We start from the raw sequence: 144,179 nt of genomic DNA, 5'->3' as shown, positions 1-144,179 counted from the left end.
CATTCATCAATTGGGTAAGCATGGTGATAAATAGTACTTATTTTTTTCTGTCTTTTACCCTATTCACCTTAATGGTTGTCTTATGAGGATGTTCATCACTCCTGCAGCCGGAGACAGACTGACAGTGTAATCCATCATGTCGTGTAATGAGTGTTTGTTGTGGATTGATGATGGTTTCTTCATTTTCTTTTGTAGAGTCAGTATCCTCATCTCCTGAGCGGAGCCCGTGGTCAGGGAACATTCTGTGCCATCGACGCCAGCAATGATGCCACACGTGACTCCATCATGCTGAAGGCCAGGAACAAGGGTACGCCATCACACACACTATGTCCAGAGTTGACATTTACTGAAAGATTTTCTTTCTTACAGCAGAATTATTTCAGTATTTTCTTATTTAAATGATATTCAAAAATTTTAAAACAATTGTTATTGTAGTTCCTTGTTATCACTGACATGAATACTCACACACACACATATATATATATATATATATATATATATATATATATATATATATATATATATATACATACAGTTGAAGTCAGAATTATTAGCCCCCCTGTTTATAATGTATAGCTTAAAGGGGCTAATAATTTTGACCTAAAATGTTTTTAAAAAAATTAAGAACTGCTTTTATTCTAGCCGAAATAAAACAAATAAAACTTTGTCCAGAAGAAAAAATATCATCAGACATACTGTGAAAATGTCCTTGCTCTGTTGAACATCATTTGGGAAATATAAAAAATCAAAAAAAATCAAAGGGGGGCTAATAATTCTGACTTCAGCTGTATTTGTTGTAGTTTTATTTTTAATATATATTTTTATACAACAAAATGTCTTAATATAATTGTAATTACATAATAAAATTAGAATTTAAAAGGTTTTCTCAAGTGTCATAACAATTGGTGTTAATAATCCTAATGTATAGTATATTTAATATCACAGTAAAAAATAATTATTTTCTTGTAACGGTAATCATTTTATTTATATTGCTTTACTTATTAAACAGTAATATAACAATAGTAAAAGGATTCATTTCATAATCATCAACATCACAACAGTAGTAACATGCTATTTATACACACTACTGGTCAAAAGTCTGGGGTCAGTAGGATTTTTAAATGTTTTAAAATAAGCTTCTTTTGCTCACCGAGTCTGCATTTATTTCATCAAACATACAGTACAAATTGTGAAATGTTATTACACTATAAAATAACTGTTCAAAAGTAGTTTAATATTTAATTTATTCCAGTGATTTTAAAGATGAATTTTCAGCTTCATTTCTCCAGTCTTCAATAATGACTGGAGTAATAATTTCATTTTTCAGCATTTTTCAATTTTAATAAATATTTAAAAAAATTACGTTTAATAAATGCCACCTTGATGAACAGAATAATTTTCTTAATTGACCCCAATCTTTTGACCGGCAATGTATGTTTATATAATAATTAATATATGATTTAATTAATTATGATCCTAATAATTAGGGCTGATATTACAATACTTTATTTTTCTGGGATTTTTAAAATATTGCCATATAAAAAAAGTTTCACAAGATGGTTTGAATGGCTGTATATAATGGCTTTCTGCCGGATGGAATTCCGATACAGAAAATTAATAAATCACAGTGCAAACAATGCTTTCCTTTTATATTTGCTTTATCTATTAATTGTTTTGATATTTAGACTAGAAGAACAAGACAAAGTAAAAATAGTTTTGTTTTCACCTTCAGAAAACAATGTCAATATTAAGTTTTTCCTCAAAACAAGTTACATTATCTGGCAGTAGGCTCAGAAAAGTACTGTTTTATTTAATTTTTTGCTTTGAAATGCAGAGATTTGGATTAGAAACAAGAAAATATATATATATATATTTTATCAATCAAATATAAATTCTATATAACTACAGTGATGGAATCTGTAGCCCCTGGTCAACTACAATTCTGACTCAGCAGTGCAAATCTTGCGATGTGACACTTGCGGATGTGCACATTGCCATCTCAATGCTGAAACGATATATATTGTGTATATATTGTTAAAAAAAATATATGGTCAAACTCCACAACTGTATGCCATTTTGTGATTTTAAATAAAAAAAAATATATATATATATATATATATATATATAATATTATATTTTCAATTGACAACAAAATGATAGTAGCAGCTATAACATAAAATAATTATTAGTAATAATAACAACATTAATATTATGTATTAATTGCGTCCACACAGTGCAAGGTTTTCAAAACTGCCAATTTTTCTTGTCAGGTGTATTTCTGGGTTCATGTGGAGAAAAATCCATCCGTTTCCGTCCCGCTCTGGTCTTCAAGGAGTATCATGTCCATCAGCTGCTGAACATCCTGAATGACGTCCTGGCTGAGCATAAATAGAGTAATGTCTGGCCTTCATGATCAAACACACAAAGAGCACTGGAGGCTTTCCAGCAGCCTCACACTATTAACTGCTCTCCGTCTCTCCTGTCATCTCTCATTAAGGACGACACAAATCTGTCTTCTGTCTCCTCTCATTCATCTCATCTCCACCATAATTCTCTTGACCAAACTGATTTTAGCCCAACACTAACCGAGGGTCATTCACTGAAATGATAACCTAGAAATCGTCCGATGTCACAGCGTAGCTTGTGAAATGTGAGGTCAGACGTTTTCCAACCGTCCAAAATCAGACCAATAAAGCAATGTACTAGAGACGGGGATTTCTAATCGCAATATATTACTATTTTCTATCCCTTTAAATGTCATATAAAGGCATGAGGAAACATTTAAAGCATGAAAAGATAAGGAAAGACGTTATAGAGATAGATAACTGCTCTAGAATGCCCTATAGAATGTCACTTTGCAGATGGCCCTGTCTGAAATAAAGATATAGTTCACTCTATAAAAGAAACCACTCATCTTTTTGTAGAAGGTTTGAAAGTAGTAGCCATTGACCTCCATTTTGTTCTCCCTGTTTTGCATGTCGATGTTTACTGTTTTCAAACATTCTTCAAATGATATTTGTGTGTTTATTTGAAATTTTGGGTGAACTATACTTAAACTGATGGTGTTGGATTGATCAAGCTGAGAGTTCTGAGAAGGTGAATTGTCGGGTTTGTGTATGCATGTCTCTGAAGCCGAAGACCTTCAAGTATGTCACTTTTGAGGCGACGTTATTATTTTATTATTCCTCAATCATAGAGAGATGTTGACTTCAATTTATGAACGCAAAAACCCGTAACGCACTAACTGGTTTGGTAACGTGATGCCTGATGGTTTTTCCGTTTCTACAAGCATTAACATGGGACAATGAAAGTCTTAACAACCGTCCATCTGATCCAACAATAGAAATCTGTCAGGGAGAGCGTTTTAAAAGCACAAACTCATACCGACCATGCTCTGCTCAGGTGAACATGATCCCCCTGCTGTTTCTCATTTACAGGCCGTGTTGGAAAAAGCGATATTGTTCTGCTGGCTAGTATTGACATGGTGTGATCTTCATCTAATGGTTTTGACAGCCTGTTCATGTTTACGATGTTCGGGGTGATTCTCCTGCTCCAGTTTCTCTAAGCTGACATGTCCCTTCAGCTTGGCTGTTTTAAACCTACTTTATATATTCGGATGCTGCCTTCATGTGCTACAAGGAAGTTATTAAGGGGGCAGTTCACAAAAAAATGAGATATCCAGCCTCATTTACTCAGCCTCTGCTTATTCCAAACTAGTTTGAGTTTCTTTTGATGAACACAAAGGAAGATGCATTGAAGAAGAAAAAAAAAAACAACCATCGACTTGCATAGTATTTTTTGTCCTACTATGGATGTTAATGAAGCTTTTTCCACAACATTCTTCAGAATATCTTTCTTTGTGTTCAACGGAAGAAATAAATACTCTTCTAAACTTTGTTGAGAGTAAATGATGTGGAAATCTTCATCTCTTTGTGTACATGGATTTTCTAAACCTTTCAAATTATGCTCCATTTGATAGTGTGCAGACTAGACATTGTTGTCCTGATCCAAATATTTCAATTTTAATCTTAGAACTTGTTTTAACTAAAGTTGCTGATATGGTTTAATTGTATAAGGACTTGTCGGCTGTTGTTTTTGAGCTCTATAGTAGTTCGATCCTTTCTCGATCGTGTATAGCGCACTGGCGCAGACAAGAATTGCCACGTCTTTAAAATTCAAACATTGTTTTCTATGTGTCCTGGCACCCAGCTGCGGCTCCGGATACTGTTCAAAGTCCAAGAACATCTCCAGTTTTATATGAAGTAATATGATTGCATATAGAATGCGTGCATCTGGTGTAAAAACACCTCAAATTGTCAAAGAGGCAGCTTAAGTTTCAAAGGCAGTGCATGTGGTCTGCTTACATATGGTCCATTAAATCGGTGTTTCTCAACCACATTCCTGGAGCACCATCAGCTCTACACATTTTCCACATCTCCTTAACCAAACACACCTGATTCTGATCATCAGCTCGTTAGCAGTGACAAAGACCTGTAATGAGTTTGACAGATAAAGGAGACATGCGAAACATGCAGTGCTGGTGGTCCTCAAGGACGTGGTTGAGAAGCACTAAACTGTTGAAAATCATTTGTGATTCAATCCTGTATTAATTCTGAGATTCAATTCTCTCTTCAATCGGAGTTGAGTTTTTAGCAACAGACGGTGCTGTATATTGCAGATATAAAAACAGTGTTCATAGTAAGCTTTGATTCGTCTTTGAGAAATTCGTCAACTTACATGGCTCAGCCACAAGCGCTCTTCCTCCTGAGCATTTGAGTGTATGGTTAAATACTAGCCTCGAGTGCCATCTGCTGATAAAAACAGCTCACAATCAATTCAAGAGATTATAAAGATGCATTTTGAAATCGTCTCAATTTTTCACCATATTTCTACTGGTCACTCGTGTCTTACACACATTTAATGTAAAACAAACATACTCTGGGCTTTATGCTTAAAACTGAAGTATACTTTAGGCTTAAAGTGCTTTGATGTGACTATTTATACAAAGACAAATAACAAAAAATGCAGAAAGTATTGAATATGTAAATGTTGGTATATGTAAATCCTAAAGTATATAGCACTTTTTACACAGCCTGTGTTGGTCAAACGCCTTTCAAAGTACACTTCATTTAATTATTACGCGTACAAAACAAATTGCAATACAAATGTACAAATGATTGTACTTCATGACATACCATCTATAGTCTTTGTAGCACATGTTCTAGCCCAGGCATGGGCAAACTTGATCCTCGAGGGCCGGTGTCCCTGCAGAGTTTTGCTCCAACACTAATCAAACACACCTGAACACCCTAATTAGTGTCTTTAAGATCTCCAGAAAGCTACAAGCAGGTGTGTTTGATTAGGGTTGGAGCAAAACTATGCAGGGACACCGGCCCTCCAGGATCGAGTTTGCCCATCCCTGTTCTAGCCTGTTCCATTTATGCAGCTTTTTTTTTATGATACTTTAATGATTCTGAAGCGGTAAAATTTCAGACTTGAAAGCTTAATATTTATAATTCCAGCCTGATCTCATTAGAAAACATAACTAATTTACAGACAAGGGGATAATTTGTAGAAAATTGTAATATGAAAATGTATGATTTTATTTAAAAGGAGACATGGTCCTAAACCCAACTGTCACTGGGAGATCAGCAATTCATGCTAAAGATATTTGACAAATTCATACAAATTATCCACTTAATCGACCAGTTATGTGAAGCGCATCTGTGAACTTGTGTTAATTATTCCAGTAGGACATGAAGGCAGCATTAAACCACACTGTAGTCATGAAATGTTAAATGTGTACGCTTTGTTAATGAAGATTATCAGCCAAATATTTTCCCCAGCTGCATCAGAATCAAGTACTTTAATTAACCACCATTAATGCATCAAATATAAATATGTACAAAATGACAACCTATCTAACAAAGTGTTTTAATTTTGTGATATTACTGTGTCCTGTATGTCGGTTTAACCTAGAAATGCTGTTTTGGATGCCTTTTAAATGTTCTTTTAATGTTGTCGATGGGCAGCATCGAGCCAATGTTAAAGCTGCATCAGTCTAAGTCAGTATTTAATTGAGAACTGTGTATTGTTGATAGCCATACTAATGACTATTAATTAATAACTGCAAATGGTTTACACTGTTATGAGTAGTCATATTAGCAAAAAAAAATATTGATGTAATTTTACATAAAATCTACATGTTGTTCGAAGATGTTCTGAAATAAATATATTAAAATAAATACCATTTTGATTAATATTTTATTCGTCTCGACTGTATTTTCAAGCAAAATCATCATCACACGCTCACAAGAAAGGATCAAAATCAATGTTTCTCAACCATGTTCCTGTAGGACCACCAGAACTGCATGTTTTGGATGTCTCCTTTGTTTGTCACACCCATTACAGGTTTTTCAGTCTCTGCTAATGATCTGAATCAGGTGGTCTGGTTAAGGAAAAGAAAATGTGCAGAGCTGGTGGTCTTCCAGGAACATGGTTGAGAAACACTGATCAAAATGATACGTTTTCACAACAATGCAGATATACACTTTTTTTTCAGTGAATAAAAATATGGAAACCTATCCATTTAAGCAGTTTAGATATGCATTAAGGCTTCATGTTCTTAAAGGGACAGTTCACCCACAAAATTCATCTGTTTCTTTCATCTGTTGAACACAAAAGAAGATATTTTGATTACTGTTAGCTATTGACATCGTTAGTAGGAAAGAAAAAACTGATAAATCACCACATTCAATAGTTATCAATTTCCAACATTCTTCAAGATATCTTCTTTTGTGTTCAATAGATGAAACACTCAAATGGGCGAGTACAATTTTAGGTGCACTGTCCCTTTAAGACTAATCAAATGAATGGATGATTCACAGATAGTTAGTGTGAGGATAAACTTCAACTAATGCCACATAATTAAACAGAAAGCCAATCAGAGAGAGAGATTTTAAACAAACTCCCCTCCTGAGCCCAAAGAATGAGGAGAGAATAAAATGCAAGTAATTTTATTTTTTTATATGTGTATGTGGCATTATATCAAGGCATTGATTTCAACCCAGTCCAGTCCCCACAAACCTCCAGGAAAGACGCAGAAGCCTTTGTGAGCTGGAGATCCTTCATGATAGAGTTCAGATGCAGATCTGCTGTTCCGGCTGGAGCTCAGGACTCAAACACGGCTCCTGACCAGGTCTCGTGTTTGGTGCCGGGTGCTAAATGAGTGATGGTCACCTCCACGGCCTGGATCTTCTCGTGTTTGGGTGGAATGGAGCAGATCTTGTAGCACACTTCATCTCCTTCCACAGGCACATACTCGCCCTCAATGCTGGAGGGAGAACAGCGGAGATCAGAAATGTGCACAGTGGATTTACAGAAATGCCTCTGTTTAAAAAGGACTTCATATGGAAAACATTCAGCTGATTATAGTTTCGCCAACCCGAATCCTGGAGGCACACCGACAGTACATATTTTGGATGTCTCAGTTATCTGAACCATTAACGTCTAATGTTGTGATGAACTGATTTAGGTTTGTTTGAATAGGAAGAGTTTGAAAATGTGTATACCGTGCCTTCAGGAACAAGGTTGGTCACTGCTCAACCTCCCGGGCGATTGGCATGGTCCGGCCCGATAAAAGCCCTGGCTCGAACTGGCCCGACAGTGGAAATGCGGCTAATGTAACCTGTTTACCTAATGTTTACGCTCATAATATTTATAGTATTTGCTAATTAATAAGCACTTCATGTGGAACTCTGAATCTGCGTCTCATTTAAGAGTCTGCTACTGCCCATTGGAGGTTCCATTTCAGTCACGGATGATTGCTTCGAGAGCCTTTCTGAATGAATGAATGAAACATACTGTTTTCCAGCAAGGCAACCGGGGTGCTGAAATATAATTGGCTAAAGTGGCAGTGGGTAGGTTAAAATGACCAAAACAAAGTCAGTGTTCTGGCATGGAAGTCACATTTTCAAAGCAGAATATCTGACTTCAGCATTGTTTTTCAGATAAACAAGAATGTTCACTTGGCATGTTTCTTAAATATCTGCAAACATTTGATGGTATTTTTATGCTTTAGAAGAGTCTTACATACAGGACCTTTTAAGTATAGTAATTACATAAATTATGCATTTTAATAAATGAAATGTGTATTTAAGACATTAAATAAAATGAATAAAAATATATATATAAACGTATTTTACACATTCAGCACAATATTTATTTATATATATATATATATATATATATATATAAATATATATATATATATATATATATATATATATATATATATATATATATATATATATATATATATATATATATATTTATATATATATATATATTTATATATATATATATATATATTTATATATATATATATATATATATTTATATATATATATATTTATATATTTATATATATATATATTTATATATATATATATTTATATATATATATATATATATATATATATATATATATATATATATATATATATATATATATATATATATTTATATATATATATATATATATATATATATATATATATATATATATATATATATATATATATATATATATATTTATATATATATATATATATATATATATATATATTTATATATATATATTATATATTTATATATATATATATATATATATATATATAGATATATATATATATATATATATATATATATATATATATATATATTTATATTTATATATATATATATATATATTTATATATATATATATATATATATATATATTTATATATATATATATATATATATATATATATTTATTTATATATATATAAATATATATATATTTATATATATAGTCAGGACACACTCTAATGTATGGGGAGAGACTATATATTATTTTATCTTTTATATATACAGTTTTTTTCCAGCTGAATACCTAGAAATACACTATGGAATTTAAACAGAGCAATGTTATGTTGCCTTTAAACTTAACTGACCAAATACGATTCAATGTAGTTTAGAATAAATTCAGAATTAACCAATAAGATGAAAAACATTACTGTACAGCTTTATAAAAAACTGTGATCAAGTACAGTTGATCTGAGAGAAGCTGGTCAGTGCTTTCAACTCTCAATCTCAAGAGTTTAACTGAGCTTTGACCCCAAAACCTTTCCACACTGCATCTATTCCCAGAAGACCCTCCTTCGCTATTGCTTCAAGCCATCTATAAACAGACCAGCAGCAACAGCCTTGTATATTAATGCTGGGTTGTGTTTGACTCTGTCTGACTGCATCTGCATCACCTTGATGATCAGTGTTTGTAGAGGTGCGTGTGTTGGCTTTGATGCAGGAGCATGAAATCTTGTTGTTTGCTCAGTGAACTCACTCAGAAATGTGCACGAAGATGTCATTGCCTCCGTCTGACGGCGTGATGAAGCCGTGTCCTTTGGAACGTGAAAAGCACTTGCAGATGCCAGAAAACACCGGACCCTCAGCGGCCCGAGCTGCACTGCAGTAGAGGAAGATGACAAAAGCAGTCTGTAAGCTCTACATGGATCAATCTCACACAAACATAGCTTAAAATTGATAAAATAATAATAAAAACATTTTTAAACCTAAATTTAAAAATAATAATAATAAAAATTAATTTAATTAAACAACATTTGAAGCAATAAGGGTGGTAAAACGGTTTTGGAGGCATGGCTTATGAGCTTCATTATCATATTGAGATGCTTATTGGTTGCTTGAGTCAAATGAGCCCACATCCTTGTCTGTATGACAGTGCTATATAATGTTGTTGATGTGTGACATTTATAATGGGAGTCAATGGGATCAATGTACTTCAGCAGGTCATCCCACCCCTATGTTAAGTCAATCAGGCAGTTATTAAGGGTGTTGAAATGGTTTGAGGGCATGGCTTGAGAGCTTCATTATCATACTGAGATGCTGATTGGTTGCATGAGTCAAATAAGTCCACCGCCAAGTCTGTGTGACACTGCTTAGTAATGTTATTGATGTGTGACATTTATATTGGGAGTCAATGTAATAAATGGGATTTTAATGGCCTAATTCATTCATTGATTTTCTTTTTGGCTTAGTCATTTTATTAATTAGGGGTCGCCACAGCGGAATGAACCGCCAACTTATCCAGCACAAGTTTTACGCAGTGGATGCCCTTCCAGCTGCAACCCATCACTGGGAAACACCCATACACACTCACACACATACACTACTGACAATTTACCCAATTCACCTATAGCGCATGTTTTTGGACTTGTGGAGGAAACCGGAGCACCTGTTGGAAACCCAAGCGAACACGGGGAGAACATGCAAACTCCACACAGAAATGCCAACTGACCCAGCCGAGGCTCGAACCAGCGACAGCTCTAATGGCCTAATGTTTAATGTTAAGTCTATGGGAAATTCAGGACATGGGTCACCACAGGAGTACGACTTTTACCACCTTGCGAGGTATGTTCTTACTCAGGCTGCAAATGTTTCTACGAAATTCATTTTTTGGCGCTATGATGCGTCAAAGTTTGGTGCAATGTTAAGTCAATACGAATTTGCAGGGCCAAAAATCTGACATCTTATGAAAATCATAGCACGCAGATCCAGATAAACCCCCACTTTCAAGGGTCTCGGACGAAAACTGCGAGACCAAAATGGAAAAATAATAAGTATGTAGAATAACAGTAGTGAAGTTACCAAATAGATAATGTGATTTACTGTAAACAAACATTACCGGGCACACAATTAACACAATCAAACCTTCCAAAATGGCTTTTAAAGGGTATATCGTGTGAATTAACACTGGAACTACCAGAATTCTACAACTACTAGAGTGGCCACAGTGGTCATCCTGCCCATTCATTTAAGATTGTAAGGAATTGACATGTCACATCATAATCATATTCAAGATTCTATTAAGATTTTAGAATTAAGTTTGAACGCCTGCTATCATATTTTATGATGTCACTATCCCTATTTGTGTATTATAGCCTAAATTTGTTTATGACTTACAGAAGAGCCCTGAAGGAGCGTACCTCACTTTGCCAAAACGACTCGGTATTTGTAGTGTTAAACATGGTGACGGTGGACGGTCCGATGTACTCACGCGGAGCAGGTGCGGTTGCGGCGGGTGGGCAGCGGGCTGGGGATCAGGTGACTTCTCATGGGCGAGGGCGAGCGGGCTCTGTTGCGGTAGGCGGGAAGACGCAGAGCGCTGGGAGACACCGGGGAGGATGGAGACAGAGGAGGAGTGGTGGACTTCACTGGAGACGACGCTTCTGAAGACATGCTGATGGCGGGACACTCCGAGGACACTGGAGACACAGAAAGGGCGATTTAGCTTACAGAAAAGAAAGTGGTTCTTGGGGGTTTCCTTAAACTCCAAAGATTGATGTTTGTTTGCATGTGGACATGAAAAGACGGAACAAGTTCTACCTAATGTGGACAGATTGACAAACATTTCCACAAACTGGAGGTATTAACCAGTGCTATTGAGAATATTGATAAATATTAATGTCATCTTAAAGGAAACGCTCCACTTATTTCACAAAGTTTGGCTCATATTACGAGTCCCGTAAAACAGTTAAAACAAAGTTAAACAGTTGATTTTCACCAATATCATCAGATCTGCTGCAGTTATGTTACAGTAGCAACGTCCCTTGATTGTTATGCCAGAATGAGACTATAGTTCATATCAGCCAAATCAGGAAAGAAAACAGCAACTTTTCATGTTCTGTCAGTCTTACTACATGATAAAACTACAGAAGAGTCTTACTATAAATAATTTAAATAGGAAAATTATCAAAACTCATTGAATATAACCAGATTCAGTGAGTTATGCTGAGCTAAGCTAAACGTAGACCTTCTAAATGGATTAAAAATGTTAAAACTCGACTATAAAAGATTGTAAATGAGCCTATTTCCTGCTGGATGGAGTGTTCCTTTAATACTACTGTGAACACGTGATAGTGCTGTAAACAGTAATGTGGTTGAGACACCAGTATGTCTCCAGTATGTATGAGGTGGCAGTATTGCCACTACTACTATTGCTGCAACATCTAGGTGAACAAATAAATATGTTCCACACACTAGCAATAAACAAAAAGTCAATAATACACATGCAAAAATGTATACAAAGCTCCTTTGACATAAAAAAAATGTCTTTAGTGGCACAGTTTCACTTTACTAGAACTTCTTATGTGAAGCTGCTTTGACACAATCTACATTGTAAAAGCGCTATACAAATAAACATGAATTCAAATAAACACAATTAAAATTGAATTATTTTTATTGTCGGTCACAGTGAGATTATGCTCTGTGATGTCACGCATTTGGTTATAAACTATAGAAATATCTCTGCAATTGTCTGCTTAGATAGTTTACGTTGTAATTTCAGTACTCGTTCACCAGATTGCAAAAGTGCATCAGCTTATTGATCATCAATGTTAATCTTTTTATTCAGCCATGGTAGTTCCGTGAAGACGATTCATACAAGTTTACGGTTGCCATAATCCACTCTCGCTCTTTCATTTGCCATTTTAAAATCTGTGTAAGGAAGATATTATGTGACCCTATTGGTCGATCACTGATGTGATAGAATTAATTGTGTACAGCAGGGGGGGAAAGGGGGAAACTTTTTGCGATAACAACATGAAGTGTTACAGACGTGTAATTGGTTGTTGTGCACTATGTCACAATACACATAAAGAAACAATTGAATCCCATTGTCATTTACAAATCTCCACAGACACCCTATGTCAAAGTGTGGAAGTTTGAGCAGAAATTGAGGGAAAAAACATTTTGTGTGCTGAAAATGGCTTCAAGCAAACCTATAGGTGGCATTAAATGTGATACCTGATGCCTTTCCTTTGACTAAATTTCCACTGCTGCAAAACCGAAAATAATAATGCGATTCCTCTGATGGCTGACCTGTGACTCTGACACAGATCTCAGGTAACTCAATCTCTCTCCTGTACACAGAAGTGAACATAACAGCCTGCAGGAGCCACTTGACAAGCCAACACTCACATTAGCAATCAATTGAATTTTACTACTGAAACAACAAGCATTATTTTTACCTCTCGCATAAATAATAAACAGTTATGTGATGCGTTTTTCCATATGAACAGTTCCAGTGTTTTGGATGTGAAACTCAAAACATAAATTCACAGAGAAAGTGTATGTTAACATTATAGTTATATTTTCCAAAACAACTAAGCACACAGTTATGGGATCAGAAAAATATCAGTCTGTAAACAACTTTTAGGTTTTAAATGAGGAAAATGAACATGCGTTATGGATGTGACCAAAAAAGTTAGCGAGTTTACAGTATACAACATACTTTGCAGACCCAAAGGAAACAATGCTAATCTAAAGAGAATAAAATTTGGCTCACTATGAAACAAAAATGATTGATTTATTTTGTTTGACACTTTTGCATTTATGAGGGAAAAGCTTCGTTATGGATGTGACATATGTGAAATTTCCACTTGTGTGACTTTAAATGCTAAATCCAATATAATTGTTTGAACACATCAACAGAGACATTTTCCAGTATTTTTACAGTCCTGTAAAAAAACAAGCCTACACAAAAAAAACCTAGAAAGGGTTTTAATATTTTGATAAACTTGACATTTGTATGGAATTGCTCATATACAGAATCATCTTTATTTGAATCTATAACAACTGTTGAATTTGAAATGAAATAGAAAATTCGAATAAAATTTTGAATAGAATTTCGAATAGAAATGACGGAAAGATTATAATTAGACATTTCCGATACTACATTTTTTTTGGTTGTTTGTTTGTACAAAATATTCTGTTAATAATTTTCTACAACTGTTGTTACCCCAATTTTTAGTTAACCTGTAAAACTGAAAGTCTTATTTTATATTATTTCTCAATATTTACACCACAGACCATTTCTTCTAATAAAACGTTCGGTCACTCTTTACTTTAACGTACAATTCACGCTATTAACAAACCATAAACTAAGACTTTTAGCTCAAACTACTAATTAGCTGCTCAGTAATAGTTAGTAAGGTATCAGCTGGGTTTAGGGTCTTGTGTAGGGTCAGGGCTGTAAAATAAAATCTTATTACAGTTTTGGCAGATTTAGGTTCATTAATTTTGACTTTTCATCATTTTGACTGCTCATTTACTCCAGTAACAAATCACACAGTGTGAACTATCAAATACTCGACCTGAGAGAATCACAGAGTCGTCGTCGACACGAGATATTTGGCATGCTAAATATCTGGAGCTGTCTGTGATTCAAATCATGCCGTGTGAAATGTGTTCTGATTGAAAACAACATCAGCGATTCCCTACAGCCAATGAGAGAGCAGCATCCACTAGTGTGGGTATCTGCAGGGCAGCGGGGGGTTGGGGGAGAAGTTAAAAGCGCTCATTTTCAGTATATTTGGACCCAAGAAATGAAGGAAACACTAGTGGACATTTGACAGGAGCACCGGTGTCTGTTTGACGTGTCATCTGAGCAATATCACAACCGGCTCGAAAAAGAAAAAAGTTAAGGAGAAATTGCTAATTCACTTCAAAAACAAGGTGAGCAAAATAAGTACAAATTCTACTCCACTTAAGGCTTCTTGCTCATTATTAATAACAAAAAATAAACTACGTGACCTCGCATTGTTTCCATGTCACTTCTCGCGTGTTCTTGGTGGCGAGACGTAGTTTGGACAAAGTTGACGATGATTCTTTCTATTATATAGTCATGCAGTGTGAAACCCCCTGTCGTTGTTCTATCTTGCAGTGTAAACAAAGCAGCGACGATCCCAGATTGTCATGCAGTGTGAAAACATCAGTGACACGACTACTTTGAAAATCTGCAGTCTGAACTCGGCACAAGTCAAAACTCTATACACAAGCAAATCAGACGCAACCCTTGGAGATTAACAGCTCACATCTATGCCAAAATGAAACACTCGAAACCATACACACAACTGCCATTTGAATTACTCGCTCATATCACCAGCAATACACTGATGGGCTTTACATTTAACACATTTACACTGTTTAATGTATGCTACAAGAAATTTAGGTATCTATCCAAGCATTTGGTTTAAGTGTGCAAGCATTGGACAAGAAACTGTAAGAGGCAGGTAATAGTGTAAACGGTGTGAATTTTGCACAATTGTAATAAAGAGAATATTATTTCGAACATGTTGACATACTAGTTAAATCTAAATTAATATATTTATTTTTGAAATCAGTCAAACATTACAGAAGAAGATATTTGCCATATTATCCAGCCCAACCAACTACTATCTACTACATTCAATCTTCACTGTCTTCAATCTCTCACTCATATTTGCATTTCAAACACAAGCTGCGCAAATCATGGCTGTTAATTATTCATATACCGATTCACACAGAATTCTAGACAGACTGCTATGTTTTATGCCCTTTGACTTTATCTTTCAGCCTTCCTGATAATCCTCCAGTGACCACAGACTGCAGGTCCTGTTTACAACAATACCACGACTTCTCACTGTTGATGCTGAGGGCCACGTTTAGCTTTTACCAGCCCTATCTGACAGATTCAGTCCCCGTGGTTGTGGTGGGATCTGTTAACTAACGCACTGGGCACTGGAGCACTGCATGCTTCACACAAACGGGTCAAGCACCCTAGTAATAATTATAGCAAGAAAATGACAGCAAACAGATAATGGCACAGCCTCCCGCAATCTCCACTAAAGCCCACACAAATCAGAGGAGCCGGTAATAAAAGCATGTTAAATAATAAAGCATATTCAATAAGCAAAAATTAAGCATATAATCATACACTAGAATGTTTAATACAGATTACACAAGGGATTGTGGAATATGATTTTTATTTTATACTGCATCTTTGTCATACCCCTATATATATGTGCATTATATAACTACTTAATTAGTATAACACTGTCAAATCTACTAAATAATAATCATTTATTTTATCATATCATCTGCTAACAATTTACACCGAACCACTAAAAAAGCACTGTGTACTATGTCATATTGCAATATGACGTATCATGGACCCATATACAGTTGAAGTCAGAATTATTAGCCTCCTTTTGAATTTTGTTTATTTTTTAAATATTTCCCAAATTATGTTTAACAGAGCAAGGACATTTTCACAGTATGTCTGATAATAATTTTTTTCTTTTGGAGAAAGTCTTATTTGTTTTATTTCGGCTAGAATAAAAGCAGTTTAATTTTTTTATAAACATTTTAAGGTCAAAATTATTAGCCCCTTTAAGCTATACGTTTTTCCGATAGGCAAGTTATTGTATAACGATGGTTTGTTCTGTAGCCTAATCACCCTAACCTGCCTAGTTATTCTAATTAACCTAGTTAAGCCTTTAAATGTCACTTTAAGCTGTATAGAAGTGTCCTGAAAATATCTAGTAAAATACTATTTACTGTCATCATGGCAAAGACAAAATAAATCAGTTATTAGAAATCAGTTATTAAAACTATTATGATTAGAAATGTGCAGAAAAAATATTTGTGGCAAGATGAGAAATTAAAAAAAAAAACTTTAAAAAGTTAATCAGGTATTTTAAAATGTACAGATTGTATTCATGTTGATTTTATGTACTTAAAAATAACATTTGCTAATTTTTTTTTACAAATGTTAAGTCCATTTAAGTACCTGAAAATGTCAAATGGTGTAACTGACAAAAAAATTGGAAATATTTAATATTTTCCTCCTCCAACATGACATGCAAGTGTACACACAGAAATAAATACTTCATTTTAAAATGTCACACCAACATTTATTTTATTCACGTTATCTCTAACTGTACATTTTAATGAGTTTTTGCAATATTTGGCCAGGCACATGCTAAAAACAAATTTGATTTCCAAATAATCTTTGACAAATTATGTAAAAATTGTTAAAAACCACTTTATTACACTAAACTAGGTGTTTTAATATTAATTTCACATTATTTCCATGTATATAATTATATGTTCTTGAAAAATACTGGTTACACCAATTGACACAAACCAGTTACACCACCTGACCATGTTGCTTTAACAGCTAAACATAACTGTTTATTGGAAAAATTGACAGTGAAAAAAAGTAAAAATAAAAATAAAAGAATAATATTTAAAGAGAGAAAAAAAAAGAATTCATTCATTTTCTTTTCGGCTTAGTCCCTTTAATAATCTGGGGTCTCCACAATGGAAGGAACCGCCAACTTATCCAGCATATGTTTTATGCAGCGGATGCCCTTCCAGCTGTAACCAAGAATGATAGTAAACAATTTAGCTGAAGTGGTTTTACTTTCTTTTCAATGCTGAACAAAATGTCTGACTACAAGAAATCATCATGGTGAGGAACAGAACAGTGTCTGAAATTGTAATGACAGTTGAGGAACAATATCTGAAGGGGGTGTAATTGTCATTGACAAATGTGTTCACAGCCATGAAACCATGTTTCTAAACTTTAATACATAAAGTAGTAGCATCCTTTTCATTAAATCTGTGGCCCTCATCAATAAAACAAGTAAAAAAACATGTTTAGCATTTAACACCCTTTACATCACCGTTTCTTTTCAGTTGGTTAAAGTAAAATAAAAAAGAACTTGATATCAAAAAATACAAAGTACATAAAAGCTGCTGCTGCTCTTTTTTGTTTGTTTCTGGGATTGAGGGTCAATGTTTGTACACATACATGACCAACCAATGGTGGCGTACAACAATACAATGATAAATTCACTTATTTAGCACCTCCTGACCTTTTCGCCACTTTATGTCATTACAGTTCCTCCAAGTCACCTCCAATTGTTACTAATAATATTACCAAATTGTCATCAAAATTGTTACGTCTCCTATGTCAATTTTTTATTGTTTTAAAAGTTTTTCCCAAGAGCTGCTTCAACTCTATTCTAAACTTAATAGTATTAATGACTAAATTTTAATAACTAAATAACTTTTGCCAGATGACAGTACATAATTTCACCATTAATATTTCGCAAGACATTAGTATTCAGTAAAAAGTGACATTTAAAGGCTTAACTTAGTTAACTAGGCAAGTAAGATTTATTTGGCAAGTTATTGTATAATAGTGGTTTGTTCTGTAGACAATCAAAAAAAATATATAAGGGACTCATAATATTTACTTTTTAAAAAATGTTTAAGCATTTTAAAATGAAATAAGACTTTCTCAAAAAGAAAACATATAAATGCAATATACTGTGACTATTTCCTTGCTCTGTTAAACACAACTTAGGAAATATTCGAAAAAAAAAAAAAAAAAAGAATTGCAGGAGGGTGGCACAGTGGCTGCACAGTTGCCTCACAGCAAGATGATTGCTGGATCGAGTCCTGGATGGACCAGAGGCCTTCCTGTGTGAAGTTTGCATGGGTTTCCAATGGCTGCTCCAGTTTTCCAGACAGTCCAAAGACTTGTTTTCATTGGTGATTTGAAGCAACTAAATCCGTAGTGTATGAGTGTGTGTGTGTGTGTGCGTGTGAATGAGAGAGTGTCCATAAAATTAGGTTAATAGAAGCATGGAATAACATTTTAAAAAATCATTCATGTTGAGCAGCATAATTATTTTATCCTATAGGTTTACAGAGCTTTAATAGTAAGGTTGTGGATTAAGCACCACTTTCTCAATAAATAAGTAAATAATGCAACACTATGAACACAAATAGTTCCAAACAGTAAATTAACTTAGATTTTAATCAGCATCATGAACTAATGATATTTGACTGAATTGGCCCCCAACAGAAAGATGTGTAATGGGAGTCAAATGGTGTAACCAGTTACACCGCATGACATTTCAACTTAAAATAAATTGACAAGCATTATCAAAATGTATACCTATGTAAGCACATGACCTTGGTGGGAATATTTCAAATGTAATTTATAAAGATAACACTTATTTTTATAATGATCAATTATCAGTGTATTCTTGGGGTCTTACCATTTGACATACATACCTAAGAATAGTTGACCATACCTTAAATAGGTCAAAGTGTTTCACATTTTAAAGAGCGTTAATAACCTTTGCACACAGCAATTAGTCTCATCAAGGGTCCTTCTCTGTGAAACAGTTTCCTGTCTCACGGTCTTGTGCACAATATTAACAAAATGCCTTAATAAATGATGGTTACACCATATTGACACTTCAGGAATACACACACACATACACATATATATATACATACATATATACATACATACATACACATACACACACACACACACACACACACACACACACACACACAAGTAGCAGTGCGTGGTGGGAGGCGTGCATTTTCATGATGCCACAGGCTGAGTGCCTTAGTGCCCCCCACCAGTGACAATATACGGCATATCGCAATGCTACAAGAGTGAGATTGCGTTTATACAACAGTTCGATGGCATAATCATGTGTATAAAAAAGAAAATCAAACACGGAGAGTCTAAAAACACTTTTGTACTAGGAACTACTTTCTTCCGTCACTCATTCACATCTGCAGCTGACTGTCAGAACAGTAGAAACCGTTGCTACTTCACCAACATCACTTCAGAGCTAGTATTTCAATGATTCTCTAGTGTAATGTCTAAAGTGATGACAAAACAAGTGATTTTGCTGACATTTTAGGATTATAAGGCTAAACAGCATGAAACGCCATCAGTCTACAGAGATTTCCCAGTATTTCTGTTGCAATTGGGATTTCACAATAATTAACCCCGAAAAACCCAGAGCAAAGCAAACAAAACCAGTTTCAGTGGTATAAATACAGCACTACAACATATAAAAGATAGAGATCTACTTGGAATGGCACTTACCTGATTTATAATGATTTGTTCAGTTTGAAACGTTCGCTGAAAAAAATGCTGTTTTTCTCCCCTAAGCACTTATTATGCGGTCTCTGACACCATCTTGTGGTGGAACGTCAACCGGCACTTCATTTGGTCTGCTCAGACAGGCTGATGACAGCCGATGCACTAACTCTGATGCTCCGAAATTATTATTTTAAAATAGGCATATCCTTTAAATATATACATTATATTTCATATATATATATATATATATATACACACACACACACACACACACACACCGCCACACATAAAATTTACACATAAACAAACTTGTACTTAAGTAAAAATGAAAAAAAAAAAAAGATCAAAAAAGCATTCAAATTGCCCAATGACAAGAAATAATATTGATCACACCACCAAACACATCAAAACAAAAGTAATGAGTCTGGTTCAAAAATGTAAAGAATAGAAAGTAAAGATTTTTGTTTAAAAAAAAAAAAAAAAAAAGAGTACTGAGTAAAAGTAAACGGTTGTCAAAAAAATTCATAGTGAAGGAAAGTACTGATACTATAAAAATCTACTTAAGTACAGTATGATGTGTTTGTACTTTGTTACTTCCCATGCCTAAGCGGTTTATGTAAATATCATCATATATCCTATCAGCTCAATTAAAAATAAAAAAGTACTCTGATTTCAATATGAAAAAATAAGTTGATTATTTAAAAAATAAGAATAAATCACACTGCAGAAGTGGCAGAGCAGTTTTCCAGATATTCCCGAACGGCTCTGCCATGGAAACACTGGCATCAACGACTCCCGCGAGAGATGCAAGATGAGAATGGGCCTCTTTGTACCTTCAGATGGATTACATCACCGCAATTAGAGCTTTCTGCTGTCAGGCTTTGCGTGGCCCATAAACAGGAGAATGAGGCCAGAGAGGGTTTGAAAGCCAGAGCCAATTATACAGCGCTGATTGTGTGCTGAGGTACTGATGCATGGGTGAACATTCACTTCTGCTCTTATTTGTCTGCTCAACACATCAGCAGAAAAGGAGAGAGGCTGTACATCCCAATAAGAAAGACAAACTCCCATCACTTGCAATAAAAAAAAAAAAAAAAAAAAAGTATATCGTAGGGGTGTGACAATACCAATTTTTGGGGGATTTTTTTTAAACAATAATTTTAAAAATTGAGTGTTTTTGCTCTGGTAACTTGGATGACAATCCACAATTCACACAATCCATTCCAAAATACCAGTAAATTCTGACATCATTAACCAGTAATAACCTCTAAATGGCTGTGCTTGTATTTGTAAACATAGAAGGGGTCGGCCTTTTGTTGACGCTTTAGCACTTTTATTTAAAGCTTTAGTATTCATGCAGCTGCTTTGTCCCAGAAACATCCAAAGGCAGAAGTGGGAACCGCAGCTAAATGTTTACACATTTGACATTACAAATTCTGTGGATGGATAAGTATTGTGAACAACTTCAATAAAAACATACAGAGGAACACTTTCGCATGTCGAGACGTACATAATATGTGTGTGTGTGCTGGCGCTCACTGTAGAACTTCTTCACATGCACACGCGTCAAGCAACTGAAGCAGAGCTTGAAGGTAAACAAACAGCGGTTTTTACATAAGCATTTTATTTACACCGTTTGCATTAAAGAGGAACATAGAAACGCTATCTCCTTAACATCTAGCAGCTGAATGTGTCTGGAAAAATTTCAAAGGCTTTTATTTTCGTAAAAAGCACGAATGTAAATGTGTCCTAATGTTCTTATTGACTGGAGTAGACATCTCACATCAGCGTGTTCTAAACTTTTCGGCAATTTTCGTTCTGCGTTCGCACAGAGCAGCATTCTGGTAAATTACTGGTAGTATTACAACTTTTCTTTCTGGAAAATTACCAGAACTAAATTACAGGTATTTTCAAAAAGGGCCTGTTCACATATGATCCCTTTCCAGAAACTTGCCGTCGGTAATTTTTCGAAAAAGTCTGCATGTGTGAAAGGGGCTATTATAATCATTATGAAGCGTGTTTGACAGTCGCGTACATAAATGCGGTGTATAAAGGAATTTTAATTTACACAGTAAAAATTACTGAGTTTAAGATTTGTTTTTTAAAAATATCAGAGAATAAAAACTTCATTATGCCATGTCTTTCAAATTTGGACATTTATTTCACTACAGTATTTTTAGAGGCATTTCTGTGCCCACCTGCTGCTCCTGATGGCACTTACATTTAAATGGTCTTTAATCTCGTCTTATGCTTGACCAACTAAATGAATGCTCGAGTCTATTAAACTGATTATATTTTAATTCAATTATTTTATAGATGCTGTAAAAGGATTAAGAAATTTAAGATGGTCGCATTAACCTTTCACTGGAAGATTATAGGTGGCTGAAAAGCACTAGCTCTGCATATAATTATTGGCTGATTTGGAGGTTGCATAATAAGGGTGATGAATCTGATGCATGGCTTAAATTAAGGAAGAGAATGTGGCCATTTCTAAAATACATTTTAAAGTATTTTCAAGCTAAAATAAAAAAAAATAATAAAAAAAATCTTCTTGAACGTCTCTTGTCCTTCTATCAGATTTGAGAGCAAGGGTGCTTCCCATGTAGTTTGGCGGTAGCAGGGAGAATTGGTTCAGTGTAGATGTTACTTACACCTTTCATAGAAAAATTGAAGATATAGGAGAAAAGAGAAATTATTTAAATAGGATGATAACGGGATAGAACGGGGGATAAAAGAAACAGAAAAATTCAGGAAAAAACAGGAGGGGTGACAGGCATGAATACATTTTACACACCTTTAACCATGGTACCCTGACTGTGTACACTATATATATATATATATATATATATATATATATATATATATATATATATATATATATATATATATATATATATATATATATAATATATATATATATATATATAATATATATATTATATATATATATATATATATATATATATATATATATATATATAATACGTTGAATATCATTCAATTATTTGCATGACAGTACATATTCCAATACATTAATACTGCTGCTATACCATAATACTCTCCTTATAACTTACACTCCCCATAAACCCTGCATTTATTATTTTCCCAATTATTACTGCACATATTCATTGCACTATGTTGCACCAATTCATCTTGAATTGTACATATCCACTGTACATATACATTTGATATGTTCACGTCTATCTGCATACCTCTGCTTATTAATAGCAACCTGTACATATATTAATCTATGCTTATAGTACATCCATCTGTAAATATCACTATAGTTTTTCTATAATTGCACTGTATAACTTATACCAATAGCCTGCACTTTCTGCTATTGTACTCCTGGTTAAACCTAAACTGCATTTTGTTGCCTTGTACATGTGTAATGACAATAAAGTTGAATCTAATACCACTATAGCAATTTATAATAAAAAAATAAAAAATTATAATAATAATCAGCCAATACAAAAAAAGCATCTTCAGCTTTGGTTCTCAGAGTTTAAAACTTCAAATGGGTCTCCATTAACCAAGAACAATATTTGAGGACTGACCCCCTACACAGCCTATGGGTTTCCTCTTGCACTCCTGCTAAAATCATAACAAATGTGCTAGTGAGAAACTAGGGATTGCATTACAAATAAAATAATGATAATATAAAAACAGAAATCACCTCAATAATACCTTTTAGCTCCAAACACAATTCAATTTTAACTCATCTTTATTTCTATAGTGCTTTTACAATGTAGATTGTGTCAAAGTAGCTTAACATAGAAGATCATAGTAAATTGAAACCGTGTCAGTCCTGTTTTCATAAGAGCAAAAAGGCAAAATACTGAACTGGCTCCTGAAGGCAAAGCTAATGCGCTACATGCTAAAGAAAATACAGCATGAGTACTTAAAAATATTTCTAAAGTGATTTAATGGTATAAAATTTTTTAAAGAACATAATTTAACAAAAGGTTCATACACATTTTTACTACAAAATTTGAACATTCATTCTAATGTTTTACGTAATGTACATGTGGTAAACAAAAAACAAAATGTATGTTCAAATGTATTACAGCACATCAATAAATATGTATTCATATTTAGTTTTACATCTGCACTGTCAGTGTGAAAATATTTTAGAGATTTCAAACATAATTTATTAGAGACTGTTTCTGGAAAATTTCTTGCATTAGTGTAAAAGCGAGTGAAAGAGAGGCGAAGCTAAAACTGCGAGATATGAAGAGATTGCTAGCACAATTGTATTTCAAATTTACCCAATATTATTATCTTGAATATATTCAAGTAAACAGATATTTGTTTTCATGATATTTTCAAGATATTTCAATTTCCATGAAAAAGTCATTTTGGGTTTATTTGTTTTTCCAAATCTTTTCCAGGCCTGTGAAATGTCTTGTCAAAATTCCATGACTTTTTCAGGTTTTCCAGGACTGTATGAACCCTGTTTATAACATTTTAAACTCCCTTTTGCACTCAAAGTCTCGCAATAAGCAAATTTCTTGCTTGCTTTGCTTAGTTTGCAGTGCACACACTAGTGTCCATCTGTCCAAAGAGCTCAAACAACAGCTTTAACCTCTCAAACAACATTATTAAACAAAAGGTCAACAGAGGGAGGAGAACATGACCTCAGGATGAGCAGACAGACCGCGACACGTTCAGGTCAGCTATGGAATTTACTGGAATTTTCCACCAACTCCACCTCTAACCCGAATCTGCGGTTCAAAAGTCTGCCTGCGTAGGCAAATAACTGGCCTGAACCAACCACAATAGAAGCGCTAAGCCATATTGTGAGCAGGCATCCTATACAACACCATGCCAGTACGCAACAAAACAGAACATGTCTTCATAGGCACAATGTGACTTCAGTTTACACCTGAAGCTCAATAAAAACTCTAAATACCATCACAAACTCTGCGCACTCGCAAATACTGAGGAAAAACTCACAGCAGGGCCAAAATTATGCACATTTGCATTGGCATAAACTAACAGGAAACTTACATCATGGCAGAGATGAAGAAAGAAGCCACTTACAACGAGTACAGTTTTACAAACTAAGGTCACAAGATATCATCATGCCATGAAAAAAATGTTCAGAATACACTTTACATGGAGGCGGTGAAAAAATTAAATACAATATGTCTCAATGTACATTGAATCTCAATTTACAGCACGTATGTATCAAATATTCTTATTCAATTGCCAAAAATGGCTATTTTAATGGCAAAAATCAATTCATTAAACTTATGTATGATTAAAACCACAAACAAATAAACAAGGATAAATTAGAGTCTTGCGGTTAAAAAAGCAGTTCCTGGTAACACTATGCTGCACATCTCGATTTACAGCCCATTAAAGACCTTGAAAATATTCCCTTCAGGCATGATGGGTTGGATAAACAACCTCCGCAATCAGACGTCACCAACAGACACTTGTGCATCTGCTGATTTAGTAATCTGCACTTGATCTAGCAACTGTAATAACAAGCAGGTCTTCAAATCAATCTGATCTCTGGCCTTGGTGTGACCGGGCTACTCACCAGCAACAGGGTGCTCTGATACAAGCACTTCTTGTTCTTCTGAAAGGAAGCAGATCACCTTTTCCGCGCTTTTAACTCCACCTGGAGCTCGTGTTGGTGGGTGGAGCTTGGTTGAAGGTGGTGATTATGAATACAGCAGTGATGGAGAGATAAAGGGAATCCAAGCGCTCTCCTTCTGGATATGGAGTTGCCAGGCTACTGAACATCTGTGGGACACGTCCGGGGAGAACGGGCGGTATGTGAAACAGGAAGGCATGACAAGTCTGGAGGTGGGGATGGTGGGATGTTGCGTGGGTGACAATTTGCCATTTGTTTGCGCTCAAGGACCGAGAGCACCTGAAAAGGACTGGTTTGAAAAGTACACAGGAAGCAAGTGGCACGGCATTTATTGGCTTTTAACAATACAATCAATGCACAGTTCCGACAAAATGCAAGTAAAGAGATGGGCTTTACATAACTGAGCCACTTAATGGAATAAAACAACTATCATTATCACACCAGTACTGTAAAACCATCAGCTGCCTGCATTCGTCCAATGACATGCCCACTCATGCCCGGGTTTTCCCAGGGGACAACAAACAAAATGGATAGAAAAATGGCAGATGAATATAATGAAGTTTGCAAGCATCACGAATCATGTGCTTTATTCACCAACTATACATGCTCAATAATCTGACTAGAAAATCAGTCATTTTTTAAATAATACTGAGAAACAGCTGAAAGAAAAAAAAAATCTCTAAAAATGTATTTAAAAAAAAAAAACTATTTAAGGTAAATCCGTTAAATTTAAGGGCGAACTCACACTAGGTACAGTTGCCTTGAACTGTGCTGAAGCACGACTATTTCATTTGAGTTGAATATGAATCACTTTGAAGAGATTGTGTCTAAAACAGGTACAACTGTACAGACATCTTTATGATCCATCCATGCGTGATCATAGAGATAAGCAGATGATCAATAATTATTGGCTAGAAATTGTAACAGCAGTGGGAAAGGAGGACAGTTTTTGTTAAACGGTTTGGAAAAACCTGAGGGATAAGTTTGTTAAAGCCAAAAGAAGCCACGGCAAAAAGTAGAGACCAAGGTACACAATTACAGAAATATGTATTCCTCCAGTCATAGGTTTTACACTTATGTATGTATAATAGAATTTTTTATTTAAAACAATTTAATAGTTACAAAACAATAATTAAGGAACAAATTATTTCTTTGATAACTGGAAAGGTTACAGTATACTGATGGCCTGTTTTTCTAGGCTTTATTGGTGATAATGGTCAGGAATGTTGGACCATTATTGCATTTTTAGCAATAGTAGAGGACAGAAACTAGCCAGACAGTAATGTGTGAACTGTGGAGTGGGCTAAATTAAAAAAATATATATATTTTTTTTAATAAGTGTATTTTTTTTGCTTTTATTCTTGCCATAATAAAATGTATATTTGTAGAGCAGCCCATGTTCTGTTGTCATTGATATTTTAATAAACTTTAATAGGTAATACTGTCTGATATATGAATAAAAGCTAGTGATGCATCAAAGTTTGATTTAAAAAAAATCTTGAATGGTTTTAAAATCCTTACAATCATTAAAATAATTTATAAAAAATAATTAGTTTAAAAATATTGAATGATATTAGTGATATGACGTAGTTCCGGAAACTTTCTACTTCTCCGTTTATCCGTCTGACTTTACGATCAGCTTCTTTTGACCGCCCCCTGTCAATTTAAATTAAAATGTCAAATTTTATCCAAAGTTATCATACAGTCAGATTCTTATAACGGTCCATGCCTATTATAGATTGTTTTGTTTGATATGTATGATGTGTATAGTGTTTATTAAACAACCCAATATTTTGTGTGGGTAGCACTAAACATTATAGCAGTACAATAATTTCAGGTGTTACCAAAAAACTGCATAACTAAAAAAAAAATAAATAATAATAATAATAATAATAATAATGATAATAATAATAATAATTAAAAACAGGGCTAAAACATTAGCGCTAATAAAGTGCTAATATTAACAAATTGTATTCATTGTAAAAGCTCTGTGGTTCTTAAGTGCATCTGTTTTTTTTCAGGAAATGCACAGCTAAAAGTACCTCTAAGCAGATTAACCACATAACCAAGTTCTAATTTGGTTATTTCTAAAAGGTCCTTATAGAGAAAACAGTAAAAGTACCAGAACCCACAATTCTGTTGTTTTCAGCCATTTTCATAATTTTTAAACTAAATGGTCAATTCAATATCAGTTCTCAAAAGCCATGAATCAATCTTTTTTGTATTCAGCTCTGATATGATTACACGCCAGTGTTAACATAAAGATGCCCGCGCATTCACAGCCGCATTTAAAATCATCGTCATTGAACTTTTTCCAAAGTGTGTGAAACTGAAAGTGTCACTGTGTTTAATGATGCTTACCCTATTCAGTTTTAGAAATGTATTCGATATTCTGCCCTACTGGCCAGTGGATACACAGACAAATTGTGTTAGCTAATCACTTTTACAAAAACTCCCGTTAATAACTAAATTAATCTACAGTATGGTGAAATTAATTAGCAAAATTGAAGAGAGTAAGAATAGACACACCGAACAAAACCACTGCATTTTCAACCGTGACTTAGCTAAGCACCTCTGATTGGACAATCCTTTGCTGAGTTTACACCAGACACGTGAATTAATCACGCTATTTGCGCATAAATAGACGATTGAAGATTTTGAGTTTACTTACTTCATTCGTGCATCAAATCCAATTTATTCACTTCACAACAGACGCGGATTCATGTCATGGGCGGGGCTTCTTTCTGCCCGGTGACTCTAGCTTCATTGCTAAATGGCTAACATGGATCTTATAGAGAGAATAACTGTTTATGTGCTTTAGGCAGACTGAAAAACAGCGTCAATTCATTTGGAGCCGTGTCTGAGTCCACTAGATCCATTCTGGGGTCCACACAGCTCTGGAAGCTCATAAACTCCTCCAGAAACTTAACCTGGATGATGAAAGCTTTCAGCTTGGATTTTCCCCCGGGACACCAACAACAGGCGCTACGTCATAATCACTCCCCTACAAGAGAAAGCTCCTGATTGGTTAACATGGCACGAATGTCTGCTAAAGTTCAGATTCTCCAACTCAAGCGATTTGTGCGATACGCACGTTATGCGCGTCAATTGTGCAAAATGTTCAACTCGCGCAGCTCAATTCATGCAAATCCCGTCATTGGCACCGCCTCATTCGTGCGTATCGCACCACAGGTTGTGTCTTTTGTGTCTTTGCATTGACTTAACATGTAAATCACGTTTGACACTTCTTCCACATCTGGTGTGAACGCAGAATCAAGCTCAACAGATCATTTGTGCGATTGGTTGTAATGCTTTAATGCTTAAACACATAAAAATTGCTAATAAATAATAAAATGATGCAAAATATACAATCTAAAGGTTATACTATGTTTTCATTTGTCCTCTTAGAAGTTTCCTTTTGGATCTAAATACGAATATTTCACAGAATTAATTTTGAATGTGGCTAAAATGACAATAAACCAAAGACCACCTTCAGATGTATGTATATTTTTCTACACACAGTGACGGCAGTCTATTGAATACAGCCCACAGCATCAGGGGGCAAGGACAGCTCTGACTCAGACCCTTACAATTACAACTGCATTAACTGGCAAGAATGAATGAAAGGACACAGTCTATACACACACCTTTCACCAATGCCATTTTATACTCTGAGAGCCCATTGGTTTTATAATGCACAATGTGACTCACAACGTGGGGACATAATCCATTTGAGTGAAAGATTCAGAAAGTGATTCATTTACTTATTCTTTCATTAAATAACTAAACTTTTACTATCTACCATACTACGCCTGTTATATTTCAATGACAGCAGCATCCGTTACGACAAGATTCATTTCCTGTTTTCTTTACTTCTTTTTTTATGTGTGTCACATAAATTTATCCGGTTAGAGAACAGCAAGCTCTTTATGTCTACTGTTCATACATTGAAAACAAGGACAAAGTATGCTACTTGAAAATATTAAGTACAGTTTGCTGATGTGGAGTCCAAGAGATCATTTTACTCACTAATTATGGGTTAAATAGATTATTCTACTTTTTACACCTGTGCTTAAAAGAATAGCTCACTAATGAATGAATGAATGAATGATCTCTCAAAGATACCATGGGGGTAATATTCACTCAATACCGCTTAAACTATATTTAACTTATTTATATCTGTTACATTATTAAAACAATAAACACTATTTTACAAAAGGCAATGCCAGGTTTGCAATGAGTATATGGTTATCAACAGGGCTTGACATTAACACCCACCAACCCACCAAACGCAGGTAGATTTCACTTGTGGCAGGTTAAGGCTGATTTATAACTTTATATAATTTATATAATAGTCAAGCGCTCACGTATGCTCTGGCACAGCCTCTGCGTGGTCGCATAGCCCTCGCCGAGGCTGACGCCAACGCTCTCAAAAAAGTAACTAAACGTTGCAACGACGGGTAGCGCAGGCTCTGTAATGGTCGGCTTGGTAGAGCTGACGAGTGTGGGCGTGAGTGAGAGCCGCATGGACCCCGTTGGAGCGAGTGTTTACAAGTATCGAAAATAATAAATATTTTTATTTATTAAATAAAATAATAAAATTTTAGTTTAAGACAGTTTGTCCATATGCGTGCAAATGTGATCTTAGAATTGAGAATCAGCATGACTGACAAGTGTTCGCGGAAGCAAAAGAAAGCAGGTGAATACCGAATGAGAGGATGATCTAGCACTAGGTGAGACACAGGCGATCCCCGCTCACACAGATGATGTGATGCGCACGAGTGCTTAAAAGCTCCCATGTCCCATTTCCTGGCACGAAGCAACCGTACCTGGAAACGTAACTGGTGCAATTGTTTCTCTTTGAAATAAACTGGAAAAGTTATTTTTGTTACTGTGGTTTAATTATAGTGCTTTAAAAGGAAAATAATTCTCCCATTTATCTATAGTTAACTGGTGATCTGGGACCTTTAGCCTGGACAGACTGCTGTGTAGTTTTAGATACATGACAATATTGTTTTGTAAATGTTTTGTTGAATAAAAAGTTATATTTAGCTTGTTTTGACACATTATTTACAATTTGTGGCAGGGAAATAATTAGTTTGGTGCAGCCAGAGAAAATGTTGATAAATCCTTAGTGTTGAGCCCTAAAAGTTATGTGAAATAAAACTAAATGCAATGCGACACTATGAAATAGAGCTGCACAATTCTGGCTAAAATAAGAATCGCAATTTTTTGCTTAAAATAAAGATGACGATTTTCTCACAATTCTGTAGGCTATTATTGTTATTTCTCAAACATATGGTAAAACAACAACAATAATAATATTATGTGTAGGTCTACTGTTGGTTAAAATGCTACATTAATAGACTTTGGAATAGTGGACTTGAACAGACTTTCAATTCAATTCAATTCACCTTTATTTGTATAGCGCTTTTACAATGTAGATTGTGTCAAAGCAGCTTCACATAGAAGATCATAGTAAATTGAAACTGTGTTAGGTCACTTTTCAAAGTTTAAGTTCAGTTCAGTTTAGTTCAGTGTGGTTTAATATTCACAACTGAAAGTCCAAACACTGAAGAGCAAATCCATCGATGCACAGCTCCACAGATCCCGAACCATGCAAGCTAGTGGGGACAACGGAGAGAAAAAAACTTCACTTAATTTGTGCTGGTCATTAATGCACAGTAAAGTGATGAAATCAGAATACAACTATTCATAATTCTGAAGTTGAATTATTATGTTTGAGACATATGGTTGCTATCTATCATTGACAACATTATTAAATCTTTTTTTTTCTACTGGTAAAATCAGACATTTGTCATCATCAGATTCTCTCACGTATTATATAGGCTAAAGTAGTTATTCTGACACTGTTAAACATTTATTCTCATGCACAACACTGTGTTCGCTATGAAAGAAAAACATAATAAACGCTTGTAATCATTACACTAAAATGCGAAATTGATTATTTAAATGATGTGCGTGCTTTCGGTTTCATTTTCACTGCTAATGGCCCGTTTCCACTGAGTGGTACGGTACGGTACGGTTCGGTTTGGTATGCTTTTATGGCCGTTTCCACTGTCAAAAAGCGTACCGAACCGAACCGTACCATACCACTTTTTCGGCACCCTTTCGAAAGGGTACCAAACACGAGAAAGGGTACCAAAGGCGGAGCCACACGCACAGCTGAACGCTATTGGTTTACAGAGATGCGTCATTCGCTTATGCAACAAGCCAGAATGAAAACAAAAACCCGCCATGTTTGAAATACACAGCGAGAAATTATAGCGGAATTATAAATGCAAATAATAACGAGCCATGGTCGATCTGGGCTCAAACAAACCTTGTCGTCGTCTTGATGAACAGCCACAATGCCAAGAAGAAGAGCAGATTTACCCTGTGCCCCGTAGTTTTTTTATTATCTTCACATTTTGGACTAATATGAACGGGAATGATGGAATTACTCTCTAACAGAGGCTACATGTGCTGCTGAAGATTACAGACACAGATAAGAGGTTTTCACTGACTGTAGGCTATATTTTGTGTTGTTGTGAACCTAAATACGGACGAAATGTCTGCTATATGTAGTTCTTCTGTAGTTGGTAACATATCGGAGACTGTAAGGGGCTGTATGTGTTTATATATGTTCATTTATTTAGTTATTTAATATAATTACAGACGTTACAGTAGGCCGTTTCGCACTGTCTTTGATCTGCAGTTATAATCAACTCATGTTCATTGATAGTTAGTAATAAACATTTATACACAAGTATTTATGTGTGTAAAGCATCTGTTTTGTGAGAAGTGCTTTTCATATGATATGTGAGCCACCCGTACAGCTTTATTGTAGGCATTTCCTCGAGCTAGAATGATGTCGACTGAAACTTTCTGTCATACACCACGCCCACCAAAAGGGTACTCTTGTTAGTGGAAACGCAAGCCTGACAAACTGAACCGTACCGTACCGTACCGTACCAGTCAGTGGAAACGAGCCATAAGTGCGGTTCATCCTTCCCGCGCGGCTCCGAAACGACTGCTCTGTGCCACAAACTGAATATTATTTACAAATTTATGACCTGTTATTGACAGCCTATGCAAGTTCTGTTCACTAAAGCAGACATCATTCACAAGCGCCCGTGCCCGTCCTCTCTGTGGTAACAGCTCACGTCACGTGTGATTTTGCGGCTACGAATACATCATTACATGAAGACAGAAATGACATTTTTGGATGAATTATGCCTTATACATACAGTATGTGATTCTTTTAACACCATTTGGAGATGTCCACGTTGCTGAGCAATGCATGTAAAACAACGTGAAGACTTGTGAGGTTGCCTTTGCTTCTCTCTAGAACTTGACAATATGACTGGCAAAATCCAAATGCTGGATTAAGATCGTCTAGGGGGTCGAATCGAGATCGCAATCTTTTTTCGATTGATCGTGCAGCTCTACTATGAAACCACAATTCATTTGCTCATGCTCATTCAGCAAGCTCATACACAACACACACAAAAAGTTAAGAACCAGGAGGCATATGGACATAATACAAAATATATATCAAGTAATTTTAGCATGCCAAAGTCAAATTTATGTCTATAAAATATATTTTACAACATTTATATAAAATATAACAACAAAATTGTGGCTAGTGAAAATGGCGAGAGGCTAGTAACGCTAGTAATATATATATATGGTAAAAATGACAAATAACCAAAAAAATGGTTCAAAGAACAAAAGAATAAAAGTTATAAAAATAAAATACATAGAAATCATTTTAAAATATGTTTAAGTTAAAAAGGCACAAACATTAACTAAAATGAAATAGCAAATAATAAAACAATACAAATAAAGCTAGAATAACACATGAGTAAATGTTTTTGAGGGGGAGACTCTCTAACTTTAAAATTCATATACTAAATCTAAATAATCTAATGCAGGACTTAAGCACAAACATATCTGTGTGCCTATTTTGATCATTTAGAAAATGTTAAACAACATGAGCAAAAACAGGGACCGTTCAGTTTAGCTGGATTCAGAAGGGTGGAGAGTGGAGAAATGAAATGTCATATTATTATGAGTGGAATATTTTGGTAATGAATACAAATTTCCAAATGGCCTTGAGACAAAGAAAGGCAGGAGGAAAAACAGGGAGGCAAAAACCTTCCGTTCAATCAAATGACCCGACCAGGAAACAGCTAATCAGAACTCAGTGCAGCTTCCTGATGCAAGGACCAAGGGGTTTCCAATAATAGTTATGTTGATGAATGCAGCATATAAAAAATAACTAGATTCAAAGAGATTTATTTGAGAAAAAAAGACTTTGTTTTAATTGTAAATCCCAACTGCGTGAATGGTTATTTTTTATGTTGCATTTGTCTGCAGTTACATATTGCTATTCTCTTTGGAATAGCACTTATTTTGAGACATTCCCTTTTTTTAAGTGAAAAGATCTGTATAACCATGTAAGTCTTAAATTCGTAGACATGTTGTTAGATATTCACTATTTTATGCCCTTTGCAGAACTCATTTGTCACAGATGTAACCTGTAGGGCTATAGAAAATGTAAAGTTTAAACATGTTTTCCAAATGTTTAATCATTTTTTTTTCATGGACTCTGTTTGAATGGTTAGAATAAATGTTGCATGTCCAATTAATAGAATTAATTAAAAAAAAACCTTCTAACAAAAAAAAACATCAGGTTTTAAGATTATTTATTTAAGAAGAACTTTGATTTTGATTATTTGAAAGACCCTTAACCTCCTAGGGCCTTAGTGGCCACATACGTGGACAGCACATTTTAGCTCTTAAGTGGCTATTTAAGATAATTTGAATGTTTCATATTTTGTTACAGACATACAATGTCATCCTGCAAGTGTTTTGCAGCATATAAAATGTCCCAAACACTATTTTTAACTGTCCAAAATGGGGGAAAAAAATAGTAATTACTCTCTGATAGTCAAAGAAAAGAAAAAAATTCTGTTAAATATGTATTAAAAAAAGTTCAGGAAAAAGTGTTTTATGTAAATTCGGACCATGATTCCACATATTAAGACATCAGTTTTCTCTAAAAGTACATCGTATCAAAACATGAGACTTAGGTTTTTATTCCAATTAGGTTCTAATAAGAAAAATAAAAAGTTTATGTAAAAACACCTTGGGCCTTAAGAGGTTAAGAATGGTAAAGTGATACCTATCTTAGAGTTAAGATGGGTAAAGTGACTCTCAGAACAGCTCTGGAGATGAAGTTCACGTGTTCATTAAAGGCTCACGAAACACCAAAACACATTTTTTGAGATGCTGACAGTCATATATATGTCCCACGCTGCTAAAAACACTATTTAAAAAAGTGAAAATTGGTTGTTTTTGCGTTGTTTAGAGCAAATTCGTTATTCCGGTTTTAAAAGAAAATTTGAAGCAACGTCACGGCGATGAGATCATTGTGTAAATTCCACCATGGAGACTGGCTGTCTGTACCTGCCGGTACAAAGTGACGTCATTGAGTTCAGCACATCTGTTCATTAATTCAGGAAAACGACTTGGTTTGAAACGATCAGCACGCTCTTGTGAACGAGATGCAACTTCATTAATATGCATGATATAGCTTTGAAGACTCCTTTTAACTGTGTTCACAGAGATGCCATGTTGTGTTGCCAACTGTAATTCAAACAAGTAGAAGAAGAATTGTTCGGACACATAGGTCAAAATAACGAAGGTTTTGGTTCCATTTCCCCCTCGATGAGAGCACAGCTCGTGTGTGGACCCACATGTGTGGATTACAGTGGTCTGCTAACATGCTACAAAAAAAAATGTTTGTAAGGAACATTTTTTCCTCGAGAGCTTTTAGAATCTGGAAATGGTGAAATCCGGATTGGTCACTCGGCTTCTTTTAAAAGACGTGGTTCCAGTTTGCGTTGATTGTCCTGTCACTACAAATTTGTCAAGTGTGCAATCAATGTTCTTAGTTTGTGTTTATTCAGATGGCAAAGTTAGTTAGTATCGTCAACAGTACTCTTTTAATTTTTAAAGACATACCTTAGTCAAAATGATTTACTTACTAAGTTTACAATAATACCACTACAATATCATGGACTGAAAATCCTCCACTTCCACACAGCTCTCAGATCCGCTGTAAATGCTGCTCTCCGAATCACTGTCTACCTCCCCTGTGTCTGTGTTTGTGTTTGTGTTTGTGTTCCCAGTGTGAAAATCAGCGGTAGTGCATGTAATGAAACTCCCCCTTTCATGCAAACCCTTCCCTCTTTTGCCACTCGACACTCCCACCAAAACAAAGCTGGACTCACCCACTTTCCTGACTTTTTTCAAAATAGAGGTGTGAAAACACCCTGAGACAGTGGGGGTTTCATGACCCTTTAATGTCCTCATATAATGAGTCAACAGATGCTAAAAACACTACGATCAATATCAATATGCATGTTTCAGCATGTGTGCGTACTAACCAAAACAGCACCATTCATTAACACTTCATACAAGACATGCATTCTTTTTGCTGTTTACTTTTTAGACACTAGCACACAATTCAGCTTCACCTCTACTACCTTGCACTAAATCCTATATACTATAGTTGTATACATTTATATTTTTAATACTCTTGTTATTTGCACTTCTGGTAAGATGCTAAGTGCATTTCATTGGCTCTGTACTGTACTTTGACACAATGACAAAGTTGAATCTAATCTGAATCTAATCTAACAGTACTATTTTTGATTAATTGGTCCACTATTTGCCTAATTCAGTGACACAGCGACATGCTTTCTGCATCTCAGAAAATAATATGCCAAAAACAAACTGCAATGCAGACACAATAGCCAAAAATGTCAAGTCAAGTATGCATGTTTGGCATTCCATGATGACGACAGACTGGAATGTGCTGTTATGTTCTCTTTTTTTGTGCATCTCCCAGCCGTACATACAGTAGCAACAAACAAAAAGTAGCCAATCCGGTGAACCCCGCCTGAGGGTAGGATTGCACAACATGAACAGATAAGAAAGGCACAGGTCACACAAATGGAGGAGCTTACAAAATATGATCTTTACAAGACATTAATATGGCTTGTAGAGGCGAAAAGGCCAAATGCAGTCTATCAGGAGGCTTTGAACTCTAAATTTACATCTCAATGGCTTTCTCGGACAGATCAAAACTTCATAGAGCTTTCTGGAGAAACAATTACCATAATTTGTAATTTCATTATCTTTGACTATGAGCTTAGTCTTGAGTTTGTATGGCAACGATGGCTCTAGTCTGTGTAAACAGATGATCAGATAGCCGTCTACTGTCTTTTACTACTTTAAAACATGTAGTCTAGATTGACAATGTGAAGTTTGTGATCACTGTTTCCTTAAGCTCAAGATTGCATTAAGGCTAATGTTCAGGGGTAAATCTTTAAAAGAAAGTTCTACAGAATCGTGAAAGAACCATAATCTATATTCAAAGCAAAAAACAAAAATCGTGATTCTCATTTTATCCAGAAACCTGCAGCACTAGGTAGTATTTTGGGATCTGACTTTGAGGTTTTAATTCATCCCAAAAGGATTTTGAAATCATTAATTCACCCTATGTTGTTCTGAACACTTACGAAAGTCATCATAGAACACAATGACAACAATCAAACCTTCAACCAAACTCTTATGCTTCAAAATACACAGAGAGAAATTAAAAACAAATCTCTTTGAATAAATAGGTGGAGTGGTCTTCTAAAGCTACAATTGCTTTATATGATGAACAAATTTCATTCAGGCATTTATTCAGATTTTTTTTTCAACGAACAGCAAACTTGATTCATGGGGATTTTTGTATCTCTATGTTAATTTTTTGCTGTTTTTATCTCTTTGTATTAATGTTTTAGAGCAATTTGGGTCATTTATTGCACTTTAAAAATGAAAATTAACTCACTTACTAACCCTCATTTGGTTTCAAACCTTTATGACTTTCTTTTATTCTGTTGAACACAAAAGATGAGAGTTTGAAGAAAGCTAAAACCATTGACTTCTACATACAGTGTGCAAATTATACACTGACGATTGGGGGAGGGGGGTCAACTTTTTCGGTAATGTTAGTTTGTGTATTACATGCTTCAGTGAATCTTCAGTGAATGTATTTAATTAAATGCATCTAATTTATTAAGAAAACGTATTTAAGTTTTCACCGTTTAGTGGGATAGGCTATTTAGTGTATTCTGACCTGATTCGCTATTTTCAGCTATCTTTAGGTCTAACTATGCATCTAATTTGTTTACTATTAGGCTTTATGTAGAACCAAACACCTATTTTCTGAGAAATCAGTCTGGTGAATTCTTACAGTGCTCTAAATCTGCTAGTTTCAGACAGTTGAATGACTTTTTTCTCGCACAGATTGTGATTGCGATTATGCATTCACAATAGTATGAACCATTATAGGGGTGGTCAAATGGATATCTATTATTTTAATTATTAACATTATAATTTAAAAGAGTGAACTTTCCACAACCCGCACCCCCCTCCCCCCTTAATTTGGTGAGGGTCAATTCCCCCCAACTCCCCCTGTAAGTCACACTCTGTCTATATAGTAGGAAAAACAAATATACGAGTCAACGGTTACAGGTTTCCTACTTTATTCAAAATATCTTCTTTTATGAAACTCATGCAGATTTTAAACAAGGATAGGTCCAAAAGAGAAATGATGACTGAATGTTGATTTTTGAGTGAACTATCTCTTTATAAGGATACAGAAATATCTCAAATATTATATTTTTATTAAAATCCTCATTTTTAGAGGGTCCTTTAAAAAGAAATGCGTACATTTAGAACAACAAAAGGGTTGAGTACTAAATGATGACAGTATTTTGATACAAGGTTGAACTAACCCTTAGTAGGTCACCTACAATGTTGGGTAACAGGAACAGAAAATCCTTTGTCTGAATGATTTCTAGTGAAGCAACAGAGCATACTGGAGTATTTTCAAGTGACTGTAACAGATTCAGTTTACTATGACCTCTAGCTTGTCTTTATGAGGTCCCAACGGGGTCCATCACTCCTCAAAATCCAATATTCCAACTGGAGGACTATCAGTTACGTAACTAAAAGCATGGCATGATGGTCTGGAAAGAAGCAAGTAAATAACTCAGTGTTCTTGGGGTGAAGGCGCAAAATCATTTCCAAGACAAGAAACGTTGTTTTTCAAAACATTTATAAAAAATGGACCATCTCCCTTAGAATACAATAAAGCAGTACATCTTATTGGTGCCACAGTTCACTGCCAAGATCTATGACTTGTGTGTTGAGGAAACAACATTAGCTAGGAAAGGGAAACCTCCAATGTAATCATCCCTTTTCCTTGCCATTTAGAAGTCATCAATAAGCAAAACAAATTAGCTATAATTGACCAAATATATAAATATAACTGACAAATTAACCAAAACATCCAAAGCATAAAGGTAAAGTTCACCCACAAAATGAAAGAGCGTTCACTGTTTACTTTCCCTCAACTCCATTGAACAGAAAATATATTTTTTTTAAATGTTGGATACTGTTAGCCACTGACATCTATAGTAGGAAATTACAAAAATCAAAATGGAAGTTAATGGCTAGCTTCTTTTCAAAATATATTTTTCTGTGTTCATCAAAAGAAAGAAGAGTTTGGGGTGAAAAACATTTCAGAAAACCCTGCTGGAAAAAACAGCCTAAACCAACCTAAGCTGGTTAGTTGATCAAATAGTCTGGTTTTAGAGGAGTTTTGGCCATTTCCAGCCTGGTCTTAGTTGGTCAGGCAGATGACCTGCTTAGCCAGGCTGGAAGCCCAGCCAAAACCAGCTATATCCAGCTTAATCCAGGCTGGTCAAACTGGTTTTAGCTGATCACTTCCCAGCCTGACTAGACTGGAAATTGCTGAAACCAGACAACCAACCTTGGCTGGTTTAAGCTGGGGGGTTTTCAGTAGGAAAATTTTGCTTTTAATTATTTTATTGTGCATTACTTCAAAACCTCCTTGAATGTTGTTATTTATTAGGTGGAATGTTGTAAATACTACCACAACTCACTTTACGTTTCATTCAACTGATGAAGGTCAATGATGAATCATTATCTTCAATCACAGTTGTGCAAGATGATTGTATTTTGTACATAAGCAATTCCATGCCAATGTCAACCATGCCATGAAAAAAAGTTCACCAAAATATGGAAACTGTAGATATTTTACAGTACTTTAAAAATGCTCAAAAATATCTCTGTCGATGTTTTCAAACTATTCTATTTAATTTACCATAGTCAAACAAGTGGCAATTTCACATTGGTCACATCCATAACGACACCTTTTCCTCAGTGCATAAACATTAAATAAAAAAAAAAATCAATTATTTTTTGTTCTATAGTGAGCAACCCTTATCTTTTTGATTACCATTCATTTATTTTGGGTTGTGCAATTTAATTCACAGAACTTCTACAAAGTATGTTGTAGACTGCAAACTCGCAGACTTTTTTGGTCACATCCATAACGCATGTTTATTTTTCCTCATTTAAAGTACAAAACGAGTTTACAGATTGGTATTTTAATGCTCCCATAACTCTGTGGTCAGTTATTTTGGAAAGTATAAACAGATGTTTCAATATAATGTTAACATATCTAACATACATGGGTGAATTTATGTTTGAAATTTTTACTGCAAATGTCACATCCATAACGCTGGAATTGCTCACATGCTGTTGTACATAGACTTGGCTTTGTTCATTGAAAATTATTTCATTAATTTCAACAATATTTCATTAATAAAAATGCCATTTTTTTGACTGAACACCACAAACTCTGAGTTTACAGAAAATCTGCACTAACCCTCACATTTGCTTCACACCTGTATGAATCATCAGTTCCAGAAGAAAATAAAATGGTGACTTTATACCTCAAATAGTAAAGTATAACTCTTAAATATCAATCCAAAACGGAGGCAATGCATTGGTAATTTTGTCTCAAAAACGTACACAATTTTTTCCGGGTAAATCAAAACTGAAAACATATCACATCTCCAGTAGGAATCTGTTTTTTGTCATCTTATTTCAACTGTACTTATGCAATATTGTGTCAACATCTGAGTGTCAGCAAATGTTAAACAATGAAAATGATAACATTCACACAAATCTACACCAAAAGACCTTCAATCCATCCTGGATATTTCCTAGAACCGTGGAACGTGTTTACTAGTATTGTTACTTCGACGCGAGTGTTTTAGCCCCTCCCTTCACCACTTCAACTAGTCTGTGTGTTAATTAAACCACTTTACTTAAACGTGCTCAACACATCCGCAATATCGCATATAGGAAAACCTCGACATTGTATCGACAGACGCACTTCCCAAAAGATTTTAACGACAACGTATATACAACCACGCAAAAACACAAGGAAAGATGCCGCAGATTCAAGACGTGAAACACACGTAAAGTTTCGTGTCTACACCGAGATACTCAAAACATTCAAACAATCCCCCGTCAAAATGAAAGATTCTTCCAACATGTATTAGCCACACTTTTTGGATGTATTTTTGGGAAGTATAACCACAGCATCACTTACCGTTTGCAGACATGCGGGAACCCCAGTAAACAACAGCAGATTGTTGGAAACAGGAAATAACGAGCAGAAAGCCACGAAGGAAAGTAAGAGTTGCTCAGCGTTTGCTAGTCTTGACTGTGAATGAGGGTCCAGGGAGGCGTGACTAAACCGATGCCATTCAAACTTGCGCCTTAAATAAAGATTACCGTAAAACTTCAAATATCCCGAGCGTGAAATATCAACAACAGGCGTACTTTTCACACAAGTAATTGTACAACATTGGTTTCATTTATGTATTTTATTTCTCTCTTACCTATAGGTCATTTCAAAAATGTTCATAATGCATGAAGGATCAATTCATAAATAAAGGACTGACGATGACAATGCAAATCGCTAAAAGAAACAACACACTGTAAAACCCGAGTCAACTTTATCAAATGAAATGAGAGTAGTTAACTCAAAATGTACTGAAAGTTAACTCTACTCATTTGAAAAGAGTTTTGAACTCAGTGTTGAAGGTAATGAGTTAATTAAATACCTCATTACCTCAACTTTAATGAAGTTCACAGTACTCATTTAGATTAGTTTTTTAACTCATGGTTTGTTGCAATCGGTTTCCTCAGATGGCTTGAGTTGCCTTATTTGGTTTTTCAGTACTCAGTTGGTTTAAGTCCTCTTCATTTATTGGGTTTTACTGTACTCAAATTGCTTCATTTACTCAAATGGATTAAATTCACAGTACTCATTGGGATTAGTTTCTGAACTTAAATGGTTTGAGTTACCTTAACTTTTTGGGTTTTACAGTGCACAAAACATTTGTGTACTCTCTGTGAACGCTAGAGGGTACTGTAAAATTCAGATTAGCACAAACATCTCAGTATTTCATGTCATCTAAATTCCTTTCATTTTCTCTTGGGAGTTCCAATGTATTTAATAGTTTATTATTACTGTAAAATCAAAAATAAATCCCATGTTTCAATCCTTACTACCTACTAGACAATGAAAATGTTACACAATTAAATGTAAAACAACATACCAACTCACAAGAATGCAACATTTAAAGAAAATCTAAACAACTGAGGGAGATTTACACACAATCTTACACTCAATAGCACAAGGTGATAGTGGTTCTGTATTGATACCTTGCTTAAATCATGCGTTTTTGATGCAAAATAAAAGTGAATTTTGTTTACAAATCAGAAGATGGAACAAACACGTTTCCCAAATGCATTAATTACAATTACATACAGTATGACAGTACAGTTGCTATGGTATAATAACAGAAACATTCCTTCACCAGTATTTCATCAAAGACCCCATGAACACACGGTCAGACTTAAACAAATAAAAAATCATCTTTGATTCTGCAAGTTGTGTAACGCAGGAGCATTTTTCACACATTTATTTTGTAAATAAATCCCTGATTCACATCAACATACTGAAATTCAAGCATTTCTCCCCTCCCACAACATTCATTTATTTCCCCTTTAAAAGAACAGGAAGTACACTGCATGGAATGGCAGGATACGATGCTGTAGGATCCAAAATCATCTGAATTTTAAAAAGAGTCTTCACATTTGCGTTTGACATAAACAACACACACATATGTCGAAGTGGAGGGTTTTGTCACGGTGGCCTTCATTTCCTTCAATTTAGCAACACTACATTCATTGCCTCTGTGCAAATGTTAATAAAAATGCCAAACTTAAAACTGCGGGCTGAAATATATGCTCTGTGCCAAGCACAAACACTTGACACATGCATGAAAGTGACTATATGGAAAAGGTATGCATACATCTACCATCAAACCCTAAAATTACCTACAGAACAGGCCACAAATATAAAAAAAAACATCTATTTATATTAAAAATCTGGATAAAGAATAGAATGTTTCTACACAGCAGCAGAATTACAGGCATGAAGTGGAGAGTTTATATTAAAAGGGCAATGCACTAATGACAATGCATATATTAAAGTATATATATATGTATATATATATATATTTATATAATGTACAAGTTTAATACACTGCTCCAGAGCAGAGAGAACAGATTTCAGTCTTCATGGCCCTCTTCAGCATCTGATGGGACCCAAACAATCAAACTCCTCCACCTGATGAAGAGGACATCATTAGAGCTTAGATCAAAATGAATGATACTTCAAAGGAGATGAATGATACTTCAAACTTTTTTTTGGAAATAGGTTCATGTTACAAATCCCCTAGAGTTAAACAACTGAGTTTGATCATTTTTGAATCCATTCAGCCAATTTTTGGGTCTGGCGGGAGCACTTTTAGCTTAGCTTAGCATAAATCATTGAATCAGATTAGACCATAAGCATTCTCTTTAAAAAAATGTTTCGATAATGTTCTTATTTATAGCTTGACTCCTCTGTAGCTACATCATTAACTAAGACTGAAAGAATATTGAAAACTTTCTCTTTTCTGGGTCAATATCACAGAACTTTGTTGCCATACCATGGCTGCAGCAGGCACTGATATTAAGTTTCTTGATTATGATTATTACAATCCCGTCTAAGGGAGTGAGGGCTGTGGCGAATGCCTTTAGAGATTGTCATTTCTAATTTAACATAACATTTTTTTGTTTGTTTTATTGCTGAGCTACACAAAAAAAGCAAACTAATAATAAATGATTCAATTAAATGTTCACATTGGTGAGCAAATCAAGGCTAAAAACAGGTGCAGCTTGACCAGTGTCCATTCTGTTATAAATGAGATTGTTTTTTCTTACTGTAATAAGTTCATTATAAAATATATTGTGTATTAGTTAATATAATGCAATGTTTTCTGGTTATTTTTAAATATTAAATAAATTAGGAAATCACCAATGGCAACTTTAATGTAATAGAGTTTGGTATATTTAGCTTCGGCCCACCATGCTCAATCGCGACTGGTTTTTGGCCCTTCATAAGAAAAGGATTTGGCACCTCTGCATTAAATAGAGTAAAGAGTTAGGCTTACCTTGCATCATTCTGAGTTGACCATCATCACATGGTCCTGCTGTACTCAATGCCGCTCTTGGAAGAGATGCCTGACCATGGAAGAAAGCTGCGCAGGAGATTCTGTGCTTGCCTGTAGATTCTCTGAGGAATAGAGCAGGGGCTCAGACTGGCCAGTGCCGAACCTATATGATGGATATAATCAGTGCTGAGCGAGTCAAGGAACACTTCTACCAGTCATATTCATGAGATCTAAGTGACATTAATAACAGCTGTTAGAGAATTGAAAATCTGTACTATAGTTTAAAATTTGGGCTAGTTTCTTTATTTTGTTGTTTTTGTTATTTGTCTTTTTTGTTTCTTTGAGTTTTCTGCATTTATTTGATCAATATTGGTAAAACTTTAATCATGTGAAACATTATTGCTATTTCACATAACTGTTTTCTATTTTGATATATATTAAAATGCAAATTATTTGTGATGACATCATTGAATCTTCAGCAGCATCATTCAGAAATTATTCTAATATGCAGATTTGGTTCTTTGTCGTGCTGCTTCATTTCTTTGTGAAAACTGTACATTTTTTAATCATTAAAAGGTCACCCATTTAAATATTCATCAAAAAACTTTAATGTTACTGGACCTTATTACAAGACTTTTAAACTTTTAAGTCATAAAAAATTAATAAATATATTATATATTTAAATATAATCCAAGTTACAATATATAGTTCCTCACCCAATAAAAAGTTAAAGGGGTAGTTCACCCCCAAAAAAGCTACTTTTTTTAGCAGATAGGCCCAATCCCAATTCTACCCCTTAGCCCTTACCCCTACCCCTAGTTTTGCGCGTTCCCGTGAAAGTGTAGTGGTGTCCCAATTCTCTTCAGCTTGAAGGCATAGGGCTAAGGGCAAGGGGTATACACCCCTTCAAATGAAGATTTTTCAGGACCACACTCGAAACCAAGGGGTAAGAAAATTTCCCAGAATACACCAGCCACAGCTGAACCCGGAAGTATGGAGATCCAAGTAAGGAGATACTTATTTTTTGTCATTATTACGAATTTTTACAACAAACAAACACGTTTTAATATATTCATAACCGCATGCATGTTTTACCGTCATGCTTTAAAAAAAAAAAAAACGCAAAAAAAACAGCTAAATTTCGCAATCTATAATCCATAAAAATAACTCCTGTATAGCAGTCCCACAACATTCTGACACTCGAATACCCGGTCAGAGAAGTTTAGTGGCTGGGAATGAGCTTTTTACAGTGTCTGCTATAATGTTAATGTTGTGGTTGTGTGTTTACATAGATGAATATGGCCACTGTGTAAATGCACAGTATAGTTAAGATCTTATTGCCACATTAGATCGTTATGATAACATGATGTATGCCTCCAAAAAAAAGCACAACTGGAATAACTACAGCAGTCGCGACCGTCTGATCTCATATGAAGCAAGAGATCGAGATGACATATGATGTGTGAAGGTGCTGTAGTGCTGTCCCAATTCTTAAGGGTACATTTTGAAGCCGTTCCCCTTAACTCTCGGTTTTAAGGGCTAAGGGGAAGAGGTAGGGGTACAGAAATAGAATTGGGATTGGGCCTGTGATCTTAATGAATCATGTACATCCAGTAGATTTTCTCCATGACAAAAAAATTTGGACGACATTTAGACTTCAAGCATGGAACATTTCTAAAGACACTGCAATTGCCATAGCATGACATTTTACTAAGCTGCATATTTAAAAAGAAAATATTTTAAAATATAATCCAGTTAAATCATAAAAAAATTTGCGATCTACTTCACTTTCATTTAGCAATAGCTTCTTGTGAATTAATACTTAATTCAGCTAAGAGGTCATGTTATGAAGAATCTATTTTTTAGCGGTCACATCATCATGTGACAGAAAAAAAAGCCAGCTTTTACCAAACTTTAACTTTTTTAACACCGCAAAATGACTTGACGTATACTTGTATTTCCTGTGTGTCACATTGATGTGTGTGTAAATAGAAGTTAAAAGAGTGAAAAGTGTAGTGAATCCTTTGAACTCCCTGCACATTCAAAGCACTGAAAAAGGCTGCATCCATGCCTTTATTTATTCATTTTCATTTAGCTTAGTCCCTTTATTCATGAGGGGTCTCAACAGCGGAATGAACCGCCAACTATTCCCACATATGTTTTACACAGCAGATGCCCTTCCAGCTGCAACCCAGTACTGGGAAACATTCATACACACTCATTCACATACATTACAGCCAATTTAGCTTATTCAATTTACCTTTAATGCATGTCTTTGGACTGTGGGGGAAACAGGAGAACATGCAAACTCCACACAGAAATGCCAACTGACCCAGCCAGGAACCAGCAACCTTCTTGCTAACCACTGTGCCATTGTGTCCCCCCCATGCCATCTCTTAATTTTCATAATTTTTTCTCACTCTAACCTGTTGATGAGATCAAACTCAGAATTATTTTTTTCTGTGCATAGTTAGCAACTCTAAGACCTAAAGTGCAGTCAAGATGGTAAAATTATTCAAGTCAAAGCTCTCAGAAAATTCTCATTTGACCTTTGATTTACTACTACAAGTTCAACGAAGATGTAAACAATGTTGAAATCTTGTTGAAATTAGGGTGATAATGATCCACGCATGAATCCACCTAAACCACACATAAGAATGTAGGTAAAAACACAAATAACTCATGATCTGGTATGATTATTGACTACCAATAACAACAATTACATGTGTATAAACAGCTCTGGGAAAAAATAAAAGTAAATGATGATCTGTCCTCTGGATTTGACATTGAGAAGTCAATGTTTGGAGAAAAAATGTTCAATTGTGCTTTATATATTAATTTTATAAAATACTGATAATGTAGCTTCAAACATTCTAATACAAATATTATTGTTTATTTGTTAATAATAATAGTGGGTCTGGTCAATATTAAATATTTCTTGATTTTAGCCCTTAAAAATCGTAGAAATTAGCCATGTATAAATGTATTTACACACATCAAACATGTAAACATATACTCCCCCCCCCCCCCTATTATTTAAAGTCTTAAAATATTTTAATACTGATCTACTGTCAATTTCTGCAAACAAACAATATTAATATAAAAATATATATATATATATAATAATTGTTAATCTCCAAAACACATACCTAATAATGAAAAATGCAAATAACAGACAGTAAATGTGATTTTTTTCCAGAGCTGTATAACCTGTAGCTCTAATCGCTAACCCCATTCATTACTCCCGGTCAGAGAACACAGATAAACGCAACTCAAACACACACGTATGAGATAAAGAAAAGGATATAAGATAGTCCATGGAGGATGTCCGCCATTGATGTAGAGGACGTAGGTGAAGCCATCTTTGAGCACTCCTCGTATCGAGTAATAATACGGTAAATAGTGGTGCTGTTTAAAGTCTCTGTTCTCATAGAAGTGAATGGCAGTGTTATTGGTGGTGAGCACATGCAGGTAGATGGCTTTACAGTGGTCCTGCGCCGTGGTGGAGATGTGCTCCTTTAAACTGTCCAGCAACAGAGAGCCTGTGGGGAGAGAAAAAGACAGAAGATTGACCTGTGTGTATACAGTTCAAGTTTTATGGGAGGAAATATACTTTAAAGCAGGCTTCTTTTATGAATGTTGCATAACTACACATTGATCACCTCTCACCTATTCCATGTTTGCGAAACTCCTTCACGACTCCTAAACTCAGGATGTACGCAACCTGAGTGTCAACAGGAAAGCTGGAGGCCAGAATGTCTCCATCCTGGTGGAGAGAAATATGTGCTGAGCTAGTAAAACTAGTAAAAATTCTCCACACATTTTGAATAATTCAAAAGTATATATTTAATTGGTGATTTTAACTGGTTGTTTCTATCATTCATACTATGGAAAGCCATTTTGAACATTTTATTTTTAAGTGATTATATCTTGCGATTTTGATGTGCAATTGTTAAACAAACGAGGGGTGTGGTTTTTTTTTTTTTTTTAAGTGAGAGTCTTACGCTCACCTAGGCTGTATTTATTTGATCATAAATACAAAAGTACTAAAGTATTATTCTAATTTTAAATAATAACTATTATATTTTAAATCATAGTAGACGAAGATTATAATAGATTAAATTTATTTCCAGTGTTAAAGCATTACTTCTGGTTACCTTTTTCACTTTTCGTTAATTCCAAATAAAGAAACAGAATTTTTAATTATTATTTTGTGCTGAATTATTTTATTTAATTGTATAAATTATTTTAAAATTATTATACAAGGAGCTTTCATATGAGCTTTCATATGATTTTATAAACTTGCTAAAAAAATGCTAATCTTACATAGTTTTGTCTTGTTTCTAGTCCAAATATCTACAAATTCTACAAAGCAAAAACAATATTGTCTTGTCTTCAAAAATAACATCTAAAAAACAAAGTTTTTCCTTAAAATAAGCTAAATCTGCATATAGGGTAAGCAAAATAATCTTGTTTTCGCTTTAAGATTTTTTTTCATTAGATTTCTTTGCTTACTCAATTGGCAGATTATTTGACTTGTTTTAAGAGAAAACTGACTTCATTATGAATTATTATTATTATTATTATTATTATAAGACAATTTGTTTTGCTTGTCTAAAAATATTTCTTCATTTAAGAATTGCTAGATATTTGCACTAGAAGCAAGACAAAAACTCTAAGAAAAGCATTTTTGCAGTGTAACAGTGTTATGAAATTAATGAATGTATAATATACAGTGCTCAGCATAAATAAGTACACCCCACAAAAATCTATCTTTTAAATTCATATTTTTAAAAAGGAAGCTATACAATATTATATTTGTGCATATACATTAGACACATTAGATTAGTCAGTACTGAAGCCAAATTTGGAGCTTATCTAACAAAATACCCAACACCCAATTCTATATGATATAGAAAAATATTAAATACAATTTTAAAAAAGCAAGGAAAAATCAAGAAAAGCAAATAAATAGAAAAGTTTTAGTTGAAATTTAGTCGGTTGTATTTTATTTTTGCAATATTTTTCTTGAATTTAATTGTATTATCTTTCAATTTCCAAACATCTTTGGCGACTAAAATATTATTTTAATAAATATATCTGTTTAATAAATCTGTTTTGTTTAAATGCACCAAAATCCATTGTCTATATTCACTGAGAAATGGATAAAAATATTCATTTTCAAAATGGGGTGTACCCAATTATGCTGAGCACGGTATAATCGTGATAACTGTGAAACCATGATTACTCCTCAGACTATAATCATACCAACAAAATCTATAGTTCTTCCATCCCTAGTGGAAAAACATTTTGACCGTATTACAAACACATTAATTGCACACATCCCCATAAACAAATTTACCATGCTAATCATTTAAGGGACTAAATCGTTAATTAAAAGTGAACTTATTTATGTCTAACTTGCATGCTAAATATGCAGTAACTGAAAGCATGAGGCATAACTACCTTGAAGAGGGAGAATCCTCTCTAATGAAGGTCAAATCCTTTGCTACGTGCAGAAATGTAGCCTGTAACCCAATTAATCATCTGCTATAAAAAGGCTGTGGATATGTCAGATGATCTTAATTATGACCCTTTACATCAAAGCTCCAGGGGAACTATACTTCATGCATGGACAAAGTCATCTATTACTTATCCATACATTTATTATTCAAAGTATAAAAGCCTTTAAATAAACTTCTTCCACTATTTCTTTTGACATGTTATGCATAGATGAGATGAACTTGTATTTCAGGAATAACTTTCTAACTTTGCGTTGAGAGGTTATGGTTAGGTATGCTTTTTACAATAAAAAATAAATAAATAAAATAATAAATAATAATAATCTGCATGCTTTTTAAATACATTAAATATTTTTATTCAGCAAGGATGCACTTTATATTTTAATAATTCATTAAAGATCCCAAACAAATGCAAACACATTAAAAAGCAATGTTTTCAACATTGATAAGAAGACTATTTATTATTCCTAACATAAATTTTCATGAGATAAGCATAGAATCTACAGGCATGCAAAAAATTATAATCGTTCTAATATGTCTATTATATATCTAAATTATTTGCTCATTAATTTTCCTCATTGAGTTATTTTTTTCAATACATCTAGTCATACCTCTTTGTGTACTTTCGTTCTGCTTTTTATTTCAGCCACAATCATCCCCACAATTCCATCTCTGAAGGTGGCAGCCAGACTGAAGAACTTCTTATTTGATGTGATGTCATGGTACCATGAGTCTGGATACCTAAAACACAAACAAACCAATTACAGAGTGTGTTAGTAGCTGTACTTAAATTTAAAACTGCTCATTTAACATTTACATAATCGGTGACCTAAGCATGGTTTCCATTCCATGTGTCCAAAAGGAAAAAACTTCCTAATAAATTGCTACAATTTATCAATAGTAAAACTAATGAATTTTTCTTGAGAAGCGCTTCTCATTATACTTGCATTGCCATTTATGTAAAAAATGTATGTATATATATATATATATATATATATATATATATATATATATATATATATATATATATATATATATATATAACTAAATTAAGCGCAATACATTTTTGTGTGCATTTAAAGACTTACACTGCAAAAAGCGACATATTTTCTGAATTTTTTTGCATATGACCAAAAAATACTTTATGGAAATTCCAAAAATATGCATACACTGCAAAAAACGCTTTTCTTGTTTAGATTTTTTCTTGTTTCTAGTTCAAATATCAACAATACCAATTCTTAAATCAAGCAGCATTTTCTAGACAAGTAAAAAATGTCAAATGTAAAAATTTGTTTGATTTTCAGAAATACTGTGTAAATAATGTCAGTTTTTCTTTAAACTAGCTAAATAATCTACAAATGAGAATTAATATAGTATCCGGTTTGCAATAAGATTATTTTGCTTATGCATTGGTGGATTATTTTACTTGTTTTTAAGGAAAAACTCACTTCATTTTTGTCATCTTATTTCTAAAAACAAGACAATATTTTTACTTGTCTTGCTTGATTTAAAAATTATTTTGATATTTGGACCAGAAACAAGACAAAAAACATTTTTTTTGGAGTGTATGCACATCTTAACATTTTCACAAAGCATTTTTGATTATATACCAAAAAATGAAGCACAAAATAAGTAGTGTAGTACTTGGTGTGTATGAAAAGTAATTGTTTGATTCAGGGTTTCAGTACTCACTCAATGGGGAACCACTCTCCACAGAGCATGGCAGAGCAGGCAGATTATGTTGCTTGTTTTAAGGAAAAACTAACCAGATTTTAACATCCGATTTTAAAAGCAAGACAGTATTTTTTATTTGTCTATAAAATACTGCTGGATTTAAGATTTAGCTTTTAAGTGTGTGCACATCTTAGCATTTCCATAAATCATTTTTAGAGATATCCACCCCCAAAAAAATCATAAAATGAGCAGTGTAATACTTGGTGTGCATACAAAGTAATTGCTTGATTCAGAGTTTCAGTACTCACTCAATGGGAAACCACTCTCCACAGAGCACTTTAATTCTGTCTATGTCATCGTGGCAGAGCAGGCGAAGTTGTATTTCACTGAGGGCAGTGGTAGGCACCACGTCGGTCATTCACACCTGAGAAAAAAAAAATACGAAGAGCTATAAATAAGTTTAAAACAAGTTAAGCAACATGCCTCTCACTTAACAAAAACATTTATCTGATTGATCACTCCACTGTGTGTTAAAAGTAGGGCTGGGCAATATGGCAAAAATAAAATCTTGATATGATTTTCAATATTGAATAATAACGATATATAATTCAATATAAGTTGTTAATGCTTCCAGATTTAAAAGAGTACCCCAACACTGACTGAAACCACAAAAAAATGTTAGGGTCTATTAAAAGGCATAATTTTGGCCAATTTTCTGGCATAATTTTTTTGGGTGCCAGAAAATTTGGTTTATCTTTAATATTAACACACTTTTAGATTCCCATTGTTGCCCATTTCTGCTGTATGATTAGCTCTTACTCTCAACATAGAGTAAAAAGGTTCCGTTAAAAGATTAAATGGCTTGGGAAATGGTTATCAGTATGTGGGGAAAAAGTTAAAAATTTCTTTCTAAAAGATTATAGCTGATTGTTTTAGTACCTCACTATAAGCTAAGAAGTTTCTCCCGGATGAAATTTGATATGTATAAACATGTTACTTCTAGTTAACTGTCAACTCAAATGTAGCCATTTGGAAAGAAAAACAGAAACAGGATGTCCATATAAACAGAAAGATATCCTGTTATAATAAACAAACAAATAATATTGAATGACTACCAAACTCTTATTATGTATTTTTATCAGGTCTTATGCTAGTGATACGAAAAGCTAGATCCGTTACAAATAACTCATTGTTATCTAATTAACCTTGAAAAACAGAAAATACAATTCAAAACACTGCTGAGCAATTGTATAACGTTACACCTATAATAAAACCAAAACAGAATGACAACAACCTCATAATATCAAAAGCTAGCAGCTAGTTAGCATGTATATGTGTCTAAACATGATAACATGCATTTGTAAGACAACTAAAAGTATATTTACCAGATAAAAGGCTATGATATCGTGATCTGGGGATTCAGTCTACTTATATAACTTAATCAACCTGTCAGTCGCTTTCCCCTGATTTGTTTACATGCTAACCGCTAAGTGCAGAAATGATTAGCAGGGATGCGAAATGATTCCTAACCTGCCTAGTTTCACCGATAAGCAGAAGGATGTGCAGTCGTTTCTTTTTATTGCCGTGGAGACAGTTCACTGCTGCAGTAGCATGGCGATAGTGTGTAAATTTGTGTCCGGGATGGAGATGACACATTCAGCCAGAGACTCCAACTGCGCTCTGTAATGCATTAGCGTAGCCGTTAGCACTTCGACGAAACTCTGGGCAGACACTTCCGGTTCGGTTCGGTCCGTTCCGAAAACAGCCGAACGCCACCGAAGTGCCTGTGATGCAAGATAGGATTTTAGCTTTTAAAAGTCTTTGATTTGTAAACATTTGAGCGCACATAAATTTCTGTCTAATAATGTAACATGTTTTGATTTCTAAATTAATGAAATAAAACAACAACACACAAAAACATGACAGGAGCGCAACTTCCGTGCCCCAGTACACAAAATCAGTCCATTGGCATAATATAGAGAAAATATAAACTCTACACATTTCACATATGCATAATAGTATATGTTTGGTATGTATTTTAATAAATAACAGTCTACACGAGATTGCCTAACACAGGCTGTGAATGTGTCATGGGGGCCGGTTCATAAAAAGCATCCCAAGTGAGGGGCCGGACAGATATTACTTGCAATATCAGTGATGATGACACAACAGCATATAAAAGCCCATGTTTGTGCTCATAAAGACACCCACGTTGACTTTTTCTACGTTAAAACGTTAATGTGTTGTATTTTGAAACTACATAACATCACTACATTGTACAATGTGGCTTTTTTTTACAAACATATTCAAATGTATTTCGAGGCACAAAATCAGTGTATTGCCTCAGTAGGCTTCTTCTTCAACATTCAGACATATTCAAATGTTATGTTTTAAACTGCGTAACGATTAGGGATGCAACGATTATAGATTTTGGTTGTACGATTGTAGTCTGAAGAATAATCATGGTTTCACAGTTATGATGAATATTACCCCAGTTTATTCAATGGAGTTTTAGCGCTAGCCTGGAGGATGCTGAAGTCTTTCAGCTGATTATATATGAATTACATTACAGCATCGATGCTGTAAAAGAAACCAAATTGAAAATAGGCACATAAAACTTTCACCGAAAGTTCATCATTGGTTGAAATCAGCTGTGCATATAGCCCATTAAAAAATAATAATACTGTAATTCGTTTCGCCACCGATAAGCCTTTCAAGTAGCCCTTACACTGTAAAAAAATGCTGGTTGCATCAAATTTTTAAGTTGAATCAAATTAACCTTATGAGTCCATTGAACTAATATTATGTTAGACTTAAAACAGCTCGCATAACCTTAAAAATTAAGTTAGAACATGATTACCTTAGTTTAATAAGTTAAAATGACCTATTATGCTGTCAGGACTATATGATCATATAATTGTTTACAGTGTACACCCAAGCTCGTTTGGTTCCCTAAAATGATATAGCGCTAACATGGTTTTTCCTACCACTGCTATGCTGATGACACCCAGCTATACCTCTCTTTTCACCCTGACGATCCCTCGGTTCCAGCTCGCATTTCAGCCTGCCTGTCAGACATTTCACACTGAATGAAAGATCATCATCTCCAGCTTAACCTCACGAAAACGGAAATGCTTGAAGTTTCTGCCAACCCGACTCTTCACCATAACTTTTCAATCCAGATGGACGGAGAAACCCTCACTGCATCCAAAATGGTAAAAAGCCTTGGAGTAACAATTGATGACCAACTGAACTTCTCTGACCACATTTCGAGAACTGCTCGATCTTGCAGATTCGCACTCTATAACATCAGAAAGGTCCGACCCTTCCTATCTGAACATACAGCTCAACTCATTGTCCAAGCTCTTGTTCTCTCCAAACTGGACTATTGCAACTCTCTGCTAGCCGGGCTACCAGCTAGTTCTATCAAACCTCTTCAGCTGCTTCAGAACGCAGCAGCACGAGTGGTCTTTGATGAACCCAAAAGAGCACGTCACTCCGCTACTCACCCGTTTGCACTGGCTGCCAGTTGCTGCTCGCATCAAATTCAAAGCTCTGATGTTTGCTAACAAAGTGACCTCTAGCTGTGCTCCTTCATATCTGCTCTCACTTCTGCAGATATATGTGCCCTCCAGAAACTTGCGTTCTGTGAATGAACGTCGCCTCGTTGTTCCATCCCAAAGAGGGAAGAAATCACTTTCCCGAACTCTCACATTCAATCTGCCCAGTTGGTGGAATGAACTCCCTAACTACATCAGAACAGCAGAGTCACTTGCTGTCTTCAAGAAACGACTAAAAACGCAACTGTTTAGTCTCCACTTTCCTTCCTAATCTGCAACTGCCTCTCTGGCTATACCACTAACTGTGCCCTCTCTCTCTCTCTCTCTCTCTCCAAAAAAAAAATAATAATAATTTACTAATGCTTTGCTTCTTAGACTTTACACACCTGAAACTTGTCTATAGCACTTGTTCACTGTTGCTCTTATAGTTGTGTAAATTGCTTCCTTGTCCTCATTTGTAAGTCGCTTTGGATAAAAGCGTCTGCTAAATGACTAAATGTAAATGTAAATGTAAACTTTGGGGCAAGTGAGGGCATATATGCATATATAGGCCATATAGGTCTCCTGTATTGCTTCTTTATAACCACATATAAGCCCAATATATACACACAATGAGAACTAACTAAAAAAAATGTATGTACGTGCAAACACTTGAAATTGGTATCACATGTAATTGGCATGTTATGGAATTTAACTATGGCACTAAAAGTGAGAGGAGATGGAAAGCTGTGATGTCTACATGTTTTCCTGAAACATTTACAAGGTCAATTCTTTCTTGTATGATGATACATGGTTTGTCTGTTTTTTTTCTGTTCAGTTTTTTGCTATATTTTTGTTCTCGTACTATATATTTTTTCTTGTACTATTTGGTTGTTTTTAAGAAATTAAAAAAATCTAAATTTCTTTTACTTATGTTGTCTAGCAGCTATGGATTTTATTAATTTTACTAATATATATGTAAACATATAGGTGAACAAATACCTGTACATATATGTACTATATAAGTACATGTATGTGTACATATATACATGTGCATATATGTACATATACAGGCCCGTAGCCAGCCTGGTGATAGGGGTGGTTCTTTTTTTTTCAAAAAGTGGATCTTTTTGGACCTCAGTTTCTATGTAACTATGAGATTTAAATACTGTATTTTAGTGACATTGATTAACTAGTCAGATGTCATAACCACACTTTTGATGTACTAAAAATATTTTATAAAATTTTGCAATAAAGAAACATTCAAATAAATGTATTACATCATATCATTAGGAAAAAAATAAGAATCTGTTAAAGTTTTAAAGTAAAAAAACTGTAGCCTACTGTCATTTATTAGACAAAAAACAAACTGGCCAGCGCATGCAACTGCCCTCAGTCACAATTTGGCCATTTCAATAAAAAATAATAATTAAAAACATAATAATAATAATAATAATAATAATAATAATAATAATAATAATAATAATATTAATACAATAATATTTAATTCTGCAGACTTTTTATAGCCTCTTTGGTAAAAAAAAGTTAATTTTAAAATTCCTGGATATCAACAATAGCCTAAATATATTCATATTAATTTAATATGGTCCACTTCTGGTGCTTCACACCTTTTTATTGCTCATTTTTATTTCAGAAATAAAGTCCAAGATTTAGAATAAAGTTACCTGTAAAATGTTTTCTCTGTTTAAAAACAATACAGTAGTGAAAGAAGACTTCTCTTACATCAGATTATAGTCCCACCGAAGCAAGAGCTGGCAAATGATTCTGTTTGGTCTTAAAGCCTTTTTCCATGGATTATTTTCATTATTTATGATGGCATAGCAGTCAAAATAGAACAACTGAGCTCATTGTATGGGACAAATTCTGGTCCTTTGTCAGTGAGGGGTGGGTCTTCCGAACCCCCCTGGCTACAGGCCTGGTAAGTAAGAACATGTTTTATGCTTATAGTAAACATGTTTTAATAGAATTTTGTCTCAAAAAGCGCAGATAGGTCAGATTTTCTCCAGGTCATAATTTATTTTATTTATATGATTTTATGAATGATTATACCTGTCCAGTTTCATTTGGATTGCATCCCAGATCACCTTCTGAAGTGGTTTGAGCGATCGGATATCTGATCAGAATAAAACGAATAAAGTGACCAAACAGCCTCATAAACACAGACGTGACGGGAATATTGAATACAAATATATTATATAAAATATTATACATAAAATAATTAAAAGGACAAATGCTGGACCTTTTGGCTGTGGGGGGTGGTTAGTAGCAAGTAACATGCTATTAGGTTATGTGACCGCTAGATGGCGTTCTTGGATAATAAGAAGCTTACCACCACTAGCAGTTCTAGCCGGGCTCACTTTTTGTTCTAATCTAATGTCCCGCATCTATCTTTAATTATATTAATCTGTCTCCATATTCTACTGCATCCCAGAATATTACACAGCACCAAAAATGTAAAAATATATATTGATTATATTTAATATGTTTTTGTCCTCAGCCGACCGCAACTCGCCATGACGGAGATTCCCGAGACTGTGTGCTCCAATGAGATGTGCTCTCTTCAGCGCTCACCATGACAACGAGACTCACAACAGTGACGTCGCATTGTAAACATTTGCATCTGCGTTCCTATAAAGCTCGTCGGTTCTCTCTCAGTCTTATCAGTTCGTTCGGTGTTGCTGTTTGTACTTGACCAAGGTGAGTTCAATACCTGACGGTACGAGTGGAGCCACGCCAATCTCACGAAGTCCGCTTCGTGAAGCTTCACTCGGGCCCGTCTGTGCTGTAGTTCCTTGCGGTTTGCGTACATAAACGCAATATCGCGAAGAATATTACGTGTTTGTTGCTCGAAATGTGCCGCCGAGCAACATTCCAGTGAACACTGGCACGGACTGGCGCCCGGTTAGCTCGTGCACTCCCTGGGGCGAGGCGGCTTGTGAACCCTAGGCAGGGATCAATACGAGCCCTGAGGACCCTCAGGGAAACACGGGAGGCCGGTAGTGGGACCCCGCTGCGAGGGTTATGGTGGGTGGGAGCAGCGAGGCCCACTCATCGTCTATTTTAAACTATAGTTTCAAACTTTAGTTTACTATAGTTTAAAATAGAAACCATGGTAACTGTGATGTTTTAACTGTATGTCTGGCTGTTGTAATGTTTTGCTTTGTTTTTCAGCAGAGTTGTTGAGCAAAGGACTACTGAAGACAACAGTTGAAGACAACCGCGGGTTATATTCATGAGCGCGCGCATTATAATGTTTCCGTGCTGTTTTCTGGAAGTTTATCTTGTTTAGATAAGTTTGCAGGTCAAACAAAATAAACTATACTCTTTCTAAACACCTGTCTCGTGTTTTATTGGTCCTCTACAGCAATACACTGTTATATAAGTCTGTTGAATGCATTTGTATGCAATATGGTTTGACAATAAATGAGTCTAACAAATAAATCGTTGTTATAAATGTACCTTCATTAGGCAACATTTGGTGTAGGTAATAAAAGGTTAATCAAACATGTCCCAACACATAATGGTAATGTTATGGTTGATACATAACTGTATTTATTATTATTCTGTATGTTTAAAACCAGCAGAATATAATGTATATTTAACATATCATGAACTTACTATTATTCAAAAATTTGCTTAATAAAAATGTCGTAAGACAAGAATGGGTATTGTTTTGGTTTTATGTCAAACTACTGTAGGTTTTAGGTTGACTACAGCAGGTATAGGCTACCTATATTATAATATTGGTGGTCATGGTTATTTTAATGACCCAAATAAAGTAAAATGTCTCTTACACGAGTACTTTTAGCATGCAAAAGTTAAATTTAATTTATGAAAGTCAATATTAATTTATGAATGATTATACCTGTCCAATTTCATCTGGAATGCATCCCAGATCACCTTCTGAAGTGGTTTGCGCGATCAGATTTATATCCGATTAGAATAAAACGAATGAAGTGACCAAACAGCCTTAAAATACAGACGTGACGGGATTAAACCCAGTTAGCCTAGAACCTCATGGATAGGGGCATATTTTCATCTGTTAGGAAGTAAGTTTTGCCTTACCCTGTTTGGCAGTCTTTTTGAACATATGTTCAATACATTGTAATAATGACGCCGCTGCCTGCCTCTTGCTTTTTTCGACCCACAGCGTTACTCAGTATGGATGTCGCATCAAAGATTCAAAATTTACCACTCAGTGGCTTTGAGGCTCCATGGAATTACTGGCCATAGTTATTTAAAATTATGCTTTATTACAATATAAATTAAATATATTATATTAATTATATAATAAATATATTATATAATATTAAATTACAGAAAATAATTAAAAGGACAAATTCTGGACCCTTTGGCCGTGGGGGTGGTTCGTTTGGGGCCTGGCTACGGGCATGGGAAGACGGCCAATTTTATATTTGTCACATTTATTAAAAACTTACATCAAAACCTATGTTAAAACATATATGTTTGGTTCTTTCCATGTGGGGCAATTCACATTTTTTTGACTCTTGTCATACTGTGACCCCTGTTATTAAACGACTCCACTTTTCCCATGAAGGGACCAGTTAACAGTGTATGGAACACAGTATAATATAACATGAACTAAAAAAAAACGTATTGTAAATACCATAGGCAAATTAGCACCGTTTTCGCATCTATATGTCATTATTAAATGCCACGCACATGTAGCGCCCTCTGTTGCCCTGAAGCGGTTTTATTTTTTGTAAATGTGAGGTCAGTTTTCAGGGGTCAAATCATACACTGTGCCTCAAATAAGCCTCCTAAACTGAAAGAAGATTCAGTTTTGAAGACCCCTTCACACACACACACACACACACACACACACACACACACACACACACACACACACACACACACACACACACACAAACAAAAGTATATTTTAAATATGCCATCTAAAAATCTTTACAAACACATTGAAACAAACGTGTAAAAATTGAGTTTCTTGCCCTGTTAGAGATCACTGTAAAAAGAAAAACTCCTTTCATAATAAATTATATAACCCAGCTTCAAATTAAATATTTTCTAAATACTTCTCTCTAAGCACCTGTTTAAAGTTAGAATAGACTTTTTCTTATCGCCCACCTGTTAATTTCCCATGGAGAAAGTGAGCGAGAGGTTGGTGTCTTTCCACAGTGGTAAATAAAAACTCTGCAGAATAAGTGATACTACTTTAATTCCCTGAGAGAGGGACTTGCTGAGAGGCAAATACAAAGGCTCTTTAGTGGTGCAAAAAAGGCTTTCCACCTGTTCTCACGACACAAGAGAAAAACAGAACTCAACAGCAGGTACAGCCGTCTTGTTTCATAGAAAAAAATACTAAGGAACTTGATAAATATTTACATTTATATGGTTATATATTTTTTATTTGTTAAGATTATCTGTGTCTACAAATTTATTGACCTGCACAACAAATGTTTTTACCATCCAATGCATGTCTGAATATGCCCTCTGTCTCTTTACAGCATGAAGTTTATAATTAGTCTGGGTGTGCTGCTGGCCGCTGTAAACATTGGAAGCTCATTTCTGATTGGAGCATTTAACATCAAATCCTTTGGGAACTCAAAAGTGTCTAACGCCACTCTGCTTGACATCATTACCAAAGTGAGTGATGCCCATGGGTTTCTCTTAAGAATTATAACCATAAAACAAAAATCATATGATTGTCCACACCAATGCATAACATGTATTGTGTATTATTATAAGCATGCCATTTTCATCATTAGGTTTATTTATTCAAGTCTGAACAGATTTTAATTGGTTGTTTCTATCATCCATATATGCATTTTTAACATTTTAAGTGTTTATATTATGGAATTGTACTGTGTTATCATAAATTGATTCAAGCAAAGAAAGGAGAATTGTTAAGAGTAGATATAAAGTAGTAACATAACTTTTACTCTTTTGGGTGGGAAAAGTCATAATTATGGGATAAAAACGTGCAATTTGCAGCAGAAGTCTGAATTCTGACCAAAATATATCTTGCAATTCATTGTTTTTTTTACTCTCAGAATGCTGAGTTTATCTTGTAATTCTTAACCAAGTTCAAAACTAAAATGTATTTTGAAATAGCAAGTTTTAATTCTCTTATTTCTATATATTAAAACTTGCTATTCCAAAATAGTTTAGTTTTGAATAAAAAATAAATAAATCATCAATAACCTTTTATATATTTCTATATATTTCACAATTTTGGTTAATGAATTCAAAACTGTGACTAAGGTTACACTCTTAAACAGAGGTTCTTTGTTGCTGTAGTTGTTTCTTTGAAGAAACTTTAACATCCATGGAACCTTTTCAACTCACAAAAGGTTCTTTGTAGCCCCAAATGTTTCTTTGCACTATAAAATGCGTCCACAGCATTACATTGGTATCAATTTACAGAATTTAACTGGTCTGAAACGACATAAATGTTATAATAATTTGTACATTTTTGGGTGCACTGCACCTTTATTAATTTTATATGGTTAACATGGACATATGAAATAATATAACTATCAATTTCTGCATAGATGTGTTTTTTGAACTGCTGTTGGGTTTTTCCAATTGTAAAACATTGTATAATTTAACTGACATCTACAAGACAAATTGTTTTGGCAATAAATATTTCATCTTTCTTCCTGGATTTTCTTTAATTACTGCATACGTGTGGTCATGAACCTTCTCATAGATGGTTTTACAAAAAGACGAGCTGTTAGAGGTTCTTTAAAGAACCATTAAAAATGTTGTTTCAAGTACCAATAAAGGTTATTCATAGCCCCAAAGAAAGAAACGTTCTTCAAAGAACCATTTGGTTTAAGGTTCTATGAAGAACCAAAAAAAGGTTTTTCTATGGCATTGCTGTAAACCCCCGTTTGGTTATTTGTGGCATCTTTTTTTTCTAAGAGTGTAGAATAGCAAGAGTGAGAATAGTATAGTATAGAATAGCTACACTGTAACTACTATTCTCACTCTTGCTGTTCTAACCTTAGTCACAGTTCTGAATTTACAAATCAAAATTGTGAGATAAAAAAACTTTTCTCAGGAAAAAAAAGAACTGAGAGAAAATTCTTACAATTCAGTTTTGTGTTTCAAATATATTTTAGTTCAGAATGTTCTCAGAATATATTGGTTAAAGTGTCACAATTGCATGTTTTATTTTTCGTCTCATGGCAGAAACACGATTTGAAATTCATCAGTTGGAAAAGTAAAAACAAAAACTGCTGGATATCCTCCTGTAAACAGGTCTTCGCACCCTATCGTTGAGTAACACCTGTGTGTGTTTGTTAGGTAGTGCACCGTTATGACATCATACTCATTCAAGAAGTGCGAGACAGTGACCTCTCAGCAACTTCTAAACTGATGGATAGTGTGAATCAGTAAGTTGACTTAAGTTACAGCATTTAAATTAACACAATTAAAATGTACACAATTTACACAAATACCTATATAATAATACTTTTTTCCTTGTCAGAGGTTCCTCGCCATATCAATATGACTACATTGTCAGTGAGCCCTTGGGTAGGAACACTTACAAGGAGAGATATCTCTTTGTTTACAGGTAGCATGTTGTTATATAAGACAGTATATCATTAGTGTACTAGTGTTGGTGATATCAAATAAATAGTTACTCTCAACAGGAGTGAGTCGGTGTCCGTCATAAACAGCTTCCATTATGATGATGGATGTGAACCGTGTGGAACCGACACTTTCAACAGAGAACCATTTGTGGTGATGTTCTCTTCTAAAACAGGCAGGTGGAGCTTGCAGAACATTGTGAATATTGTAGCAGTAATGCCATCAGAACATACTGTGCAGTTCTTTAATTTTGATTTTGCTTGAAAAAAATAAGTGTATTCCCTTTTTCCCTTAGATAGATAGATAGATAGATAGATAGATAGATAGATAGATAGATAGATAGATAGATAGATAGATAGATAGATAGATAGATAGATAGATAGATAGATAGACAGATACAAAAATTATATGAACAATTAGTCATGACATTATATGTTTTAATTCATTGTCACTTGTTAAACTGAGTTAATCATGTTCTAACTTAATCTTATAAGTTATGCAAGCAGTTTCAGCAGTTTTTTGACAGTGTAGATTGATAGATGCAGTCTTGGTCCATGTTAAAGACTCAAACTGTATACAGACATCAAACTAAATTGTATTATTTTCTGAAATCAAAAGGTATAAATTAATCAAAGTAATTTACTGCTCACGTTGTGATGCTAAACAACATTCTGATTAGCCTTTTTTTCAGCCTCAGCAAAGAAAGAAGGAAAAAAAAAAATCTTTATTTAAAAGATAAATATGTACATTAAATACTGAAGAAAAAAACTGAAAGAGAGAAAGCACTAAAACTATTTTTGTTTTTCTAGCTGTCCGAGACTTCGCTCTTATTCCCCAACACACTTCCCCAGAAGTCGCCGTGCAGGAAATTGATGCCCTGCATGATGTTGTTTTGGACACTAGACAGCGTCTAAACACAAATGTAACTATCATAGATCATAATGTGCCAACTAGTCTGGTTAACACAGAACATTCCAACTAATTTACATTCAGTGGAGATCAAAATTTGCTTACATTCCTCAATTTTGAGGCCACAGATTAGTTCTACTTGCAGTAGGGCTAAAAGAGCAGTTGTCATAAGCATGTATTCTCAATCACAGTATAAAAAAATGAAATGATTTATTTAATATCTGTGATAATTCAAAATAAGAGAACTCTTTCAGATTTATTCCAGATATTGATCAATCTGAACCCAGTGGTAATTTCCTTAATTATTAGCCTGATCTCACAAGAAAACACAATTATATGCTAATTTTAGCTAATTCCTACAAATTAATACAATGGGCTATAAGCACAGCTAGTGTTTTTCAGTCAATGATCAACTTCCGGAGAAAGCTTTATGTGACTATTTTCAATTTCACAAGGTTTCTTTAATTAATATATAATCAGTTAAATAGACGGAAGCATCCATTTGGTTGTTAAAGCGTAAAAAGAGACGAAAGACTGTTTAAACGCAGGTGCCGTCATAAGCCACAGGTCAGCGCAAAAATTCCATTGAAAATACTGGGGTAAAATTAATTTCCATATTTTAAAGACATGGCGCAGAAAAATATAACTTAATACAGTGCTTTCGTCTGATACCCACTTTATTTTGTATCTCAGCCAGGCAGTGATGATTACTGTTTTGTTTTTTTAAAGAATTCAGATCTTTAACATGTCAGTTTTGTATGGGATGACAATTCACCGGAAGCCAGCCCTGATTGAAATTTAAAGTCTGTGTGCATATACCTCATTTACTTTGTTTGAAAAGAATTTTTGAAAGGAGACCTCCTCCAAACCCCACCCCTAAACCCAACCGCCATTGAAGGATGAGTAAACCTTACTAAAATGTATGATTGAGATCGTACAAATTCATCTGTATCAGTCGCTACGTTACAATTGTTATGTATACTTGTTACAAATTGCAGCAAGTTTACTTGGTAGCCAAACTTTTCAGTTTCACTGACTTTGGTTGAGCTGGTTGTGCCTTTAACACAACATGGTGAAAGCTCTCCCAATTGGACTCCTTCGGGGCTATATCAACATACTTGCTCCAGATTGAGACTAAAAGGAGTTGTGAGACTTTCAGCTAAAACAAGAGACGTCGGTTACTCCAAATCTGTAATTTCTAACATACAGCATCTCCACAATATCTCTAACTCACTCGAATCCCCCTCAAAAGGCTAATCGTCCACGAAAGACAAATGCACGGGCGGACAGGATAATATGGAGAATCTCAGTAGCTTTCCATTTCTACTTAGCGAAGCACTAAATAGGGTAAAGATCTGATATGGCATACAGTGTCTCCACATTTAAAAGAATTTGGACTGCAAACTTGCATTTTGCAAACCTCTCATCAGCAGAAAGAATCAAAAGGTTGATAATATACAATGTGATCTAGGTGACGTTTTAAATGTCATTTCAGAACATCATGCTTTTAGGAGACTTCAATGCTGGCTGCAGGTACGTTTCCAATTCAGCTTTGTCCAACATACGGCTCCGCACTGACCAGAGTTACACCTGGCTCATCCCGGACAGTGCGGACACCACCATCACACATACCAACTGTCCTTATGACAGGTAGGAAACACATCACAAGCTATTTAGCTGGATAAAATGATCATGTGCCATGTAATGACCCACAAATTTCTTGATAATTTGATATCATATCAATTTGATAAAAGGATCGTGGCGACTCCTGACATTATGAAAGGAGTGTCTCCAGGATCAGCGCAGGTCTTTGACTTCATGGAGGCTCATGGATTGAGCCAGGATTGGGTAAGGACAGGTTTAGCCTCATTATTTGAGGCATTAGTCTGTCGAGTTGTGTTTTTGTCTGTCTGAAGCTTTCATGTCTCTTTCACAGGCCCTGGCAGTAAGCGATCACTTTCCAGTTGAGGTCAAGCTCATGTGAAATTCCTCAAGGTTTTGTTTGCTTGCTGCAGATTTACAGTGAGTGACATGTAATGCTGAGATACACTTACTAAAAAATAAAAAATAAATCCTCTTTCAATGAATAATTGTAAAAGAAATAAATTGTGCAAATGAATATAATTACTGATGTGCTGCTGAAGAAACATTTACAACCCCAAATTAGAAAACGTTGGGACAGTATGCAAAACGTAAATAAAAAAAAGAAAGTGATTTCTAAATTTACTTTGAATTGTATTTGTATTTGAATTGTAATTATTTAATGTTTATTTAACGTGTTCAAATAAACATGTATTCCAGTTTTGGTTCTTGCAACACATTTCACAAAAAATTGGAACAGTAAAGCATTTGCCACTTTGTAATGTTGCCATTTATATCACTTGAAAGACGTTTAGGGACTGAAGACACCAAGTGAAGTGTTTCAGGTCTAATTTTGTTTCATTCTTCATGCAAACAAGTCTTGACAGAATGGGGTCTTTGTCATTGCATTTGGCAGTTCAATATGCACCCCACATTCTCCATTGGAGACAGATCGGGACTGCAGACAGGCCAGTCAAGTACATGTACCCTCTTTCTCCGCAGCCAGGACTTTCGAATGTGTGCAGAATGTGGTTTTGCATTGTCTTGTTGAAATATGCATAGGTGTCCCTGAAAAAGAAGGATGCATGTTGTGCTCCAAAATCTCTATGTACTTTCAGCATTAATAGTGCCATCACGGACACAACCCCATACCCGGAGCACAGGCATCTATTTCTCTCAAAAAATACCTGAAATGCTGATTTATCTGACCACAGTACATGTTTCCACTTTGTGATGGTCCATCTCAGATGCCCAGAGAAGTCGACAGCACTTCTGGACACTGTTAACAAAGGGCTCCCTTTTGGCACAGTAAAGTTTTAACTGGCATATTTTGTGTTCATGCTGTCTGCAATGAAATGCAAGTCAAAAATAAATTTGGAAATCACTACTTTCTTTTTTTTATTTGCATTTTCCATACTGTGCCAACTTTTTCTGATTTTGGTTTGTACTATTACTGGATTTTATTTGATGAACAGAAATTTAAAAAGAACAGGATTTTTCTGAAAATACATTTGCAACATTATGCACTACTGTTTAAAAGTCTGAGGTCGTCAAGAGTAAAAAAAATTTATTAAATTCATATTAGAAGACTAGAGTAATGATGCTGAAAATGCAGCTTTGACGTACCAGAAATGAACTGCATTTTAAAGCATACCACAATCAGAAAGTAACTTTATCTAAAAAATACTTCATAATAATATTATCATTATTGATATCTTTGTATTTTTGTTTGGACCAAATAGACAATCAATGTGAAAAGAGACTTCTTTAAAAAAAGATTTAACAACTTTAGTAGAAGGGAATGTCGTTAAAAAACAATTAGCACATTTTCTATTACTTTGCATACAGTATTTATTAAGACTTATTTTATTTATTTAGATTAATTTAGACTATAAAAAATACACAATTTTATGCTGTTTTAATATAACTAGTTATGGCAAGAACAATAAAAGATTACAATAATTTTAAAAAATGATAAACAGTTAACTGACCTAAATCATACACAGTTCAAGTTTTAATCTAAAATCTTGTGTAATATAAAAATTCAAAGACAAATGCCTGTCAATTGCCCACATACTAATATGATCCAATTTTTGTTTTAAAAGTTTTTATTTACAGTACAAACAAATAAAGTAATCCTCCATCAACAAACCAAGAGGACAATGTGTTATACAGTGACGCTGCTATACTACATGTAAGGCAACATCAACAACAGGCACATGTTCAGGTCCTCAAGACCTCCTCTTCTTCAGCATCGCCATGTACATGCCAAGAGATTTCTGGATGGAGTCTTTGGTGATGAAAGTGACAAAGTTTGTGATGTCGGCTTCTCTGTTTGCAAGAAGTTTGTCCACGGTGGGTTTTCTCATCATAGACTTGCTTATCTGACGGGCGTGATCTGTGGGTTAAAAAAACAAAACAAAACAAAAAAATACCATGTACATGATCAACATATAATAACTATAGATGAAATAAACGTAAGTTTTGGAGAAAATTGTTACGATTTACCTGGGATGGCCAACCATTTAGTCATGGTCTCAGCTGCTGTGCTGAGAACTTTATCCTCAGGAACAAGCTCATCCACCAAACCAATCTTCAGGGCGTTTGGAGTATTGTACAGTAAACCCAACTGAAGACCCTTCTCAGTTTCTCTATGACCCACAACATTTGACATGGTGTCCTTAAACCTGATTCACAAAATCTCTTTAGTACCTTCGTTTAGTACCATCTTCATTTGATCCTAAATGGACGAGTCAGTAGTAAATCTAAAGTATGATTTTAGCCCCGATTTTGACTGGCCGACAAATGCCTGAAATCACAGGCAAATTGTTGCATGTTCACGTGAGTTAATCACAGAGTAAGAGTATAACCTATCAAAGACATGATCTGAGAGAATTGCAGAGGAGTTGCTGACGCCAGTCAGATATTTGGCATGCTAAATATCTGGACCTTTCGGTGATTCAAATCCTGTGTGAAAATAACATTGACGATTACCTACAACCAATGAGAGAGCAGCATCCACTAGTATGGGTATCTGCAGGCCAGCGGGAGGTTGGGGCAGAAGTTTTAAAAGGTTAATTTTTAGTTTATTTGGACCCAAGAAATGGAGGAAAAACTAAATTGGGCAGGAGCACCCGTGTCTGTTTGGCGTGTCATCTGAGCAATATCACAACCGGGACGATAAAGAAAAAAGTTGAGGAGAAATGGCTAATTCCCTTCAAAAGCCAGGTGAGCAAAATAAGTCCATTCTCTACCACAATAAAGACTTTTTTCTCATTACTGTATGTAGTTAATAACAAAATCTATACTACGTGACCTCACATTGCTTCCATGTCACTTCTTGCATGTGTTTGGTTGTGAGATGTAGTTTGGACAAAGTTGTCGGTGATTCTTCCTATTGTAAAGTCATGCAGTGTGAAAGCCCTTGTCGCCGATCCATATTGCAGTGTAAATGCAGCAGAAATGAAATGCTACCCCAGACAGCCATGCAGTGTGAAAACATCTGTGACTTGACTACTTTGAAAATCCTGCAGTCTGACTCCTAAATAAGACTCCTAAACTTTTGCTCTAAGAGTATTTCACAAAGAATTTTAGAGCTAAAATTAGCTTTTAAATAAGTGAAACTGATTAGAAGGAATGAAGAGGTCACCTGAGCAACTATAATACCAAACCACAAATGATCTTAAAATCGCTTTTAAAAAGTTATGCCGGTAATCTGCTATGGAAAGAAAAAAATACATTTTAAAAGCATTCGACCATAATGAGTTTTCTACAAGTTATTCAATTGTAGAGGTACTCCCATATGGTAAGAGATATGTTTTCATAGATATTTTTACATTTCAAAAAACACAAATATATGATCTTTTAATACAAATTTTGGCAGCACGGTGGCGCAGTGGGTAGTACGTTCGCCTCACAGCAAGAAGATTGCTGGTTTGAGCCTCAGCTGGGTCAGTTTGCATGTTCTCCCCGCGATCACGTGAGTTTCCTCCGGGTGCTCCGGTTTCCCCCACAAGTCCAAAGATATGCTGTATAGGTGAATTGGGTAAGGTAAATTGTCCGTAATGTATGAGTGTGTATGGATGTATCCCAGTGATGGGTTGCAGCTGGAAGGGCATCCGCTGTGTAAAACATATGCTGGATAAGTTAGCGATTCATTCCACTGTGGCGACCTCAGATTAATAAAGGGACTAAGCCGAAAATAAAATGAATGAATGAATCAAATACAAATTGCCATGTTAATGTATTTTTTAAAATATATATACATGAAAATATGAAAGGAAAAAAAACGAGTGGAGGAAATTACATTGAGGAGGTCTACAACATTAAAAGCAAAAAACATACTTTTTTAGAATGCAATTCTTCCCTCAGCCTGCATTTTAAAATCTTTGAATATGGCAACATACTATTGTACTCTATACAGTTATTAATAAATCTCTGTTAGAGACCCCTCTTCTCCCCATCTCTGTGCATAAATAGTAGTCATGCTGACATCATCCATAGCAACAAGGTCAACCCTGCCTTTACTCTTAGCTTAAGACTTCTCTCTAGTTTGCCTCAGCATCTTCGTGAACTGGTTAAGAGAAAACTCTTAGCTAACGACTCTTAGTGGAAAACTCTTAGTGGAAAAATAAAATGTTTTGTGAAAATGTGCAAAGATCTCTAGATCAAATAAAAGGCCTCTGTACATGTTCATACTAATTTTAAATTATACAAGAACAGTGTAAACATACACATTATAATAAGCTTTTACATGCCAAGTTTATACTAATTGATGGCACTCTGAAGATATGATAAGGTATGAAGGCCTTTACATTTTACGAACATACATTTAAGCCTCTATTTATCAGATGAAAATTCAGTTTGGTTTTTGACCGATTTAGGAGCTTACCATTAGTCCAATTACAAACAAATTATTTGGGTAAGCATGGCTCATACTTAACTGTAAAAATTAATAATACTCACCAAAAGGGTGCAACTATACCAAGTTGTGTTTCATTGAGACCAATGCTATAGCGAGGGTTATCAGCCATGATCCTGTAGTCACAACACATAGCCAACAAACAGCCACCTGCAGGACTGTTACCCTAAAAAATAAATGTTCAAAATCATTCATTCACAAATACAACTTCTGTTTTGTGCCTTTTTTTTCCTTTTTCTTTTTTTTTTAATCACACTTCAAATCTTCATGTTATGCATAATGTTAGGCTAAATTTTAGTGCCATTATATTCCTTTCCAGCTTTTCAACCAGCAATGACTTTTGAATCAACTGAATCAAATGCAGTCACCAGGCAGTACCCTTTAAAATACTGTTTGTGGCTGTTTTTTTTTTATTTTAGGACATGAAAATTTTGCTTTTTACTCAGTGAAAGTCAGGAAGTTTGACATTGTGCTTAGAGTGGGAACCCATTTTAAAAATTATATTTCCATTTGTAAGACGTCGATTATATTTGCAATAACTTGTAACAAATCAATCAATTTAGGAACGGAGAAAGAATTTAGGAATCAAAACAAAGCTGAATCAATACCTAGCCCAAATGTGTTCTAGAACAGCTGTGCACATGAGTACACAAGACAGCAGTACACAGTTACTCACATTGATAGCAGCGATTGTGACCTTAGAGGACCCATAAAGCTTCAGCCATGCCTCCTGGACAGCCTTCCAGAATTCAGCGCAGTGCTCTGGACTCTTTTGATACATTTCCAAAATATCAAGGCCTGCAGAAAACACCTTTGGCTGGGCCTGTAACAAAAGATAGCACTGTCAATGAAACAGACATACAAGCTTAAACCAGTTTTAACTAATGAATATGTTACGGGCAACTTACAGATGTTATGATCACACCTCTGCAGCTTCTGTCCAGCTCAAGCTTTTCCAAATTAATAGCAAACTCAGTCAAAAAGTCGAGACTGAGACTGTTGACTGGAGGACTTTGAAATTGAAGTACAGCAACGCCTGTGAGAAGATTACATTACTATGACTTTTTGTCAATTGTTTTTTTTGTGTGTGTGTAGTTTGTGTGTAGTTGTAGGCCCAATCCCAATTCTATTTGTGTACCCGTTCCCTTCCCATTAGCCCTTTAAACTGAGTGTGAGTGGGAAGGGCTTTAAAATTTACCCCAAGAAATGGGACAGCACTACAGCACCTGCACACACCATCATACGTCATCGCGATCTCTTGCTTCATATGAGATCAGACGATTCCGACTGCTGTAGTTACTCCACTTGTGTTATTTTTTGGTATTTATCTTCAGGAAATCACTGAAGGCAGCGATTTCATGTTATCATAATGATCTAATGTGGTAATAAGATCGTAACTGTACTGTGCATTTACACAGTGGCCATATTCATCAATGTAAACACACAAACAACAACATTACATTATAGCAGTGTAAAAAAGTCATTCCCAGCCACTAGACTTTTCTGACACGATATTCGAGCGTCATTGAGTGTAAAGGAGTTATTATTATGAATTAGAGATAGCGAAATTTAAAGATTTTTATTTTAGAGGGTTTTTTTTAAAGCATGACGGTAAAACATGATCGTGGTTATGAATATATTAAAACATATGCTTGTTTGTTGTAAAAAAAATCGTAATAAATGACAAAAATTTACTTCCGGGTGCTGTTATCCTGCCGTTGTGGCTGGTGTATTCTGGGAAATTTTCTCACCCCTTGGTTTCGAGAGTGGTCCTGAAAAAAATCTCTTTCAGGGGCTATCTACCCCTTCCCCTTAGCCCTACGCCTTCAAACTAAAGAGAATTGGGACACCCCTACCCTTTCACGGGAATGCACAAAACGAGGGGTAGGGGTAAGGGGAAGGGCTAAGGGGTATAATAAAAGTAATATTACTTATTATTACTTGGGGTTAGGGTTAAGGGTAGAGTAATATGCTCAGAGATGTATTGTAACGAAGTAGTTCACTACTGTACTTAAGTACTAAAAGGCTGTACTCTACTGGAGTATTGTTTTTTTTTTCTCCTACTTCCACTTTTACTTCAGTACATATTTTCGATGAGTTTTATACTTTTACTCCAATAGATTTTTATGTGCTGCATCGTTACTCGTTACTAGGGGTGTCCAAATTATTGATATCGGTTCAGTAAAAGATCATAACCAGTTATTACGTACTGACGTCATTTATCTCCTACGCGTGATGTCGCAGTAGAATACTATGGCGAAGGAGGCTAGGGTGAGTAAATAACGCTCTTACTACTTAAAAGGTAGATAATTGTGCACAATTAAACTGCTTGAGAGTTTGCTGGATGTGGACAGTCTTTCATTGACAACTAAGACGGCACAGCACATGACCGGCTATTTCACTACCAAGGAGAAATACTGTAAAACTCCATTTTTACCTCTCTCTCTCTCGACATTTGACCTGCTGGCCTGTTTGTGAGGTAACTTTTCCTCTCCTCTCCTCTTGGCTGTTAAAGCAATACTTGCGAATCCTGACATGAGCATGGCTGTGGTGCGAGTTTTCCCCACTGTGTCTATTATGAATTACCTGTGATAACCGCGTATTATGCGCATATAGACTGTAACCGCGGCTGTTCTTCCTGCATCACTCATCGTTGAACACCGCTTTTATTTCTAAAGCCAATCGCAGCCCTTTCTGTTGAGCATGTGAAGACAATGACCAATCATAGGGGTTTAAGAATTCGCTTGTCAACGCTCAAAAAGCGGGATAATATTTACATTAGTTTATTTGCTATAAATGCTCATCCTGTCTTCTGTGCATGTGTTGGAGTTTTGTTTGATACATTCGGAAAGAGTGCTTTCATTGAGCAGGTCAAATTAAGGGTACAGTTCATACACTGTATCTTACTGCTGTATAAAAGAACAGAATTGTATTACAAATAATATAAAAATATATTTATAGATTTTAATTTTAAAAAAATTGTGTTGTGAAGAAAAAACTAATTGTGTATGGAAAGCATCGTCAATGCACCGAAGTATCGAAATGAACCGAATCGATGGCATGATAATCGTAACCTGACCAAACCGTGAGACCAGTGTAGATTCACAGCCCTACTCCTTACAATTATAGACCTTTTTCTTAGCTTCTGCATGGAGGGCACCATAGCGACCAGCGTCTTCTGGTAGAATGTTTAGAACTTCCGTTTACAACCGGTAATTTGCGCTCCGAAAATAGGTTTCAATAGCATTTTGAGTGGATTACTGAGTGCTTTTGTGACACACAACTTTGAAAGGTGTGTGTTAAAGCTGTTAAAATCTGTCAAATTCGTGGTTCAAGCGCAAGAGAAAAATGCTATCCTAGTTCATATAAATTGTAAACTGTATTTCTTTTTATTCTGCTTAATCACATGCCCCAAAAAGAGATATTTAAAATAAGCAAAACAACATGATGTCTTTTGACTGCTTTCTTTAATAACTACATTACACAATACTTGTACTTTTACTTTCAGTATTTGAGTAGTAAATTGACATAAACTACATGCAATACTTAAGTACAAAAAATGTTGAATACTTTAGTACTTCCACTTAAGTATGGTGCCTGAAGAGCACTTCAACTTCTACTCAAGTCACTTTTTTGGTAGAACACTTGTACTTTTACTTACGTCTGGGTCTCTAGTACTTTGTACATCTCTGAATATGCTGGTGTTTAACTGCATTGCTTTAATGCACTCCTGCATATACTCTGTAGTCTGCCTACTTCATTACAGTGGCAGGCGTTTCTTTCCTTCTTGCTTTGAATGCAGTCGACCAATCACAACGGAATGAGTCATCGGACCAATAACCACAGAATAACATCATGTTATTCATGAGGGGCTTGGAACAAATGAATCGCTGAACAAATCAAATGGGAGTTGTTGGGATAATTCGATTAAAAATAAATGCATATTAGAAGACAATAAAAGTGTTTTTTGTCTTTGCATGCATATAAGCCTGTTGTTGGAGACCCCCAAAACCAAAATATAACCCATTATAATGCAAAATAGGGGCTCTTTAAATGGACAGTTTACCCAAAAATGTAATCAGTATTTACTTAGCCTCAAGTAGTTCCAAACCATTTTAATAGTTTATTTTATTTTCTGTTGAACGCAACAGAAGATATTTTGAAGACAGCTGAAATACTGGAACCATTAACATCCATACTGGGACAAACATATAGCATGGTAAGTCAATGTTTAAAGGTTTCCAGCCTTTCATTAAAATATCATATTTTGCATTTCACAGCAAAAAGAATAGTCAAACAGGGTTTTAACAAGTGAAAGACGAGTAAATGATGACAGAATGTTCAGTTTTGGGTGAGTTACCCCTTTAATCTTACCGTTACTACTGTCCAGGTCCACTTTAATCTTGGAAGATGTTGAATAATCGTTTTTTGACACAAGATACTGAAGAGCACAAACTCTGCCATGACTGCTGTTTCCAGAGAGCAATGATAGAAATCCTGCAAGAGAAAGCTTCTATTGTAAATGCAAAACTAAAGGTCCAGATTTATTTGACTTTGTACCCTTCTGTAAACATGTAATGTTACTCTAATACTAAAGCTGTGCCCTGAGAAGAGGACGTGGCTTTAACACAAAACAAAAATGTGAAAAGAAAACAAAAAACATAATTTTTGTGTCATGTGTCGATTGTGTTTATTTTCTACATCATATCTTACATGAACATTACAGGACGTTGATAACTGCTTTGTGCTGCTCTGACCTTTGTCCCAGTTTCTCAATGCATTACAGCGGGCACTTCATTCACATCACTGCAAAATACAATCTAGATAAAGTTTAATAAAGGACGAAGAGCACCTACCAGGGTGGGTGAACTTGGTGCAGCTCCTTAAAACAGACGACATTTCGAAAGCTGCAAAGATTTCGCTGTTGCTAAATGCAAACTTTCGTTCTACGTTTATGTGCGCGTGTTGCCAGATCTTGAAAGAAAAATCGCGTATCTGTACTACCAAATAGTTTTTAAAATAAGTGTATTTCAAAAAAAATGAGATAATAATTTTATCTGGACACTTTATTAAAAATAATTGAAACAATATTTATGCATAAAAGATGCTGAAATGCTTGGCTTAAAGTGATAAAAAAAATTTAAAAGAGGACATGGCAACACAGTGACGTCAAAATAATAACATCGTGTGGCTGGTGAGTATGTCAATCAACGAGAGAGCCAATAAGCAAATACGTACGTGACGTAGTTCATTATGATTGGGCATTTCCTTCTTGAAAGGCGGTACTTCATGTGACAGACCAAACCCCAATACAAACAGCCCCTCAACTCAAGTCAAGGAATATTAAAAAAGAAAGATATTAAAAAAAAACAGGCCACGTGTGTTTTTAACTCCTGTAGTAATTTACCCGAAAACATCTACTAAAGCCAGGGGGGTTTAATAAATATACCTATACACTTAATAAATATTTGTTTATACTGTTATGCTTTTTTATCTATCTATGCATCTATCTATCTATGCATCTATCTATCTATCAACCTATCTATATTTTGCTCCATCTTTACATATTTATTCATATTTTATCTGTTAATAAATGCTTTTTTTATGAATGTCTGAAGGCATTTTCTGCATTAGATTACAAGTATAACTACTTACCATCTTAAAATATAAATAGGATTATTAATTTATATCCTTAGTCAAGTTTCTACTAAAGTCAAGGCTCCGCTCTAATAGAACTTTTAGGAGGTATAACTCTTGAGGGTAGGTGGCACTACAGCTGTGACAAATAAACTGCATTTTATTGAACAATTGCAGAACAATGAACATTGTTAAAAATAAATTGCACATTTTTATTACCATCCATGCAGTGTTTATTATGCAATTAATTTAGACTTTATAAAATAGTCCACAACTTAAAAAAACATACACTGTTAATGTTTTAATCTAAAATCTTGATGTGTAATTAAAATAATCATAGATAAATCCCATGACAATTACTCACATGTTAATATGATCCAATTTGGGTTTTAAACCTTTTTATTTACAGTACAAACAAACAAATAATCTCCGTCAACAAACAAAGAGGATAATGTGTTATACAGTGACGTTTCTGCACTAGATATAAGGCTGTTTCAACAACAGGCACATGTTCAGGTCCTCAAGACCTCCTCTTCTTCAGCATCTCCATGTACACGCCAAGAGATTTCTGGATGGAGTCTTTGGTGATGAAAGTGACAAAGTTTGTGATGTCGGCTTCTCTGTTTGCAAGAAGTTTGTCTAATGTGGGTTTTCTCATCATGGATTTGCTTATCTGACGGGCGTGATCTGTGGGTTAAAAAAAATGTACATGATCAAAATACAAATAAACATGGCTGGCAGAAATATAAAATTAGGAAAAAGTAAATTAATGTTTACCTGGGATGGCCAACCATTTAGTCATTGTCTCAGCTGCTGTGCTGAGTACTTTATCCTCAGGAACAAGCTCATCCACCAGACCAATCTTCAGGGCGTTTGGAGAATTGTGCAGTAAACCCAACTGAATACCCTTCTCCGTTTCTCTATGGCCCACAACGTTTAACATCATGTCCTTAAACCTGATTTACAAAATCTCTTTAGTACCTTCCTGCTGTTTATGAGAGGGAACACGCGCATCTGATTTCAGATTCTAAAACTTTGGTTTCCATCAGAGGTCTCAAACTCCATTCCTGCAGGGCCACAGCTCTGTAAAGTTTTGCTCCAACCCTATCAAACACAGCTGATGCAAATAATCGAGGTGTTCCTGAAGGTGAGTCCTGAACACCTTCATTAAGCTGCGGTCACACTTGACTTTTCTTCCCATAGACTTCCATTCATACGCACGCAAATGCGTCAGACTGGAAACGCAGGGTCATGCGTCAAGTTTCGCAGGCTGCTGCGGTGCAAAGTTCAAGCTTGGTGAACTCTGACCTGCGAAATCGCATCACTTGACTGCGCGAAACCAATCGAGGATCAAAACAGGACCTCTCTGGACAGAAATTTAAAACATGGAGCAACCCCTCGCTTTTTTAAATGTCTAATCATCTTGTTTAATTCCGCCCCTTTTCGCAGTGCCGTACGACAGAATTTCGCACACACAAAGCCCAGTGTGACCGCAGCTTTAGTTGGATCAGCTGTGTTTGATCAGGGTTGGAGCAAAACTGTGCAGAGCCCTCCAGGAATGGAGTTTGAGACCAATGGTTTACATGAACTGTACAATTTGCATTCTGATTTTTGTATTCGTTTACAAATACATATGCCTCAGTCAAATTTTATTCCTGTATCATGAGGCTACATACATTTCTTTCCAGTATTTATTTTTAAAATAGCAAAATTTGTATAAGTGGTCAAAAAAAATTAGCCACATTTACACTTGTTAGTTTGAGCGACTGTACGGTAATGTCAAATGCATTGTGGAGGGCATTGACATCTGGGGTGATATTTAAGAAACACGCCAGCTAAATGTAGTTCTGAACTTGATGATTAAGGGGAAAATCTTCAAAAAGATTTTATTAAAAATCATTAAAAAGGAAAAAAAGAGGGAAAAAAGGTTATTCTAAATGGATGTCAGTCCTAAATCTAAGACTTCTAAATGTCTGCTTTAAGAGTAGCTTTTAAATGAGTAAGTAAAGTAATGAACGCTAGGAGTAATGAAGAGGACACCTAAGTCACTATAAGACCAAACTAAATGAAATTATTTTAAAATCACTGTGACGTAATTTGCTATGGGAAAAAAGTAAAGCATTTGAGCGCAATGGGTTTTCAACAAATTGTTGGTTCAATTGTGGAGATATTCAAATATGCTAAGACTTAAATATTTAAACCTATTTCAAAATACATTTATGCAAATATATGTCCTATAAATACAAATTTGTATAATTGTATTTTGCATACACACACACACACACACACAGTTTTTTTGAAGTTATGTAAAAAGTGATTTGCATAATTATAATTTTTTTACTTGTAACATGGAAGTTCATGCAATGTCTGTTATTAAAAGCAAAGAACATCATTTTAGAATGCAATTTTCCCCTTAAAATCTTTGAATATGGCAACATAATACTGTGCTCTATGGCTTTATTAATCTGTACATGTTCATACTAATATATATTACACAAGAACTCTAGTAAAAGTATACATTATAATAATAAGCTTTTACATGCCAAGTTTATACCAATTAATGGAACTCTGAAGGTCTGTAAATGTTTGAAGAGCTTTACATTTTACAAACATAATTTCAAGCCTCTATTTCCCTGATCAAAATTCGATTTGATTTTTGATCTATTTTATTTAAAAATCAGTAATACTCACCAAAAAGGTGCAACCATACCAAGTTGTGTTTCATTGAGACCAATGCTATAGCGAGGGTTATCAACCATGATCCTGTAGTCACAGCACAAAGACAACAAACATCCACCAGCAGGACTGTTACCCTAAAAAATAAAGATATATTTATTCACCAATTGTTTTTGGACCTTACAAGAGTATTTTTTATAATGTGACTGACACATAATACCAATTCTCAGAAGTCAGAAATCATTCTCTATTTTATTTTTTTATTATTTGTCTTTTTTACGTATTTTATTGTCAATATTTTGACTTGTTCAAGGTGATATGAGGGCTGTCTGGCATAGAATTAAGAGTATGTCAGATATAAATAAGCCAAAGCAACATCTAACGTAATACCTATTCCAAAGAAAGAGAAATCAAACTCCCTTAATGATTTTCGGCCCATAGCCTTAACGTCCTTAGTTATGAAAGCCTTAGAGAGAGAATTTAAGTCACAACTGCTGACAGAAACTAATCATAAGTTGGATTCTTTGCAGTTTGCATTAATCGCACTAAAAGATGGGTAGATGATGCAAAAGCTCTTCCTTCTAAAAACCGTACATCAACATTTAGAGAGTAAAGGTGCTTTTGCAAGAATGCTATTTGTGGACTTCTCCTCTGCATTTAATACTGTGAATCCTTTTATTTTAGCAAAGAAACTTGTAGATGAATTTGATGTGAGTCATAGTTTGGTTTTATGGATTTTAGACTTCTTGACATGTAGGCAGCAGAGAGTCATGTTGAACGGAGTGCTTTCAGACATGCTTTTTACATCAATAGGATCTCCACAGGGTTGTGTACTGTCCTCAATTCTTTTTATATTGTACACAAATGAATGTCGTAGCACTAAGAACAACTGCCATTTAATCAAGTATGCTGACGACACAGTTTTTTTATCCTTGTTAACAAATACAGATTGTAACTACAGCGATAATCATAATGCGTTTTTTAAGTGGTGCAAAGAAGCTGAACTACAACTGAATATCACAAAAACAAAAGAGATGGTAATTGATTTTATAAAAAATGCCTTAGAAGTGAAACCAGTGTATTTTAACGGAAAACAAGTTGAAAGGGTACAGGAATATAAGTATCTTGGTACAATATTTGATACCACATTAAAGTTCCAGCAGAATTCAGAAGCTGTTGCTAAGAAAGTGCATCAGAGAATGTATGTTCTTGTTCTGTGTAGAAAAACGCATACTGAGAACTTTTTATACCACCTATATCGAGAGTTTATTAAGCTTTTCCTTTTTATGCTGGTTCTCTTCACTTTCCGTTAGAGAGAAAAATCGACAGCAAAATTTAGTCAAGACTTGCTCCAAGATTATTGGTTTACCTCTGAGGAGTCTAGCAGAGTTACATGAACAGCAAGTATTAAGGAAAACTCAAAGTGTGATAAGAGATGACTCCCATCCTCTGAAGCCTTTTTTTTGTTCTGTTGCCCTCTGGAAGAAGGTTAAGAAGCATTAAATGCTCTTCCAACAGATATAAATTTACATTTGTTCCAGAGGCAGTAAGGCTTTACAACATTACATTTTAGCAAGTTTTAAATTTACATTTCAAATACATGTGTTTTTCCAAGGTTTTTTTATTTTTTTAACTATTTATGAAGTTATACATGAAGCATGCTGGATTGTTTTTGTTTTTTTTAACACTGTTTGTAAGTGATTTGTCTGTGTTTGTTGAATCATGAAAAGCTATTACCCTAATCTAATTGCCCCTGGTGGGATTAATAAAGTTGTTAAACTGTTACAGTACTTCCATGTAAGAAACAAAGAGGTGACATTTGTTTTAATTCACCCATGGGTTCATGAAATTACAAGAGTTTAATATACAAGTCCGGAGTTTTTATATCTTTTCACACAGGTCCCCAGGAGTCATGGAATTTCTGAAATTTAAGATTTAAAAGGTCTATTACATTGAAAATTGAATTTAAAGAATTTTATTTTTTGAAGAATTTTATTTAATTTTTTACTTTTTTGTGCAAATCATGGAATGTCAGGGAATTTTGTTTGCCAGTTTTTAATTTTTCTTTCCATACTAAAATAATAATAATAATAATTTCTGTATTGTCCTTTTTTCCATTTTTTGTTAATTAAAATTGCACTGCCATTATATTTAACATTGGGCTTAGAGTAGGAACTTTTTTTTTAAAATTCATTTACCATTTGTAAGCTGTTCAGTTTTTACAATCATCAATAAAATTTGTATTAAATTCTAACAACTCAAATTTAGCAACAAAGTAAGAAATTAGGAATCAAAACAAAGCTGAATCAATACCTAGCCCAAATGTGTTCTAGAACAGCTGTGCACAAGAGTACACAAGACAACAGTACACAGTTACTCACATTGATAGCAGCGATTGTGACCTTAGCGGACACATAAAGCTTCAGCCATGCCTCCTGAAAGATCTTCCAGAATTTAGCGCAGTGCTCTGGACTCTTTTGATACATTTCCAAAATATCAAGGCCTGCAGAAAACACCTTTGGCTGGGCCTGTAACAACAACAACAACAAAAACAACACTGTCAATGAAACAGACATACAAGCACAAACCTAAGGAATATGTTACGGCCAATTTACAGATGTTATGATCACACCTCTGCAGCTTCTTTCCAGCTCAAGTTTTTCCAAATAAATGCAAAACTCAGTCAAAAAGTCGATACTGAGACTGTTGACTGGAGGACTTTGGAACTTCAGTACAGCAACACCTGTGAGAAGACTACATTACTATGACTTTTTGCCATCTCTTATTTATTAATAATTGTCTGTAGTTTTAGAGTAAAAACATAATTAATGCACATGTTGTTTTAAAGTTTACCCAAAAATGTACTTCTTATTTACCTAAGTGGTTCCAAACCACTTTATGAGTTTCCTTTTTCAGCTTCAGACAAAAGATATTTTGAAGAAAGCTGAAATCCTGTAACCATTCACATCCATACTGGGACAAACAAATACCATGGTGCGTCAACACTTAAAGGTTTCCAGCTTTCTTTAAAATATCATATTTTGTATTTTACAGCAAAAAGAATAGTCAAACAGGGTTTTAACAAGTGAAAGACGAGTAAATGATGACAGAATGTTCAGTTTTGGGTGAGTTACCCCTTAAATCTTACCGTTACTACTGTCCAGGTCCACTTTAATCTTGGAAGATGTTGAATAATCGTTTTTTGACACAAGATACTGAAGAGCACAAACTCTGCCATGACTGCTGTTTCCAGAGAGCAATGATAGAAATCCTGCAAGAGAAAGCTTCTATTTTAAATGCAAAACTAAAGGTCCAGATTTATTTGACTTTGTACTCTTCTGTAAACATGTAATGTTACTCTAATACTAAAGCTGTGCCCTGAGAAGAGGACGTGGCTTTAACACAAAGGTGAAAGAAAACAAACAATATAATTTTTGTGTCATGTGTCGATTGTGTTTATTTTCTACATCATATCTTACATGAACATTACAGGACGTTGATAACTGTTTTGTGTTGCTCTGACCTTTGTCCCAGTTTCTCAATGCATTACGTTACAATTGGTACCTCATTCAGAATAAAATGTGCAGAAATTTGCATTGTCATTGCACAATACAATCCAGCCAAAGCTCAATAAAGGACGAAGAGCACCTACCAGGGTGGGTGAACTTGGTGCAGCTCCTTAATACCGACATTTCGAAAGCTGCGGAGATTTCGCTATTGGTAAATGCAAACTTTCGTTCTGTGTTTATGTGCGCGTGTTGCCAGAAACTGAAAGAATATTCGGTTAACTGTACTACCAAATCTTTCTTAAAATAAGTGTCTTTCCACAAAATGGGACAATAGTTCCATCTAGAATCTTTATTAAAAATAATTCAAAAGTTATTTATGTATTCAAGATGCTGAAATGCTTGGGTTTTACGTGATAAAAACACACTTAACAGAGTACATGGCAACACTGACGCAGAAACAGTAACATCGTGTGGCTGGTGAGTATGTCATTCAACGAGAGAGCCAATAAGCAAATACCGTGAGGTTTCTCGGTAGTTTGGGCATTTTGTTCTTGAAAGGTGGTACTTCATGTGACAGACCAAACAGCCACTCAAGTACGAAAGTGTTTTAAAATAGGGGGTATTAAAAGGCTTGTTTTTATCTCCCGTGGTTCTTTTAATCACGTGTTAGTGAACGAATATTAACTTCGATGTAACATGTTACTACATAAATATCTTACTTCTGCTTTGCTTATGTCTCATTGCCAAACTTTGGCACATTTTGTGTATTTGATAACTTGAAACGACAAACAGGTTATTTTTCCTAAAACATCGGGGGTTAATATATATATATATATATATATATATATATATATATATATATATATATATATATATATATATATATATATATATATATATATATATATATATACAGTGCTCAGCATAATTGAGTACACCATATTTTGAAAATTAATATTTTTCTCCATTTCTCAGTAAATACTGACAATGTATTTTGGTGCATTTAAACAAAACAGATTTATTAAACAGATATATTTATTAAAATAATATTTTAGTCACCAAACATATTTAGTAATTGAAAGATAATACAATTAAATTGATTAAAAAAATAATAATAATAAAAAAAAAATACAAACTACAAAATTTAAACTCAATTTTTTTTGCTTCTCTTGATTTTTTCTCTTTTTTTTTTAAACTTGTATTTAATATTTTTCCTTAACATATACATGTGGGTGTACTAATTTTTGGACCGTTATCATAAGTTATTTTATTAGATAAGCTCAAGATTTGGCTTCAGTACTGACTCTAATGTATATGCACAAATATAATATTGTATAGCTCCTATTAAAAATATGAATTTAAAAGATAGATTAGTGAGGGGTGTACTTATATATGCTGAGCACTGTAGCTGTTTTATACTTTTTTTCTATGGTTTTAACCCCAGTAGCTATTCCCTCACGGCCTACAACATTTGAAACCAAATATACAAATAAGGACAGGCCAAACTTTATTAAAAATACAAGATGAAAAGGTTTGACAATTCAGAAGCGCTAGAATATTTTTTAAGCAAACGAATAAGAAAAAACTTGACTAAATCTCACATTACTGCTTACTGCAGCGTCCATTACATCAATAATGAAACCCCCCAAATAACATTTCTACCATCATGCAATAGCTACAGACTTCACTAATGATAACACCCATTTATGAAAACAGACAACATGAATTTGAGAAAATATATACATCATGTGGGATGTGGGATTTCGTCAAATACATCTTACAGTCATATTTTGGCTATGGAGTCAAACAGTTATCAAAAATGACAATTCACAAATAAACACTACTCTCAGCTAGTCTTTTGTGTGCTCTCTCTTGTTTGTTTGCCTATTGCTAACTAGCTCACAGCTTAACTAGCTAACTTAGCATTTTCACCCTCATAAAGGCATTTCACATGCAAGTTAAACATTTTTGATGGAGCTTTCTTCAAGAAATCTTATTTTGCAGTATTGTTATTCTGAATACTCTGCAACATTGTCTAATATTCCTGAATACGATAGCGCAGAGAACCATTCAAAATAAACCAAGATAATATGAACGTTTCAGATAAAAACATGAGTGATGGAGATGGAAGTGTCAGTAAAAAAAGCATCAGCGGGCACATAAACAATAAAATGAATTTATTTTGGAATGACAAAAGAAAAAAATCTAAGACAATCTAAAATCAAATCTAGATGGAAAAACATGGAAGACAGTTACAGACACCTGGACAGATCTTAAAGGCACAGTTCTCCCAAAAATGACAATTAACTCACCACATGCTTGCGCTCTATACTGTTGTCAACATGCTTAGCGCAAAAAGGTAATAATGTTGTAAATAGTGCTCAGTTTCTTGCATTAACCGATTGTTGCTCCTCATTTAACTTCAATGTACTGACAAGAGCCTCATGTATTCATTTTGTTCTGCCTGCAAATGTATGTATTTTATGTATATATTTTTTATTTACTCTCAAAGTACCAGTAGCCATTGAGTTGCATTTGGTGACTCACAGAGGACCACAGGTTCAAACTAAAAATCTCCTTTAAATAGATAGTTCACCCAAAATAAAAATGTATTATTATTATTTACTCTCAGTCAAGTGGTTCCAAACCCGTTTGAGTTTCTTTTTACTGTTAAACACAAAAATATATATTTTGAAGAATGTTAAAAATGGGTAACTATTGACTTCCATAGTAGAAAAAACAAATACTATGCAAGTCAAGGGTTGGAGGTTTCCAACATTTTTCAAAATATCTTATTTTGTGTTTAACAGAAAAAGGAAACTCAAATGAGCTTGTTGGATGTAAAGGGTAAAGGGATGTAAAGTAAATGATGACTGAATATTCAGCTCTGGGTGAACTGTCCGTTTAAATGTCCTACTAATGGGAAAATAATCACATTTTGGGTGGTCTCAAGTTAAGCAAATCATTAGCAGATTTTCATTTTTGGGTAAACTATCCCTTTAAACTCTTTCAAGGAATGACAAGGGTGCTTGACTATGGGTTTTCCAGCTGAAAAGACCAGCAAATCACCAAAAAAAATGCATTTTTATGCAAATTTGTTAACAGCAAGTTAGCCAAAAATGCTGTTTGAGCAACTTGTAAACAGCCGCTAGTATAAGCTGGTCTTTTTCGAAGGGGGTTAATGTTTAGAAATACCTTATGGACAAGCAACACTTAGTACAAACCACGTTCTACACATGAATTACTCAGAAAACAGCAGGCTGATTACGTCATCAATACAAGAAACGAGCCATTGCGGACACGATGGCTTCACGTTCACGCATGCACTGATCTGGCTCTGTTGAAGAGCTCAAAATGCATCGCAAGAATACATACGCTGTGATATTTACATTTACAGTATACACTAACCTGAGCGTACAGGCATGAGGGATTTCATTTGTTGGTTATCGAAGGGACAGTTCACTCCCAAAAAAGGAAAATTTACTCACCCTCAAGTAGTTCCAAACCTTTATGAGTTTCTTTTTTTTTCTGTTGAACATGAAAGAAGATATTTTAAAGAATGTTGGAAATGGGTAACCATTGACTTCCATAGTATTTGTGTTTCCTTCTGTGGAAGTCAATGGTTACAGGTTTCCAACATTCTTCCAAATAACTTCTTTTGAGTTCATCAGAACTCATTGAAACAAATGGAGGGTGAGTAAATAATGACAGATGTTCTTCATTTTTTGGGGTGAACTATCCCTTTAAGTACTAAGTCGCCTCTAATACCCTGCCAGTCACTGTATGTCCTCACTGTTGATTACAACTAATATGTAAGAATATCTTAATTTTCTTCATTTTTTTTATATATATTTGACTAATTATGTAACCATTAGCAAAGCCGACTCCAGCTGCGCGTCTAGCTAGCCTAAGTCTGTTTGAAACATCAGTGGTGTCGCTGTAGATCTGGGAGAGACTTATGATGCTCTTTACTCTGCGCTGTCCCAGTCTTTTTTGATCTGCAGGTTCCATTCCCATGACAGGTGGTCTGTCTTGTCATCGTCTGTGAAGTAGGATTTGATATGGTAGCTTCCCCGGGCGATCATGCCTTTTGGGGCCTCCTCCACCGGGGTCATAAACTCATGCTCCTCGGCTCTCGGACCGTAGCTGCCTACCATATAGACCGCCTTATCCACTAAAGAGGAACAAAAAAAACAACAATGATTTGAAGATGCTTTTTAGGTGTTCTGTTTATTATGAGACCCTATATATTTACAGTTGAAGTCAGAATTATTAGCCCCCCCTGTTTATTTTTTTCCACAATTTCTGTTTAATGGAGAGTAGATTTTTTTCAACACATTTCTAAACATAATAGTTTTAATAACTCATTTCTAATAGCTGATTTATTTTATCTTTGTCATGATGACAGTAAATAATATTTGACTAGATATTTGTCAAGACACTTCTATACAGCTTAAAGTGACATTTAAAGGCTTAACTAAGTTAATTAGGTTAACTAGGCAGGTTAGAGTAATTAGACAAGTTATTGTATAATGATGGTTTGTTCTGTAGACTATTGAAAAAATATATAGCTTAAAGGAGCTAATAATTTTGACCTTAAAATGGATTTTAAAAAAACTAAAAACTGCAAATAAGACTTTCTCCAGAAGAAAAAATATTATCAGACATACTGTGAAAATTTCCTTGCTCTGTTAAACAGTATTTGGGAAATTAAAAAAAAAGAAAAAATAGGGGCTAATAATTCTGACTTCAACTGTGTGTGTGTATATATATAGGTCATTTTACAATTAGGATCATTATTTAATGCATTTACTAAATGAACTATGTATGAACAATACTTGTACAGCATTTATTAATCATAATTTAACATTTACCTATGCATTATTAACATCCAAGTTCATGTTTGTTAACATTAGTTATTGCATAACTAATAAAATTAAAACATGAACTAACAATGAACAACTGTATTTTCATTAAGTAACATTAACTAACATGAACAAATACTGTAGTAAATGTATTGTTTATGTTATTAAATGCATTAACTAACATGAACTAATACAACCTTAGTGTAAAATATTACCTATATATATGAATTTTAAAAATTATTTGTGATCCTGGAGCACATAACCATATTATATATATATATATATATATATATATATATATATATATATATATATATATATATATATATATATATATATATATATATATATATATATATATATTATATAAATATATTGGCAATAACCAAAAAATACATTGTATGGATCAAAATTATTTTTATTTTTGCCTAAAAATCATTGGAAAATTAAGTAAAGATGTATGTTAAAGTATGTTCCATGCAAGTATTGTGTTAATTTCCAACTGTTAATATATAAAAACTTTTTTTTGATTATAATATGCACTGCTAAGATAATTTGGAAACTTTATTCTATATTATCTATCATAACCACCATACATTAATGGAAAGCTTATTTATTCCGTTTAAACATTTTTAAACGTATGACTATTTTTAATATAGTTATGACTTTATTTAAAACGTGGTTTTGTGGTCCAGGCTCACATTTATTGTATTAATGATCTACACTCTAAATTTTTTTATAGTTATATAGTTAGTTTGTATTAACCCAATGTTGAGTCAAATACGGACAATCCAAATGCTGGAATGTTTTTTACACTTAAATTAAATGACATTTTGTCTGTTGGGTTTCACCATATTTGACCCAACTTTGGGTTAAAACAACCCAGCAATTGTAGATTACATTTGAAACATAAACAATTTTGTTAACTATTTAAATTTCATTATTATAATTTTTTATTTAAGTATTTAAATAAATATATGAATTGTATTAAAACATAAAAAAAATAATTAATTTAACCAATTTATAATTAATCATAATAGTATGTAATGTTAAGTCTTCATTCAAATATAAATGTACACAAACACTTCAAACATTTAATTTTTTTGAGTTGAAATCCTTTATTAATGTAGTATTTATCATTCTAAATGTATTTTAAACATGAATTAATAAAAGATTTCAATATTAACAAGGTTATATATTAACTTGGTTTAAAATAAAGTGGAAGTGGTATCATGATTTTTTTTCTACATGAAACAAACACAATTTTCTTATTATTCTTATAATCGTATCAAGTAAGAATATGATCTTGCTTTAAGGAATAACATTAAATGTAATTAAACAAATTTCCAGTGATTGAGCATCATTTGAGGTCTGTCATGACTGCCTGTCTGTGTTTAAATGTAGGTGGCCACCGTGTAATTCTCTATGCAAGAAAAACCCTTATTAATTTACTTTTGATTACAAATATAAATGTATACATTATTGTGTAATTCTGAGCATTCTTTGAAACATGATTAGATTAGCATTTTTTCCAATTTTTGAACAAAAATTAAAAATAAGAAGTGGCATTACCTTATTTCTCGTCCTATTTTCTAAACAACCATCCATTTTTTATATATACCAAGAGACAAAACATTGGTTAAACAGCGATTTCCTAACCCAAATGAACACCGATCCACATTGGTAATATCTTGATTAAATAGTGTTACAGCTGAACCACATGTTCCCATATAATAATATAGAGTATTAATATAGATAATATAATAAAATCATATTACTACATTATATTATAATATAGAGTATTTCTAGACTATAGGTCAAATATGCATTTAACAAATGTATCAGTTGGCAATACGGGGACTGTATGATGTTGCTTCAGACACATTAAAACACAAAGCTCTACATAAACCCTTGACAGCACAAAGAAAAGCATTTAAATTCAGGACTAGATATGCACTCACATCTGATTCCTTTCTTGTAGGTCTGATGCACATATTTCAATCCAGACACGATGTCCCTGTTGACCTAATGGGAACAGAAGGCATGCATTAGAATGAATATTATTCGTTTAACATATCATTGTCATTCACAAGACATTCAGCCTGTTGTAGCACCGAGTCGCCAGCAGAGGTCCTGAGTGACTGAGCCTTAAAGGGACAGCTCAACCAAATTGAATGTTTACTTACTATTTACCCACCCTCACGCCATTGCAAAACTAAAGTTTCTTTATCTCTTGAAAACAAAACAGTTAAAAACCAGTAGCCATAGACGTCAGGACGTACAGGTTTTCAACATTCCTCAAAATATATAGTGTGTGGGTGTGTGTGTGTGTGTGTGTGTGTGTGTGTGTGTGTGTGTGTGAGTTCAACAGAAGGAAGAACCTCAAACAGGTTTTGAACAAATGTAAAAACAACTGTAAAAATATTTCTGCTGTCTTTTTTTTTTTTACACTATAGCCTAATAACTTAATAATTTTTACAAATTTAAGTAGGTTGAACATAAACCAATTAAGTTGTCCCAAAAAAAAGCTTAAAATTGTGTCGTTTCAACTCATTTTAAATAAGTAGTTTAAACTTGTTAGCCAGCCTTCAAGTTTGGGTATTTACACCTACCTAAAATTAAATAGTAAAAGTTCTTGACCCCAGTGAGCTATGAACATAAATTAGGTATCGTTGGAAAGAAAACACTTTGAGCTTTACTTTGGTCCATGTTTCATGCTAAAATATATAAAAAGCTATACATTATGGAGTATAGAGTAATGATAAAAATAAAATTGTACTGTGTTCAATATTTGTTTTTTCCAAATACAAACCCAGTAAAACATTAATGACCTACAAAAATATACCTTAAAAGCCAAGTGTTTCATGAGTTTATATTTCAAATTTGATGAAGATTGCATGCAAAATGAGATTTCTGTTAAAAGTTTTCTGAGGCTATATCTACAGTTCATGTATCTTTGGAAAGAAGACACTTTAGGCTTTACTATCCATCATCTAGAGTTTAGAATGCTCAAAACGAAAAAATTCTTAAATGTAAAAAAAAAAAAAATATATATATATATATATTTTTTTTTTTTTTTCAACAAATAATCCCGGAGCAATATAGAAAAGTAGTAGGTCAAAAGCTACACCTCTCCTGAGTACATGTTTTAAATTCGTTGGCGATATCACACAAAATAAAATTTCTGGAATTATTTTTCAGAGACAGTGTTTTTCTTCCTCTCCTTGCTTGTGGAGAAGCAGTCTGATGACCGCATGTACTGAAGGTTTTTTTAACAGCTATTTTAGTAATTTCACATACCACTTCTTTTTTTCTAATTGTAAAATAATAGACAGAAACGTATAGTATGAGGGATTTATTTGAGCACAAAAAGTACATTGTGTGTGAATCCAGTGCATATGCAGCAAAGAAATCTTACTAGAGTTGTTTTTTGCCCATGTACTCATTGGCAGAAACAGGTTCTGAGTCTGGAATATCTTTTCCAAGGAGTTTGCTGTTGGCATATGCTTGAAACCCACTCCACATCAGAAATTCAGCTTCATGGCTGTTCGTTTGTACAAGCAGCACTTTTCTGAGTATACATCAGTCAAACTGACTAAAATTATTAAGTTAAATTGAAGTTCCTATTTTTTTTAATATTTTTTATTTTATTTATTTTTTTAATTAAAAAAATAGTTGAAACCCGATTAACTGATTAAAATTAGGTTAAGTGTCATAGAAACATTTGTTGGCTTAGTCCCTTTTTTAACCTGGGGTCGCCACAGAGGAATGAACTACCAACTTATCCAGCATATGTTTTTTACGCAGCGGATGCCCTTCCAGCTACAACCCATCACTGGGAAAAATCTGTACACACACATAAACTAAGGACAATTTAGCTTACCCAATTCCCCTAAAGTGCAAACCGGAGCATCTGGAGGAAACCCACGTAAACACAAGGAAAACATGCAAACGCCACACAGAAACGCCAACTGACCCAACCGGGACTCGAACCAGCAACTTTCTTGCTGTGAGGCGATTGTGCTACCCACTGTGCCACCATGCTGCCCTTTTTTTGCTATATATATATATATATATATATATATATATATATATATATATATATATATATATATATATATATATATATATATATATATATATATATATATATATATATATATATTATACATATTTATTTATTTATTTTAACAGTGTAGAGTGAATAAATGAGTACTGAGTTTAGCATTTCTGGGGGAACTGTCCCTTTAAGAATTTAAGCATTCAATCCACATCCTATTGCCTTTTAGGAAACACCCATGCACTGAAGCTATTGTGTATTTAGACATGAACTATAATGGTCTTTTATTAACATATAAAGCTAAATTAGGCTTTTTTCCTGATGAATCATGGGATATAAGTATATTGTTGTAGTACTGTTGATCCGAAGGATATTTGTAAAAAACAGGAACGTGATCTGACTCAAGATGCCATTTTTAAATTAAATGTCCTTCAGGAAATTGTTACAAAACACTAAATAATAATATTGCTCATATTTCAAGCGAAAACAAATACACAAACCCAGTTTTCATGCTTACATTGTACCAGGAACTGTTTACAAATATTTCAAGTGTGTTATATTAGGACATTTTAGTCTGGGAAAGAGCGCCTATGTGTATTTCTGTCTCCTCTGGCCTGTTTAAGAGCGGAAATAGACAATCAATGCACTTCTGGCCCAGCTTGGGATAAGCCATACATTTATAATGTCTCAGAATTGTGTCATTTATTTATATAAAAATAAATAACTGTATTTAGGCCGCTGTTCAAAATCTGTTTCAGATTAGATTGTTGGTTATGTTACAGAGCTGTTTGATGATCAGTTCTGATCTAAGTAAAAGCTAATAGTTGTTTCCATTAGGTCTTGATGACTTTGTTTTCATATCACTTTATTCCAAATGATTACAATAATTTCAGGCTACAAAAAACACAATAAACCAAGCACACAAACACATTGAGCATGTTAAGACACACATTAAACCTTTAATGCAATACATGGGGTCAATTCATTCGACACAGCAGAATGAACTGCCAACTATTCTAGTATATGTTTTACGTAACGGACGCCTTTCCAGCTGCAACCTAGTATTGGGAAACAACCATACACACTCATACACTACAACCAATTTAGCTTATCCAATTCACTTATATCGCATGTGTTTGGACTGTGGGGGAAATCGGAGCACCCGAAGGAAACCCACGCCAACATGGGGAGAAAACATGCAAACTCCACACAGAAATGCCAACTGGCTTAGTCAGGACTCAAACCAGCTATGTTCTCATGTGACATGAGGCATCAGTGCTAACCACTGAGCCACCGTTCCACCCCTATTTGCAGTTTTTATTTTCAATAAATTAATTCCCTCACTTGGTGTTCCAGGAATTCCTCAATTAACTTATGGATAACCACAGATCATTAGTTTATGATTTTCTGTGTGTGTGTGTGTGTGTGTGTGTGTGTGTCACTGCCCTTCTAATGAATAACATAGGTCTAAAATGACTTGTATTCATTCACCATATTATTTCAATCATTGCTAAACGTTTCTCTGATGAATCTCTGAATGTTTTTATATTTAAATGTTTTAGCACTTATTATTCCACATATTCTTTAAATATCCTGTTTTTGACTTCCATCAATAATTGTTTATTTTCTTATTGTATAAACAAACAGATTTTGCATTAACATTTTTTTTTATTGAAACGAGTTCAACAGCAATATACTTGTATTTCTGCATTTTACCACCAAAATTTCTTTAAAAAATCTTACAGGAATTATAAGAAGCAGTGTAATAATTCACTTTTGTTCATCAAATTACTAGAAAAATAACGCAGACCCAAAATGTAAAATGCATTCCCACTATGTGCACTCAAAATATGATTTCTGCTGCTTGCAGAGCAGAATATGATCTTGTGCTACTTAATAAACACAATTCTTGAGTTTTTTTAGGGGGACAACTTAATTGTGTTATGTCCAATCCACTTAATGTCACGTGCGGAAAACAAAGTGAGGAACAACACAGACGAGGATCCAAATGCAGGAAAAATGTGATTATATTTAAGGCAAACAGGGACAAACAGAAGTGGCTGGTACAAAAGGGGCAATCCAAAAACGTGGTCAAAAAACTGGAATAAGGTTAAAATAGATGGCTATCAGGATCAAACAATAAACAAGGCTAAGGTCAAAAAACAAACAGGCAAAACAAAGAAATACAAACGGACATCTACATCAAAACGTCCATGCTAAATTGGTGTATGTGTGGTGTAAAAATAGTGTGAATGATCAGTGATCACAAGGCTCAGCTGTGTGTGTGTGTCATCAGCCATGATCAGTGACTGGTGTGTGTGCCATGGCCTGATAGGATTTGTAGTTCCTAAACATGACATATATAGTTCACCAGCGATCTGTCAGGAGATTTAAATTTGAAAAAAAAACTTAAGCCAAGCAGCAAAAATCTTTTTTGGAGTGCACACACCGTAATAAATGCTGTGTTCCACGCAGTTTTGTCATGTTGTCTCAATACAGATTTATTAAGTTAATGTAATTGTTACATTAACTTAATAAATCTGTATTGAGACAACATGACAAAACTGCGTGGCCCACAGGTTATTCTCTATTTAATCGTCTTTTATTCTTGCAGTGGTTTAGCTGAATTTCCATTGTCCCATGATCCTTCAGAAATCACTCTAACATGCTGATATTGGTTCAAGAAACATTTCTTATCTGCTTAGATTTCTGCTTTAATTTTCAGCTTAGAAAAATGATTTTCACCTTAAAGTGGATTTTCACCCTGTAGTCGACCCCCTCCTTCATGGTGAAGTTCTTCTTCTTCAAAGCATTGAGGTCACCTGAGAAAAGAAAAAAAAATACATCAATCAGAATCAAGTAAACTGGAATTCTGCATTGTTATATCCACATTTTTAAAAGAAATACAGCAGAAATCAATGCATTATTTGAAACCGGGATGTGCATTATTTCTGTTGCCTCCTTTGACTTGCAGTTCAACAGAGTTCAAAACAAAGAGCTTCCTTACAAAAGTGCAACTGCTGCGTTATCAATTTATCCCCTGAATCTGCCCTAAGTGCTTTGTAATGGATACTGGAGGAGACAGAGGAGGAAGGAGAAATCGGAGATTGATACAGTGAACAACATCAAATGATGATTTGTGGCCCGTTCGCGTGATGCCAGACTGTGTTCATTAATGTCCTCTGCTCCACATCTTAACATTAATACTATTTTTAGTGGACCTTGAAGTGGACAATCTCCATCTTGAAGTGGATTTTATTGTTTGTTTCGACATACCACTGTTAATAAAGCAGAAGGATCCTCAAGCCCTCTTAAAAGTGTTTTTTACATTACAAAGATAAAATCCTTTATTTGTAATTGATAAAATCTAGCTGTGATAGTGAGTGTAATAATACAATCCTGACTGGATAAGAGGATTAGGCTGCATGTGCGGCAGTGAGTGTTAAATTTGTGTGATCTCCTTATGACATTAACTTCACTACCATTTAAGCCAGACTGTCTAGACCAGGGGTGTCCAAACTCAGTCCTGGAGGGCCGGTGTCCTGCAGATTTTAGCTCCAACTTGCCTCAACACACCTGCAAGGATGTTTCTAGAAAGCCTAGTAAGAGCTTGATTAGCTAGTCCAGATGTGTCTAACCTTGCAGGACACCAGCCCTCCAGGACCGAGTTTGGTCACCCCTGGTCTAGACTGTTTAGAAACAATCGTTTAAAAGTTTGAGGTGTCTGCTGCTCACCAATACTATATTACAAAATATTTAATATCATTTTTTTTTCTTGATTCTTTGACTAACACGAACTCAAAAAAAGGTAAATAATATAATTTGTGACCCTCGACCAAAAAATAGTCTTACGCAATAGCCAAAAATACACTGTATGGGTTAAAAAAAGAAGAAGCCAATAATCATTAGAATATTAAATAAAGATTATGTTCCATGAAAATATTTAGCAAATATCCCACTGTAAATATATCAAAATTTCATTTTTGATTAGTAATATGTCTGGCTAAGAACTTATTTTGACAACTTAGAAGGTGATTTTCTCAGTATTTAGATTTTTGTAACCCTCAGATTCCAGACTTTTAAATAGTCTTATCTAACTTTCCAAAAAGTGACACTTAACCTTTTGAGGTCCAAGGTGTTTTTTACATGCATTTTTATTTCTCTTTGTTATTTGGGCTTATTGGAACCTAATTTGAATAAAAGTCTCATCTTTTGATATGATATACTTTAGAGAAATATTATGTCCATATATGTGGACTCATGGTCCGAATTTCCATAAAACACTTTTTCCTGACTGTTTTTTAATGCATATACATTTTTAAACATGTTTTGACTATCAGAGAGTAAAAACAACATTTTTGCCCATTTTGGACAGTTAAAAAGTGTTTGGGACGTTTTATATGCGGCAAAACAGTTGCAGGATGACACTGTATGTCTGTAACAAAATATAAAACACTCAAAGTATTTTAAACAGCCACTTAAGAGCTAAAAATGTGCTGTCCACGTATGTGGCCACTAAGCCCTAGGAGGTTAATACAGGTATTGTGGTCTGGCCAACTCACATATGTCTTTGTTGAATTCAGATTAATATATTTTGTGACCCTGGACCAAAAAAACTATCTTAAGTTGCATGGTCGATTTTTGGCAATAGCTGTATTAAAAAATATCCAAAAATACACTGGCAATAGCTAAATCTTTCTTTCATTCTTTCTCATTATTTCTTTCCCTCTTTCATTTGGTCATTTTTTTCCACTTTTCTTTCTTTCTTTCTTTCTTTCATTTGTTCGTTCGTTCTTTCTTTCTTTCTTTCTTTCTTTCTTTCTTTCTTTCTTTCTTTCTTTCTTTCTTTCTTTCTTTCTTTCTTTCTTTCTTTCTTTCTTTCTTTCTTTCTTTCTTTCTTTCTTTCTTTCTTTCTTTCTTTCTTTCTTTCTTTCTTTCTTTCTTTCTCGGAAAAAGCAAGCATGATGGCCTGTCCAAAAACCTGATAATGAGACCTCCCCAATAATAATGATACAATTTATTCAGTAGTTTTTAAAATGCAAAATAGTCACTGTCTGGTTTTGTTGCAATCTTCAAAGCTTTCTGCGGTATTCCTGAACAATCTGCATAAACCTAAAGCTATTTCCAGAGCCGTTTTCTTCCCCTTCATTTACAAACGTCAGTAAGTGTGATGGAGCAGGTTCACCAGGGAGATGTGTGCTCTGTCTAAAGACTGAGGGCTGTTTCTGCTGAACTTGTAGTTGGTATGCAGTTTGTATGACTCCCACACAGCAGAGAGAGGGAGAGAGAGAGAGACAGAGAGAGATATGGATAACAAGAGGCTTCCCGCTGGAGAGAAGGAGACCGGCCTGTTCCAGACTCACTCCCACAGCTGACACCTCAACACCATCATCCCGCTTCCTGCTTTAAACTGTATATGGCCAACAAAGGACTAAAGCGCTCTGAATTTATGCTTCTTATAAACTGATTTGACATTGATGAATCTGCCAGATGGCTTATTATTTTATACGTGTGCAGAATAAGACCCAAAATATATTAAAGCAACCCACACTGCAAAAACACCATTAAACAAACAAACTAATAAACTAATGTCTTTGAATATCATTTTAATAAACGAATATGGTTAAAGAAAATGCCTTTAGTGGAAAAAAATGTAATATCCATTTGCTATTACAATATTACATTTGCCATTACATGTTTTTGTAAGCATTTTTTAAAAATATATACATACTATTTTGGTTACATTTGAATTAAAGGGCACCTATGATGAAAATCAACTTTTGTAAGCAGTTTGGACAGAACTGTGTGTAGGTATAGTGTGTCCACTGTCATACTGGAATGAAATAAACACAAGTCTCTTTATTAAAATTTCTTGACATTAAAATAGGACCCAATTAATTCCCATTAATATATATATATATATATATATATATATATATATATATATATATATATATATATATATATATATATATATATATATATATATATATATATATATATATATATTAATAAAGTGATTAAAAAGTACCAATATTTTTTCCCTAGTAGGTTAATATATCAATGTCACGGTCACCAGCAATCCAGCCTGTGCAGATCGCTAAAGAACTACAGATCTGTCAACATATGGACTACAAATCCTGTCATGCACCACACACTCACACCTGTTCCGGTTTTCCTGCTGATTGCTAACACACTGCTGAAGCTGTTCAGAATTAATTACATGGACTTTAAAAGCAGCACAGACACACACACCAGTTGCTGAGACTTTTTTACTATATTTGCGACATTACGGTGCGTTTTCTTTGCCTTACCTTGTCGTGTTTGACCTTTGCCTTGTTTTATTGTTTAAGTTGTTTGCCGCTGGGACTGACCAATCACCTGTTTATGACTATGCCTTTTGGATGATCTGTATGTACCTGTTTGCCCCTGTGTTTACTGTTGCTTGCTTGACCAATCCCCTAATAAACCCTGCATTTGGATCCTTATCTCTGTTGTCAGCAGCCCTTCATATTACAATTAACATAATATTTAATTTTTACAGTTTAAAATTTATTTTAAATGTTCAAAATGGTTTCACACAGTTCAAATAAGTAAAAAAACAACAACAACAATACTTTGTAAAAAAAAAAAAGTTCTAAACACTGTTTATATTTTCAGATCAGTCGTTGAAAAAAAAACAAAACAAATAAAAATATATATTTAATGTTTAATTTTTAAACAGTGAGCCAACAGAGCTAAATGTGCATCCTCTGTGCTTTATTCACATCTCTCTCCTAAGGGATGTGTCAAAATATTCATCAGCTCAGATGTGGAGTCCTACAGGGATTGAATTAAGAGCTGCTTGATAAGGTCTGGTTTCCCGCTGCTGTAATGTGAGCGTCGGCAGAGCAGAACGTCTGCAGTCACACCGAGTGCTTCTCAAGCCTGGAGTTTTCAAGCCTTTTCAGCTTCTGCTCTCCACCTTCATACTCCACTAACCGTCACAGTCACAGGCACATCCATCAAAAACTCAGGCTGGTTAGCCTGCTCCATCCCAGCGGACGTCCCAGCGCGAGGTGCCACGCTCGACTGTCACTTACAGCAAGAGCACATCTGCGTTCGTGGATCACGCATCGCTAATGTGCTCTCCTGCTTACTGCTCATGTAGCGAGGTCTGCTATTATTCTATAACCCATTACAATCTGGTTGCATTAGTTAATGTTAGTTATTCCTAGTTAATTCTTTCTTTACAATCAAGCTCCATTTGTTACATTTTACATTTAGTTATTTAGATGGCACAATGGCTCAGTGGTGAGCTCTGTAACCCCACAGCAAGGAGGAGTCGAGTCCAAGCTGGGCCAGTTGGGATTTTTGTGTGTAGTTTGCATGTTCACCCCTTGTTCACATGGGTTTCCTCCGGGTTTCTCCAGTTTACCCCACAGTCCAAAGACATGTGCTTTAGATGAACTGAACAAACCAAATTGGCTGTAGTGTATGTGTTTGTGTGTGTGAGTGAGAATGGGAGAGTGTATGGATGTTTCCCCATACTGGGTTGTGGCTGGAAGGGCATCTGCTGTGTTAAACACATGCTGAAATACTTGATGGTTCATTTCGCTGTGGCGACCCCTGATAAATCAGGGACTAAGCCAAAGGAAAATTAATGATTTAGTCATTTAGCAGACGCTTTTGTCCAAAACGACTAAAAATTGAGGAGGAATTCAACAATTAAACAAGAAGAGGCAATACAAACAAGCAGTGCTAATGGTACAAAGAAACGGTTAGTGCTCAGAGAATTAAGTGCTAGAGTTAAAAGGGGGATTGTTTTTAATTTTTTTAATGGAGAGAAGAATGATTGTAAGAAAGTGTCTCGTTAGAGACAAGAAAAAAATGTTCTACAGGTGGTTTGTCAAGCCCACTCACCTGTGTGAATCACTTTTCTTAAATGCAGTAATTTTGTTTGTTTGTGTTTTTAGAGATATGGAGTAGTTGCAAAAAAGTGTCTGGTCCAAATGTGCAAAACTTGTTGGTTAAAGGGTCAATGTTAATGTTGGTTATTTCATGGTCTCTTTAAAGGCTCAAGACACCCTGGAGTACTTTTTTGAGATTTTAACAGATTACGTTATGTTTACATTACGGTTAACATAAAACATTAGCACCGGTCAGCTTTAATTAAGGGGAAAAATGGATAATTTTGAGCTTTTGTCAGCTAATTAGAATCATGGGGGTCCACACTGTCCCCTTCTCTGCCTGCCACGCCCACTCCTCCCTCAGCTCGCATCTCCACGCCCATCATGAAGCATTTTTTTTTATTCTGAGTTAGACTTGAACTGAAAGAGGGGGTTTTCATGACCCTTTAAATTCTTAGTTCTGATAGGCTGAAAGGTGAGCAATAAAATGGTTTAATTCAGGCATTTTTGATCACAGTTTGAAATAAATGACCTTCCATCAAACATTACACTGTCAAAAAATATATTGCTGCCTTAAATTTGTTTGTTGAATTGTTGAACTTTTCTAGTCATCTCAACTTACATAAGTAAAATGAACAAAATATTAAATAAAATTTGCATAATCTAAACATGCTTATTAAAACCTGATTAACTTAAAATAAAATAAACATTTGTCTTGACTTTTTGTAATTAATTGTTTTACAGTGTAGTAGTACCCATACTAACTCAGTGACAGTTAACAGAGCCTTCAATCCTCTGTGTAATCTCGAGGACACACAACAAAAATAGCACCTAAATCTTGAATGATTTAATGGTTTGTAATCTTCCAGGAAATTTGAATGTTTGGGTAAAGTTTCTTTTTAAAATATCAACTGGGAGCCAATAAAAATCCGAACCATGTTTTGTTCCTCGTGTTTAAGTGCAGAGGCAAAAAAAAAGCTGCAGAACAGGAAGTCCACACTCAAAACTGCAACAATGTATTCTGTGTTAAGAGGGCAACGTCTTCCTGTACCAGCTCAAACCACAGAGTTCTGTGCTAAAAGAGGAAACATGCATGTTCCTACACAGTGAGGTGTTACATATAATATCAGAAAAGGCCTTCTTAATTCCACACTCATTTCATAAAGTGTCTTTTCAGTCTAACGTAAAGAAAATATATGTTAAAATTCATGCTTAAGTGTGTCTTTGGTCACACCATCAATTTCAATACATATTTATTAAGGCAGTCATCTCCATTTGAGAAGTTTTAATCATATCTGTATTCTTCAAACAGGAACTTTAGACCTGACTTCTGAATCAGTACTAAGAATGTATGCAAATTAGCACATATTTAAATAAACAATGCCTTATTTGCATATTTAAACATAACATTTTAGAGAACTTGCCAAATCTGTGGAATCCTTAATGTAATCAATCAACTATGGGTTTATGGTGATAACTATTAGTCGATATCTAATAGCAATTAGTCAGTACAAATAATAGCTTCTTCATTTATCTGCAGTGTCTTATTATAAAGCTTCAACTTAAACAACCCAGAATTATTCCATTGCCTAGCAACCAGGTGACCTTTTTGCCGTGCTCATGCTGTTAAAGAGAGAAACACACTGTTGAATCAGCTGAAGACAGAGACGGCTGGCAGAAACCCGCCAGGCTCCTTGAGGGTAGGTACAGGGTCACGCACAGCACTGGGTGTGGTGGATTTGTGTTGCGGATCTCCATCTCATGCCTGTGTGCATGATATTGGCTGGCAGAGGAGGGAATGACATCATCGAGCTGAAGCATTAAAATGCAGAGCAGGGCGACTGAGCCTCTGTCAATAGTGTCAACTAAGCAAATGCCCCTCCAGCTCTTGACCAAAAGCTTTTGTGTGGACAATACAAACCACAGATTCAACCCACTCACCTCAAGCCACACTACTATTGCCACCAAGAACACTAATAACCATGCGCAAAATACAAGATAGGCGTTTTGGATTTGAAATAAGGATATGTTGTTTATTTGGGAATAAAGCACAGCTGTGTTCAGAAGAACAAAACGGTCACAAAATGGTACCAAACAGGCATTACCATACTTTCTCTAAATTATATGTAAGTGTGAACTTGTGAACCGATAATTTAAATGGTAATTTCTTCAAGCAGAGAAACCACTAAAACTCTTAAATTTTTTCATAATAATTTTGAGAGACATTTCTGAGAGATGATTAAAGAAAACTTTGATAACAGACATTGGCTTGAACAATTTAGAATAACATTATTTAAGATGATGTGCAATGAAATACCATACAGAAATGATCCTATTTTGGCAATGTCATGCGTAGCAATTTCACTCGAGAAGGCAGTAATGCTGGGAATGGTCAGTGGAAGTAGGAGGAAAGGCCGCCCAAGAACTCGTAAGCTCGATACTGTAAAATCTAATACCAACATGAGCATGCCCAAGCTCAAAGAAGCGGAGATTAATAGAACTGTGCGGAGGGAAGTGATCCATAGAATGACCAAAAATCGACCTCGATTGAACGGATAATTGATTGAGGCGTTGAGATTGGTCTGCTGGTTAGACCATTCATCCAATCACAGGATGTGTTGACTCAAACTTCCTTTAGTTTTTGCTGCACATCAAGGAATCTTTTTGATATATATGTATGCCATAGTTTACTTTCATGTATTTTAATCAAATAAAAAAGTGCATACAATTATACAAATGTTAATACTTCATACTTATTATTTACTTTATACATCAATACTTAATACTTTAATACTTTCCAATTTCCCTAGTAGTGCATAAAAATAAATGGGTACAAATTTACTGAAACTGAAATAAAATGAGCTATATAGAAAAAATAATAAACCAATACAAAATACATGTACTGTTATACTACAAAAATATTAACAAAAAAATTATAAATCCTATAATACCACATAAATAATACCAAAGATAAAATTAGACAATAAGGTATGTTATTTTAGTACAATTAATAATAATAATAATAATAATAATAATAATTATTATTATTATTATTATTATTATTATTATTATTATTATTATTATATGAATTTAAATGGCTAATGTTAGAGCTGCTTATGTTAATTAAAACTAAAGCTATTAAAATATTTTTTTAATTCAAATAAAGCTAAGATAAATCCAAAAAGATATATTAAATGAAAAAAAAAAAAACCAACATAAATTAAAAGTAACATTAGACTGAATAATGTGGGAGCATTTGTTTGATAGTTTTTTTTTTGCATGTGGCTTACCTGTCAGATCCATAGTGATGGGTCCAGGGGCCTGGTCACACATCAGAGTCAGCCGGGTCACCTGAACATTAGGAATGGTGGGATCTACAAAACAATGCACAAAACAGATGAGAAAAAGGCCCATCTAAAGAAAATTATCAATATTCAGATGGACCATCCTATCCATTAGAATACCCTTCTGCTACTGTAAATATACAATAAGAAAAAAAGCAGCAAGCATTCACTCTGTTTAACATTCTCAGCATGAATGAAGCTGCAGCTTTTTTAGATCTAGATGCTGATTTTCTGGTTAAACAGCTGTAATACAAGTTTCCCTGTACAAAAATCTAAATGTGCACTATAAGCATAATGGCTCTGGGTCGTAATGGCTCTAAATGACTCTTTCATTGCAAGTCTGCATTAAATGTTCTGTCCACTATTGCAAAGAAGCTTCCAGACAATTTGAGGAATCGTTCTTGTCAACAGCTCTGCACATCAGACAGAGGAAACCCTGCAGAATCTGCCCACTCTTGCGTATCCTGTCTATCCAGCATTACTGGCCTAGTCAAGCAGATTCGTCATACAGCGCGCAAACGCATTCATCAGGAAATTCATCACACAGACTGGACTAAATAGAGTGAAAATTGGGAGAAGAAAGCGGGCCGCTCATGTGCACCTGTATGAACTGGTCAATCAGTGTGAAAATGAAACGCATTAATCATTTCAGATATGTGCAGATGAACATCATCAATTCAGGTTTGGCTAAAGACAGGCCTCTCTAGTCGCACGCTTCACATTAATTTCCTTTATATGATCTGTGTGGAGCTGCTCTTCAGTGGATCGGCCTTCAGCTGTTTCATTTGCATTACAATGATCAGGTTTAAATTGAACTGTGAAATTTATATTAAACTGAACGCCAGCAGTTTCAATTTACTAGAACTACACCAGCATTCAACATTACTCTTTCCTGCCTGCCTGAATTGCTGGAATGCTCCACAATTAGAAATATTATGGCTTTTACTCTTTTTACTCTCGTTTTTTTCTTCATCCATGTTAAGCTGCATTAACACAATCTACATTTTAAAAAACAAAGAAATAAATATAAATTGAACTGAACTGAATCTATCTTGTGCATGAAAAGCTGTGTTTAAAACCTACACTGTAAAAAATATATGATCAATTAGTCATGACAACATACTGTATGTTTTTACTTCACTGTAACTTATTAAACTGAGTTAATCATGTTCTAACTTAATTTTATAAGTTACACAAGCTGTTTTAAGTCAGTTTAACATAATAAAAGTTCAATGGGCTCATAAACTTAATTTGATTCAGCTTAAAAATTTAAGGCAACCAGGATTTTTTACAGTGTAGTAAGCCAACTTTGACATCAACGTAATAAGGGCCGGGACAAATTTGTCAGCATCGGTCAGGCTCGTTGGTTTGGTTTGTTCACATGTTGCCTATCGTCAGATTAATGTCATAGCTCGTTGGTCCGATTCAGTGTGTAGAATCAACATCGGCTGTTGGCTAAAGAGAGGATCTAACTGGTCATTCAGCAACGAATTAGAGCATGAATGACGTAGTTAAGTGACAAAGCAAGTAAACAATGCAAGTCAAGAAGGAACACAAAGAGGCCATCTGTAATTTCGCTACATTTCTTAAATATTTACAAACTATATGGATTATTAGATTATCAGACATATTTGCAGGAGCAAATCCCTCCATGGTGAATGACAATTACTGTGATGATGGTACTGGATAATGGATGCTTTGTTGACCATTTTCATTGGTGCTCACCCAGCGAGTTTTATCAGAATTCAGTGATTTATTTTAATTATTTAGCCTGACATGTTTACTGTTCCAAAATATTTTAAATGTTTCTTAAAATAAAATATATTGTGTTAATTTTGAAAAAGGTTGCTGTTTTTACCCAGACATTAAAAAAAGAATTTATTTTAGAGCAGTAAATCACAATACTGTGATACCATTAAACCATTAAAATCTTATACTGCTCCATGCCTAATGCTAACATGATGATGAAACTGCAGGATGCAAGGATGAAACTGAATAAAATATCTGAATAAAATTCGTATAAAAATTATAAATTTGTGATAAAACTGATTTGATGTTGTTGAGCTAACAAATCAATACCACACCGTGTCTCAAAAAAACTCCAAGCCAAATTAATTCTGTCAGAATTTCATCAAAATGCCTCCCACTTTAATTAGATTTTGTAATTAGACAGCAAACAGATGAAATTATATGATTTGTATACGTTTTTCATCTCATCTTCTTTTTATCACCACATTACCTTGTTAAACAATGATAACGCAAATATTGACAGAAAGCTTAAATTTTATTACTTGCAAACTAAATTAGCACACACAGAAATAAAGCAACGTTTACATATCGGAGTCATTAATTGCCAGACTCCCATGCAATCTGTTAGACAGGCTGCGTCTGAAACCGCCTACTACTCAGTAGGTACTGCATTTGAATTTAAACGTACTACTCAACAGTTAGAAAAGTACGCTCTATACAGTATTTTGAGAAGTATGAATGGAATTCGGACATACTACATCGGCCACTTTGTCATGGTCACGTGACCTACTTGCGTCAGTTGCGTCGCTTCAGTTCCATTCAAGAATTCTCTTGCAGCCCTGGCATTGTTTTGTTTACTACATTATGTATCTGTCGTTTAAAGCATAATAAAAATAAATAAATAAATAATAATAATAATTCTCTTGCAGGGCATCATGGATAGCGCAGCGTGCATTGGATGCACTATTCAGAATCTCACCGGAAGTAGTAGGTTATCTGGGAACTTCTCGCAAACTTATTTTCGAATTCTATGAATTCGGACATACTACTCGGCTCGCATTCTGATTTTAGCGTACTGTATAGTATGGAAGTGTGCGGTTTCGGATGCAGCCACAGTGTGATGGGTGCGTGGTGCGTCTTCTTGGCTCAAGCCGCCTTTCCACTGCACACGGCAAACGACAAGGGACAGACCGGAAGTCATTCATTTCCAATGGAGAGTAGTCCGGGAGCTGCGTGGAGCTCCGATCATCTCTGTATGCGGAAAATTCAGATCTGCGGCTGCGGATCCGTTGAAATATTTCGCCTGCGACTATGCGACCGGATGTGATGTATTCCAGTGTTTTCCAAGCAGATCCGTGCGCGCAAGATGAAAAAAATTATTTTTTTTTGAATCAGAAAAAAAGTCTATATATAAAAAAAACATTCTATTCATAAATGAGTAATAACAAATATATTCTTTTTTTATGTTGTCTCCACATTCCCTCCAAAATTTTTAGCTGTCTATGAGTTTTTAGTATTCATTCATTCAACCATGGTTACGCACAGAGAATAAAGGCTCTTTCTTTTGCACTCCTTTATTTCGGACACTGCGAGGATCAGCTTCTCTCCCATGGACAAAACTGAAAATTCTGTGCGACTGCCACAAGGGGGCGTATTCCGACAGTCTTGTCTAAATGTCGTGTGCAGTGGAAGGGCGGCTATACTGATGCAGTGCGATCAATTCTCGCCAATAAGTAATCCAATCTACCGTCTGTTCAGTTTTTAGTCAGAAATTCATGAAGAAAGCGTGAAGCACTGTAGCCTTTCAGGTCTCGTAAACCTTTGACTACCTCTTAACTTAATTCGAAAACATCTTTTTTATTTAAGCCCTACACAGCTAAACTTAGATATGTCATCATTACGTCATCGCCAAGGAAAGTAAATAAAAGATTATTCTAATGAACAGATTGTGCTGTTATTCCTGTATGAAATTTAGTCATTCTTATTCTTGTAGTACGATAAGCAGCCATTTTTTGCACGATATATTATTGCTTGGCTTTTTTTTAGACACTATGTTTAAGCATATAAAAACCCTTTTTAATTGCACTATATTTGATTAAAAACTCACCATGACTAGCATATTGCATACAATATTCATAAAGCAATTCATTCTGCGATTGCCGTTTTCATGAACAAGTTGCCTCACAATTTGGGCAAAAGTGGTATCATAAAAATTCAGCATAATAGGGTTGCCCATTATTGAAACAGCCTTCATGTCAGACAAGCCAAACATTTTAAAATGCAGCTCACTGGGTTCTGCAACAGAGCTGCAGTGCTTTTCACAAACATAATCGCCTTCATTATGAGATAAGGAGCCATTTAAGTCTTGTCAGTCAGTGCTGCTAATGAACCGCCACGTATTCACTCCCTATTTCTGATGTCTATAAGAGCTCTGGGCATTATAGAAATGGATCTGGGCTGTCAGGGTTTAGCTGGACATAGAGGCTCTGCATGTTAGTGACCCCAGCATGCAGTCTCAGCACATTTAATACTGATACAGCTCCTGCCACGCCTCTTAAAGAAACAGTTCCTCCAAAAATCAACAGTCTGTCATTTTTATTCACCCTCGACCATTAAAAAAAACGTAAGCTGTTCATTTTTTAACTGGAATACAAAAGGGAATTTAAAAAAGCTTTTCCATAAAACAATGGAGTATTGTGATCATGTCTATCAAGCTCCAAAAACATGGACAAACGCCCATACGCTGTATAAAGTCTTCAAAAGCAATTCAGTGGATTTGTTTAACAAACTGCTGAGTGACATTTACATCTTAACAGGATATTTCACTTAAAAAAAGAAAAGAAAATTCAGTTCAATTCAATTATTTACTCACACTGGTGTTCTATGCACTTATATGCTCTTTTTTCAAGACTACAAGGAAGATTTATCTAAATGCTCCCGTTATTATATATAACATATGATGACGAAATATTTTTAAGTTTACAAAATTTTATGTAAAAATAAATAAGATGTTAAAGTATCACAGAATAATTATATGTAACATGCCATATTCAAAGTTTTTGTGGTATACAATCAGAACAGAAATGCAAACTGGTCTTCTTATGGGTCATAATAAGCGTTTACAAATTTAGTGGGTATACAATGCGTGCAAGTTTTTAACAATGCACATGCTCATGTAAATACATTAAAACTTGTTTTTTTCTTTAATGGAGTAAAGTTATAAACAGTTTAGTCACAAACCAATTGTCAAAACTAGATTTTTGACACTGATTTCTTGCTCAGAAAAACAAAAAGAAGAACTTTCTTGATTAATTAAAATAAAATTCACCCCAAGAAGTATTTATGTAATTCCTCCATTGATTTGGAGCCAAAGTTGTCAAATAAATGTCACAGTTGAACATTATAATTTATAATAATCTAATAAATAACAGATATATTTACTTATAGAACAAAGTAGATCATACATGCCAACATTTGTCTCTGAAATTCCGGGAGACTGTGGGGATGGGGGGAGTTGGGGTGGCGGTGTTTGTTTGTCTGAATAACATAGTTAAGAACTGGGTTAGTAACTGTACTGTGGTGTCCGTGTTTTGGGCGGCCGCTGCAATCGGATACTATACAACTACAACCTGGGGGTGTTATAGACTTTACCAAAAAACTGAGGACCGGGGGTGGGGGGAAAGATGGGTGAAATTACGGGAGTTTTCCGGGAGAAATAACAAAACAGGAGGGTGGCGGGAGATATGTCTGAAATATGGGAGTGTTGGCAGGGATGAAGTAGATAGTAACAAAGGAGTGTATTTTGTGTTGTGCTTTTATTTTATTTTTATTTTTTTCTAACGAATTAAGTAGAGTTTTTGCCAAGTTGTAGAAACTAGCAGTTGTTTTTTTAATATATATATTTTTTTATATATTTTAAATATATTTATTTTTGCAATAATTATGATTAAAAAAACAAACACAAATGTACTGTAAAAATGTATCAGGAAATGTTGTGAGCCAGGACTCAGGACTCAGGGCTCCAAAAGCACATTGACCCTACTCCCCACAAGGCCATCAGTGCAGAAGAGAACGTAATAGACATTAATGAACATCAAATGAAACATGACAGTACTTGATTTTTTGGGTGAACTATCCCTTTAGTTCAAAATATTCCCAAAATTCTCCATCTGTGTTCCATTGAAGAAGAAAAAAACAACATACAGTCTTCTAACAATCTGAGGGTGAGAATTGTACATGTGTATATCCATATATAAGCAGGACAACAATGCACGCAGGTAACTAGCTTAATTTTAACTGAATAATTGTTTCTGTATGGCCAAGAGCGAGCTAGTCGTGTAAAACTGCACATAACAAATAGTTCGACGGGTCTCATTGATGCAGTGTTACTGATGCTGGGTGGGCTGATTTTAAAAATGGGAACTACAGTTAATCATCCACTGATGGCTACAAGTGCTGCCACCAGCCGCGGGCCTGCACACTCGCAAAACTGCACACCGGGGACCAAAAGCACCAAACATGACTGATCACCCTGGCACAATCCCACTGTTATATCTGAGGAAATCTTACGGCAAATTAATGGATGTCAAGACAAGCCTCCTTCATGTTCCAAGTGTTTTCAGTCCCAGTGAGGGTTTAGTAAGGGTTTAGTTCACCCTTGTGACCCATATTTCTTCTCCATGGAGCACAGAATGACAACATCTTTATTAAAGCACTGATTATCATCATTTGATTGTTAAAATGAAATGTACAGAAATTAATGACACCCAGACAGGTATGATGTATGCAATTGTTATGACTTTTATGATAATTATTGTTTTTGACTGCTGGAAATGTGTATTAAATTAATAACCAATACTTAGAGCTACATTAAAATGCCTATATCTCTGGAAATTAATTATACAGGGGGTTAAAATACACCAAAAAGAAAAAGTTAGGATATTAAGAGGTAGTTAATTCTTCTTTATTTACAGACATGCAAACTTATAGTAATACTACTAATAAAAATCTTTCTGTCATCCATTTTTGTCATCACTGGAATTTAATGGAAAATTGATTGCTAAAATCAACATATTACACTAAAAGTTGATGTAAAAATATGATGTTTGTGCCTTCTTTCTAAAATTTCTCTCTAAAACTCAAGTGGAAATGGCCATTTTTACCCAACTGGATTATTCAGTAAATGTACATCCAAGACATTTAAAGTTTTGGTATTCACTACTTATGTTTGTCCTGGTTCAGAAAATATTAAGGGTGTATTGATGCATTGTAATGTTGAGAAATCATGACATAAAATGGCAACGATATGTATCAGAGATGTAAACGACAAAATTGTGCTTGTTTTAGTCAGCTTACTTTATTTATAAGGAATAATTTACCCAAAAATGTCCGCTTCATCTTCATGTATTAGGTCGTATAGTACCCAGTGATTTGAGCGGCACTCCACAAGGTGAAAGTGTGCGCATCATTTAAATGACCATATCGTTTTATAGGTATGATTAAGCATTTTAGACGGTGTATTCTTTTATAGTGAACACAGAGAGTTGTGTGTGCTGCTTTTCTGTAAATCCACTGAGTGTTATGCATGAGGATAACCGTTTACAGAGTTTATTCTACCTGACAAAGTATTGTTGCCTATGCAAGTTTTAGAAACAACAAATAATAAATTGACTTCTAGTTCATATCATTTGGTATCAGAAGTGGCTTATATGAAAGGCAAAGGCCTCTAGATGACGTGCATTTTAGCTAAATAAAATTATGATCAAGGCCTTTGCTTAGCTTAGACAAAAGTCTTGTCACTTAACAGAAATAATGTACAGTATAGAATGTGAAGTCATGATGCAGTGAGAAAATAATTTATATTGTGTATGACTCCCATGAGCTTGGAGGACTGCATCTTTACATCTCTGCAATGACTCAAATAACTTATTAATAAAGTCATCTGGAATGGGAAAGAAATTGTTCTTGCAGGACTCCCAGAGTTCATCAAGATTATTTGGATTCATCTTCCATGCCTCCTCTTTCACCTTACCCAAGACATGCTCAATAATATTCATGTCTGGTGACTGGGCTGGCCAATCATGGCACTCCTTGATGTTCTTTGCTTTCAGGAACTTTGATGTGGAGGCTGAAGTATAAGAAGGAGTGCTATCCTGCTAAAGAATTTGCCCTCTCCTGTGGTTTGTAATGTAATAGGCAGCACAAATGTCTCGATACCTCAGGCATTGATGTTGCCATCCACTCTGCAGATCTCTCACACTCCCCAATACTGAATGTAACCCCAAACCATGATTTTTCCTTTACCAAACTTGACTGATTTCTATGAGAATCTTGGGTCCATGTGAGTTCCAATAGGTCTTCTGCAGTATTTGTGATGATTTGGATGCAGTTCAACAGATAATTTTCCTAATGATCAACTAGAAGTCAAGCTATTATTTGTTGCCATTACAATTGGGATTAACGACAAACCTTTTGTCAGGTCGTGTAGTATCCTAATAGGTTTGGAATGACATGATGGTGAGTAAATTATGCCACAATTTTCTTTGCATACACAATATGGCAAATGAGGCTATAAGGAAGAGTACTATTGCTCTCAAGAGGCAAAGGAAGATTCAGCTTGGTGCCTTTCTCTGATTGGTCTTCATGATCGTGCTCTGTAAGCAGATCTGTGGGTCATTACACTGAAACACAAAACGCTTTAAAAATACCAGCGCAGGCTGCCATTTGTATAACAGGATATTGAGTGAAAGCTATTATTAACCTGGCCATAACCAACAAAACAAAGATGAATCATTTATGAAATGGAGGACTCAAAGATATTTGTGCATTTGAATGGGGGGAAAAGAAAAGAAATGACTGCGGATGATTAATTCTCAACAGAACATTAAATCACATCTAAATCAAACATTCTTAAGCCCCGTGAGTCAAGAAGAAATTAATCTGTCTTTAATGCCTGCAGGAACACAGTATCAGCAAAAGTATTGCCAGTTCACACTTAAAGGATTTCAAGTGCATTCTTGGGTTTTCCCTGTGGCTAAAGAAATTAGGATTGCCGGGCTTTGATCATAATATCACAGAAACAACTCACTCGTGGAGAGCAACAGAAAAGCAACAAAGCTGTTTCGCTCAATAACAGAGCGAGAAATACAATAACTGATCTTATAATTAATGCATCGTGCAGTAGGGACAGAATATTAAACGTAAATTATCCAGCGCTATGCAGTGAGTGGAATCATAATTCGTGTTTCTCTAAACAACAATGCAGTTTAAAGGCAAGTGATCGCCACCTTCTCTGTCTTTCTCTGAGTTAGGAGGATATTGTTTGGGGGCTTTGAACCAAGACTGCCATCCCTGAGGGATCTGGATCAGTCTAGACAGCAGGAAGAGAAGGGAGAGACTCCCCTTGAGAGAAGACACACACATTTAACCAATAAACCACATTTAAGCAGTCTTCAGATTTGTAGCATCTATTATTTGTGTATAAATGTCAAATATCAATAAGATGTTATTATTTTTATATAAAATCCAAGCAATATAATATAATATAGTTATTATATAGTGTTGATTCACTAGTAATGCTAGCAAATATTGTAAAATTTATTTGGCTAATGACATTTATTTATTTTTTTGTTATGAAAAGTCTCTGAAAAGGCTGCATTTGTTTGATCATAAATACAGTAAAATACTGTGAAATATTAACACAATTTTACATTTATTTATGTGCACCATACTTTAATAATTGGATTGATGATTGAGTTTTTTGTACTTTTCATTTTTCATTATTATTTTACATGTTTAATTTCTTCTACATACTTCTATTGTAGTGCTTTGTGTTTAAAAAAGCGCATTACGAATAAAAAGCATTATTAATTTGACCTTAATATCTGTGATTTTTCACCATCGTTACTCCAGTCTTCAATATCACATGATTCTGCAGAAATCATCAGAAATATGTTGATTTGGTGCAAAACAATCATTATGTTTTATTATTAAAGCTGGAAACAGATCTGCTATTTAAAGAGATAAATCACCCAAAAATGAAAATTCTGTCATCATTTACTCACCTTCCTCTTGTTCCAAGTCTATTTAAGTTTCCTTCAGTTCTTTATAGTGCATTTGTATGCTTATCAATGTGAGAAAATGCAATATGGCTGAATAATAAATTCATTTTAAATAGAAAAAAAGCTCCATGGGACATTTGCTGTCAGGTGATATTAAATATGAAACTTAATCATAAGCTTAAAGAGCATTTTTGGAGAATATGATATTTATTTACACCAGTACATTGTGTTACGCTTCTCTAGTTAAGAAGACTCTTCAGGCAATGCCATTGTGCAAATCTGTGAACAAATGTTCTGAAGTGAATTAAAGGTTTCTTGTGCTCAGGTAGAGAGTAATGGTTATTGCTAGATCGGATCTGGTTGCGGCCGGAAGTTAACGAGAATTATTTATATTATTTATTACATTTCCCATTTATTGTATTTTATTAACGTCTGCCTCCACCCCAACCGTCACAGTACTGTAAAAATATTAACTATTGTTTTACAGTGTTATAAAAAATGCTGCTATATTGATGTGCAAATCGCACTTCCGGCCGGCCGCGTATCCGATGTAAACTTTACCAAGAGTAATGATGAAGAACAGACTACAGGGTGCAATGCACACTGAATAGAGATGTCCCAACCAGAACACTGTTCATGAGTGAAACTTTCCTAACAAACTGGTTATCTAAATCAGGTGTGTTAAGTAAGGGTGGCATGCAAAATATGCAGATGTGTGAGGACCAGGATTAAGAAATGCTGTCTTAAATTGACTTATACACCAATGCAATTCTGACCAAGTGTAACTTGCGTTCTGAAAAATCTTAAATAATGTGCACATACAGCAAGTGTATGTCAAAAAGTCCTGTTTTTTAGTGATAGTGAACCAACCTGCCACCACAGGTCCAGAGCCCAGGAGGGTTTGCTTGTACTTGGTCAGGCTTTCGTCATCCTTGTCCATTTCCTGGATCTCCTGAAGACTCTTCTGCGCTGGAGGCTGGTAGTTCAGATCAGGCTCATCTTCATCCTCAACCACTGGCACGTCTTTCTCTTTATCAGCCATTATGCCTGAGAAAAAAAAGAGGGAGGAAAGCTTTTAGAAAGGTCTAGTTGTAGTCGATAGCTCTATATAATAGCTAAATAAATATTCAGTTACTTGTCTGAAAGAACATTCGCAAGCATCTTCACATAGTGATGTCAATTTCATCATGATTTTACAACATACCTGGAACAATTTACTTCCTATTTACAATAATCTTTATCAAGCTATCATTTCCCTCTTAATTTAGCTGTAGTAAATGATTACAAGATGATTACATTTTTGGGTTTGAATTAAATCCTGAAGTTTCCTTTATTAAAAGCAGCTTTATAGTTTTTTAGACTGGTTTTGACCAAATAAAAATAAAAAATAAACATAAAATGTCCAGATATTGAACTACTCAGCGTGAAATCTTTTATCTGGTATAAAATGATATGGTTTGTGATGTTAACTGTGTTTATTTGTTCAACAGATGAATATTGCTCCAATAAAAGTCATACTTGATGTATTTCCTGCTATCTTTCCACCTCACACACATTTTTGAACCACAAACTCATTCAGATTGGCACACACTGTTAAGGCACAAGAGATTTGCACATTTATCTCACTTAATATTAAGAGTCATTGGTTGTAATCCTCACATCTAGCGGAACAACGTGCTCAGCGCTGATCATTTGATTTCTATTCGTCTCATTTGAGAGATTGAAGTAAATGCTCACTGTCTGGTAATATATATCGCAGAAAGAGCAACTATTAAAGAGGTAGCAGATCTATTAAAGAAATCCTTGCTTTTTTTTTTATTCAACCACATGTCAGACATTGAAAAACATGCTTTCATTGTCAAAACCAACACAGCGTTTCAGCGCAACAGCTAATAATTACTGGAGACTATCACGAGCAGACAGCTGAGGTATTGCTCCCTGGAGAAACAGAGCGAAATAAAGACCCAGAAAACTGCTCTCTATGCAGGAGACCGAGAACAGGGACAACAATTTGTCATATGAATTAAGAGAGCCGAATTGTAACGTCCACATAACTCCCCTAGAGAAGCAGTCTTGTATAGGTGTTGTACAGCAAAATATGCTGCCGTTTCCCACAAATAGGAAATAAAATAGGGCCCAAAACTCTTAACCTTCAGAATATAAATTGGCAACCTCAGGAGGTTGAATTCAATATTATACAGGCTGTTTTATTGTCTACTCGTTCTCTGAGGCTTGCAGTTTTGCACATAAAAGCTGTGTTTCCATTTGAAGTAGTGATTTGGAAATTATGAAATAATTTTAGGGATGCTAATGCTAAAATTGATTGTACGCCGATGTGTATCAGCCTCTAATGACATTTTGTTTTGATTCATTGATCGATAGAGACATAAATTTGGCATTGATCACAATCTGACGCCAGCACAACCAACCAAAATGTCCCACAAATTCAAGCGGCAAAAAATACTGCACTATTAATCTATTATTACTCTCATTGTTGAAGTGCCAACGCCAATTTGCTTTACACTGTTGTAAATTACACAGTATTTAACTGTAATGTGAACTGTATTTTACTGTAGGACTGTTGTGCAGTATGTTACTGTATCTTAAAATGGCATAGTGAAAATTACTGTATATTTTACAATAACGATATACATACAATTCTGTAAATGCATGTACAGCAAGATAAATAGTGCTGTAAATTGTCAATACAGTGTTTTTGCTGTAATTGATTCACAGTAATTACTGGCAAACTGCCCCAGTAAGTTACCGTAGATTCTACAGGAAATTGTTAGCGGTGTAGTTTCAGTCTTTTTTCAGTTTCTTTCCAGCGCTGAGCATTATATCACACACATTTATGTTGAATGTATGAGATAATCAGAGGCGTACGTTAGTAGCACAAGTTTTGTTGAATGAATGCACTCACTGATAAATACATATGATCAAAGACATCCATTTCACAAATTTCGGGACATTTGTTGTTGTTGTTTGTTTGTTATAGACAATTTTGAGGGATGTAAACAATAACAATGGTCCTGACGTATTTCCTGTTTTACATTTTGAATTTCGATAGCTTCTGTGGGTCCAAAAAGTACCACATATTGATGAATAATGTTATGATAGCTGTTATAACATCAAGTTATGATTGAATCGCCTTTCGTCACAGATACGAAATAGTTTGACAACAAGCAGGAAATGTTCATGGGCCAATGACATCACCACAATGAAATGGTCTATAAATCATGCCATGCTAGCACCATGAAGTGCTATGTTTCTCTGTGTAGCCGGTATTTGACATGCTGTTTCTCCTCCAGGCGCAATAAATATTCCTGTTTGTTTTGGTTGTCAGTCACACATTGGACAATGTTAAATTACACCTTATGGGTTGCAGTTCTGCTCAGTTTGGCATTGTCATGTAGGCTCTTTAATTTTTCCGTAAGCCCTAAATTTATTCTAATTTAAAACAACAATACAGAAGATTGTACACAAAATCTGTAGTGTAAATTTATCCAATAAACAATGACAGAAAAGTTTACACTAACACCTGAATTAACACCAACCACTGAATTAGACTGAACAGAAGACACTTTAAAAAAGTGCCATCTTCTTCATATGCTCTGATGTTTGAAAATTACGTTTCTTTTTCAGAAAAAAACATTGAAAATCAAATTTTCAATGTGATTCACTAATGTATAAATTATTTAATGCACTAAAAACATTAAAAACGCTGACAAAAAGACTATATATATATATATATATATATATATATATATATATATATATATATATATTAAAAAAACATTTTTATTGTATTTACCCATAAATTAATCAATTTATTAATAACTTTTTTTATTTATTTACTCATCTTCCACTTATTACAAACTTTTCTACTGATGAACATTCATTTATTTTTCAGGGGTCACCACAGCGAAATGAACCACCAACTACTATGGCACATGTTTTAAGCAGCGGATGCCCTTCCAGGAACCCAGTACTGAGAAACATTCATACACTCTCACGTTCACACACACACACCTATACACTACGGCCAATTTAGTTTATTGAATTCACCTATAGCACGTGTCTGGTCTATGGGGGAAACCAGAGGACCCGAAGGGAAACTCACACGTACACAGAGAGAACATGCAAACTCCACACAGAAAGGCCAACTGTCTGAGTCGGGACTCGAACCGATGAACTTCTTACTGTGAGGCAACAGTGCTTACCACCGAACCACCGTGCCGCTCACTGATGACCAGAAAAGAAGATATCATGAGGAATGTTGGTGGAAAAAACAGCCATTGACTTTCATAGTATTTTTAGTGGCTGGATGTCAATATCTGCTTTTTCCAGCATTTTTCAGAATATCTTGTTTTGTGTTCAACTGAACAAAGAAATTTCATAAACATTAGTGTGAGATAATGATAAGGAAATATTTCTCTTTAAAGGCCACCTATTTTGTCCTTTTTTCAAGATTTAAGATAAGTCTTTCGTGTCTTCAGAATGTGGCTGTAAAGTTTCAGCTCAAAACACCCATCAGATTATTTATTAGACTTTCAGAATATTGGATTTTGTGCTCTAAACACAATGTAGCTGTTTTTGTTGCCTGTGCCTTTAATGCTAGTTCTCCCTTTACAAACATGCACTTTTAAAAGCGTTTTAAACTTGTAAAACTCATTCTTGATCACATTTGATGATGATTGATGATCACAGAGAGCTGAACAGATCTTTTAAACCCAGTTGCTTTGTGCACGTCTTGCACGCCTGTCTTGTTGATATGATTTTACACATTACTAAGGAGAAATGTCAATACGTGGCTGTCTATCAATTCGGTGGGCGGAGAAATCGCACTCCTGCGTCACATTGCAGTCGGCCTCAAAATGGGAGGGATTTGGATCCTATTTTATTGTGAGGTAATTTTAAAAAAGAGACTTATAGTCTTTATATCACCCCAATATGACTGTGGACACACTATACCTATACATAGTTCTGTCCAAACAGCTTACAAAAGATGATTTTCATCATAGGTGCCCTTTAAGGTGGATAATAAAAGAAGTGCATCTAATACTTAAAAAGATTTGAACAACAAAAGAATAAAGAACAAAAGAAGAACCAACTTCTAAAGATGACATCATGACTTTCACTAATGTGAGAACAAGTGAAGCTCCTCAGAGAGCAGATGTTTCTGAACAGAGCTGAGAACGAAAAAGAGAAAGACATGTCTCCCTGGCTGATCCAGGCCTGCTTTTCCTCGGCAGAAACATGCTTGCATCCTTCTCCCCAATGACTATCCAGACTGACAATGAACCTTCCTTATATTAAAAAAGCAGAACAAAAACTCTAAGTGCTGTAATGCCAAGGCAAATGCAATAATGGAAGCACACGTGGCTATAAAATCTGATCTGATGGAATCGATAGGGTGTTTTTGAGGGTCACTCTCTAATACGCCATTAGTTTTATAAGAGCGATTTTCGCTTATACCATCTAATAAAAATAGACCACCATCTCCTTTTGCATTAGATAGCAGTAGCTCAAGGTCTGCTGCTGTATATAAAATGAGGAGCCAATTTCCTCCAACAAAAAGCTGCGAGAATGAATTCGGTATTTCTACATAAATTGAACCTGCGAATAAAAACCACACTCCATCTAGGAAGATAATTTGAGCAAGGACAAGTAGGTGAGATTCCATTTCACGAGAAAGCTGTGCAATTTCCAGGTGCAAAATGCTGTTGAAACATACACCATATTCTAGCTGCATAAGACAGAGTGAGCCAATTAACCTACTAATTAGAGAGAAATAAACAATCCGAATGTGTACAGATGAATGTGGTAATGAAGTGCGAGAAGGGAAATTTGGCTATGCATAAATGTGTATTAATCGACAGCCGGGTCTTGTTATGATATTTTAATTCAAGTGTGGCCATATTTTCAACCCTGCTGTCCCTTGGACTATTATTCAGTGTGTAATAAGGCTATTTGGTTAATTATCTTTGAGCAATTACAGCTTAAATATTGCTAAAAATGCAGGCCAATTAAATATCTTGCACACCGAAGACACAAATCAAATCCCCCCGAGCTGAGATTCACTACAGGGAGGCCTGGTCACACTGAATAAATGGCTGGATATAATTGGGCAATTTAAAGCATATTCATGAGCCAAAGCCAAGATCGTCACTGCAAATTGCAAGAGAAATGAACTATATAGTGAGGGATTGCACTTAAGGCTACATTTCCATAGAGTTTCAGGGAAAAGGGCAGGGTTTAATGATAATGGCATGGCGAAACTGTGATGTGATCTTATGCATATTAATATTCCACATTAAAGCAGCAGACTGATCACTGATCTCCTCTTAATGTCTGTAAACAAACAGATAAAGATTAGCATTTTTCATTATGTAATTCAAAGAATAAAAACATAAAAACATCAAATAAAGGGATTTAAATTGTTAATAAGTATCATCATTAATAAATATGATAATAATAAAAATGATAAACGAGGTTAATTAATTTTAGCAACAGATTTTAAAGTTATTTTTATGTGCAGAAACTAAAATTAAAATAATTTTGCCTTTTTATGTTATTTTATAGAGGATTTTGGGTTACACTTTAGTTTAAGTACCAATTATCACTATTATCTAGTGGCTTATTAGCTGCCTATTATTAATATATTGCCCATTTATTAGTACTTTAAAGTACATTCTGCATTCTCTTATTCTTCATGTCTAATCCTACTAATACCTAAACCTAACTACTCATTTATTAACCATTAATAAGCAGTAAATTAGAAGTTATTGAGGCAAAAGTCATAGTTAAAGGTTTATTAATAGAAAGAATTCCACATATAGTAATAAAGTTTTTTAGATGATAGTATCAGTATGTTAGTTTTTAAGATATCTACAAGCGTGTGCTCTGAAACAGTGACAAAATTCACGTTTAGAAGATATAAAACTGATTTATACACGTAAAGCTTGTAGTTTGTCACTTCTGCTTAAATGAGGGGGGTCCAAACTCGGTCCTGGATAATACAACCCATTTAAACCCACCTGAACCCGCTAATTAAGCTCTTTCTAGGTGTACTAGAAACTTCCAGGCAGGTGTGTTAAAGGAAGTTGAAGCTAAACTCTGCAGGACACTGGGCTTCCAAGAGCAAATTTGGACACCCCTGGGCTTATTGGATCAACAGTTTTATTCACATCATCTCACACTACAGTTTCTCATCAAATCTTGACCAATTAAATGCTGTTTACTATCTGACATGCCCCGCCCCCTTCAAGATGCTTCTCATTTGCTTCTCATTTGATGCACTTGAACTCAACCATTGTCACTGGTAGAGAGGTGATACACAAAATGATATTGGCCTCCTTTTTAAAAAGGAGGTTACACTATGTCCAACCCTCTCTTCATGTTTCGGTTAAAATTACGTCAAATATTGACAAAAAAAAAATGCATATTTTAAAGCACTTCATGGGACCTTTAAGAAAAAAAAAAGGTGCCCAATTTTCATTTATTCTTATTCACCAAAAATTGCATCATAGGCTCATTTTGAAAATGTAGCTCTATATATGTTTTTGGAGATCGCGAATTATGTAGCCAGAAGTACGCATGGCTGCATTTCGTCTTTGAAACGAACACTAAGGGGTGGTATGACGCCATTCCTCTTTGTGTTTAACAGCTGACTGCTTACCTCTATGTGGATTGCTTTTTAAAATTTTCAGTTGAATTTGGGAAGGGGATGGGCGGGTCAATCTATCCTTTTAAAAACACTATTGGTTGAGTTTAGGGGAGGAGGAGGGTGGTCAATAGATGGGTCAGTCAGTCAGTCAGTCATTAGGTCAGTCAACAGTCAGTCAACAGCAGCCTCTGTTGCATTTACGCGAGAATAACAGGAGCGAATGACACTTGCAAGAGAAATTTGAGATCTCAAAAAGTGTACACAGCGGCCCCTGGTGGATTTATGCAAGAACAACAGGTACGAATGGTACTCGCAAGATAAATTTGACATGTCAAAAAGCGTACACAGCGGACTCTGGTGGATTTGCGAAAACAAAAACTGCAAAAAAAAAAACGTAGCTCCCGGGACGTACTTGGTGCTCTCCAGAAATATGTATATAGAGGTACGTTTTCAGAATGAGCCTGGGTTAAAAAATAATTAATGAACATTTGTATGATCTAACTAAATGAAAAGCAAAAATTTACAGCAAAGAAAAAAAATTAAAGATGGTTTGTTAGTTATTTGTTTTCCTACCAATGCAAAATCATAGATTTTTGTAGGGAACTAGGAATGCGACAACACATACACAATACACAATGCTAACTCCCGTTTTAGTGTTGACATTTTAGCGTATGCTATTCTTAAGAGACTTTTGTACACAAAATTGTACTTATTATTAACTATCAACTATTTAATAACGCAAAAGGTTAAGAAAAACATTGTTTATTAAAATGCTAAATTTGTGAGGCTTGAATATATTTGAACTTAAACCAGAAAAGAATTCATGAATCTGCCTACACAACAGGATTGTTACATTACATTAATCTTGCACTGTTGTCCCCACTGACATGTATTTAATTATAATAACTAACGTAATATATTGTAGCACCAATAATTTTCCACCAACAAGCATTTTTCCTCTTGTTTTCTGATTTTCTAGCTCCGACCCACCAATTGAGAAGTGCAGCGCTAAAGAACATTAGTGACTCTAGCGGAGCCTCAAAGTGAGAGGTCATTTTTATTAGCAAAGAGAAGAATGGCAGTAATTACCCTTGCTCAGCCGTGTTAAATAGCAATAATAATACTTTGAAAAATCTGACAAGCTTTTTTAATTGGCCTCCCCCGCCCTCAGGAGACATAATTTCTGAGTGAAATACGTATGGTGCAGGATCTCTGCTTCAAAGGCAACATGCATGGGACGGCTTTGATCAGCAGAAGCAGTTAAATGCCTGGCTACATTGTGATGGATGGCATGCTGGTTTTCATCTGATGGCGTACTGCAGGTTTCAGTGCACAGCTAATGAGGTGGAGTGTGAATGAGCAAATAAGGCTGACAAACCGCAGTCTTTCATACTCAACACACAACAGATGCACATCCAAATATTCAGTGGACCTTCAGAAGACCAACAGATGAAGGCCCACTAGGGTTTCCGAAGATCACTTGAACTCTTGGCTCCTGCTGGTTGTTTGCTTTGTTGCGAAATGGGCATTTAAACTGCTACAATGCTGCCACTTCCTTTTTTCTTCAGTTCACTTTTACAAGGGAACTTTTCTGAAAGGACCCAAATTTAAAGCAGGTAAACTCTCATCTCATTGGTCAGAGCACATCAGTTCCAGGATTCTTATAGGATAGGATAGTTATTTGTCAGAATGGATAAATTTGGCTTTGTACAGTAGCTTTTAATGTCTTACTATAAGTTTGAGTATATATTAGGCCGATAAATTATATCATATCGATCATATCGAATCACAATAAAGATTAGGTCTATTACGATGATAACCTCTGGACATTTTTACTCAATATTGATCTAAGAGCCAATCACACAGCAGACATTTGCAACAACAGGAATCTGTAATTGTGTTGATATTACAGATATGCTAACGCCACCCAGTATTGTTTAGCGAGCTCGATTCACTTTCCCACCAGCAGTACTAGCTGTGTTAAACTGTTGTTTATTTTAAATGATGACTATTTTTAGAATTCTAAGTAGGTAAAATATTTATTTAAAAATAATTCTATAATTGTTTATTTAAAAACCAAAAAATGCAATAAGTATATTTGTGTTTGTGTACTATATGTATGCTGCAATTTACCACGTTTACATGGACATCAGTAATCAAATTATTTGCCTTAATCTGAATAAGACAATAATATGATTAAGGTGTTTGCATGAGTTGCTTTCATGATCCTGTTTTACATGTTATAGCACATAATTCGATTAACGTCATTGCGTCACCACACTATCCAGGTTTCATTTTTAATTTGACGATTTTAACTGCAGTTTGACACTTTTACTTTAATTCAGGAACATTTTATGCATGCCTCCGTGACAAACGAGATATTGGAAATGAGTATGAACTGCTGGAAGAGTGTAGTTTTAATGGAGTTTGATACCACACACCGAATGGGAAAAAAACTCCACATTTCAAGATGCAGGTGCAGAGAATAGTGTCAAACAGCCGTGTGAGTATGGACAATCCTGCCGTAAAACTCTGATTGAGGTGTTTACATGTCTGTACTGCACTTCAATAATGCGACTAAAATCAGCATACTCCATGTCTTAATTCTATTTCTGTTTAGTTTGATTATGACTTTAGTCTGATTGAATTAATAAAAAAAAACGCTGTTTACATGCTTGACTCTTAATCAGAGTATTGTCTTAATCATATTACAATAGGACTATTGGTGTCCATATAAACATACTCAGTGACAGTTCTTCAAAATATTATATTTTATATTGTATAAAGTATATTATAAAAAATTTTTAATCTGCAAAAAATCAAAGTAATGTGTAAACTGTTTTTGTAATAAACAACACTTTAAAAATGTTATTTAATGAAGCATCTAATCTTTGTGGCCCTAATATAAACTCAAGTATAATTCAAATATTAGTTAATATTTTTGTGTGCTTGGATGGATAATACACTCAGAACGGATATAGATTTATAGCTTTCAATATCTCACTATACTTTTAAGTATAAATCAAATATTAGTTATTAAATAATATGTATTTTAATGTGCATGAATGGATCAAATTTTGGAAAGCAGTTTCACTCCATCTTTTCCATGCAACATTTGTAATAATTCATCACACATTGCGATAAAGACTGGACTGCACTCTAAAAAATACTGTTTAGACCAAAAAAACAAATAGAAAATGAATGCAACAGTTTGCATCAATATATTCAAGTTACGACAACATCTAACAAAATGAAGTTCAGTCAACAAATTTTATTATGTTAGCCAAATGACCGTTTCCTCTTCAATCAGAGGCATTTTTTATACTGTAGCATAAACTCCACTTTTTTCCAACAACAATTTTTTTTATTAAATTTAAAAATAAATCCAGTGTTTTGTGCTTTAGTACCATAATTATACATGCAATTCTTCAAGTTTAGAACCTCAATTAAATTAAGTAGAACATTTTAATTAATTTAAATAAATTAAGTAGAAATTGTTACAGTTTTGTTTGTTTTCAAATTTACTGTTCATTTAGTTGCTTGTAAAAATACATTTAACAACAACATTTTTGTTTCCCAATTTTGTTTTTTAAAATCACAGTTTTTCAGTGTTATACAAAACTAAAAAAATGTGTACTGTCCCATATAGATAGTATGAAAAATAACAAAAAACATCAGTGTGCGGACAGCAAAATCTTCTCTGAAATAAGAAGAGACTTCAGAAAATAATGTTCTTGAGACGCATTACTTTTGCACTGGGCTTCAGTCCATCAAGTTCGAGAAACTTTACAAGCATATTTTCTGTTGACTGGACTAATATTTCATCATTGCTCCAAAGTTCGTTACATTTAAATTATTTCGAGACCAAACGTGTTGGTGTTGACCTGAATGCAACTGCTCTGTTCATATATGTCTGAATGAACCAAATTAATGCCTCATGCACACTGGAATGATTATCACTCATGCCTATCGCCAGGATTTTTTTACACATTTTCAATATTCAATGCAAACGCGACATCGACTGCCAATAAATTTCATTGGTTGGCCAGTTTTTAGCATGGCGCAAAAACAAACAATCTAATTTTTACTTGCACTTTTATCCCTGCTGTTTTGTATGTTGGTGTGCACACTCACATTATCAGCCTTAGTTTAGTCACAAGATGTTAAATGTTTGTTATAATCACACATAATCGTCCCAGTGTAAATGAGCTTTATATAGTTTAATAGTCTATAGTTCATTCAAAAACTATAATTCATGCCATTAATTACTCACTCTTCACTTGTTCAAAACCTACAGTATTTGAGTTTCTTTTCTTCTGTTGAACACAAAAGAAGATATTTAGAAAAATGCTGGTTTCTTGCACCCACTGACTACCTTTTTTCTACTATGGAAGTCGATGGTTCCTGGCATTCTTCAAAATCTTCAAAAGGTTTAAAACCACATTAGGGAGAAGTTTGCACTCTATGTTGGCGCATTAACCTCACGCAGCCAAAATTCATAACATTTTAATTAAAAAATAACAACAGCCCAATTGAAACCTTGTGAAAGAATTAAGTAGTGCTAAAAAAGCTGCACATTTACTGTACATGTGGTCAAAAATAACGCCTTTCAGGTAAAGTGTGCATACTGTGCTGAATACAAAATTTGCATCATTCACATTATATGCATCACCTAAGATACACATGAAGCCAACAAATAATTCAAGCTTGAAATGTCAAAAAAGGACCACAAGGACACGGACTGTTTAACGTATGAAAGTATGTAGTGCCATAAGGGCATTTTGCTTTCAAATGAAAGATAAATTGCATTTCAACTGCTCTGCAACCCTCACTTCCTGCACTTTCTCAAATGTGCTGTTCTGTGTTAATCAAACTGAGAGCAGTGTCGAGCTTGATTTATATCAGTAAACCCTGATCCTCTAAGTCAGAAACTAACACAAAAAAAAAACCAGTGGGCCGGAAATCCGTACAATTCTTGAATTGAATATGCTTTTACAGACTTGTACAGACTTTTACAATAAAAATACATGAATCATTTTATACTTTTCCTAACTAAATAAAGATATTAAACAAATGTATTTAATTTTACCTAATTTCTTTTATGCTTTCAATAATCAATAATATGGTTCAATAATAAACCATTTAATGAAAGACCAAAGGGAGATCTTAACACTTCTTTTTAGCTGACAACACATTTACAAACTATGATCACTATGAATCTGTGAAGATAATTAAGTTAAAAACAGCAAAATGTAAACACAAAATAAGTTTCAAAAAGTCTACATGATTAAATTTAACCTAAATTTAATAGGTGTTTCTCAACCACGTTCCTGGGGGACCAACAGCTCTGCACATTAACCATGTCTCCTTAACCAAACACACATGATTTTGATCATCAGCTCATTAGCAGAGACTAAAAGGCCTGTAAAGGGTGTGACAGACAAAGGAGACATCCAAAACATGGTGGTCCTCCAGGAACGTGGTTGAGAAACACAGCTATAGGTGAATTGAATAAGATAAATTGGCCGTAGTGTATGTGTGTGAATGTCAGTGTGTATGGATGTTTCCCAGTACTGGGTTTCAGCTGGAAGGGCATCCGCTATGTAAAACATATGCTGGATAAGTTAGCGGTTCATTCCGCTGTGGCGACCCAGATGAATAAAGGGATTAAGCTGAAGGAAATGAATGAATGAATGAATGAATGAATGAATGAATGAATATTTTGAAAAATGAGTTCAGGAATAAAAGGCATTTTACAATTTCAGCATTGTTAATCGGACAGCTGTAATGTGAGAAACCAGAGCTGAACACCTGACTGCATGTAGGGAAGTGCAATGCTACATGGCATCCTCTTTATTTATATTGTCTTTCCCTACAAGGTACACAAACTTTTCAGCTTTTTAAAATCTCAGTTTTTCCTACATGCAATCTAATTGATTTACTCTTTTAAACATGTGTCAGGTCTCTGACGCGCAGCCATCCATCACAGCGCAGCAGCAGCTGAGACTCATTGAGTCGTGATGCAGCTCTGCTGGGCGACAGGGGGTCTTAGCTTGTCAGCACCAGCAATTCGGCAGAGATAGAAGTGAGAAACCCCTGCACCGGTCAGTCCCAGCTTAAATCCAATAATACAAATTTCATAAAATACTTACATTTTGTCATGAGACTAGGATGAGATTAGATGGTTAAAGCAGCATTAGCAATTGTTGGTAAATGTCGCAACTAAGGTTTTGCGATAGCATGATAGCATATCTGTTCTGTTAATGTGCAAGCGGAAAATTTATATTTAAAAAATAATAATAATAATAATAAATAAACATCTCGGGTGCACAAAATAAGTCTATTATAAAGCAATCAGAATGAGCCTATAATTAAATGATGAAAGCTGAAAATAGCTTATGATAGGATATGATATAGTTTAGTTTTTCAAAGACAACCCATAAGTGAATTACCTATAGCTGTCAAATACAATAGAAATGCACATCTTGGCTGTAGTCCCACAAGCAGTCAGTTATGCCTATAGTGAAAGTAAATAGTTGAAAGACATTATCAGCGAGATCTTAAGGTCACAGCAACCTCATAAACTGACTATGCAGCTTATAATAGTCAAACAATACAGTCTATCCATCCATCCAACCATTCATCCATCTACCTATCTACTCAGCTATCTATCTATCTATCTATCTATCTATCTATCTATCTATCTATCTATCTATCTATCTATCTATCTATCTATCTATCTATCTATCTATCTATCTATCTATCTATCTATCTATCTATCTATCTCTCTATCTATCTATCTATCTATCTATCTATCTATCTACACACTGTATATTAATAAGTGATATGTACAGTATGCAGTGTTGATAAAAGCGAGTCCGCAAGTAATATGTCATAAGCAAGAATAAGAATTCTTTGGAATATCAGCATGTAATTACACATGAGATCCTGATTTTATAGTTATAACAGTTCAAAAACTGTTTTTGAGTATTGACAGTAGGCCTGGGCCAATAAACGATATTATATTGAATTGCGATTATATGTCAATAACAATGATAAGCTCTGAACTTTTTTTACTCTATATTGAGTTAAGAGCCAGTCACACAGCAGAAATATGCAACAACAGGAATCTAAAAGTGTGTTGATATTAGAGAGGTTTCAAATTTTTGGTCACCGACAAATTAATCGGTTGAAAATGTTATGCCATTTAATGGACCCTCTCATTTTTGTGGCTTCAGTCATTGTTGGGGTACTTTTTAAATCTGGAAGAATTAACAATTTAAATCGAAATCTATATCGTTATCGTTCAATATGGAAAATAATTATCGAGATTGCAGTTTTGCCATATCGCCTAGCCCTAATTGAGAGGGTTACATTTTAGTCAAATAATGGTCTTTTCCTACATTGAAAATGGTCCCAAACAAAGCAGAAGTCTTGTTCATCTTCTTAATTCCAAACAATTGTGTGCTGCATCGTCAGAGTAGAAGCTGTTTACACTTGTTACTAAGTAACAGACTGCAAAATGGTGGGCTACCCTTTCTTGCCTGCCTCGCTTTCTTTTTCTTTTGGATTTTGTAAATGTAGTTTTAAAGAACAGTACAAGCCAGTATTTGTGACCAGTGTAATTTAAAAGTTGAAATAAAGAAGAGGAGAGGCAACTTCAGCTGAAGGCTAGAGGAAATGGGATTCTAACTCACGCTGCTTGTAATACATCAATTAAGCTCGCCAAGGAAAACCAGAAATTCATTCATTTTTCTTCAGCTCAGTCCCTTTATTCATCAGGAGTCGCCACTGCGGAATAAACCGCCAACTTATCCAGCATATGTTTTACACAGTGGATGCCCTTTCAGCTGCAACCCAGTACTGGGAAACACCCATACACTCTCACATTCACACACATACACAAAGGCCAATTTAGCTTATTCAATTCATCTATACATGTCTTTAACTGTGAGGAAAACCGGAGCACTCTGAGGAAACCCACATGCAACATGCATGTGCAAACTCCACACAGAAATGCCAACTGACCCAGCCGGGACTCAAACCACCGACCTTCTTGCTGTGAGGCAACAGTGCTAACCCCTGAGCCACCATGTCACCCAAAAACCAGACAGTAAACACATAGACAATGTAGCGGATTCATATGGGACTTGGAGCTGTGCATCGATGGATTTGCTCTTCAGTGTTTGGACTTTCAGCAGTGAAATTTAAACCACACTGAACTGAACTAAACCGAACTTCAACTCTGAAAACCGGACTGACACGGTTTCAATTTACTAGAACTTCAAAGGTAAGCTGCTTTGACACAATCTACATTGTAAAAGCACTGTAGAAATAAAGATGAATTGAATCAAGTGCTGTAATCTAGGATGAGTGAGTGAATGATTCAGTAATCCATTCATAAAGACGGTCACTTGCCTTGTTCCTACATGAATCAGCGGTTTTATACAAATCAAAACAAAGGGAAAACTATAGGTGGAGAAAACCTAAACTCCGCCCACAATGTGGACTTGCTGAAACCTAAACAGACTGAGCTAAATAATGTTTAATTATCATAATCAACCCCCTAAGAAGAGATGAAATTTAAAAAAAAAATTATTTGTAAAATGTGGACACGCCTAGAAGCAACTTTACAATCCATCTGCAAAAGGAAGCCATCACAAATATTTCATTACATTACGATACATTTGACCAGTAGCACAAACGTTTTAGAGGGTGCTTTAAGACTTAATTTCCCTTTAAATGTAAGGTGATCTGAAGTGATTAGTCACTGACTCAAAACATCTGCAAAACTGAACACCCGCAGGCAAATAAACAAAAAATAAAATCACACACTTCCAGGGGGTTGTGCATCATCTGAACAACTGCCACCGAGACAAATAGGAGTCCAAATGGAAAAGCCAAATACTGTACAGGAATCTTAAGAAGCAAAAGCAACATCAACCTAACCAATCCCACACAAGGAGGGCTTTAAAATCTGCCAGGGCTGAGCACCTCCGCAAACTGATAGAAAATAATCAAAACAATCCTAGATTCTTATTTAACACCATCGCTAAATTAACAAATAATCGGTCATCTTTGGAACAAAACGTTCCACCGCAAATTAGTAGTGATGACTTCATGAATTTTTTCAGTGATAAAATAGAAGGCTTTAGACAGAAAATAGGAGATATTAAACTTTCTGCACCGCCTTATACTTCAGATCCAGTAAACACGTCTCTGAATCTAAATAACCTACAGTGCTTTAAAATCATAGAACAGGAAGAGCTAGACAAAATTATAAATAGCTCTAAATCAGCTACGTGTATATTGGATCCAATTCCAACAAAGTTACTGAAAGAATTGCTACCTGTTATAGGAGAACCTCTTCTTAACATTATCAACTCTTCTTTATCTTTAGGCCATGTTCCAAATCCTTACAAGTTAGCTGTTATTAAACCTATTATTAAGAAACCACAACTGGAACCCAGCAACTTAGCTAATTATAGGCCTATTTCAAACCTTCCATTTATATCTAAAATACTAGAAAAAGTTGTTTCTGCTCAATTATGCTCCTTTCTGCAGACCAACAATGTTTTTGAAGTGTTTCAGTCAGGTTTCAGAGCTCATCACAGTACAGAAACTGCATTAGTGAAAATAACCAACGATTTACTCTTAGCTGCTGACCAAGGGTGCATCTCGCTATTAGTTCTACTCGATCTTAGTGCGGCATTTGACACCATTGACCATGGTATCCTTATTAATCGCTTAAAGTCTACAGGTGTCCAGGGACATGCCCTACAATGGTTTAAGTCATACTTATCTGACCGTTACCAGTTTGTAAATATAAATGGACAGCCTTCACAAATCAGCCCAGTAAAATACGGGGTGCCTCAAGGATCAGTTTTAGGCCCTTTACTGTTTACAATATACATGCTACCCCTGGGAGACATTATTAGAAGACATGGGATCAGCTTTCACTGCTATGCAGATGATACTCAATTATATATTTCAACTAAACCTGACGAGACGTCTAATCTGTCCAAGCTAACTGAGTGTATTAAAGATGTTAAAGACTGGATGACCAACAATTATCTTCTCTTAAACTCAGACAAAACAGAATTATTACTTATTGGGCCTAAATACTGAACACAGCAGATCTCACAACTCGACCTACAATTAGAGGGATACAAAGTTAGCGTTAGCTCTACTATAAAAGATCTGGGTGTCATATTAGACAGCAATTTAACTTTTAAAAATCATATTTCCCATGTTACAAAAACTGCTTTCTTTCATCTGAGAAATATCGCTAAGTTACGAAGTATGCTATCCATCTCAGATGCAGAAAAGCTAGTCCATGCTTTTATGACTTCTAGGCTGGACTACTGTAATGCACTGTTTGCTGGCTGCCCAGCATCCTCTATTAACAAACTTCAATTAGTACAAAATGCAGCTGCCAGAGTTCTTACCAGGTCTAGAAAATTTGATCACATCACCCCAATTTTATCCTCCTTACACTGGCTGCCTGTTAAGTTTCGTATTGAATTTAAAATATTGCTTCTTACATATAAGCTTTAAATAATCTAGCTCCTGTTTATCTAACCAATCTTCTGTCTCGCTACAATCCAACTCGCTCTTTAAGATCTCAAAACTCAGGGCTTCTGGTAGTACCTAGAATAGCAAAGTCGAGTAAAGGAGGTCGAGCCTTCTCATTTATAGCTCCTAAACTCTGGAATAGCCTTCCTGATAACGTCCGAGGCTCAGACACACTCTCCCAATTCAAAACTAGATTAAAGACCTATCTGTTCAGTAAAGCATACACTTAGTGCACCACTTAGGGGGCTTCCACACAGGTTATGCATCTTGCTGATATACACTGTGAACATCAGCTACGCTAATTATTTTCTTTATTCTCCATTTCCACCTGGGGATACTCTTCCCGAGGCCCTCAGACTATGCAGAGTCACTGATTCGATCCAAGACCAACGACGAGATGATCCCAAGGTTTCCATATCCTGGACCTGGCCGAATCCTGAACAACTACTGCGATGGTCATGGAAGAGTGGAGAACATGAGACTGATTCATGTGACGCTGCAGAGACAGACGAGTCTTCGCTGAGGCCAGCTTCCAGCCTCCGCCACTGAGACTGCAGCTCTGCACAAGACGTTTGGCCAGCGGAGAAATTAAAATGGTCGTGCCCAACTGAGTCTGGTTTCTCTCAAGGTTTTTTTTCTTCACTTCCGCCTTTAGTGAAGTTTTTTTTCCCTCTCCGCTGTCGCCACTGGCTTGCATGGTTCAGGATCTGTAGAGCTGCGCATCGATGGATTTGCTCTTCAGTATTTGGACTCTCAGTAGTGATTATTAAACCACACTGAACTGAGCTAAACTGAACTGAACTTAAACACTACAAACTGAACTACACTGTTCCTATTTACTGTGACCTTTTATGTGAAGCTGCTTTGACACAATCTACATTGTATAAGCGCTATACAAATAAAGGTGAATTGAATTGAATTGAATTGAATTGAACAAACACACACACACACACTGACTCTTCACATCACCAATTATAGACAGGTGCTCATTTGGCAAACACCATTACTTGCAAGGTCTCAAAGTGAAATGGAGACACTAAGAGAGTGGAAGACACAGATAAAGAGGTAAAGCGGGAGTGAGAAGCACTAGATTGATGTCAGTGAGCAGAAGCTCTGCAGACTGAAGCCCTGAATCAACAACATCTGTGGCGTGTAATTACAAGCAACATGATGATCGCACACACAAAGCAATGTTGTGAGAGCAACAACCAATCGATCAGTGCATATTGATCAATCCACCTTCGCTTGTTTTAACTGCGTCGCATGCCAACTATAAAACTGCCTACATCCACTAAACGAATAGAAGACTTTATATCTGTTTGAAATGTAAATGTGTTTTCAGATACAGTGCTTTACATAAATGAGTACACCCCATTTTGAAAATAATATTTTTGATTAGTTTCTTAGTGAATATGAGTAATATATATTGGTGCATTTAAACAAAACAGATTTATTAAACAGATATGACTTATATTTAATATTTTAGGGACCAAACATATTTAGAAATTCGAAAGACAATACAATTGAATTCAAGCAAAATGTTGCAAAAAAAAATAATAATTCAACTAAATTGTATTTATTTTTTGTTTCTCTTGATTTTTGCTATTTTTAAATTTGTATTTAATATATTTCCCTAACATATAAATTTGGGCTATTAATTTTTGAGCCATTATTTTAAGTTATTTTGTTAGATTAGTTCCAGATTTGGCTTCAGTACTGTCTAATCTAATGTATATGCACACATATAATATTGTAAAGCTTCCTATAGAAATGATTAATTTAAATGAGAGATTTATGGGGGGTGTACTTATATATGCTGAGCACTGTATACTACAACTTATGAATAACACACACACATAATAAGCTTCAAACACTTTATCTGATCATCTGAGGTCTTTTTGTAGAGTTTGAACAGAATTTAAATATGTTCAAATGTATGAATCAAAATTGACTTACATATAAGTGAAGTATAAGCAAGACAAAACACTAGAAGAAGAGACAGCATGCCGTTCATATCTATGGAATTCATGCACAATTTGGTCTCACAATTTTCAACACTCATCTCACACACAATAGAAAACGTAAATGCATCCTCACCTCTATAGCAAACTGTCAACCAGAGAAGTTCAAGAAACTGTCCGCCAAATTCACAAACATCCAAGCCCAACATTGTGAGTAGGCTCTTTTCCACAAAATCCCACTTACAAAAAAAATAAAAAAATCAAGGAAGTACTCTTCTCGCGGAATCTCTAAAATTCATTCAAAAAATATATATCTCTATATATTTCACAGCAGCAGCATCCCTTCTACTGCCACAAAATAAAACAAGATACCGACTCACTGGGTGTGGGTTGGCTAAAGAGAGAGCGAGCAAGAGAGAGAGAGAGAGCGAATGTGAGAGATGGAGAAAGAAAGTAAGGGAGTGAACGAATGCACAAGCGATCTGTGTGTAATCCGCGCTGGAAGACCTGGCTAAAGTGTTGCCAATGAGGCAGTGATGTGGGAACGCTATTCCAGTCTGCAGACGCTATTGATTCCACCGGCATGAGAAGCAAACCCTCCGCCTCAGTTCAACACGCCTCCCAACCCCATCACTCATTAGGCAGGAGACTGCGATGATCTCATCCTCTTCCTCACACACACACACACACACACAGTACCCTTTCCCCTCCGCTCCCTTTATTCCCTCTTCCTCACAGTTCGGCTCTCAAGAGACACTTATTATTCTTACCATCCCCCAATTTTATATCAACTATGATATTGTTTCCCCTTTTATCTGCCCTCATGCTGTCTCTCCATTGCTCTCTTTTTCTGGGGAAACATGTTAGGCGTTTTTTCTTCTTCTTTTTGTCCTCCTCTCTGGTGGAAGATGACTTTCTATCAGTTTGCTGTTTCCAATACAGCGCTCTGTCATCTCTCTCAGGGGTCATGAAGCTGTCAGAGGGACCTGTCTGAGGTTATGTTGGGTGTGCCTCTGCATTTCGCACGGCCTTGATGCGATTCCCACTGGTGGCGTCTTGCTGAGGGGGCTACTGCATTGCTGAATCTGTTTTCAAGAGGCTTGTGAAGGACATCGGTTTATTTGTGCATGTCTGGTGCAAGGCTACTGGTGCAAACAGCACTTGATCTGATGTGTGAATTAATAAGACACACACTGGATTGCGTCGTACTTAGTATAATGAAGCAATAAAGTACAAGCTCCATTTGTTGCAGTGATTTTTCCATTTGCAAAGGATGGTGCCAATTGAAATAGACCTAACTGTTGTAAAATCATTCATTGCAGTGATCTTTTGGATTTATTAGTGTTAAAGGTGCAATTGTCTTCGGAAACATTTTTGTTATGCTGGTTGAAAGTCTCTTCACACCCTGATCGCTATCTATCAATCATTATCTATCGATCATTAAATTAAGTGATCCAAATGCATTTATAAATATATATTTTAAAGTCGCAAAGAAATCACGCTATCAGGGCGTGTCTCGTTTCTGCTCTGCCTTCATCCAATCGTCAACGGTTTTTCATTTTGTTAGCAACACCCATCTTCCAACAATTCAATTGGTTCCCAAAGGAAAGAGGAACTTCTGTTTAATTGTGACTTTAATATTCCGTGGAAGCTGAAGGACCAAGAAAAGTTTGTCCAATGAAAATGTTCGGTCCGAACATTACAATGGGCTGTCCAACATGTACCTGTCTGTCAAAATATATAACCGCATACCTCTGCGCACCCTATACAAAAGCTTGTCATCTGTGCATTTACAGATGTGGTTCAGACAAAAAATGGCCGGCAAAAATTAACATCCCTTTTTTTTAAAGCTTGGAATTGTAATTACTACTGTACTATAATGTTATCTCTTTAGTGAATGTTACGTGATGTATCTGCTTGTTAAGTGTGATGTCACACGAAATGGCTTCCAGGTCCAAGCACTCTATTAAACTGTAATTGAAGACGCAAAAATTGAAGACGTTTACAAAGTCAGAATAGCCCCCCATTGATATTTCTTTAAATATTTCCCAAATGATGTTTAACAGAGCAAGGAAATTTTCGCAGTATGTCTGATAATATCTTTTCTTCTGGAGAAAGTCTTATTTTTTTATTTTGGCAAGAATAAAAGCAGTTTAAATTTTTTTAAAAACCATTTAAGGTCAAAATTATTAGCCCCTTTAAGCTAATTTTTTTCGATAGTCTACAGAAAAAAACACTGTTATACGATGACTTGCCTAATTACCTTAACCTGCCTAATTAACCTAATTAACCCAGTTAAGCTATATAGAAGTGTCTTGAAAAATATCTAGTAAAATCTTATTTACTGTCATCATGGCAAAGATAAAATAAATCAGTTATTAGAAATGAGTTATTACAACTATTATGTTTTGCATTCACCACTTGTATTTTTTTAAATATATTTATTATCTGTTTTTTGTCCTGTATCTGTAATGCTGTTGCACTGTTGAAGTTCTGTCACGAAAACAAATTCCTCGTATGTGTGAACATACCTGGAAATAAAGCTCTTTCTGATTCTGATTCTAATTTAGAAATGTGTTGAAAACATCTCTCCGTTAAACAGAAATTGGGAAAAAAAATAAACAGGGGGGCTAATAATTCATGGGGGCTAATAATTCTGACTTCAACTCCTAACCCTCTCCTAATATCCGCTGGCCAGAAAGGGATTAATGTTGTTAATTAAAAAAAGTTGTTGAAATATTGGTGTCTGTGTGATGCAGAGATTGTGTTGTGTACACCGTGATTATATATTAAATTCCCTTTAATGTGTGATATGACTAAAAAGTGGTAAACGAAACGATTATTTCTCAAATCAAATAAGTAGCGGCTTGGACCCGAAAACAGTATTCCATACATCATGACTTAACAATGGATTGTAGTGATGCTGTCTAGTGCCCGTTGTTCATGCTTTTAGGAGGCGTGGCTTTGGATGATTTGCAGGGTGGGACATAAGCAAAGACTACAGAATACACAAGTCATGTCACTCATATAGTTTTAAATGTGGAACAGTGTAAGGGTCAATATGGGGAACGAAGCCCTGCCTACAGGAAATGACTTGCCTCAAAAGGACTTTGATGTAAGCTTTCAGTGCTATCAGACTAATTTTAGCATTTTCCAAGATTGTGGCTTAACGGTTCAAACATGTGGCAAGCAAAAATCGAAGAATGAAGCAGCACGTAATTTCGGCAATAAAATAAAATTAAGGAGTTCAGAAAAGTTTGCTTTGGCAGTTAAACACCTTTACACTACTATTAGTTTGAGGTGAGGTTGTAATGGTTGATGCTGTAATGTAATCTGAGGTCAGCCTTCTTTAAAATAGAATACTGCTTTGCTTTATATTCTTCTGTTCAGTCCATCAAGATTAGACAAAAAAAAGATAATATCTACTTGAAAGCAACATTAACACAAATTTTTGAAGTTGGATATTGCATATCTGCTTGGTTTTAAACTGCCCACTGTATAAAGTACATACAGTACATACAGTACATAATGTAACATGACTTTTTTTCATGGTAGTGCCAAACTGCATCGAATATTGAATATTTGTTAAATATTCAATTTGTAATTTACATAATCATCAAAACACCACTTTCAGCATTATGGGTGGTGTTGGGATGTCTGCTACCCTAACCTAATTTCACACAGTAGGACATGTTCCTAGATGTTCCTCTATGTTGATCCTGGAACAGCATTGATGTCAGCATTAACGGATACGTTTACCATTAATGTTAAGTTAAGACTTATGGTTAGGTGTTTGAACTTCTACATGATTGCTATCCAACTATTACTCCCCTCTGAATTTAGGAATGATTTACAGTTATGGTTGGGTTTAGAGGTAGGGAATGGGTTACATTTTTGAACAAAAATGATGTTCCAGGATCAACACAGATATTAATCCAGGATCACATCGTACTTGGCAAAATTATGAAGCGCGTGTTTGCTAATGATATATCACTGAATGCGGTTAGTACTATTAACCAGTACTATTTGGTAGTTTGGTTTTTTATTTTACTAATTTGGCAACCATTTTTGGTTTGAATGAAAGTTGTGCGGAGCTCTATGTCATGTCATGTTCTTTTCTGTTTCACTTTATACAATGAAATTGTATCAAAACAGATTTAAAGAGAAAACGAGTAATAAAATAAACTTAAATCAGGTATAAAGTTTCACTGGTGTTAAATAGGTTCAGTCCATAAGACACATTCATAGTATTAGTTTACAAACCAAAGGTAACAGTGGCAAGGAACCAAAACTCCACCTGCAGAGGGAAGTGGAGAACAAACCTTGGGAGAAACCGGGCTCAGTCAGGGCACCAGTTCTCCTCTGGTCAAATGAATGAAGAGGCAGAGCTGCTGTGCATTTTTTGTCTGCATTTTAAAAGGATTTAAATGTGACTCATACAAAATGAAAGCCAACACATGCTTATAAGGTTCATAATCACAGGAAATTAAGTCAGAAGTTGTTCATTCTTGTGCAGAGCCAACTAAAACTAAATGTGTGCAGATTGAAATCATGAATTGTGTTCACATGTGGAAAAAAATGATAAATGGCAGATCATTACGCTCACCCGAAAATTTTGATTCAGTTATTAAATACTCACGCTTGTGTCGTTCCAATTAGAGTTGGGCGATGTCGACCAATTTGGCATTGTACAATGTCTAATGTGAAACATTGTGAAGGACATTTCCACAGGACTCTCTGGCATGAATAGGCAGAGTGATCTGTGTTGTTATAATTGCGTTGACAAACTTGGTTGGTAAAAAAGGTGCACAACCAACAGGAACCAACAAACAGTATCTGAGGTTTTTGCTAAAATTACTAAGTACAAGCATGAAAGCGAAAGATTGAAGCAGTGTACTGACACTGTGACACGTTACCTGATAGATTCAAAAGACAGTAGAGTCGTTAGTCGTTATAGAGACAAGATTTATAAAATATCGTGTTTAACAAATATAATGAGATGTGATCCAGAGGTACATCCTTGACAAGCTTGCATGTTTGTGTGTGTGTGGTCAAGTGATGTGTGTTTTCAGCGGTATAGTGTAGAAGGAGCAGGGCCGTGCACAGGGGGGTGGCTTGGTGGCTGGAGCCACTGCCCCTTTGCCCTCATTGGAAGAGGTGACCCTCTCAGCAGGCACTTGCTCGATCAGAACAACGCCCCCCTACCATAACCCCCCACCGGTTCTTCACTTTGCGATCGCCAGCACCCCCTCCCCCACTCTTCACTTTACAATCGACATCACCACCCCCCCCCCCCACCCCTTTTTTCACTTTGCGGTTAACCAACCACAACCCACAACCCCCACCCCACCCACTGCTCTTCACTTTGCGATCGACCAACAACCCCCCCAACCTCCTGCCCCTCCACTTTCATTCTAAAATGCCATGTTAAAACTAAGACGTATTAGTGTAAACGGGGCCGTGTGTATTTTCGCAAGCGGGTTGCTGCTTCGATGGGGCGGGGCGGAGGTTTACGATGCTGGCTCAGCATTGTGATGTCCATCGGAACCCAACTGTAGTTCCAATCCCCTGAGACCTTCACATTTACTATGGGCAATGCAATGTTTACATGTTGCAATTTTGACTCTAATGGTAAATGCATTGTATTGCCCATAGTAAACGCACACCCTGATGACCTGATAAGGAGAAGGCATTACAGAACAAAGACATTTTTACAGCACAATTGTGTTCTTGGAGCTTTGCATGACTATAGTTGAACCACTGAAGTCACATTGAACATCTCAGAAGCATTTCTGTATATGGAGGATGAGAGAGCTCTCGGATTTCATCTAAAATATCTTAATTTCATTTCTAAAGATAAACAAAGCTCTCAAGGGATTACAACGATACAAGGGTGAGTAATTAATAACTGAATTTTCATTTTTTGGTGAACTATCCCTTTAAATTTCTTTGTACTCTCCATTTAAACTGATAGCTGCCAAGAGGAAACATCTCAGATATTACAGAGGTCTCATTTGTGGTCATTCTTTCCAGCTGTGTTGGCTTCACACTGCGGTCAGCAAGCCTGTCTGGGACTCACAACTGACAGTTCTTCAAGTCAAGCAGCTCTGAACAGGGATTTGACACATTTCATAACAGATCTATCAAACTCCTGCAAGATAAAAGCACAAGTCGGCTGGTATCTGATTCTGAGCAGCCTGTGATTTCCATTGACTGCCACTGTCAAGGCATCAAAAAACTCTTCAGGGGGCTGCTTTACCATACTAGGAGAAGACAAACCCTCCTACACGCACACTTTTGACAGAAAAAGATGTCTTACTTATGATCTGCATGACTGGAAACTGTTGCACAAACAGGAAGTAACATGAGCAGGCATTTTAACTCAACCACAGTTTTCAGCTATATGGAGCTAATCACTTTCGGTGGAAATGTGCTCACAAACTGACTCTCAAAAAGGTCACTAATGTAAATAAAAATACATTAAAGCACAGTTTTGCTTAGTGTGACCAGCAAATCAGAAAAAGCCCCTTACAGCAGCTCTGTTCCACTACCTCAGGAAGTTCAGCGCAAGCCTAAGTCTGAACAACAAATGCCTCAAGAAGGAAGTGAAAGGCCTGTCTTAATCAATGCACAAAGATCTTGTTTATCGAGGTCTGCCAGTTAATATACACAGCTTCCTCTTTACGGATCTGTCAGACACGGGTGATGTTTTTGGCTGGTTCTCCAGTGACTAGCATTGAGGTTCTGCTCAAACATTTGTTTATTTGTGCGTGGGGGAATCTGAGTACAAAATAATATATATAAAAAAAAATACCAACAGAGTTCTTTTCTCTCCAAAAATCATTTTCATGCTAGCTTTCATTGGCTATTTATCAGCTCGGTGATGCACCATGACGTATGTCATCTACTGCACTCATCAATATGAGCCTAAAAGGCATAGCAAGATTTTCCCAATCATTTTACAGCCCTCTAAACCATGTCAATGAAAATGAGCTTTCAGGAGAGAAAAAAAAATCATGTCATATCCAAATTCTCCTGAGGCTGCAATAAAATAGCAATAGACCTACTCGTGCTGATGAAAGCATACCAGTTTAGTCATAAAGACACTTAATAACTCTATCATATATAGCGCAGGCTATGAGTATTTGTGAAAATTTGATTTTTTTTTTTTTTTTTTTTTTTTTTTTGTTTTTTTGTAAAGCAAGGACATTTTGTGACTGACTGATGAAATGAAGGATTGAATGGTGACAGAAAATAAATTAATTAAACTATTTAAATCAACTTTTTCATCCATGCACAAGTTAAAATACTCATTATCTAAAACTCAAATGCCAAAATAACACTGTTGTAAACTTTAACAAAAAAAAAAAAAAGCAACAAAAAAGTAAATATTGACAAGTCTTGGTGCTGTGGTTAGTTTAATAATAGTTTGATTCAGATTGGTCAATAGCCACATTCAGCAGTTCAATATTTCTGAATAATCATAAGCAAGCAAAAAAAAACTTTCATGTCATAATTCTAATTCCATACTTACCCATTTATAAATTCAAACATTTAAGTCTGACACAATCATTGATAACACATCAGTTGATTTGCTAAGGTGTCTGTGCGTTCGAGGACACAGGAGCCAGTCAGAACAGGATCTCAGTTTTGTCTTTTCGTTAAAGAGGATGTGGTTGCGCACAACCTTACCAAAAAAGTACATTAAACGTTTGATGATGAGGCTGAGACTGTATGCCATCTTGCTGGCATCAAGATAATGTAACAAATTAACATCAAAGCATAATTTACCACATACTCTAGTAAAATTAAAGTACTTATGTATAGATTTAGCTGTGTACATATAGAAATCCTGAGAATAAATCAGTTTAAATCTGTTTAAATCTCAAAGATCAGTTTAAATCTGTGGGCTACTACGAACAATTTAGCTTACACTTCAGGATGTCGTTCAGAAAGTGAAAATAAGAATCATAGAGGCTACAGCATACTGAAAATTATAATAACAATACTAAAGCTTAATTTACTTCATTACAATCAACGCCAGAATGCATTATATCGTTGTTTGCATTCTTGCATCACTTCATACTTCAGCGAAACAAACAGCTTGCAAACAAAGTTAGTAAAGTATTGAAGAAAAGTCTTACCGTCTCGTCTCGTCTTGCAGAGCAGTAGATGCGGATGTTACATGAAGAGTGTTCACTTCATGTGTATACCAGGAAATAGAGTTTACCAATCACGTCTCAACACACAGCTGCAAATAGAAACAGCAGCCAAGTGTACTTAAAATTGTTTTACGGTTTCGTAAATATCGCCATTTATGTTTGTAGCTACTTGCAACCGGACGCCGCCTTACAAAAAACGGCAACATTGTGTGAAAGAGTTCAATTACTACAAGACAAGCATGAGTGAGTGTGACAGGAATCTGTTATGTGCTGCAAAGCAAACAATCTGCTGTACGAATTTATCACACTTTGATCTAAGTAGGCTATATAGGCAATATGTCGAGTCATGATTATGAACATAATCTAGGCTACAGGCTTATTAAAATCAGTCTCGAGGTGCTTTCTGAACATTCCAGTGCCTCAGCAGATAAATCTAAACCACAGCATGTGCTTTTAAACATGCCTTGTGTTCGTACTCAACTGCTAAAATATATGACAATCTTTGCCTCAACATGTCTGTGAATTCCAAAACATGCTTTTCGACGTCGCTTGTGTTGAACAGTGCCTGCTACAAACAGCCAAATGCCATTTTATAGATGAATACATACCGCAGCATGAGCCTAAAACAACTAGGAAATCACAATGGTGAGTTTAAAGTAAAACAAAGTTGTTGTTTTGAGAGAACTCGCTTCGAGTCAAAAAAAACTTGGAAAAACAAAATTAATAATATTCCTCCTGACGATATTTCTGTGTCTTGTGACAAGTTAAATGATAAGTTTAATGGTAAATTATACTATTTATATTACGTTATTTGTGCACATTAAGATAAAGCCAGTACATGTATGATGCCTGTATTTGAAGCTTTTAATACGACTGTATAGGCATTAAAGGGGTAGTTCACCCCAAAAATCTATTTGCTGTTATTTTACTCATCTTCAGGCTATCCAAGATTATGGTGAGGTTTATATCTTTAGTAGATCTAAAACGTTTTAATTTACATTAAAGTAGATTTTAGAGTAAATTAATGTAAATATAAGTCACTTTGAAAAAGCTATACAGACAAAACAATACCAGTAGCTCCAGATGATACATTAGCTAGGTTTTATTACCCCGTGATAATGCACATTTTGAAATATTGTATGGGAAACAAAAAGGGTTTTTTTTTTTTTTTTTTATTAAAATCCCTTAATTTGCAAACAAACAAACAAACAAACAAAAAAGTGTTCAATTGATGTAGTTTTGGACTTTTTTTGGCAAAAAAGGTTTAATGCATATAATGGGAGATACAAATGCATTTGCCGAATAAACTTTGACAAACATACACTAACATAACTAATTACCATTCATTCATTTTCTCTTCAGCTTAGTCCCTTTATTATTCAGGGGTCGCCACAGCGGAATGAACCATCAACTTATCCAGCATATGTTTTACACAGCGGATGCCCTTCCAGCTGCAACCCATCACTGGGAAACACCCGTACACTCTCATTCACACACATTCACTATGGACAATTTTAGCTTACCCAATTCACCTCTGGGCCTATTCTACAATGCAGAAGTGCACTCGTTTTTGTGATTGTTTTAGAACTTTCGATTCTGCTGCATATGGGAGAAATGACTAGGAATAATTAATGGCAGAAAACGGCCAAACTACTTGCTCTACAAACAAGTATTTGCTTGACTATACAGACAAAGTGGAATAATATAATAAGAAAATATCAGTTTGCAACATCAAGCAGCATAATGAGCTGTTTTTAATGTCTTAAATTTAATAGAAGTGAATGAGGCCGGAAGTCTCGAGCCAAAAATATTTAAATGGCTGCACTGGCTCGTGCACGAAGAATAAGGTGAATAGCGCATGTCTTTGGACTTGTGAGGGAAACTGGAGCACCCAGAGGAAAGCTATATGAACACTGGGAAATGCCAATGCAAACTCCACACAGAAATGCCAACTGACCCAGCCAAGGCTCGAACCAGCGACCTTCTTGCTACCCACTGCGCCACCAGATATCTCCATTTTGCATGTCTTGTTTACTATTGGTTACTAGGTTGCCAATACTATAGTAGACTGCTCTAACAACTTGATTAGAAATGCATCTAATTATCCTTTAAAAGATTCACTTTACGTTAGGATGGTAATTAGGATGGTCAAATAAACTGTCCCATCACATAATAATGCAAATGTTGAAGATCTGTGAAAAGTATCTGACTTAGATTGTGTTTTTCAGCATTTGCTTCATATAACTCATGTAGAATTCAATATTTCTTTTTGGTGATAAATATATTTTAGTCCCAAATCAATAACCACACAAGTCAATAGGAAGATTTCTTAGTTTCCACAGGCAGATCCTGGTACTGCTGGAGTTGGGTTACAGTAGAAGAGGGATGAAGCGAGTTCAGGAATGCTGAAGAGTAGTTTAGCCCCAGGCTACAGCTTCTATCACTCTGCAAGAATTCCTGCAGAAAAGATTGTGTCACACCAGCAGGTCTCAGTCTTCTTGATTCCGTGACCCTTTAGCCTTACACAAACCTTTCACAAACCACCCATACTGGCTAAAATAGTCTTAGAGATATCTTAGCTCCGTAATTTTACCAAAGTGGATATTAAAGATATTTTCTATACATTTAAGAAACTAAAATTTCAGTCAGGTTGAAAAGTCTTGTTTCGTTTGAGTCAAAGTTTTTACTGAAGGGATTTTGGGAGTCTCTTCATCACTCCATAATTCAGAAAATACTATGAAAAAGATACATTTTTTACAATTTTTTTTGTTGTTGAATAAATTATTTTATATAATCAATTGTATGAAGATTCATTCATTTTTCTACAGCTCAGCCCCTTTATTTATAAGGGGTCACCACAGCAGAATGAACCGCCAATACTGTATATCCAGCCAAGGGCGTAGAATTGGCATGGACGGAGGGGACATGTCCCCACCAATATCCACCCATTACTGAAATGTCCCCATCAATAATTTAATCGCCTTCAAAATAAAATAATGCTCAGTCAACTCATAGTAACCTAGATGTGCTCAAAGGGTTTAATCCATAGACATACAGGTATATTATAGATAATAGGAATAAAACTGTTAAATTGTCACACACCTCTCTAAATTTCTATACATTCACACCTCCTCAAAGCCAGATTACAGTAAAATCATGTAAATTGACTTTTGCAGCATAGGACGTGCTTCATTAATTGTTATTTGTATTATTCATTCATTCATTTTCTTTTCAGCTTAGTCCCTTTATTAATCTGGGGTTACCACAGCATTATGAACCGGCAACTTATCAGCACAGGTTGTTTTGTTTTTTTTATGCAACGGATGCCCTTCCAGCAGCAACCCATCACTGGGAAACACCCATATACTCTCATTCACACACATACACTACGGACAATTTACCTTACCCAATTCACCTGTACTGCATGTCTTTGGACTTGTGGGGGAAACCGGAGCACCCGGAGGAAACCGATGCATGCAAACTCCACACAGAAATGCCAACTGACCCAGCCGAGGCTCGAACCAGCGACCTTCTTGCTGTGAGGCGAGAACGCTACCCACTGCGCTGCCTTTATTTGTATTATTAAGTGTTTAAATGTTTTTAAAAGCACAAAACAAATTTTGTGCTGTTCAATACATGCGCTCTGTACATCCCCACCAATATCAAGAGCAAATCTACGCCCTTGTACCCAGCATATGTTTTACGCAGCTGATGCCCTTCCAGCCGCAACCCAGTACTGAAAAACACCCATACACTCTTGTATGAATGAGCTTTTTACTCCATAAATACCTCTATATAATTAAAACTGAAGTTTGGTATATGTAAATGCAGCTGAAGTGAAGATTTATGATGAGGGGCAGGAGAAAAAAACTCATTGTGATAAAACAACCTTTAAAATATGATGAATAAATGATCTAACGCATAAAAACCCAAGTGCTTGAAAAATCTTGTTTTGCCTGCAGTGTCCCAGATTAATGTAGAATTAATCTTTTACTAGTGTCAGTTTGGCCTGGTTCATAAACTTTTATTTGGATTCATACCACCCCCTTCAGTTTAAAATGTGAATTACATATTCCCTATTGAATTGCTATATTGTCTATTTGTGTTATTTTATCGTTGTTTATTGAGGCTTATTTGTATTTATGTGTACATAAATGCTACTATAACTGCTAATATTGATACTAATCCATACTATATTAAATACTATTTAAAAATAAGATTGTATGCCTTTTCTTCCATAAAATCAGATTCAATCCGCCATTACAAAACGCTGAATCACTTCATCTAATCAAGAATGACTGCACACGACAATGGTGTATTTTTATTTACTTACACCTGCTGGCCTTGATTCTTCTGG

At 35.1% G+C, this 144,179-nt stretch overlaps 7 protein-coding genes across 9 annotated transcripts in view; 2 read left to right on the top strand and 5 right to left on the bottom strand.

Moving 5' to 3' along the window:
• The window catches only part of abat (4-aminobutyrate aminotransferase), a 46,181-nt gene extending 39,919 nt beyond the window's left edge, over positions 1 to 6,262 (top strand). Inside the window, exons 15-16 of the mRNA XM_056453536.1 lie at positions 196 to 307; positions 2,271 to 6,262. Of these exons, the coding sequence (XP_056309511.1) occupies positions 196 to 307; positions 2,271 to 2,392 (234 nt within the window). The 3' untranslated portion in view covers positions 2,393 to 6,262. The remainder of the gene's footprint in view (positions 1 to 195; positions 308 to 2,270) is intronic.
• carhsp1 (calcium regulated heat stable protein 1) lies at positions 6,246 to 41,088 on the bottom strand. The gene is made up of 4 exons (XM_056453537.1): positions 40,963 to 41,088; positions 11,117 to 11,324; positions 9,386 to 9,508; positions 6,246 to 7,333 (listed from the first exon to the last, which is right to left on the bottom strand). Exons 1-4 carry the CDS (start codon positions 40,973 to 40,975, stop codon positions 7,171 to 7,173), a joined length of 507 nt encoding a protein of 168 aa, XP_056309512.1. The 5' UTR covers positions 40,976 to 41,088; the 3' UTR covers positions 6,246 to 7,170.
• A 136-nt stretch (positions 41,089 to 41,224) lies between these two features.
• nat15 (N-acetyltransferase 15 (GCN5-related, putative)) lies at positions 41,225 to 52,827 on the bottom strand. 2 transcript variants are annotated; one of them, XM_056453534.1, is made up of 7 exons: positions 52,648 to 52,827; positions 51,426 to 51,541; positions 50,055 to 50,184; positions 47,591 to 47,687; positions 47,229 to 47,463; positions 43,922 to 44,104; positions 41,225 to 43,053 (listed from the first exon to the last, which is right to left on the bottom strand). In XM_056453534.1, exons 2-6 carry the CDS (start codon positions 51,533 to 51,535, stop codon positions 43,948 to 43,950), a joined length of 729 nt encoding a protein of 242 aa, XP_056309509.1. In that variant the 5' UTR covers positions 51,536 to 51,541; positions 52,648 to 52,827; the 3' UTR covers positions 41,225 to 43,053; positions 43,922 to 43,947. The 2 variants fall into 2 exon arrangements, with proteins under 2 accessions (XP_056309509.1, XP_056309510.1); XM_056453535.1 differs by lacking the exons at positions 51,426 to 51,541; positions 52,648 to 52,827 and adding an exon at positions 51,136 to 51,157.
• Positions 52,828 to 59,861: 7,034 nt separating this feature from the next.
• On the top strand, positions 59,862 to 66,102 carry dnase1 (deoxyribonuclease I). The gene is made up of 9 exons (XM_056451101.1): positions 59,862 to 59,986; positions 60,164 to 60,306; positions 61,972 to 62,056; positions 62,152 to 62,238; positions 62,318 to 62,430; positions 63,065 to 63,177; positions 64,660 to 64,814; positions 64,919 to 65,012; positions 65,101 to 66,102. The coding sequence occupies exons 2-9, from the start codon at positions 60,165 to 60,167 to the stop codon at positions 65,146 to 65,148; spliced, it is 837 nt and encodes a 278-aa protein (XP_056307076.1). The 5' UTR covers positions 59,862 to 59,986; position 60,164; the 3' UTR covers positions 65,149 to 66,102.
• A 733-nt stretch (positions 66,103 to 66,835) lies between these two features.
• On the bottom strand, positions 66,836 to 74,751 carry LOC130220290 (enoyl-CoA delta isomerase 1, mitochondrial-like; the record flags this gene model as incomplete). Its single annotated transcript, XM_056452665.1, has 7 exons — positions 66,836 to 67,143; positions 67,254 to 67,432; positions 69,711 to 69,832; positions 70,343 to 70,489; positions 70,575 to 70,702; positions 74,041 to 74,163; positions 74,523 to 74,751. Coding segments are annotated over 7 exons (1,095 nt in total), but the record flags the coding sequence as incomplete, so codon positions are not given.
• Positions 74,752 to 75,674: 923 nt separating this feature from the next.
• On the bottom strand, positions 75,675 to 81,764 carry eci1 (enoyl-CoA delta isomerase 1). The gene is made up of 7 exons (XM_056453533.1): positions 81,632 to 81,764; positions 81,128 to 81,250; positions 80,595 to 80,722; positions 80,361 to 80,507; positions 77,995 to 78,116; positions 76,081 to 76,259; positions 75,675 to 75,990 (listed from the first exon to the last, which is right to left on the bottom strand). The coding sequence occupies exons 1-7, from the start codon at positions 81,669 to 81,671 to the stop codon at positions 75,824 to 75,826; spliced, it is 906 nt and encodes a 301-aa protein (XP_056309508.1). The 5' UTR covers positions 81,672 to 81,764; the 3' UTR covers positions 75,675 to 75,823.
• Positions 81,765 to 83,650: 1,886 nt separating this feature from the next.
• On the bottom strand, positions 83,651 to 139,913 carry arhgdig (Rho GDP dissociation inhibitor (GDI) gamma). 2 transcript variants are annotated; one of them, XM_056453532.1, is made up of 6 exons: positions 139,805 to 139,913; positions 112,326 to 112,502; positions 101,593 to 101,676; positions 93,159 to 93,235; positions 88,315 to 88,378; positions 83,651 to 85,662 (listed from the first exon to the last, which is right to left on the bottom strand). In XM_056453532.1, exons 2-6 carry the CDS (start codon positions 112,495 to 112,497, stop codon positions 85,457 to 85,459), a joined length of 603 nt encoding a protein of 200 aa, XP_056309507.1. In that variant the 5' UTR covers positions 112,498 to 112,502; positions 139,805 to 139,913; the 3' UTR covers positions 83,651 to 85,456. The 2 variants fall into 2 exon arrangements, with proteins under 2 accessions (XP_056309507.1, XP_056309506.1); XM_056453531.1 differs by lacking the exon at positions 139,805 to 139,913 and adding an exon at positions 131,797 to 131,902.
• Between the last annotated feature and the right edge of the window lie 4,266 nt (positions 139,914 to 144,179).

The sequence above is a fragment of the Danio aesculapii genome, chromosome 3, assembly GCF_903798145.1.
Source record: "Danio aesculapii chromosome 3, fDanAes4.1, whole genome shotgun sequence".
NCBI lineage: Eukaryota > Metazoa > Chordata > Actinopteri > Cypriniformes > Danionidae > Danio > Danio aesculapii.
Note: the sequence above shows the minus strand (reverse complement) of the source record. Positions and strands in the feature narration are given on the sequence as shown.

Bases quoted from the DNA above. Each gene is read 5' to 3' on its own strand.
- carhsp1 (XM_056453537.1), bottom strand. The intron at 9,509-11,116 runs GTGAGTACATCG...CCTCTACTGCAG, and splicing joins CGCAACCGCACCTGCTCCGC to TGCAGCTCGGGCCGCTGAGG. The intron at 7,334-9,385 runs GTGAGTTCACTG...TTCTCCCTCCAG, and splicing joins ATCTTCGTGCACATTTCTGA to CATTGAGGGCGAGTATGTGC.
- nat15 (XM_056453534.1), bottom strand. From the start codon at position 51,535: ATGACCGACGTGGTGCCTACCACTGCCCTCAGTGAAATACAACTTCGC. The intron at 50,185-51,425 runs GTGAGTACTGAA...TTTGTGTTTTAG, and splicing joins GGAGAGTGGTTTCCCATTGA to GTATCCAGACTCATGGTACC. The intron at 47,688-50,054 runs GTATGACTAGAT...TCTCTCCACCAG, and splicing joins GAACGAAAGTACACAAAGAG to GATGGAGACATTCTGGCCTC.
- dnase1 (XM_056451101.1), top strand. From the start codon at position 60,165: ATGAAGTTTATAATTAGTCTGGGTGTGCTGCTGGCCGCTGTAAACATT. The intron at 60,307-61,971 runs GTGATGCCCATG...TTTGTTAGGTAG, and splicing joins TGACATCATTACCAAAGTGA to TGCACCGTTATGACATCATA. The intron at 64,815-64,918 runs GTAGGAAACACA...ATTTGATAAAAG, and splicing joins ACCAACTGTCCTTATGACAG to GATCGTGGCGACTCCTGACA.
- eci1 (XM_056453533.1), bottom strand. From the start codon at position 81,671: ATGTCGGTATTAAGGAGCTGCACCAAGTTCACCCACCCTG. The intron at 78,117-80,360 runs GTGAGTAACTGT...TTTATTTTTTAG, and splicing joins TCACAATCGCTGCTATCAAT to GGTAACAGTCCTGCTGGTGG. The intron at 75,991-76,080 runs GTAAACATTAAT...TTTAACCCACAG, and splicing joins TAAATGGTTGGCCATCCCAG to ATCACGCCCGTCAGATAAGC.
- arhgdig (XM_056453531.1), bottom strand. From the start codon at position 131,869: ATGTTGGGCTTGGATGTTTGTGAATTTGGCGGACAGTTTCTTGAACTT. The intron at 101,677-112,325 runs GTTGGTTCACTA...ATTGTTTTGTAG, and splicing joins CTCTGGACCTGTGGTGGCAG to ATCCCACCATTCCTAATGTT. The intron at 88,379-93,158 runs GTGAAAATCATT...TGTTCCCATTAG, and splicing joins GGGTGAAAATCCACTTTAAG to GTCAACAGGGACATCGTGTC.